This window comes from Embiotoca jacksoni, unplaced genomic scaffold, assembly GCF_022577435.1.
Source record: "Embiotoca jacksoni isolate LCO1_2020_lvr unplaced genomic scaffold, fEmbJac1.0.p SCAF_15, whole genome shotgun sequence".
In the NCBI taxonomy this organism is placed as follows: domain Eukaryota; kingdom Metazoa; phylum Chordata; class Actinopteri; family Embiotocidae; genus Embiotoca; species Embiotoca jacksoni.
In genome coordinates, this window is record NW_027185285.1 from 2,246,392 (window position 1) to 2,390,570 (window position 144,179).

Genomic DNA, 144,179 nt, shown 5'->3' on the forward strand with positions numbered 1-144,179 from the left:
TCTTCACATCAGGACTCTAATATGATATACAAGCAGTTGTTACATGCTACAAAGTTACCATCAGATTGTTTCTGGATGGGCAGCTGTTGACACTTCATATTAACTATGATGACAGAAATATTCAAGACCACACTGTGAATGTGCACTTGTGCACCGAAGGAGGATTCATGGGGTTTGAATCGGAGCCAGATCAAACACTTTAAAATTAGAAGCTCCTGCCCGTGAGTCAGTGTTAAAATAGAAAGGTGGAAGGCTGCGTGTTGGCTTGCTGTTGTGTATGAGGAGGTGTGTTTGTTTACTCTGTGGTACCACGTAGTTACAGGTTATTCATTCCAGTAACATGATGTGAAAAGCTTCTCTTACCTTATAATTATTTCCCACCGGATTTTTTTTTTTTCTTTTTTCTGCATTTACACACCACAAGACCACTGTCCTTGTGCCGATGTCATCAAGGCCATTACATTGTTTCGTTTTGTTGCTTTAAAAAAAAAAAGGTCAGAAAATAAAACACATTTGAAGGTGTGATGTTGAAGGGCTCTTTATTTTTCAGGGGCTGAAATGGTTTTCAAAATGTTTTAGTTTTGCCTGTGCATGGCCTCAGGCTTCCATTTGACTCCAGTCACAACACTGTAAATGCCTTTGGACATTCACTTGTAGCGGCAAGCTATATTCAGTTCACTGCAGACTGACTTTCTCTAAATGCATTTGGTCTTATTTTAGCAGCAGATTTGTCTTGCTGTATGTCCCGTTTGCATATCACGGAAAACAACATAAGAGTGTTTATGCTCAGAATGAGGATTTTTAGGCCCGGCACTCTCTGCACAGCAGACATCCTACTTCTGAAACAGATCAATGACGCCGGCATTGAAAGCTGTGCATCTAACTGGTAATTGAAAGTTACACCTACTGTAGGTGTCGGCTAGTTGTATTTTAGCAACAAATAAATCTGCTTTAGTGGAGTCTCTACCACTATGCATCACCCCAACTTGACTTCATTCCCACACGATGTACCCTCACCTGCACTGTCTTTCTATTCAACCCTTATGGGACGCAGTTATTTTGTGTTTTCAGCACAGTGTTCCACATCTTCCTATCTGCTGGGATTTCTGCTGTTGTCAGTTTCCTATTCAATTAAATGATAAGCCTTTTTTTGTTTTTTTCACTATTCAAATGAAGGTAGTGTCCAAACAGTTTTCACAAACAGAGGCTATTCTCCTTCAATTTAAGGTTTCTTTTTTTGTTTTTGCTCCAAAAAGATTTACCTTTATTCCTCCAAACTCTCTGAGTTGCCTCTAACTGTGTAAGGCCCTGTGCCATTTGGGTTTCTCTCAAGAAGAAGTCTAATCAATATGTTTGCAGAATCTGTGCGCATCTCTGGGAATCCACTGCTTTTTTTTTTGGTCATTATAAACACAGACTTTGAGGGCTGGTCTCCGTTATAAAATACTCAAATTGGCGATTCCAGCAGACAGGAGATGGTCTCATTTGTTGAAAACATTAACATATCGTTTGTTGTTTGACAGCACGGACAGCAGGCTAGGAATACCTGCTTGCTGCTGTGTAATCCCAAGAAGGTTCATTACGCTAAACCTGCTCAAACCTTATTCCCAGCTGGACACACAAGAAACACATACGCACACACCCGCACACACACACACACACACACACACACACACACACACACAAACAACTGCTTGGTATTTAAAGTTGTATTGTCCATATATTCCCTGTGTTTATAGACTGTTGTATTCTCCTGTTGCTTATGTTCTGTACTGCAACACATGATGCTAAATACAGAAAGCTATGCTCTTCATACAAAGAAGCATGTTTTTTAGAGGGGCCAGATAGTTGTCTGAAAAAAGACTAATGATGTTTTCATGCACTAACCATCTTTTTCACTTAAGCATTGGACTGCAGTGTTTTGCTTCGGAGTTGAACTGCTTGAGGCAAAAACCTGACATGAGTTTGAGTCCTGCATCATTTATGCATTGTCAGCATCGGCATGCACTGGTTGCAACCGACTCACTCCAGTGAGCAAACATATTGACATGTTTGCCACCCACTAAAAGATTAAATCAAAGCCATTGTTTGCTCCATATTGTTCCAGTAAAAAAACAGTTAAATGTTTTATTTAAAGTGCATTTCACACAGAAATCTGTGTTGAGGCTGAAAACAAAGAAATTAAGCAAAAAGGGCAAAATAATGTCATTGAATTGAAAGTGCAGACGGGTTAAATCAAAAACAAAATCAGATAAATACCAGCAGCAAAAATACCAGAAAAAAATAATGATATGTACATACATTACAGTATGTGTTCTTAGTTTTTGGTAATGGTGGTCATTTTGGTGGCTACATTCTACTTCAAGACGTTTTTCTAGGGTTAGGGTCAAGGGTTTAGAGAGAAATTAGACAGATGTTTCTGTTATTTAACACACTCTCACTAATATATGGTGAAGGAAGTGAACAAAACAATTGAAACATGTGTCAGTATTATGCAATTCAACAGCACCACAAACTCCGAAATGGACATATTTTAGTCAAATCCTGTCTTTGAACAGAACATTTGTATGTAGTTTACCAAGATTAGAACAACAACTTTCGATAGTATAACTTTTTAAGATAGAATTGAAAAGTAGTTTGGCTCTACTTGAGAGGTCCTGGTGTGAGAACATACCTGTATGTCCAAACATTAGATAAACAGACCAGTACTCTTTGATCGTGGATTATGAAAAGTTTTTTTTTAAACATGTTGTTAAGTAAAACGTTGATGCCATATACAATACATCCTGATCATTTTGGGGTTGAAGCTCCTGCAGAGATGATTATGGTTATTAAATGTAGAAAAAATGGTTGTGATAACTGCTTAATTTTTGACACTAGACAAAAGAGTAAAAAGTCTGGACTGAACATTTTAAAATCAAAGAAAACTTAACAAGTCCCAGTTTAAAATGGAGGAATAGATTGATTCTTGAGTCTTGAGTTCAAAACCGCAACTGTCTAATCTGAGAAATACTGCATGTCAGATGTGGAGTTCCTGCTCCTCTCGGGGCCTCGAGTCATGATTCAGCTCTTATTTGCATTCAGAACTGGGGTGCTTTCCTGCAACCTGAGATTTATACCTGACACTTGTGGGGGTCAAGCGCACTTCTTCAAACTTTATCTCCAGGCTGACAGAGGAAACTCCGGTGCAGACGTGGATAGTTTATCATCGAGTAACAATTAGGGGCTAAATTTATGTTGATAGGAAATGTAAACTGTTGTCATGACCAGATGGAGGAGTGAGCGATCAGACATGATGAAAAGACGCAGCTGTCAGCTTGCCTGTCCAGCTTTGACTGGGATAAGATTTAATAACAATATCGACACATATTTATCTCTTTTTTTTATATTTTATAAGTCCCAATCCACTGTGAGTGTCTCACTTTTTTCCTGAGTGTTTAACCTCCTAGAGAGCAACTCCCCTTGATGTCTGTCCATCTGTCACATTATTTACGTGGTATATTATGTTTTCAAATAATTACAGGGTACAATATTCCACAATGAAATAACTATGGCAACATTACATTTTACAATGTGCATTAATAATAATAATAATAATAATAATAATAATAATAATAATAATAATAAACTTTATTTGTATAGTAATTTGTAATTAAGAAGCTTACGATGCACTCAATATGTATCCTGGGATTATTGTCCCTGTAGTTTTCTGAAAACATAAATTTTTGTATTGCACAATATTCTAGAAAAAACAATGCATACACTTTTTTTTTTTTACACTTTTTCCCACACAAAAGAGCCTCATTACTGCTAGACAATGGGCCACTGGGTGTTGATTCCCCGAAGTGTGAAAGTTTCTGCCTCTCTTAATTCTTGCTGTAAAGCAACACACTGGCTTCTTTCTTCTACCTACGCAGAGTATTCTTTATCCGCCCAAACACTGTGATCTCATTCCTTCAAGCTATAAACTCCATTTTCAAGTCACACATACAGTATTTTTCATCTCCTCCAAACTTAGCATGGTTTTCAGCAATTTATGCTGAAAAGAATGTTTGATAAATTCCTCCCCTCCTCTTACGACCTGTATATTTGCATTAGCCAATACCGACTGAACTTCTCTGCAACATGTCAGCCGTTAGCATTCAGAGCTCATCCAGTTTATGCTCCCTTTTCTCCATTTGTCTTGTTTCTGTAAATACCCCTGTTTGGTACAGGATTTATTAGACTCCTGTTGTAGCTGTAGCTGTCACTCACAGGAGTCAGTAAAAATGAAAGAGTGTGTTATTCTAATGTGGAAGCCTGTAAGCTGAAGTGTGACACGTGTCTGAGGCACAGAAAGCAGAAACAATACATCTACAGTCATTTACTACATTACGTTGTAATATCATAAATTCAAATGCAGGTTGGGTCACCAGCAAAGATGCACAGCGCAAGCTCAAATTCACTTTGTCATGAATATTTGGCTTCTTTATAGAGCGAACTGAGTTGTCAGAGAGAGATAGGAGGACGGATGTGGGCAGGAGGAAAAGTTAAGGAAAGTCGGGCTACTGGCAGGCGTAATTACTCTCACTTGCACTTTACTTGACACTTGTAAAGTATGCAGTGTAGAGACAATTGTAATGACAGTGAGCATCAGGGGGGTCACAGTTTGACAGAAGCTGAAGAAGACTAATTCAATCTTTATTAAATGATCGGATTTAGTTGCAACATGAAATACGAAGCAAGGAGCTGGTGAAGTGAAGAGTGTAAAGAGTGACATCGTTGTCATGAGGACGAGGTCGTGGTTAGTTGGACGGATCAAACATTGAACTTTCACCTCGGAGTCCATTAGAAAATGTGGATTTATTTTTAGTAAGTAAATTTGCATAAAGTAGGTTATTTTACTTGCACATTAATTTACGTACGTAGTCTTACAATATGTTATGTATTGTAACTTAGATAGTGATCTTTTCCTGGACCTAACCAAGTAATTTTGGTGCCTAAGCCTAATCAAAGAGTGACTGTGTCAAAAACGTACCCACACCATGATATTTCCTGAACCTAACCATGGTTTTGGTTCTCAAACTGAAAACACCTAATACATGTTTTTGTTATGCCTGTGGGCTGTGACAAAACAGTCGTATTTGATACCCTGGGAGGAGAATGGACTGTAACTTCTTAGAAAAACAAACCTATGTACCCAAAACGAGAGATTGGTTTGTGATCGATCGATTAGTCCTCTAAAATTCAGATTTCCCATTTTAAAACTTTTACTATCACTGTTTAATCCTGTACTGTGGAAATTGAGTGTCCCTCATCTGAAAGTGAGGGTAATTACAAAAGTATTTTCAAGACATGCTTATACCATCAGCTTTGCCATAGCCAACTCTCTCACTATTGTTGGGGCTGTAAAGCAGAGGATAAATAACTTTTTTCACTATCAGAATTTTGATCCATTCAGCCTGATAACATCTGAAAAGTCTAGAAGAGCCGTACGATTGAATTATTTTATCCCTATTCAAATTAGCATGGGGCTAAAGCTGGCTCAGTCAAAGGAAGTCTCTGGTGCGAATACTCAGAGAAACGGTATGAATTCATCCGGCAAGTGCAGTAATGTCTCACCAGACACCAGATTTAAAACCTTTCTCGCGGTTATAGGTTCAGTCAGCATTGTGTGAACCAGTTTAAAAAGAGCTTGAATATAACCGACATGCATTTATGTGAAAGAAGATAACACAGGTGCTGCACAATAATCCCTATAACAAAAACTGTATGAGTATTCAGAGCGTGATAATTGTCCTCAAAATACATGCATGGCTACACAAAACTGCACAAATAATCCCCCGTGTCACTTCTGGGCCAAAACATACCCTGTGCGAGGTGAGAGATTAGCAGTTCTGCTGGTACGAGCGTAGGGGAATCAATAAATTGATCATTTGAGTGTAAGAAGTCAGCTGGGCATCATGAAGTACCTCTGATGTCGGGAGCCTATTAATTGTTTTGTTTATGTAGCTCCAATCACAACATACCACACCTCTCCCACAGAAAATTAATGATTACTGGCAAAAGGTTAATATCCACTCAGCTGAAAATGAATCAACAGTGAATTAATGAGATCATTACCTGCATGGATTGATAACGAAATTAGTCTTCTTTCAGAGCAGGACTTTCTGGGACGTGGAGGTATTGATTGAAGCCCTTGACCAAATGGCCCGCGCTGAGCGATCCTTAATATCAGAGGTCACAGCCAAAGAAAGATATTTGGACTTGAATTAAATGTCCTTTATACACTTGAAAAATATTTAACTTTGCTTAACAAAACCAGTGTGTCCAGGTTTACATTTCATAAATCTGAAAGACATTTCTATTTCTTCCAACACTGTTACATTTATAACGGTTGTCTCCTCAGAGAGACTTGATGTTTTTGCTTGCGCCATGGTGTTTTTGCAGTCTCAAAGAACTAAACGATGAGCAGGTCTCTCCGTCATCAGCAGTGATTCATATGCATGAAATAAAGTCTCTGCAGAAAACAGTACCGAGTTATTAATTGGCAGGGAGTCAGACAGTACTTAGAGGACTCTAGAGGTAGGTTGATTCATGTATCAATTCTTCATTTGAACAGCACTTCAAAGCTAAACAGTCAAATTGAATCTGCCACAGAACTGAAATTTCATATTTGTAGCCGCCTCTAGCTGCAGTTTCCACAAGATTATAGATCTAAACTTAATTTAAATCTATAGAGAAAGGCTGATAGCTTTATTGTTCTGTAATCAGACAAACAAACAAATAAAGCCTTGTTATGAAATATCATTATTTTTTTCTGTAAATCATGATGCCCTGCAGTTGTGGTGTAGTTTGATGTATTCAGGCAGAGACCACAGTGAAGCTGCTGGTTCCTTCAGCCGTTGCAGCATCTCTTTGTATTGTGTGCGTTTATGTAAATGATGCAACACAGTTCAGACACGTAGCAGCGTCTGAGCAGTCGCGATGCTGTGAAACGGGGAACAGATGCAGGGAGGGAGAAGGCAGTGATCACACTGTAATGAACACCTTTTTGAAGAAAGACGAGCTAATGTGTCAAAAAGTGACTCCACTCTGACTTGCTTCTCAACGAGGTGCTTTCAGAAGTCGAAACCCGCTGAGTGTTTATTTTTTTCAGTTACTTAAAGTATTCTGCCTTGTTCAAAACAAGTGCAGTTGTTTAGAACATTTCCAAAGTTCTTGTGGTAATGTTCTACTGAGACAATCATCTTTTCGAGAAGCCTAAAATTTACACCTTCTTAGAAACTGCTTCATTTTTTAGCTTATTTTTTTTTAGTAATATTGTATTTGTTTTTGAGGTAAATATGCAATAAACAATCGCAATAAAAAAAGAAGCCTTTGTATAATTATAAAAGTGTAACCTGGTTATTTATATAGCTAGTCTAAACCTTTCATATTTAAGCATTTTTAATTAGTCATTTTTTTCCAGCAGCAAAAAACACAATCAAACTTAAATGTCTACATGCTGCAGAATAGTTTCTCCCTTTGTTTTGTGCCATTATAGCTCGAATGTTTGTCTGAAACCCTGCACCAATATTACATCTCGTTCTTTTGAGGATTTGTTTTGTTTCTTTTTACAACTCTGAATGACTGCAGTTATGCAAATGTTTCCCCTTTTTTTCAGTAGCTGTCTGCTGAGATTCTTAGTTTTTTGTTATTTTTCTTTTAGATGAAATGTTCCAGTTTCTTTGTCAAAGACTGCAATTGTTTCTACCATCAGTAATTTCAACACTCAACTCAAATAACACCACTGATCGGTTTAGGAAGGGACTACAGATCACACATCTCACTCTGTGCTAATGAACATATAGTTGTGTCTTTTTAACTCAAGTCACTTCAGATTTTACTATTTGATAACACTGATGTTTTACTTGTTTGTCGTCTGGCTTGGAATTTCTATTAGCGCTCATAAATGCATCGCTGTCCTTCAGCCAACACTGCAGTATCCATATTCATTAGCACCAGGCTTTGGCTTATGCATAAGAATCACACTATGACATACTTGTGTCAGGCCCATGAATACTGCCTACTGCAGGCTAATCATTAATCAGAATTAAAATCGATATATAAAGAGATCAAAAATTGAAAAAAGCTTCTTAATGATTTTACTTGAACTTCCTTTGGGAATTAAACCTGTCCAAAAAGGGCTCAAAGGTTCACCAAGAAAATAAAAGGTATCGCAAACTACACATACATATTGTATTTTCTCAACACTTTGAAAAAAACGAGAGACACTACTGCTCGCACGCGCTTTTATTCTATATCAAAGTCCTTAATTCCCGGTGACAGAGGACCACCGAGGAGCTTTTGTGTCGGTAGAGTGGTGGGCTTCAACATGATCCCTTGTTTTCGCCGGGAGCCGACATACTACTGGTCCTCCGGGTCTCTGATCCTCCTTGATAGTTTAATGTACCACACTTGGTGCCAAGTAGATACAGAGCAGGTGTGGCCTGTTAACTGTCAGGGAAGATCGAACACCTGCAGGACACGGGCCCTGAAGGACCAAAATTAGGCACCCGTGGGCCTAAAGCAGTAGAAATGGTTAATGAGTAAAAATGTCATGTCAGATTTTTCTTTTTATGGCTTTGTTCACTCTAGAAGCCTAAAGATAGAAATACTCAATAAACTGATCACTTTTACTCAAAAATTAAGAATAAATATCTTCAAAATGTCCACAAAAAAAACCCCTGAATGAAAAAGAACCCTGTCACAATAAAAATTTCAATGATTTATAGGGGGGGACAATGTGTAAAGTTAAATAAAAATGGATTGACAACACAGTCGAATGTGGGTCACTTAAGGGAGAGAAGAGTCCCTTTAAATTATTAATGTGCATTTTTATTTATAAACACATTTATTTTTTGATGGGTAAAAGGTACATGAAAAATTTCTTGGACAAACTTAAGAGTAGGGTTGTCATGATCATGAAATTTTTGTTGACTGTCATACAAATAATTGAGTTTAAATTGTCCGTTTCTGTTCATTTTACACCGCTATTGTAGTACAAGCCAAGCCATAGTTTAATAATAAATCTTATGAAGAGGATGAGCACTTTATTGGCTGTGATGTTATGCTTTGCAACTGAATCCCTAATGTTAAAGTCAATTAATGCTCATTGAAATGTTGTCGGTTTGATATGAGAAGTTAAGCAGTTGGAGGTCCTAATTCTTCACTCGTTCCTTTAAACCATAGCAGAAGAAGGGAGCGTGATGACGTCATTAAAAGAGCGACATTCAAGCCTCGAACAGTGGAACACGACGTGGAAATAGAGAAATAAATATGACATTATTGTTGGCTTCGTGCAGCGGCTTTTATCCAGAGGCTTAAAGAAGATGTTTTAAACGAATCGAACGATGATTGCGGTGAGCTCAAATGCTCGCGATCAGGCGAATATGTAATAATTGTGACAGGCTTTGTTAGGAGACGCGTGTCTTTGAATTGTGGTATGAGCAGAGCAATGTATTGATGTTTTTTTTCTTTTTTTCTACTAACTAGTTAACTGTAGTCACCTGGCTTTCTCTGATTACTCTCTGATGAGTCCAGAGGGTGTTGCTCAGGGTCGTGTCGGCTTTACGCCATCTTGAAATCGTTCAATGACCGCACAACCAAAAAAGTCAACTTAAAGCAGCAGAATCAGCTTTTGTGTGAGAGAGAACTGTTGTTGTTGCTGTTATTGTGAGCATAAGTAAAGGAGGAGGGGTGTGTGTATGTGTGTGTGTGGGAGGGGGAGGGTACGGGGGGGGGGGGGGACTACTGGGTTAATATTATTCAGTTGCAACTGGATTATTGCACATTATCATAGCACAGTTTGGGGCGCCAATGTGATTTTCTGCCAATTTCATTAAACATACATTAATTATGTATGCCTAATTTATTGGTCTACATTATCAACATGTTTATCTTTCTGTGATTACTGTTTAATTGGTGATTAGATGAGAACTGTGAGAACTGATGCTGAGTGGCATTTTCTTTTTCTTTTGGCTTTTGAAGTCATCTTTGCTCAAGCCGACCTTTGTACGTCCCACAATACCTGAACACACAGAATCTTCTTAATTAACAGAACACAGAAAACAGAATGAATAATAAACAACACAGAGAGGGTAACAATAGTATAAAATACTTAGTGTATTGGACTTCTCTGTCTAAGAAGTATAATAAATATATTTTCTTGAAAATTTACTGCGAATCAAAGGTGTCTGCTTTAGTCATATTTTTAAACACCTTCTCTTCTTATTACCATAAGTTGTGATAATAATAAAAGGAAAGTTTCCAAAATGTATTTCAGAGCCCTAAAGCCATGGGTAGGCTTTTGCAAAAAAACACAAAAAAAACCCTCAAGGTGATGATTCAAATCTTAGTCACTGTAAAAACGTCATAGAATAGTGTGTGAGGAGAAGCAGACTCAGAGGATGTAGTGAGAGCAGCGAGGATGGAAAAACACCCAACACAGCACAGAGCAGAGAGGTTCTGAGTCAAGATTTATGAGAGGATGCTTTTCCTCTCCTGAGGTTGTTAAAGAGGAAGTTCCTGATTCAGGAAGTAGCTTTAGATGAAATGATTACTTCTGGTACTGACTCTAGTGTTTGGAAAATGGCAGGGACTGTCGATTGGAGGATATTGGTACCGTGCGGGCGAGATTGAAGATGTTTTCTACTACAACTATTTTATAGTTACCATGGACTCTGTAATGATTACTACGGCAACTTCAGTCCCAGTTTTAAAGTCGGTTTCAACTCTGAAATGAGTTGGAATTTCATTTATAGCCCACAAAGCAGGGCAACACTTGAATACATTTTAGATGGAAATGTGGAGTCTTGCTGAAGAAACAGAGAGTGAAGTTTGATTCGTGAATCTCATTATGTTCAGTTACTACAGTACAGGTTGTCCTTGGCAAGCAGTGCATGTTTTGTCTTCATTTTATGACACTCCCTCACCCGTTTATACACCTGAAGCTAAAGATATTGAAAAATAGACAAAAAAAGAAATGACTGTAGAGGGCGGGGGAGGGATTGTCCTTAATTTGGTGATCAATAAGATACTGGTGCATGGCTAGCAGCTAAATTCAACGAGCGGCTGAGGTTATGCTCATACTGTCAGTCCAAATCTGATTTTTTTTTTTTTTACATATCGGATCAGAATCCAATCTTCCTAATTGATTGTTCACATTATATATATTGGGAGTGATCAGATCTGAGCTTTGGGTGGCAATCATCATTGTCGGTCTTATCCACCATATCTGACGAGGAGCCTGGTCCAAATTGAAAAGCTGTGATCAACTTCCCCCGCATCCAAACTAGCATGTTGTTGGTACGTGTGATGTCCACGTAAAAATTCAACTGGCATCAAAAGTCACAGTCATAAAATAAATGCCTGAAATCCAGAGCAGTCAGCAGTCAGTATAAACGTGGTCTGAAACAGATTCTGTTCTGGTTTCATTTTTGGCTGCTCAGACTTGCTACATATGATTGGATCCCAATTGGATATGCACATAAATCAATTTGAGTGAAAGTCTGAACACAGCTTAAACCCACAGCTTAAACCACCTTGGGAACATTTCGACAAATCCCATATGACTATATATAGGTTGTTTGTTCCATCCTTCAAATACAACCCGTGGGAGTGTTTCCTAAATTAGTTACCGTAGTTCGATTTAGGCACAAAAACCACTTGGTTAGGGAAAGACAATGTTTTGAGTTAAAATGATGACTTGAACCGTGTTGTGAATTAAAGTTACTGCTTCCTTAAAGTTATGCAACCTTCACTGTCACGACAACAGTGTCCACCCAACTTCAATATGACCTGCCTCCTGCTAACACGGAAAAACTGAACTGCGTTACTTCCCTCGGACACCAGATTGCTGTTATTAATACGACCACAATGGGTCATTTAATTTTAAAATGCATCTGATGGTTTTTTTTAAGGTCTTGAACATTTTAATACAAATACAAATGCAACGTGGAGAAATTATTTCATTGCGGACCAAGAAGATGAGCATGATGGACAGGTTAGGGTTCAAGTTGCCTGCTGTTTTCACCTAATTTAATTTTGTCGATATTTGTTTTGCAATGATTCACAGCTGTGAAAACCTTCACGCCTTTTCTATATGAAAACAATGTATAAATAAAAACATTTTTTTAGAACTGAAACCCCTATCTTAAACCAAATTAACAAATGCATCTGTGTTTTACTAATGTGGACATCAGTGAGCATCAAATGGAGCAATTTAAAAAAAACACATTAGTGACAAATTCTGAGTGGTGTCGTGCAAAGCTGTAAAAGTTGACACCATTGTGCCTCTTTACTCAGCTGGCAATCATTCACTGAAATGAAGTGAAAAAACAATGAGTTGGTAGTAATGGAGACTCCATTACATCTTTGCAAACATTCATGTTTCCACACCCAAACGATTTACTCCGGTTTCGTTCAAACTGAGCTTATTTTTGCTGCACCCGAGAACATGATTGTAGCTCATAGGAGAGACAAGTGAATACAACACTTAAGTGTGCACTGATTATAGCCCTTCGAGCACAAGTAAACACACAAACTGCCATTGCAAGTCATTTCTAGGTACATCCAGGTATGAATTACTGTTTCATCTCTGCCAAATTGTTAGTAATGACTGACAAATAGGAATTTGTACTTCATTTTGGAAACGATGGCACTTAAGCAGCGACAGTTTGATGAGCAGGTGATGCTAATTTTTCATCGCAATCGTCTCTAGTTGATGCTGGAAACACTGTTGAGCCACGTTAACACAGCGTGACCCTCACCGGGAGGAACACATGAAGGACAGCTTAGCATGTCTTTCATGCGTCGCGAATCTCGCAGGATGTGTCACGGTACTCCGCCCATACCTAAAACAAGCAAGAGGAACAAACGGAAACAGTGTGTGTGTGTGTGTGTGTGTGTGTGTGCGTGTGTGTGTGTGTGTGTGTGTGTGTGTGTGTGTGTGTGTGTGTGTGTGTTTGTGTTACTAAGGGATTGGATCCACGTTTTTCACGTTGGAGGGGAATTCCCTTAAGCGTGCGACCCTGGAAATGCAAATTAACAGCAGCGTGCATATTCATAGATGGAAAATAGAGTCCTCATCTGTCCTAATAACACTGGAGGGGGTTTTCTGTGGATTTATTTGAGCATCCCTGTACTGAGTGCGAGGCACCGTCTGGCTTTGGCAGCTGGATTAGACATGTTCTACAACTTGGGGGGGAAATCACGTGAATAAATAAATGATGGCAAAAGGCTGTCCTTAAATGTATGATTAGCATGTCTTGCTTGCAGTTCAGTTATCTTTACACAGAGCGCTGCAGCCTCCTGAAACAGCTGCTTCCCACCACACCGCATCGGCTCGGAGGACGACATGTGTGAGGAGAGAGAAAGAGAGGGAAGGAAGAGGGGAGAAGGGGGGCTAAAAGTGCAGAGAGATTGTCAAGAAAACACCAAGGGATGGCCGCACAGAAAAAAAGCCTCAAAGTGTAAGTTGTGACTCTGGGATAGTGAGACTCAGAGGTAAAGTGTTCAGGCTTGGCGCGACAAAGGGCAGTATAGTGCTTACTTTGATTGAATCAATTGCTCTGTGTAAGTAGCTGCTGGTGCCGGTCTCCCCAGGGTGACAGAGGGGGTCTGCAGAGAGTGAACCAATCCAGCCATCCATGGCGAGAGAACAGGGAGGATTAACAGAGCAATGCATCATAGCTATAGCAAGCAGTGATGTGGAGCAGACTGTATTTATTGACTCATTGACTGTATTGATTGTCTCAATTGATGAAAAGTCCAGAGACAACAGACAGACGCACAGCGAGTTATGCAAAAAGCCCAAAAGAAAAAAAGGAATAAAGTAAAGATGATGGGTCATGTGGTTATTTCATTGCGTAAAGGAGCATTTCACAGCAAAACCCTGTAATATTCCATACAAGCATCCGCCCGGTTAGCCCTGCTGATCACGTGATCAAAGTGTTTGCCAGTAAACCTCTGGTAACAGCACATTTCCCTGGTAGACATCATCTCTATTCAAGTTAAGCACATACAGTAATGGCTGGGTAATTTACCTGGGGCGTGCATGTGGCTTTTCCTTGACAGCAAATTCTCTCTGACATTGACATTGTTCCAGCGGCAGCAGTTTATTTAACACACCATTAATCTCTGACGACAGAAGACCGCGCCGCAGCAGATGTTTGGTAACAAACTTCTGCTCTGTGTTTTTCTTCACCCTCATTGACATGTATTACTGTGACAAGAAGAGGGTCACAAGGCAAACGGGACCGTTGGAGTTAACTTATATTTTGGGTTTTATTTTTTTATTTTTTTTCGGCAGCAGGAAATTATTTTTGTCAGGATGCAGAATTATTTGATGCACGGGGAGAAGGAGATGGATTCAATTGAAAATGATACCCAAAACCACTGATACTGCACCACATCGGAGTGCACGGTCATCAGTATGCTAATGTTCAACTGTGCAGTGAAACAATCCAATTATTGAATGATGGCCAGCGTACATCAGCTCTCTTATTGAATATGTGTGCAGTTAATGAGTGCAGAGCAACCAGAACAGTGACACAGAGTAAATTAACACTTTGGTAAACTTAAAAAAGGATTGTCTCCACTCAGAATATGGTCAACTGAAAAAGATGAGGACATGTCAGAAAAGGTTATAGTACTATATACCTATCATGTTCTCTTTTCTGTCTCTTCTAAAAGCAGCAGGACAGTGCTAAAAGAAACAATACAGAGCGTTTCATGGCCACAGCCATTGATATAGGATTTCTTTTTGTGCTGAATGCTGGTGTGTGGGTGTGAGGGGCAAACAAACTGCAGGAAAGTAAAGGGAGAAGAAACAGGCAGAGTTTACCCTTAGGGCTCATGAGGTAAGGACACTTAACTCATCGCATGCATTGCCATAGTCAACATGATTTTTATATCAGTTCTATGCTTTAAAAACTAAATGAATAAATCATCTCCTTTACACAAATATAAATATATTTTATGTTTAGTATGTACAATAATGATTTTGCCATCGTCAAGAAAAAGCATGTCAGTAAACTCTTGCTAATGGATACAGACACTGCAAAGACAGCCATGATTGATTGGCGTGCTCAAGCACTCTCTCTGTAGATGAAAGCGAGACAAATAGTAGTTTTAGGTGAGAAGGCTGGTGGTGAGGCTGCGCTGTGCCATGCTAGTCCTGAGAGCTACGGGATTCACTGTCCTCCTCCAGCTCCCACTCAAAGTTCTGGCCAGTCATTTGGTAGAACATCATGTTAAAGGGTTTGTAGAACTTGTGCAGCCGCCGAATCACGTCTGGGTCAATTTTAGGGTGAGTTCTCCCTTTCGACTTGCCGAGGCATCTGGGAGTGCTGCTGTCCTCTGGCTTCTTCAGACACGGGAATCCTTTCGTTTTGTTAAAGTAAAAGTGTTTGTCTGTGACGATCTGCTTCAGTCCCAAGAAGTCCTGCACTTTGGCCATCTCACCCGCCGGATCCACGATGAGCCTCTCCCCGCTGACAAAGTGCATTTGGGAGAGAGGGAAGTACTGCATCCAGCTCTCCAAGTGGAGCGCATATATTCCTATGCGCAAGGCGCTCCACGAGGCGTCTATAAGACCCAGCGTCCGGTTCTTAAAAGCCAGAACCTCAAAGGTGGGGATTTCAGGTTTCTTGGACAAAGTCTGCGTATAGTCTGAAATGGCTCTAGTGACAGGATTACGCACCACAATAATAAGCTTGATGTCCCTGGCCATGGAGTGGATGCGCTTCGGGGCATGGTTAGTCACAAAGTAGCTGGGTGTCTTCTCCATGGTGATCTGCCCCTCCAGCGTTGAAGGCATCAGGTCTCTGAGAACAGAAATAGCAGAGAGAGAGAGAGAGAGAGAGAGAGAGAGAGAGAGAGGGAAACAAAAAAAGCAGCTTAGCACAGTATTATCCTCGACACCTCTTGCAGTGCAAATGAAAATACTCAAGGACACAGTGCAAGCAAATTTGGTACATTTATTAAGCAGTACATTATTCGAAATTATAACTGTTATTATCACTGGACATTATGTTGTGAGGAGAAACATACAGCTAATTACATCCATGGAGTAATATGCAAGAGATAAAAGAAGGAAGATGAAACGGCAGGCAAGCAAGTATGCTCATTGCTTAATTGACTCCATCTGTGTTACTCCAGGAGCTGTTTTGGAACTTTAATAATGAGTTCACTGCATATCATTAATACTGGGGTGCCTGGGGTATTGTTTTGTCATACATTTATTATGCATGCTAGGCTCACACTAACGCACATGCACTTCCCCGGCAATGGGTGCAGCCAGCTCTTTCCTTTTCCCTCTTTTGTGCTACATTTAAGGTTAGGGGCTGTGCATTGAAGGTAGCAGTGATTAATTATCAGATTCAAGGTGATAATTTGTAGAACAGTTGAAATGTCCCCAACTTGAGAAATGTATCTGGAGGGAGAGGGGGCGGGGGGGGGGGGGGGGGGGTAACAGGAAGCAATTTGCTGTTGCCACAAATATTATGTTGAACTGTTGAAGTCTGGGAGGATAAGTTGTAGGATAGGACGGTGCAGAGGCAAGTATATCACAGGCACAGAGGCAAATCATGTTTCTGCAGTTTTATATTTTTGTATCAATAATAAAGCATAGCATTCGCCTGGAGCGAATTCTTATCAAATGTTTACGCTGATGTTCATTCCAACCCGTACTGTTTTCTTTGTTTGTAGGCTATGTGATTCAGTGCTAAATTGGTACATTAAATCCTCTGTGAGACATGCAGATTATTTAACTACCAACAAATACACAGCACAGGAGCTCTGCAGTGTAATGTAAAAAGAAGCAGAAGGTGAGCATAGACTGTTTTTCTCAGTCCAAATTAAGTCATGTTTGCTCGGAAATTAATGTATAAACAGCCAACCAAAAATCCAAATTATTCCATCTGGACACTTCAGACTTGGTTGGAGGAAATTCTCCATAATTCTGGGATAAAAGCTATTTCCTTCTCCCTGCAATATTTTGTTTCCCATTAGGCTGCTCCTGCCCCACAAACCTACAGTTGTAACGATATAGTCACATCAATCATTTGCATCTTGGACATATTCTAAATTAACTGTTCTCCAGCAAAGAATCCAATTTACTCTGCTAAACATAAGAGCTGGTATGCACATATCGACCACCCTCACACACGCATGCACCCATGGATACTGAGCTGAAAGTCTCACAAGTGGACTGGTAATTGCATCTCAGTAACAGTATTGCCTTCCTGATGGGTAATTTCCCTCTGGATTATGTTTGTCTCTTGATAGTATAGAACTGTGGTTACTTCTGGGCCTGTAATAGGATATTAAACATATCTACAGATAGCATAGTGACTAGAAAGAGTATTAGTTTTCATTATATTCTATCATTCCCCCCCCCCTTAATGAATGGCTAAAGATTTTTGCAACCTTTCAAGGTCTTCAGCTCTGTCTGCTATTTAACTCCAAAGTGCAGTAGGTGGTCTAAGGGTGCAACATCACCGTGCAGTATAAAAAAAAAAAAAAAAAAAAAAAAAAAAAAAAAAAAAAAAAAAGCTCTAATACACCACAGCGAATCACCTTGAAACAACTGGTATCCGAATGTATAGACATTAGCTGCAGCGTCTCACTGGCAATCTTTGGAGCATGTCCAATTGACAGGACAGATATACAGCGTCCAAGGTTACTTTTTTGAAAGCGTGCACACAACAAGCTATTGTCCTAATCGGGCTCGGCGCTAATCGTCATACGTTTAATTACAAAACAATGGAAGCCAAGCGCTTTGTTGTTGTGCTTTTGATTGGGAATCAGTCATGGATCATGTACACCTAAAATGTCAGTGGGACGGCAAGGCGGGACGGAAATCAAAATGCTGATAAACAAGCTAATTTCTCCGTGCATGGCAAACGACTCCTCTGGCCTTGCAGTCTGCTGGAACTGAAGTAAACAAGAGCAAACAGTTAACTCTTGCTTTTTTCTATTTCTCCACATCAGCTGCTCAGCTCGACACAGGTCATTCAGGTGGGTAGCTACATAAAAACCATAGCGCTAAAGAGGCCCTGCTCACCATCTGCTGTTTACTGCCTCAGACCGAGAACATACCACATAACATTTATTTTTCTTGCATTTCAATACATGTCCAAAGCTTTATTTACATAGCAAAGAGAAGTGTGAAGATACTGTAAATGTGCTTCATACTTGGAGTAACTTTATAATGATCTGTACCATAAGAGGCACGCCTGCAATTTAATTAACTGCACTGTATCGAGATATCGTAGTTAATACGGAGCAGCTAATAACAGCGAAATGTGAGTCACTGATTGCATTGGAACTATTTTCTGTGCAGCGAACAATCTCAACACCAACTGCTGAGACAATCCCAAGTAAATTAGATGAAAGTTACATGATAGTTTGGAAGAAAGGTCATTGTGAGATATCTTGTTAAAACCAAAATTATGAACATTAAATCAAGTATAATTTTGTCACTGAGTTCAGATCGTAAAGCAAACCTACAATCAAAGATCCTTAGTTGCACAGTTGAGAAGCAGATTCTTCCTCTGGCTCTTAAAGTTGGCAGATTTAAAAACATCCAGGAGGACAACAGGCTGAGTGAATTATGTGATTTAGGAGAAATTGAGATTGAATTGCATTTTCTTCTGTACAGTCCTTATTATGATGAGTTAAATGAACTGTATGACGTGTGGATGGTTATTTGTCTAAAATCACTTGAAAATACATTTTGCTGATCTCGGTTTTTTTCTTCTTAATAATGTTGTAATCTTGTAAACTTGGGATATTGGGATTATTTTTTGTGCATGACATAATAATAAAATACATTTATCTGTAACCAGATCTGTTAAATTTAGCAACAAAAAAAAAAGAAAAATACAAAATTATCCAAGCCAGCCAAAGAAATAATAAGAGACAAAATCAACCTTTGAAACAAAATTGTTTCGGTTGTTTTGAGATTGCATACCCTAATCTCGGAAGGAAATCCATTTCACACCCACTCCACATGAAATTCCGATTTGGAGGATGCCCAGTCGTCTCTGAAGGTTGATTCATCATTCCGACCGTGCCGTATAACCAAATCACATCAAATGTTTGTGTTTGTTAAGGCAGAAACTAATCTTCGCAGATAATCACAACTCTTCATGCCTAAACACCCACCGCAAAAGTGCATCTGGAACATGCCCAAGCATTTAACTCAAATATTTCATTATGTTCCGTCAAACTGGTGCACTGGGAATGTTTCGAAGCATGATGAGGTGAGGGATCGCGTTAATTTACATTCGCAGATACTAATAGGTCCAAGCTGTTTCTGGAGGAATGGAGTTTCTCCGGAGAAGCTAAGTTGTTTCTAATAAAGTCTGGCAGAGGAATAAAAAGCTGCCCCGGGTCTCTCATTTGGATTGATCACATCTCAGCTGCAGAGTATCAATCTGCTGAGCTTCCTCCATGTCACGTCAAATACAATCAATTATTCTAAAGGAGTCCACTCATAATAAGCTCCTGAGGACTTGGAGAGCAGATGATGTTGGGGTGTTAATTATAGAAATGTCAAATTTTGTGTTGTTGTCTACCAGTATTGACTTAGTAACAGAGAATAATCCTTCTGTCATGAAGGAGTCACAATCTTTCCATCTTGCCATTTGTGGGAAAAAACATATTTTAGAGATAATGAAAGATTGAAGGAAAATAATTTTTGATAAAGCCTCATTTTAAATAAAGCGGTGCCTTAACTTGGAGTGCAGGAAAAGAATATACAGGAAAGCAAATGGCAGTTGTATTAAAGGTATTACTCTGAGTGTGATTGCAAATATCAATAGAGGGTGTAAAGCAAGTGCCTATTCATCAACAACAGTCAGCCGGGACATTTGAAGTGAGAGATACTGTGGTCAGTTTGTAATGAATAATCCAATTATTTCACCCTGAGTGACATGTTTGTGATTACAGCAGCACAAAGAACGAAAGCATCGGTATATTGCAAAGTGGAGAAAAACAACAAAAAAACAAAAACAAAGGTTGGTCAAATGAGTCATTCTTCGCTCGCCTCGCAACAAGTGAATGCGTACATGTTTGGCACACGTAAAAACAAGCCCACAGGCCAGAGCGAAGGGGTCCTGGTGGGTCTGTTGTGGAGTGGGAGGCATTGTTTTGTCACGGTTAAGGTGCAAGTTTTTTTGTTAGGAAAACAAACGCAGGGTACGCTGCCATTCGGAGTGATCAGATCAAACTCAAGTAATGAGCAGAGAGTTTGGTTTGTTTTTGTTTTTCTCAACCTAAATCTGACCTTGCCACTGGAGTAGAGGAAGTATCTCTTTGGTGGTTTTGCACTTATGCTATCTAGTGGATTTAGTTATGTAATATATTGTCTGCAGGCTAAATGTCATGTAAAAAAGTGACTGCTCCTCCATACATTTGCAAAAACAACTACAGCTATAATATTTTCTAGACTCTTAAAGGGACATGAAGCAATAGCACATGATGATAGATCCTTCTGATGCATTTCCATCTTTACATTGTTTAATTCAGATATTAGACATTCTCTTGCCAATTCAACTACAAAGGCCACCGTGCCCTCACACCCATTAGTACTTCATATCCTTTTATCCAGTCAGCATTCTTCACACAGTCAATCCATTTCTTTGCTCTTTATGGTTTCCCCCTGTGCCATTTATCCAGTATCTCTTTCTTTGGTTACTTTCCAATCCAAGAGCCCTTTCAAATTAAATAGGTGTAAAAACTTCTAAGGCCATGAAGAGAGGAGATGTGGTTGTATTTGATATTTTATATGCATGTCACCCACAGTGTGTGTGACATGCACGCAGTCGTGTAGCAAAGGCAGAGCAGTCTTTGTCACAATTATCACATCAGGCCGGGACTAGTATGGACATTTGAGTTAACTTGTTATTTTCTTTCCTGTGTCCTTTATTTGCTTTGATGCTAGTAGTTTGTTTTGCACCTTCTTTGTTGTACTTCCTGATAATCTTTTTTCTATATCTCAATTTTTTTATTTTTTTATTTTTTATTTTTTATATTTGAACCATAGACTGTCTGAACTGGAAGACCAACATCAACGCTGTCTACAAGAAGGGGATGAGTCGACTCTTTTTCTTGAGGAAGCTTCAATCCTTCAATGTGTGCAGCGAGATGTTGGAGATGTTCTACCAGTCTGTTGTGGCCAGTGCATTGTACTTCGCTGTGGTCTGCTGGGGGAGCAGCGTTGGAGCCGGTGACACCAACAGACGTAACAAACTGGTTAAGAAGGCCGGCTCCATCATCGGCTACAAACTGGACAGCCTGGAAAAGGTGGTGGAGAGGAGGACGCTGAACAAACTATTATCCATATTGGATAATCCTGACCACCCTCTCCACCACCTGCTGCAGGGACAGCGGAGCACTTTCTCCAAAAGACTCCTCCAGCTCCGCTGTCACAAGGACAGATACAGGAGAGCATTCCTGCCGACCGCAATAAGACTGTACAATAACTCACCTCTGGCAAAATACATCACGTAACAATAATACTGTTGACTGTGTTTCTTGGTTGTTTGTATATAATATATATAGATATATGCTGTACTGTATATACTGTGCATTTTATATTTTATATTTATATTTAATATTTTTTACTGCTATTTTACTGCTATTTTATTGCTTTTCTATTATTATATTATTATATTATTGCTTCTGTATGCTGCTGTAGCGAAAAAATTTCCCCTCGGGGATTAATAAAGTAACTACCTAACCTAACCTAAAAATGAAAGTGCCTCAAAGTGCAATACAAGTGAGGGCCACTAGGAGCTGACTCCAAAAAACCTCTAGCTCCAATAGAATCCCATTAAAAAAAACATCAACTTATTTCATTAAATACAAAGTCAATATTTTTTTTTCTCAAGTCATTACGGTGTCATTAGCTAAATTAAATTTTTCTGACCAATTTTCTGGTGGTTCTTCTGCAAATAACTTAATATTTAGTGAACATGAAAGCAGTTTAATACAACAGCCCACTGACATGCGGATTCAACTCCATAGTCATTTTTGAGGTTGTAGTTTGTTGTAGACTGTTGAACTGTATCGTGTTATACTGAGAAGTATTTGTGATATTTTGATGAATCAAAAAAACATCCCTACATTTGCAAGGCGTTTTTTTTTTTTTTGCTACAGTTTTGCTATAGTTGCATTGTTTGTGGACTTATACAATCAATTTCAGTTTTTCTCTCGGCACTTCTCACTGGTTTGAGGTGGGTGTGACTCTGCTGGACAGAGGTGATGTCACATCCTTCTGTGCACCATATAGGACTATATGAATCAGAATTTGAGGACAATAATTTTTTTTTTGGGGGGGGGGGGGTACTGTTAATCAAATCAAATTAAACCGCACCCACACAGACCGGATGAGTTTTTTTTTTTTTTTTAATAAATTCTTAAAACGTACTTTAAACTTAAAACCATGTTTTTATGGGCCTTTAATGTATCTGAGGTCTAACATGGTCCTTTGGTTAAATTATTTGGAGACACTGTTCACACCAGACAACAAGACTGAGATAGTGAGGGCAGCTGGTGGGATCGTTGGTTCCGCACTCTCCTCCCTCCTGGACATCTACAACACCTGCCTTACCCGCAGAGCAGTCAGCATGGTGGGAGACTCGGCCCATGCCTCACACAGCCTCTTCAGCCTCCTGCCTTCTGGGAGGAGGTGCCGCAGCCTCCGTGCACGCTCCTCCAGACTGAGGAACAGCTTCGCCCATGAGGCTGTCGGCTGCCCTTGACCCATGGACTCTGAACTTTTGCACCGTGTACCCATATTTGCACTACGTTGTCTGTTTTATTGTTTGTTGTTGTTGTTGCATGTTTGTGCCTTTCTTGTTTTGTCTTTTTGTTTGCACACAGTGGGACTGTGAGAAACGTTTTTTTTTTTTTTTTTTTTTTTTATCCATCTGTATGTCTGCATGTCATTATGGTAGATTGACATCAAAGAAGTTGAAGTTGAAATGTTTATCATGTTGTCTTTTAGTGAGCCACAATGCAGTGCTTTTGCCTCACCTCAGCATCCATGACCTTGGATCACAGACAAGACGAGTCCATCAAATCTAGTCTACATGAATTCCCCTTTACATCTCCCATTAATAAAATGTTTTGAGCCCGGTGGTTGGGATTCGTGCCAAATTATCCTGTCACAAAATTATACATTATCATCATTAATCTCTCCCGAGGAAAGTTGGTTTTAGTGACAAGCAAGCCTTGTCTTTTAAATGGCAAGCAGACTAAAAGCGTGAGACTAATTAAAACACAACACAGACTCCCAACTCGAAATAAGCCCCATTATACTTGTACTTTTGCAGCACTGTGGGCTTCAGCAGCATAGTTGAGGACAGAAGTGACAGCTGGTCCTGATCAAAACCTTATTCCCCACTCTCTTCCTGAGATCCCCTAAAGACCGTCCCACTTCCAACAGTGGGCAAGCCAGGTACTCCGCTCCCCACATCACCAGACTGCAGTGCTGAGATCTGACGCCGTGTTCAGATGCCCTTTGGACATAAAACATCATGAAATAAAGTGCAGCAATGAGGGAAACTATGTGGATGTTTGGAATGCGGTACCACTCTGCATCATTAGTCCATAACAGTATGTATGAGCAAGGAAATTAGTCTATTTTTAACTGTATCAAAGTCCAGGGAGAGAATAGAAGCAATCTTATCTCAAATCAAAGACTCCAAGGATATTGCTTTTTTTTCAACTTCAATGTCTAGTCTTTACTGACTATAAAAAGCCCCTGATTTCTCCTCGTAAATCTAGAAACAAATATACAATGCAGACTCCAAACCTAAAATAATATCCTTATGTAATGGTTCATCTGTGCTCCAATAAAACAACAGCAGTTTGCCACTGCTCTGAAAGATGATTGTCTTCTTTTATTGTTCTTCACTTGTTTGTTTATTTGCCTTTTGGATGAGCTGATGAGAGCACTTCAGGCTCCACTCATTCAATTTGATCACAATTGCCCTCAATATTCGGTTATTGATGTTGCCCCTAGAATAACAAGCTTTCGCGATATGCTGGTCCCAGCACTACAGCAGCAGCAAAACACACTCCTAGAAACAAGGGCGCTCACCATGCTCACTGTCATTTATTTACAAAGTTACAACACAGGCAAAAAATTCACACCTGAAACACAATATTACAACTACATATTGTTTAATGTGATATGATAGCATATAGATTATCAACGTTAACTGCTCGATAGAAAGTTATTATTACATTTGCTCTGAATTCTTTGTCCTTGGTTGTTTCAGTCTAAAAATATACAGCATTGTACTCTCTTTTATATGAAACAACAAAGGCTTTTTCATTTATCTCTGCATCTTCAAACATGATTCATTCTCAGTGATAAAACCTTATCAAAATGCGTATTAGCTCAAAGAGAAGCACAAAACGGCCGGCTCTAATTGAAAGTCACACCTGAATACGTCGGAGTCAAAGGCTAAAATTTACATCCTGGAAATGTTGCAGATCCGGTTCAGTTAAGCAGAACCAATTAATATGACAGTTTGAACATGATAGATTTCCTTGCCTGAGAAAAATGTCCGACACTTCAGGATCGGATCATTTTAAGTTGACAAAACTCTGTTTGGCTTCAGTATATAAGGCAACATTTTCAATATGTTATCCTTATGTTACTGGTTATATGACATAGTCATATGATTTTACAATAACTACTTGTATTAAGTGGGTTTACGAGGCAACTGAAGTCCAAATTTAAACTATGTGTACTGTACCTTTTCCAGAAGTACTTTTCAAAAGAAGAGCATTCCTACCATTTGGTATTTTTGATTACCAGTTACACACTCCACACCAAGCTTGTAGTGATACAGCATCTGACAAAGCGACAAGACTAAAGGGCATCAATTATTGTGTGGATAAACAAGTGGGTACAGAAGATATAAACTGCTGTTTTTTTGTCAGAGCATTGCCATATGGCTGAAGCCATTAACGGAAACAAATGGAATAAAATGGATCATTAAAGTCAGCAATTTAAACCGCATCTGTGTGTGATTTTATTTTCTGTATCAGGAGAGCAAAAATGATTTTTGTTTAATTTGGCGAATGTTATGGACTGTAGGTTGTTTGCAAATAATGCACTTTACTGTGTCTACTGTAAAAGCTTAAAGGAAAGATTTTATATACAAGAGTTAAAGTTTTGGCAGCACTATCAGTTCAACACTTGAACATTTCCAGGATATTACCTTTCACAGTCTGTATTTTTCCGCCATTTTCCCCCCTCCAATTCATTATGAAGCTGTAGGTCAGTGTGACACCACAAAGGAGAAGGCTGCACAAAGTCTTTCTGTTTTCCATGCAAGACATTAGTGCATATATCCAGAAATACAGACATAACTTTGGCAGCTGTCTCCTTTGAGAGGAGTATAAGGTAACTAAATGTCAAAATGAATATCAGGCAAAATTTAAAGCAGGCATAGTTGTTACAATTGCCATTTCTCATAAAAGTGGTAATGTTTGCCATACAATGTTTGAGAAATGTCAGTGTCGGCCACTATATATTTTACCAACCTTTACGTATTTACACTTTCCACCAAGGCAGGCAAGCCTTTGAGGTGACTAATTACTAGTCATGACTTTTATCGCCCTTCAATGTTCATGTTAAGCTCCCAACATTTTGAGAACTAAGTAAACAAAACGTAGCCGGTGTAAATGCACAAAAAAATATCTAGTTGACACAAAATAGGCCGATGCCTCAAATTAAATCGTGTATCAAACAGACTATAAATATTGCAGAGCCACTTTTGAATAATATAAGACACTTAGGAGATTTATTAGTAAAATGAGAGCAATTAATTCAAGCCCAATCATAGCAACACTTCAACCTCAGTTCTCTCTCTCTACTCAATGCATCAGTTAAAAGCTAAAATGCCATTTTCAGGGCACATTAGTATCCATTTCTTACATGCCAGATATTCAAAAGTAGAAATAAGCAAGTCAGCAAAAAGATGTCCATTCATTCCTTTTCTGTGTCCAAAAGAAAGCCCCTTCATGACCTGCTGAAGTGCACATTCAATTTCAAAATATGTTCTAACATTATATATATTGACTGTTACAGAAATGTAAATAAAATCACAAAATGATGGTTCTTGACACAGCTTTAACCCCAGAGAGGCCTGGTATTACGCCAAAGCATGTAATACACCCGTCAATCCACTAGAGGGTACATTGTCAGCGTCATGTTTAGCCTCGGCTCGACGTGAAAAGACCAGCCCGTACAAAGGGCAGTTCGATGGAACAAACACAGCACTATTTATGAGGAGACTGGTGTTCAAGTTCATAGCAAAGCTAATGTATTTCATTCACACAACATACGCTAAGCAACTTACGTGATGTAAAATCCCATTTGAACCCATTTTGAACCTGGTTTTCCTTAACCCTAAGGCCTCAATTTTCACACTGAGAAGAGGCAAAGCGTGACACTGACACTGTAGACTGATGGGTGTGTTACATGCTTTGGCTTGATACCAGGTTGACCTGATTTGTGAGCATTGCCATTATTAAATAAAACCTATTTCAATAACTTTTGATTCATCTATAATTTAAGGAATTTCACAAGTTTCTATGATTTTGAATTGTCAACTAAATGCCTGTGCTTAATGAGTCTGCAGTGTTGAGTCTTTCTCTGAATTCCTCACTGGTCTGTGCTGAGATGTGCCTCTAGCATGTAAGTTCCTTTATCCCTGAGCCAGTGAAGACAAGGTCAGGTCTTGATTATCTGCACCAGCTTCTCTAAAGTGTTGGTCTGGTGAAGAAGAAAAAAAAGAAAAAAACCTTGGAAGATTAAGTAATGATGTGTGTTACCTCTTTTTTATGCATCAATTAAGATCATTAACACTATGGCTTTTATCCACAATGTCCCTTCCTGCTCTTTTCTATTTCATTTATTTGCTTCTTAATTAAATCATTGAGGTGATTTAATGAAGAACAGTAGTGGACCAATAACTGAATAAAAATGTCATTGAATCATAATTCTTCTGGATTTCCGCTGCAGTACTGTCTCCGTCACTTCCAATACCTTGTGACTCATGTTTGACCCCTGCTTATAATGTCCATATGAACAGCAGCACGCTGACATGGAAGCGCACTAGAATGCGTATTGATCCCGTTTCGGTTGTGGTGCAACTTAAAGGACTTTAAAATCAGCAATTTATAGCCACGATTGGTCAACAACTAAATGTGGCAAACAGAAATGATTTTCTCTCTCTTGAGGAGGGGTGTGAGTCCACTGTCTGGCGAGTTTGGCAGCCTGCTGGTGTGTGTGATTGTAGACGCCTCATATTTATGATACTGCGCTGATAGCCCTTTGTAAACATTGTATTTCATTGTAAATAGCCCAGTGTGACGCATGTATGATAAGTTACAGCTTAGCATGTTGATACTGTCAGTGTTATTACCACTAATGTCAGGATCACTTTGCACTGCAGATGTGTTAATCCTTTTAATGCTATCTAAGCTCGAGGTATTTCTTATATGTAGTTTTATATTGAGAAATATGTGCATCTCGTGTGTGCTTGGGAATATGTCGTACTTTTGTCTTTGCATTCGGAAGGCCTTGAAGATTTTTGCTCCCAGCAGACAAAAAGAGAAAAAAAAAAGATAAGAAAAAGGGTAAAATAAACTGTATCTGATACCTTTTGTAAGAGAGATTGACTCCCTGTCTCGGTTTATGCACAGTGCAACAGTGTATAATGTGCTGCCAAGGCACCTTTAATACCAATCAAACACAGTGGCCTGAGTTCAATTATTTTCAGCTGCTGTGGCAGGTCATCTGGACGGGTTGGCCCATCTTACTACACACTGTAAAATATTAATGTTGGCTGTGGCGACAGAAAATAGAAAAGAGATGGAAATGATTCCTCAGTGATATGAGGGGGAAGCTAAAATGTGGTGAAAGTGATATCGGGAGGAAAGTGGTTATCAGTGCTAATTTTAGAATCTCCAGGAGCTTCTTAAATTCAGGTTATTGTTTATAAACGGCAGGTCAGATCACCATCAACCAATCAATCAGGATTTTCACTTGTGTCTTGTTTTTTTGAACCCCAACAAATGGGTTTGAAATGAAACCTACTCCAGGCAAAATGCATCTTTCAAGCATTTAGGATTCAGAAGGAACTGCAAACAAGAACAACAACCCTGATCAGCTGTGGCCTGCGGCCCCAAGGAGGTGTAAAGATAAATCTCTAACACTATGAAAATATCACGTCTAGCCTAAAATAGTTAATACATTACACTGATTAGATATTTTATTCTAGTACTAATTTGTGCAATTATTCTGTGAGAACAATTAATTAAATAGTTTTTGAAGAAAAATAAGTGATTCACCCCCTAAGAAAAAAAATGCATAATAGTGAGTATGTACTGTAAATCCAAGTGACATGCAGTTTACAGAGCACTCTATGGTCAACACGTCAACAAAAATAGATTAAAGTGACTTTTTTATTATTTTTAAACTGCAAAAACTGGCCACAGATTTTCCGAGCCAGAGAAATACACGATGCATTCAAAAAGCACAATATTTATCTCATTGCCTCCGAGATGTTTTGCATTCATAAAGCTTCGGGCTGCCCTGCAGCAATTTGGTGGAGAGGCTTTTGCTGCCTGCATGCGCTGCTCATAGCATTCCACTTTAATGTTGGAAGCCTGAGAATTAAATTAGCAGGAAAAACACTTTTCAGTAATGACCCCATAAACAAAAAGTGTGTTGCGTGAGAAGGACAAGCCAACCCTCTATTGATATTAAAGGAGATGTTCTCACAGAAATAAAACACGTGCAAGTGTGAGTGTTGGAAAGGTAAAGTGAGGTAAAGTAAAAGATTAAAGTCCTCTGAGTGAAACCTGTGATCAGAAGAGCCGGGGAGACGTTTTAAGCCAGACAGCACTTTGAAATGACTAAACTGCACAGCAGTTTGCATAAACATTTAAACTGTCATTGGCAAAAAGTAAACTATTGATTTTTCAAGTCATCTCCTTTTCAACTAATTTCCATCATTGACAACAGCGTTTATGAAGCTTTAAAACCTCTGACCTCGTCTTGGCCTGTTGTACCAGTTTATTGATCGAGCTGAGAACACACACATTGTGCTGAGATGATAATCACCATGTAGTATTATTAACAATACACCTCCTGAATCTTAGGTGTTGGGAAGTGTTCTGAGGCTTTTCAGACTAGTGGTGTCTGTGACTTGAGGAAATTCACTTTGTCATCAGAGTGTTTCATGAGAACAGTTGGAGCCGTCTGGAGGGAGCGCTAATTTAAAGAGCAGTCACAAACTGAACTGTTGAAAATGAATTACTGCTGAAAGGTCGGAGAAACACGGTTTTTGAAGTTGAACTCATGGTTGTTGGAATGTAAAGAGAGTGAAAAATAACTGCGCTGCTAAATATCCATTAACTTTAAAGCATTCTTTTTATGCCGGCATTTCTAAATGAAGTGTCACAGCCGAAATGTCTGCTGCATCCGAAGTAGTTAAAATGTTGTTATAATTGACATTACGATGCTTTGATTCTGCAAACAGATGAAACAACCCAAATTGTGTCAAAGATAATAACTTTTGCAATAAATTAATTGTGGCAAATAAAAGAGAAATATTGCTTGAAATCTTTCATAGCTGTGAAGATTTAGACATTAATCGGAAACAGCAGCACAGTTACAATTAGGTTTCATGTCAAAATACAGAACATATGCAAAGATATTTTGAAACGGCACATCATTTTATGATTTATATTTGTGTTGGGCGTAAAAGGGAGGCAGAGATGTTTGTGCCGCAACATCTGGATGCAAGGAAATAGGCTGCTAAGAATGTTATAATCATGCAGACAAGGCCTAAGCTGCTCCATTACGGGCTAAGCTGACCTATCAGTGGGGCTTTTGCTAATCCAAATTGTGCTTTAGCTGGCAGAGATTGCTCAATTCAGACAGTCTGTTGGGACGGGTGAAAAGCTAAAACAGTTCACCTGCCATGTGAGCGGCTATCATTTATGAGATATTTATCTGCCAGTATCATATATGCACAAGAGCCAAGCTATTTTTTTTTTTTCACTTAGAAAAGCTCATTTCCGTGATGGATATTCCACTTGCTTGCCATGTAAATGTCAGCTATGACCAGTTCGAAGTGCCTTAAGCATGCTTTCATTTGACACAAGCTTTTTAGCCCCGGCTTCCGTACTTAAATTGTGTTCAAATCAGCTGAGTGACAGTTATATTTACAACTGTAGACAGGATCAAGCACAGAAAAGGTTCTCTATATGTAAGAACTATTTTTGTTTACATGTGGCGGCACACGGACGCTCTTTCTCATTTCTGGCACACAGTTTTTTAAGGCGCTTCTGGATTTCAGGGGATGAAAATGCTTTGAATTCTTTTTTGTCTTAACAGAGCTTTTGTTTTTATTTTACAATGACTTTTGTACAGAAGCCAGCCATTAGGTTATCTGTTTTATCCCAAGTCTGCGTGGTGTGACTACATCTAATATCAGGAGCACACAGTTTGCTCCATAGATAGACCGTGTTACCTAAGATGACACGATACTGGGGAAATTAATTTGCCACAGCCGTATAATGGTTGGTTATTTAATCACTGTTAGATTTAATTTAACACATTCATCTCGGAGGGTTTCCTCTCCTCCCGGATTTTCATACCTGCGACGACTGAAGGGATTAGAGGCAGGATTAGTGAGGGTCCACTACGAACGGGCTCAAACTCTGCAGCATGAGTGGGTTCACTGTGCTGTCAGTGAGAAAACATGAAAATACCTACTAAACAACCACTCTACTAAATGTCTCTCTTTATAGAGAAATGGCTTCATATCATGGCATCTGAGCTTTCTGGTGTTTGTCATGTATATTTAATAATTTCCAAGATCAAAGCAAGGCAAGTTCCTTCCCACTCTCACGGACTCAAAGACTCGCAGCCATACTATTAACTGAACAGCAACCGATGATCTCACTGCGCACAAACCTTCTGCAAGACCTCTGACCTGTTTATTATGGCAGTTCTGCATTATTTCTTCTGGTTACAGCTCCCAACCAACAGAACAATATTCTTTATCGTTGAGGAAATGGACAGACAACACCTCAACTGTGAAATGGCTGTTGCAAGCCATTGAACATCTCGCTGGTTTTCAATACACTAGATGGGAGGAGATATGAGGATGTAATCCTTGAATGGATCTTGGTATAGCCCTCAGCCCTTTGAGAAGCTTGTTTGAGCACTTCCAGTAAACCCCTGTACACACCCTTAATCTCCCCAGCAGAGGTAGTTTGACACAGCAAGTGAATCTGCCATGAACACAAATCACAAATGCAGGATAATGTTTTAGAGATATACAGATTAGCTCGTGTAATCCAGGCTGCCAACGGGAGAGCTTAAAGAGAAATGTGTCAAATGTTTATAGATAGAATAAAACCAAATATTAAACCTTAATCTCCAAATGCTTCATTTTTTTTTTTTTCTATTGTTGTCCTCATGTGGTCTGTTCTATTATGGGAGTATGAGGAGGATCAATTACAATGCATTTATGTGGTAATGAGGTAAGTCATTTAAAAACATTTTATTAAAGTTATTTTGAAGAAGAATTCAAACAAACATTGAACTGACAATTATTTTAATTTTTCTTTAAAATGCAGAACTGCATAAAAATTATTATATAAATAATTAATTTAGGAGACAGTTGTTGAACATAAAAAAGGTGTCTGCCGCATTTAAATCATAAACACAAGTTATTCCATTTGGAGATGTTCAGCCACTTCACTGGCCGTGTCAACCGGACAAGTGCAAAGTGATGAAAAACAAAGCAGTCATCATCTTTTATTGTCATGTAGTTTGAGGCAAAACACTGAATAACATCAATACATTCCAAATTTATTGCTGCGAAATTTGCCTTAATAATTATACGCTCATGTTTGCTTCATACTGTGTCTCCCCTTTTGAAACAGGAAACATTTTCCATTATTTAAATGTCCAATATGTGTTACCAGGATTACCAAATGTTTTAGTATTCCTCATAGAGGGTAGAGGGCATGGTGGGGGTCGGTGGGGTTGTGGTGGAGTGGGCAAGGAATTTCAAAATATAGCCAGTGATTAACTCCTTAGGCAAAGCAGTCACACTTTATCGCTCACACAAACTGCTTTGAGCCCCAAGAGATCACATTTTCTCTGACAGCAAGGCTGAGAAATAAAACGAAAACACAAATCGGCTCTGAGTTATAGTATGACATCATTAAATTGCACAGTTAGGTGAGAAATTAGGAAATTGCCCTATTTGTTTAACCATACTATAAAGTAAACAACCCATGTGAGAACAAGCAGCTCAGGGCCACATGTATGTGATTGTGCTAAAATAGCACCGTGGAGAAAATTAGTTTTCAGTTAGCGTACGTTTGATACTTAGGAAACTACACAGCTTGCTGTAGCTGCACCACTTGCTTGCAGGTATGTGTCAATCCCTCTGGCAGTGCTAACGCATTGCTACCAGATGCCGGTAGAAACAAAGGGAATAAGACAAGCTTTTAGTCGCATAAACCAGACAACAAGTTATTTGCAAAAAACAGACAATCCTGTAGACGCATAAACCAGAAAAGACAGTAATCACATAAACTTCACAAGACGGTAGTCGCATAAACCAGACAAGACAATATCACATAAACTTCACAAGACGGTAGTCGCATAAACCAGACAAGACAATATCACATAAACCAGACAAGACAATAGTCGCATAAACTATTCAAAAATCCCGAGCTTCCCTCTGTGCACATCAGTGCAGTATTAGTAAACGAGTTTCCAGTGGTTGAGGATTCATGGATGATACAGTTTATTTCTGCCGAAATCCCTGGTGCAGGCCACATAAATTATTCCCAGCACGTTTGCTTTTGGTCGTGGCAATCAAATTTGGCTGAAATGATATGAAACCCCCTTTGGGCCATTATTCATTGCCAAATCTGTGCCACAGCTTGGCTGTTTATTTGGACCACATCTCTGCCAAAGAAAAGTTGCTGACTGGATAATGCACTAAGAGACGTACTGTGCACCACTGTCCCTATGCACATACATATTAGCTGATAAATGCATATTTGCAAATTAATGTGTAGACTGTACGGTGTGTTGAGCCCACCTTGCCGTTGTCCTTGTACCATGTTTGCCAATATTTACTGTTAAAATGTAAAATAACAGTTTGTTTGAGAGCCTCTGCTACAAACCGAATTCCTTCGCACTGATGTAGCTGAACATTAACTATATTCAGAGGTAATAGTACTGATTTTATATTCTGATGGAAAATATTTCATATTGTACCTGGTTAAATCCTGTTGAATTATACAACAGATCTATTGCTCATTTTCTGCAGAGTTTCATTAGTTGACTTGATATCAATATTCTGAGAAGCAAACGTACTGCTGACATAAAAATACCTTATCAAAAACTAAAACTCAAAGCAGGTACACTTTCAACACAGAAGATACATGAGTTAAAGCAAATTATCCATATGGGCTGAGTAGCATGTTTTAATTACTTGTGAAACCTGCTCTGCTATCTCTAACACTCTGCATTTCACATCAGTATTCAATTAAGCAGTGAGATCAGATGATTTGGCAGAGCAAACTGCATTGCGGCTTTTTGGTGCTTCTCCAGCTGTAAAGCAACGACTCTCATGCTGAAGGTGTATTACAAAAAAAGTATTTCTTTTCAAACGAATGTGGATACATATAGATTAAAAAATAATCTCAGACATGCCATTTTCAATAACACATGGCACATTCAATATTATGCTCACTTTAATCCAATTTGAATCTGTGAAAAACAGTGGACCTTGAGATGTTTTGTTATATGTCAGTCTTCAGTTTTCTTTCAGTGCAGTGAGATCTGTGTTACCATACATCATTAACCACTGTGAGCTCTTTACTAATTTATCATCTGCAAAAAAACGTCTTCAGTGTGCACACCAAGCTGACCAATCCTCGAACTCTCCATGTTACGCTGCAGTGAATATGGACCCTCCCCTTATACAAAAGAAAAGCACTGTTCGTCTTAAGAATCTAATTTCACTATCAGTCCACACATATAAATCGAATTGGACACCAGGGTGTGTAAAGTAATACAATAAATGAATTGCTTAATGACTCTTGCATACAAGCAATATATTCTCATGATAGCAGTGTTAGAACAGAGGCTTAGACTTTATTTGAGTGTTTCCAACAGCAGGGAACAAGAGCTCTTTGTAGCTCCCTTTTTAACAGACATGTTTTGTATTCTTGTAATGGCAGCTCAGATATAATTCACAACACAATGTGACTTAAATTTTTCCTCAATAAGAATCTGTTTGGGTAATAAATGTTTGAGGAAAGCTCAAAACAAATTCGCCGAAGGCCCTCTCCAGTGACTTTATCAGCTTATTCAAATCCCAGAAATGTGTTAAAGGAAAAGTGAAGTGAGGTATGATTATCTCTCGCAGTCAGACATTTAGTGTAAACGAGGCTCCAGTGTGAAGTATAAAAAAGGAGGGCAGGAACATCCAGCTGATATTTCATTTAGCAGTAATTAAGTGTTTTGCCTATTTTTTTTTTCCCTGAGGAAACTGTTGCCAGAAAAGCAGCTGTTTGTGTTACTGGCATGATTTTCGAGAATACTGCTTCTGAAGTCATACTGTATGAATTTATTTCCTGAATCACTATATAATGACACCTTCAAGTAGATCATGTGTTTGATTCTCTGCACATAAAATGGCTGTGAACAAGCACAGTGCAGGCACTAAGTACTTATTTGCACTGCCTACACAGTCAATGCCTTCTGTATAGGCAGTTAGATTTTTTATTTTTTTTATTTTTTTAACCCTTACAGCCAAACACATGCACAATGTGTCCAAATTCACATTCTTTCTTCTGAGATGGCTTGCTCAGGAGGTATTCATCACAGCGATGTGGGGCACACATCAATGAAGCAGCACGATTTGACCTTGACAACAATGATAGCTGCTTGTCTGTGACAAAGTGTTGGCGAGAAAAATAATTTTGAAGTTACATCAAATTGAATCACAGTTACAATCTACATACAGCCCGCATCCATCTTTACACCCACTACTCTTGTAAGAATTACTCACAAACTCGTCACTGCATAGATGTGGACCACATATCACAAGAAAGAGCAGAACTGGACCTTTGTAATGATGATAGTCACATATTCGTACACCAAAGTAATCGTGATGAGGACAGTTAAAACATTTTCAAGGTAATACCGACACTAATTTCTTCACACATTTTCTAACTCTGGCTTCACGGTTGAACAACTCATGATCATTTCACAATGTACCGCATGTCAAAATAAACAGCAGCACTTCCCCTTTCTGATGATACCAATTGTTTTTCTGTGCGACAAATCCATCACAGCAAATGTCTGCATTGTCTCCAACAAAGCAAAAGCAAAAGAGTTTACATTTCACTTTGTATAAAGATAAACAAAAACAATGTCTTTGCGAGGTACCAGATAGCCAAGTCATTAGGACACGTCACACGAGCACACAAACCCAATAACAGTAAGTCCCCAACTGGGCCGTAACTACATGTCATTACCCCCCCACCCCCTCACCCTTCCCCACACACACTATGTCCTGTCAGTCTCCACTGCTACTGGCAAATAAAGGTATAAATTACCCACAAAAACAATCTTTAAAAAGATCAATTAATAGTATATTTGCTTTTCATAGCAATGAGTCACGATAAAAACAATATTTTAAAAAAACATAGGTTTCAGGGAGCTATTATGTCTCACTATAATAATTGAAAGCACACATTAGTTATTTATTAAAGTAATTTGTTTAAGACAGGTTTGTAAAACCAGATGCAAAATGAAATGGTCTGTTGTGGAAGAACTGGGCTAGCCTTCAAAGAGCCACCCCATCCGACACATTTGTTTTGTGCAGGAATGCCGAATGTGAGCCAGGCCTTATAGCCCAACATCAGTAATGCTCTTGTGGCTTAGTAGGCGAAAAGATCCCTGTAGGCAGGCTCCAAAATCTGGTGAAAATCCCTCAGAGAAGAGCAGCATTGTAATTCCCTTGGTTTTTGATTGGCAGGTTTACCAATCACATGCAAGCACGGTAGTCACTGTCCACAAATGTTTGGCCAAAAAGTGTCCCGAAAAAAAAAAGAGGAACAGACAATATTTTACATGATGTACACAGCTCAGCCACTCCTGCACATTTTTTTTTAATTTTTTTTTTTTTATATAGAATCATTATGCAGAGTCTGCTGCTTTTGCTACAATTTAGTAGAATTGCATTCATCTTGTCAGTTCTGTAGTTTCTCTGAGCAGATGTTGATGTAATTAATATTACACACTACAGCCATCTTTCACACAAGGATTAATGCTTCCTGGTTTTAACTGGAAATATCAACTGTTGGCCTCTCCCACCACTTGAATCTTGAATAAATTAAGAAACTAAGCGTGGTTTCACCAAGGATAATCTCAGATAAAGTGAAATGGGTACAGAGTTATTAATGTTTTCAGTGAACAGTTTATATGTCTGAGCCGAGCAGTTAAAAGCCTGTCAGGAAGAATTTTCTCCTCAATTAATCCTCTGGTCGGTTGTTCACATGATCACATTTCAAATGTGCGTTTTCAAGTCAACTGGCAATACTAATCTTTACAAGGCCAGCTGATTGTTGTGTGCAAAACCTCGGCAATTTCCATGATTCATGGTAATATTCCTACACTGTGGAGGCATCAGTGTGTTGCCGGTTCTACCAGTTGTAACAAGCTGAGGAAGAGTTCTGCTGCTTGTCTTGGGGAAGGTTTGTGAGCCAGGAGAATTTCAGGCTGCATTATGAGAAACAATATTATCGCAAGCTCCACCTGATGATTGCCTCATTATAAACGATCCTCCACATTGACTTTACCTCAGCGAGACAGAGGGCTATTAAAAGATGCTTTATTCTCCTTCTGGATGTTCATTATTTTTCACAGCTAAGGATGTTGACATCTCAAACAAAAACCCTCAAGTGACCAGCCTCAGGCCTGTCAGAGGGAATTCAGATAAGCCTCATATGCATAAGTTTTTTTTTCCCCAGCAAAAAATGATGAGGTACCGTGATGATAATGTAATTTTTGCAAACAAGCATACTTCTTTTAAACACTGCATTTCTTAAACTGATCACTGTCTAATCTAGTGGTGATGAGGAGGAAACAATGAACTCTAGAAACTGCCTCAGACATTTCTAGGACGAAATGGTGAAGTCTGAGAGAAATACTTATATTATTGATAAAGACATGGTACAAGTCCCAGTTGGACAGCTCTATATTCACGATGAATTAATGTGCAGCTTGTGACAAGCACAACAATCTCATGACCACGTTGTCACACATTCCAATAATAAAGCTTGTAATTATTCATGTTGCTTAAGTGCTTCAAAGGCGAAAAGTGTTTGGTTCCACTTAACTTTACTAAGGCTTGCTAGACAGATATTTGGATTGTTTGGCTTTTCAATGCTGATGTATCCTTATATATAAAATTGCTACTTAAGACAAAACCAAAAGTGTTTTCAAAACCAAGTGGTGAGGTGCTGACAAGCATGGCGCAAAGTTCTTGGTTTCTCTAATTGCCCACCGGTAATTAAAATGTCTAACGAGTGTGTTTGTATACCTTAAAGGTTAATTTTGTTATCCTAGACTGTGTTTTTTGATGTCCCTGACATGCTTGTAATCCAATCAGACAACTATTATGTTGATTTGATTACTATTTAGCAACATGGTGTACCCATGGTATTTCCCTGTTATGCTCAGAGCAGATGTTCAGTGCAGTCTGATGGAGCGCCACAGGAATAGAAGGAGCTGTTGAATCAAATGTTAAAGAGCTTCTGTGTATAAGATGTGCAAATTTATGATTGAGACATATTGTGTTAAATGAAAAGAAATCCACGCGTTTCAGAATTAAGTAGTAGTCATGATAGTAATTTTTTTGCATGCAGTGTGTTGAGCTTCAGTATCGTCCCGGAGAAAACAGAAGATGAGAAGGCAAACTAAAATGCAATATATGCCTGAAAAATTCAGCTGTTCTTTTTCTGAGGTCTGGTAAGAACACAACTCACTGCTAAGCTCTGCATGCATGTCAGGTTTTGTGCATGAAAATTTGAATACATTTTAAAACATTGAATCCTTCATTTTACACTGAGGCCTCTAACAACTTCAGATTTAGTTGCGTGAAATGAGGAGTCACCGGAAGATTGGAAAGGAATTTTAGCATGCACTTATGCTGCGTTCAAATGGAACTTGTGAGCTGGTGGTTACAGCACGGATAGTAGTGGGTACCATATGCTTTGCATTTAAGTGGTTAAGTCGTAAAAACACTGTTTCTAGGCAACGGCAACATGGATGGCGTCTAAAAGTCACAAAGGCTAACAATTTTGCAAGCTAACAGACGGATAAAGTAGAAAATGATGAGGCCGTTGGGAAAAGCAAAATTTTCGTCAGATGTTGGCTATTATCTGAGTTATGAAGGCAAAGTCTACATGTCTAAAAGTATAATATATTATCTTAACATCCAACGAAAAATGAACTTCCTTGGCCTTTTCCATTACCGTAAACGTCAGTAAACACGTCAAAACTCATGAACAGGCTTAAAGGGAATTTTGCGTTCCGATGTCGGGAATACCACGAGAGGGCACCGTTCATGTGGACTTCTCGTGTACATGGTGAACACAACCCCATTTGAACGCAGCATATCAAGTCATGGTTCTTGTCTGTTTAGCTCTGTTTCTTGGTTTACTCCGTGTGTCATTGCCTCCACCCATCAGAGCTTCTCAGTCTGTTTCCCTTCATTCCTGTCCCTTGCCTGCCATGCCCACCTCACCTGTTCCTAGCTTTTCAATCAGCCCCAGCTGCAGTCACTTGGCAATCACCCAGCCAGTATATACACCCCCCCCCCCTTCCTTCTCTCCTTGTTGCCAGATTGTTAAGTCAGTGTATACAAGTTGTGTCATGTCATTTTCAGTCACAGAGCGGCTGTTTTTCCCTATTTAGTTCTTGTATTAGACTTTGCCAGCTATTTTTTTGGGATGTTGTTCCTTGTGTCTTCAATTTGTAACTTAACTTCTTTTGTTTGCCGCATCCTCGTGTCTCTGTGTTGTGCGTTTCGGTCCTTACTCCTCTTGAACACTGACATTTAATGGCTACATATATGATAGAATACCTAAATGAGCACCTTCACCAGCTGATATATTGTGTAGAAGACACTGAAATAAAGGAACAGAATTCGTATTATTATCCTAATCTTGCAATGCTATCGTACTAATGCAATCTTTCTTCTAACAAAACCTTTGAATGGTAATTATGGAAAAATATATTTTGACCAGCAATATTTTATTTGGCCTTTCGCTGTAATGTTTATATTTTGCAACAGTTTGCCTCACTCTTAAGGTAGAGGATACTTTAAACTTTGGACAAACTGTAGAAGTACTAACTGGTCAACTGGATTATTTACTGCCGAGTAAATTTGGTCTACATTAGGTCCCCTCTGCTTTAAAAATGTCGCTTTCGCATGCAGGCAGAGTGTTGATGATGCTCTGATGATATGACACTCTCTTGCCGTGTTTTTGGAATGCATGTTTCTTGGCCCCAGAAAATCCTCCACCTCCGCTGCGAGCTGATGTGACAGAGTCCCGTCCTGGCTGTCACTGGCCCTGACCATGACAGAGCAGCACATGACTGTGAGCTGCATACACATTCCTCTGCGCCAAATCTGCCAACGACATTGACACTCTATCTCAGCTGGAATGAGCTGTGTTCAGACCCTGAATGCCAACGCTACTGTGTGTAATAACAGTAGTTTAGAATTTGCTCTCAAGACCAGCGTTGGAACTCGATAGAGTAATTCCACTACCTCTGGAAGAAGTACATTCTCAAATAACATATTTACTGAAATTTAAGAGGACTCATCACTTGTTACCACCACCACCATCATCATGACAGGTTAGATGCTCATCAGCTGGAATTTTGGTGTAAATTCATATAAAGAAACAGCAAACTTCCAAATGCCAACATTCCCAAATGCCTGATACTGCTTTAGGTGAAACAGCATATGCTAAAATTTTCAATGCACAGGTTCTGTCACATTGAGTGATAAACCAAACTTTGTCAACATGTTGGCATTAACGAAATGTCCCAGTGACCTCTAAAATTTGACTTTAATCCAGTACATAATTTTCAAAGAAACAGGGCGCTAGGTTAATTGTCACGTTTTTGTTTCAACAAAGAAAGCTGTTGCTTCTAATGCTGAACAGCATTATTTTTTAATACCAACCCTAGGGCAATGCCTCAGAGGACAAAGTAATTAACTGTGTCATCTCTACCAAGAACACAGGAAAATATAGGCATTTACCATTTTAAAAGGGCATTTGTTATTTGAAAACAAGTAAATCGACTTCCTTGTTATGGATAAGCATGCCATAAGTGTATATATATATATAAATATATATAAAAAGAAAATCTAACATTACCTTTCAACACCCATTTAGGCATTTCAACATTTTGAACAAATAAACAAAGTTATTTTCTTGCTTTAATAGCTTGGTGCCTATCCTAACAGAACTACAACTGTACAACTGTGTCACAATGTAAACAATATACTATGCCGACAAAGGTCTGGTACGACTTTTCGCTGGAAAATTTCGCTGGTACTCCCAACTGTGAAATCCCCTGTTGTTTCATTTAAGGGTGAAAACGTGTTGGTCCTACAGAGGGAGCTTAAAACACCCATATCTTGTTTAGCTGATCTATTTTGACATTTCAAGTTGAGGATGTGTTGTAAAAAATGTAAAATGGAGAAACTATTATCTAGGCTCCGAACACAGTTAGAAAACACATTTAAAGCTTACTAATTAACACATTATATCTGGTGTGTTTAACCAGCACAAAAAAAATCCAAAGACGTGCTTTTAAAAGTTTGTGCCAGAATAAAAATTCAGATAAGTGCATATTTATTAAATGAATTGTGTTGTTTATTCTTTATTGACAGCTTGGATATATTAATTCCCTGTCTCTTTTTTTTTGTATCCAATACCAATACCAATGTAATTTTGTAAAGTGTTTAGACTCCTTTCAAGTCCAGGTTTTCTTCCCTGTACTTGCATGAACTACTTGTTGTACTTTAATATAAGGATAAATCTTGTCTAAATGGCTGTCATTCATCCCGAGCAGAGCTTTTTCAGACGTTCCACAAAGGACATGACGAGGCTATTACACACACAGGCGGAAGTGTTTTGACAACTGTCTCGATAAGGTGGCCTCATAGAATCTTGTGAATAGAAATATGAAGAAAATGTCAGTCAAAGCAGTTAAATGTCATCTGACATGCAGAAGAGATCAGGGCCCAAAACTTTATTGCAGCCAATTAAAGATAAATACGCCTCAGACTGATACGAGAGGCGTTAGGTTATCAGGTCACTTCCATTTCACAGCAATTAGTCTACAGCAGAGTCGAAGTTCTCGTGAAGGCTGAGCTCCTCGCCACATTGTGAGGAGCTCCGCAGACCTGGCACATGACATCAGTTAGTTCGAATCAAAGTGTCTGACCTTTGCTGCCTCGAAGAGTGTTGAGTTTCCCGTACAGAGCTTCCTACGGTTGTACATATTACAGTGAGGGCTGAGCTCATGACCCGGAGGTTGAAGCGCTGGCTACTTTTTACCCATTGCTTGTTGATGCCCTTCAGTAATGTCGAACAAAACATGGCCTTTACAGACTACACACTAAAAAATAAAAATAAAGAAAGAAATACCTTGCATGACCTTTTGAATATTCTACCATTCAAATTGACCTGCGGTTCCAATTATTTGCCTTCCTTGTCTTCCAGCACAAATGACTCCGGGAAAAAAATAACACCTTAAAGACATAAGGGCTATAATGTCAATTAATGCACAACTGTAGCATTAGCAGTTGATTCACATAGTGACATTATTGAAAAAAAGTGAGGTAATTATTTCTCTACTTTGTTAACTTAGGCAGAAATATCATGCGTTATTGACCTTGGTAGGAGAGATCAAAATGTGAGCCAGGCAGTGTGTTCAGTTTCACATCGTCCTATTTTCTGTACTTAATTAACCTTTGCTCATGTGTAAAATGCAATGCTAACATTGCTAATATAGAAACAGCAATGGAATTTGTACAGTGTAGCGAGGCCAATATGTAACGTGTACCCCGTGATGCTGTAAGGCACAGTTCTCAAATAATGAATGTCAAAGAAGTGATTACATATTTACATTTATGTGACCTCATTACATCAGTGGCAAACAGTCTACAGCTACGTAAGTATAGAAAAAGGTCATTTTAATGGCTTTATCTGATCAAACAATTTAATACTTAGGACACAGATTGCTCTTGAAGCGATTGTTTTTTGGGAAAAGACATTAAAAGCAACAACTGATTAACAATCAGCTGATGGAAATAAAAATCTGGCTTGATAAAAGCATATAAATATAGACTAAGAGGATGCTATCCTTTCGACGATTTAAACTGACTGGATATTAAGTAGCGGATGTTTTGAAAAATAACATTTGATGAAAGAAATATTGGACCGATGTTTAACCTGTTTAATTCGACCTGTCACAATAGCGAGCATGCATTTCTGGAAGCTGTAAAAGTGTTGTTATTTGCTTTGGGCAAGAAATTAAAATTTGATATGAAAACATTTATGGTGTTAATAGAAATGTATCAATCTCATTTGACTAGTGTGAAAGGTCCCGTGGCCATATCAGTTTACTTCCTACTTGCACAAGTACAAAAGAAAGGAAGTGAAACACCTTAATAAACAGAACTATATTTTGTACATAAACTATTTAAATGATCTACAGCTGATATATTGAGAATCCTACTCCTGCATATACATATTGCTCATTAGAGGTGTTAATTGGTTAATGGTCACCATTGTTTAAAACTTGATATTCCCAAACTTAACTGGTTAAAAACTATTTAACCATTGCAATTTTTTTAATTGCAAGGACAAATTTGGGATTAAACAGGTAAAGAGCCAGTGAGAGGATTCAACTGACAGTTCTGCTTATGTATGCTGAGTTACACTAGTTTTTTTTTTTTTTTTTTTTTTCCCGAATTCTTAGTAAACAGGGTTGTTTTTCTTTTTTTTAGTTTCAATCATCTCTAAACAACATTGTTGTTGCTGTTGACGTAGGATTATATATGTTATATAATAATGATTTTTTTTTTTATAGATGACTGTTTGTTATTTCATTCAAAATCATCTTAGCATTGAATCCTGCGAAAAAGGTCTCCAGAGGCTGTTTTGTTATAAAACCTGATGTTCCCTGTGCAATATCAGAGTTTATGTACTGTAGTCGCTACAACTAAACAAAGAATGCAACATTAATCTCCAGCCTGTAGCATTTCAGCACACCAGATACTGAATTATTGATGCCTTATGTCAGCTTTGCGAGGCAGTCATCCCACTCTGCCTAGAGTTTAACAGGTTAATGACGCAGGCACATTAAAGCACCAATTTTTACAGGTTTGTGCAGGAAAAAAAAACATCCAGTTGAATCTGGATGATCTGAGGCCATACGTGCAGTACAGTAGCCAGGATGGCACTCAAGAGAGAGAACAATAGAGTCGAAAACAAAACAGTATCATTAAATATGGATGTTTGTCTTCTCTTCTAAAACAGTGTATTTGACCAAGTAATGGATTGTTCACATAGCAATTGAGTCACAAAGACGAAGGCTATTCAAGCAAAACAATGCAGCCCTCTGAGAGTATACGATCAAAGTGAAAAAATAGTGTGTATCTTATGCATTACTGTTACTACAGCAGTGGGAGGATAGTAGAAGTGCTTGGAAAATTGCGCACACGTGGTCTTATCTACAGCTGTTACATTTTAACTTGAGATGAACCGGGGATTCTTTGATATTTTATTCTACTGTCTAATGTTCATCAAGTCGGCTACTTACAACCATTTCTTACAGACATGTGCTTTTGTCCAAAAGGCCTTTTCCATTTTCCACTTCGTCTACTTTCAGACAGGTTCCTGCATGACTTCATCAGTGAGATGAATGGGCAGGCAGTGGGTAGAAAACAAAAGGTAATGGCTGAAAGCTTGTGAGAAGATCAACATGTGGAGTTGTTTTTGTGTCTTGAACTGCACAAATCACAAAAGGTGAAAATATTCTTTGTCAGAAGAAAATCTCACCAAGTAGCTCAGAGTGCACAGTTAGCTGTTAGCTACTGCAATCTGGTTGGAGGCTTGGATTTGGTAAAGGCTGTGGATGGACTGGCTCTAAAACTGAAGGAGTAAATGTTAGCTTTGAGTCAGCGCACACTGCTACTGCATGTTTAAGGCTGAGTGCAGTCATTTTCAGACTATGCGATGAATACTTTGGTGATAGTGATGGGTGGAGTTTGTAATGTGTACAGTGCAGCCATCTAATATGGATTTCTTGATTGTCAAACAAATACCCATCTATTAGCATCAGTAAAACATCCACTGAATGATATTTATAAATGCTAATATTTCGATTTTTCAAATAATGTGATGACAGTGAAAGGTGTAAATATGGGAGATCAATGGAGAAGATGACAATTTCAGGCTTCTTTTAAATATAGCAAAACATGTAGAATATGTGCCTCTAATAAAGGATTTTCTGCAACAGTGTCACACTAAGATTTTCTACAGTTCACATGAGGTAAGGTATAGACAAAGCTGTGGACTATAGGGGTCAGAGGTCAGTGACATCAATATGGATCTATCTGCCATCAGTCAATGCCTCCTTCCTGCTTATGAGGTGTGATATTTTGTTTCAAGGTAATATACAGCATCAACACAGCCACCACGATAAATATTCTTCCTTTCATTTTATCTTTTAACATCAAGGTGAAAAACAGCATGTTCTTATGTTCCTTCACAAGTAAATAGCCTGATTCATCTCTGGGGATAGCGTAACCTCTGTTCAATTTTATTTTGAAGGGTGCAAAGCTTTTTATTCCTTATGAACACTTATAAGCTCTTAGTGCTTCATCTGGAGAAACAGAAATACAAAAATGAAAAAATGTGCCTGATAATAGCAGCCACCATAAATGCATGTTTCCTGACATGTGCAGCTGTGTTTGAAATAAGAAAAGCATGACTAAAGTTTTAAGAAAGAACAATATATTTATACTGTATATATAAACCTGCACAGGCCTACCATCCACCAAGACTTAGGGATAACTTTGTCCCTGCACTGTGTGGTTACCATAGCAACAATATGAAAGGATCATACTAAGGCCATCTATTTATTGGAGGAAAAAAAAGCCATTAAGAGAAAGAGAGAAAGCTTTAAACGTGTATTTTGATGTGCATGTAAAATTCAGCAGATATAAGGTTCAAAGCCGGGCCAAAGTTTTTCAAAATAAAGGCCTTTAACCAGTAATGTAGAATTATTGAATTGATAATCATTGAGATTTTTGCATTTATAATATTCAGTAGTTAATTCAACAACAGTAGTGGCATACAAAGGATCTGTTTAGAGTTGATTTGCATTATATTTAAATATTATAGACATTAAAATATATTAAACAAGCCCACATATTCACAAAGTCAAAAAAAATTGTCAAGAATTCTTCTTCACTTAAAGGTCATGTCACCAACCTTGACAAAGAAGTGTATATATATATATATACATATATATATATATATATATTACAGTATGAAACATTAAATCCTCTGATGAGGAATTCCTTTGCTGGAGAATTTTGCTGTAACATTATCTACAGCCAACAGACCCTTTGAACCATTGGGACACATGTTACACTGAAGCTCTTTAAAAACACACTGTAATACCCAATTATTTCTGTTAATTAAAAGCCCTGATCAATATGAGAGATCGTATATTTTTATTAGGGACATAAACACAGAATACCCATTGACTTGACTACAGCCCTGTATCGTACTGTAGCATTCGTAGCCCGAGGCAAATTTGTAGTGCCAGTCCCTACTTCGCCCTTAATTGCTAACTGATGCTTAAATGCTAACACCATGAATTTTTCAGCAACTATTAATGAGCAAGACCTTAGAGAAAGCATTCAATGGATTGTTGTTGAATTAGAAACCTTCATGAGCATGGCTGTGAAGGACCATTTTATGCATTATGTAGTGCATACAATGTATTTACATTTTCTTAGAGCAGGATTTTATTCCAGTGGCCAACACGGAAAACACTATAGTTTCCTGAAAAGTTGAGTTAGAATGGAAATGATCTTTCGCTCTCTTTAAAAAGTTGTGTCATGAAGGTATAGCATTTTCAGACAAAATCACCCATGGTAACTATCAGTGTTTTATTAATCTTAGATATTAGTTTTGTCCAGACAGATATCAGAAGCAACATTACAAAATGAGACAGTCCTTTCCCCTTTACAACCAGATTTGTTTGACAATAACATATTTTATTTTCATGGCATTACTAAAAAATGTTGGGGGGGAAATGGTGATTCACTAATGATACATAACCTGAATACTGTAGATTACCGGACGTTTAAAAGCAGCCACAGATTTAAAATAAGGCTGAAAATATCAATCATGACAAATGCAAAATCTGGGAATTGTAGAGCCTCACTGAGCTGTGTACTCCCTGGTAATCCTTTAAAACCCAACAAATTCAGGGAATTTGTAAACCTAATGCTGTGCTTGACCGCTCTGATATGCCTATGCTGCTTTAGCGTAACCGTGCAGTGACCAGAGGTAGTTTTGACATCTAAATAACTGTTTGTTAGCACGTGTGGGGAGACAGTCTGCTGTGACGTGCAGCTGCGATAGTGAGTTGGAAAATATTTACATGTGATCATTGGTAAAAAAAAAAAAAAAATATTGAAGAATAAAGCAAACAACAATTATTATCAGAATGAATGATGGAAAAGTGTCCTCAAACCAAATGAGGTATGACTAAATGCATCCCTGGAAATATGAAACTGCGGTTAGAATTGGAAAACAAACAGTCAATGCATCCCTTACCGAGCACTGCACAACACTGAGGCATATGGTTTCATGCCAGATACATAAAAACAGCAATCCGCAGAACAGAGTGCCAAGGAACAACCCCATGATTTCTAAATGTGCTGGAAATCATAAATCAGCTGTGTGCTGTTTTGCCTGTCCTTTTCATTACATCGTGATGTGCTGTCTGTTATGTTTCAAACGAGCAGCGAAGGCACTCAGACACAGGAAATAGAGATGAAAATACTATCACAAATTTACAAGGCTGATGTCAAACATCTGAGATAAGCCTGAGATCCAGTGAATACAAAACTCTTTTCCTCCAGATTTCCATACTGTTATAATAGTTTTACTTCTTGGTGACAATGAAAGACTGTAAAAATAGACACAGTGATCAAAGGCACATCTGGGGATGGTGAGAAGAAGGGAATAAAAATAAAATAAATCGTCAGTCAGAGAAAGGGGGTCTGCAGCACATGTCAGTCTAAAAGCAAAGTAGAAGCTGTGGAGCCGCTCCTCGAACATCTCCTCTGAGAGCCAGGTGCTCAAAAATCACCTGAGGTCACCAACTGTCCTCCCACGTGGGCTTCTGTGCCCTCTGCAGGCGCTATCAATGTTTAAAAGCTTTATAAACGCGGAGTGACTGAGAGGTAGAGAGAGAGGGGGTTTTTCATATAAAACTAAAAGCAAGAGAGGAAAAAAAAAAACACTGTTAGAGAGGTTCGAGGGAAGAAAAAGACGGGTTTAGGGAATAGAGAACTGAATAGAGAAGAGATGCTCATTTTTGTTCACTATCTCACCTCTATCTCTAAAACCTTATTTCTTAATCCCAAAGTGGGACATTCATTTTGGACAGTTTGTGTCTCACCAATCAGCTAATTCCCCTCCCTGGTTGACAGCAGACTGGGGCACAAGTATGAAACATTGATGGGAAACAAAAGACAGCCCTTCCTGAATGCCAATTAAAAAATGTCTGGGTTCTTGTAGCCAGGATACACACATAAATATAACACAGAGTGTCTACTAAACACTGGACAATAAGGGCTAATTTTATTTAAACATCAATTTAGCCCACAGGAGCAGTGCCTCGTAGTGTACAACTGTTATAATTAAATACTCTGTCGCAACATATGCAGCAGGTTTAATTACTCCCCAAAGCTGTAGATAAGAGAGCTGCTTTTTTTTTGCTTTTTTTTTTTTTTTGGTGATGTAGCACTTTGTAGGATGACGCTCAGCTTTGGTAGTCACAGTACAGTGTTGCGTGTGTGTGTGTGTGTGTGTGTGTGTGTGTGTGTGTGTGTGTGTGTGTGTGTGTGTGTGTGTGTGTGTGTGTGTGTGTCTTACGGGGACTCACTTTGAGCATGACTGAGATCCAGAAACCTGCAGTGTAAATTACAACAACCACGGCCATGAGCTAGACGTTGGCTGGGTGGGAAAGCCATTACTTGACATGTTACAAGTCATTACTAAGTGCGAGGGTATTCTTGGTAGCGAGCAGCATGTGTGTGAATTTGTGCCTCTGATTTGAGAATACAAAACGGAGACATGAAATGAGGAAGTTAAAGCTCGCTGCATGTTTTCTTTGACAGTTTGAATCACAGCTTCGCTTCAGATTTTCAGCTGATGAACCTTTATGTGATATTTAGACCGTATAGTGTAAAAGTGTTATTCACACGCACTTGACACGACATACAGATCAATGAACAGCATGTCAAGTGTTCACTTCTTCAAGGAGGCTGTGCCCTCCTTAAACTTGCGTTTGACAAAAAGGGTTGAGTCACCCTAAATGGCCCTTAATGGGATACAGTCATGTAGAGTTTTTAGTTTGGTTTCTGAGAGTTAACATCTGAGATTTTTGCCTCCACCCAAATTCAAGTTGAAGCGATGTGAACCATGTTTAAACTTTCTTTAGGAAAAAAAAAAAAAGTATTTAAAACTGCTGACACTGAGTTTTGTGGATTAATCTTCACTAACAGAGCATTTTTTTTCCTGGAACGACATTTTTAAATGTCATTTTTTTTAATGCTCTGAGCACCATAAACTAAATTCCATTTACTTCCAATGTAATTTGTTCAACTCTTCATAAGACTTAATACCCAAAAAGGTAGGTAAGAAAATGTTTTTTGTAATTGATTTTAATGTTAACAGAGCTTTCATTAATACCGTCTTCATACTTACTTCTCTAACTGAAACATATGTTTTATCTTCCAGCTATAAAAACACATTAGGACGCTTTTAAAAGTCTGAATAAACACACTCTTTTATCCCCCTTCTCCATTCCAGCTCCCTGCAAATTGTATGATCTGCATGTAACGTGCTCGTATTCAGCGGGCGTTAAATATCATGTCATCAAACGCTGCCTCATTAACGGCAGCATCATTAGGCGGAAGGCTTTGGGAGCAGTCCTCAGCTATGTGACAACACTGTCAGGAATGTGAGGTGTGACTGCGCTTAATGAAAAATTTGAATCTCAAAAACCACATCTTTTTTTCTAGTGGGCAGGACGAGACGCCGACTCTCGCTGCGTTTTATGTACATTTCAAGTTGTCAGTGTTAGCCATGTCACATTCCTGAGCGTAGCGCTGTGAAAGCAACCCACTGTGCTGTAAACGAGATGAGATGAGTCCTGTTGAGAGGTGGCTGCACAATCTGTCTTTTTTTGTGTGCCTCTGACCTTCTAATGATCGAGTCACGGGCCCAGGATAGCAGTCTTGTCTAAAACTGCAACTCAAGGCAGAGTGAGGAAGGAGATATGAACGGTTAAGACTATGACTCACAGAGACTCATTTCATAGCACCTTGCGAAACTGATAACAAAATCCCTCTGACATTAGGGAGGTAGCCGCCCTCCCATTTTAATTACCCGGCAAACTGCAAGCCAAACATTATTACCACAGCTTCCAGATTCTTTGATGGCATTTGTCATTTTAGAGAGATAGGAAAATCTGTCAACCCCCCCTTTAAACTGGAACATAGACTTACAGCTAATCCGGGTGAGACGGGGAGACTGAATGGATAAACACTGAATAGAACTGAGCAAGCAAACAATTTTAGCTGCTGCTCAAATCATGTCTTAAAGTAAATAGCCCCGTCAAAGCATGAGAGCTGCTCTGTCATACCTCGTAACAGAGAATGTACTACAGTGATTTCACTTCAGACTGGGTGGGCAAACTGTAAACCAGTTTATTGTTTTATTTATCTATTGCAATATTTTAGTTGTTATTTGACAGGGAACATTTTATACAGATGGCTCAAAATGGCTGAAAATATCCCTTGAATAAGGCTGTCTTTTTTTTTTTTTTTTTTTTTTTTTTAATAGAAATACTCTGTTCTGTTATTGTAAGCAATATGCCCAGGGTGAAAAGGTGATAAAAGCTAAGGTCTGCCCAAAGGCTCCTGTCTGATCCACAGTATGCTTAATGACATGGAAACTGAAGGTCACATGTTTGTGTTGGTAATGGTTTGAGCATCTCATCTGATATGTGCTTGAGTAATTAATGAGGTCAAAAGGATTATAGGGCATATTTTTTTACTTGTTTGTTGAGGTTTAGGTGTTGTAATTAAAAAAAATAAAATGAAGTAGGTTCAAAAGTTTACCAACTGTAATTATTGTGCCTGCTCTACACAACGAAAGTGTTTCTCAGTCATTATGCAGAACAGTCTTGATGCAACTCTATTGAACTAATAATAGTTGAAAGCCACTTGACTCAAAATTCCTGAAGAAGGAATTCATCATTCAGTAAATTACAAACCAGTTAATATAATTGTCCATTTAAAAATATGTAAACTCAAGTTTTAGATTATTTGATTTCAAGGAGAATTTCAGGTTACGGTAATGTTTTTTTAATGGACAGTAAGCCATTTCCTTCATCTGCATTTGGGTTATAATATCCCATTCACTCATATTTTGAGCTTTAATGTAAAGTTGTAATGTCTGAGTCCGAGGGGTAATATCCCAAAAAATAAAATAAAATAGGAGACAAAAGGATGGGAACTAAAATGACAAACTGACTACAACACATGGAGAGGAGAGCAACGAGGGACAGATGAAAGTAATTAGGTTGTGGTGGATAATCACCTGTGAAAGACACAAGGGCAGGAAGTGACATAAAACAAGACTCACGGTGAGTTATTGAAAAAGTAAAAGAAAAAAGGGAGAACTATGACACGGTGGGCCATACTGATTGTTTTCATTATTATGGTTACTTTAATGGTTTTGTACAATTGTAGAAATTAAAAAGATCTTGTGATAAACCGATAAGATCATTTAATTATTCTGGTTTCACGAAAGAAAGCAGGTTTCAAACATTGTTATTCGAAACCGTAATCAGTGTTACATATCCTTCCAAGCTGTCTGGAGCAGCACAAGTAGCACAGCGAGGTGATGATGAACGACTAAAGTAGGACCCAGTTTTTCTCCTTGATCAATGTTATCTTTCCTTCTTTCTGTGATATTTTCTGCACTGTTCTTGTCCACTCACCGTAAGTCTTACTTAAGACAGTGTCAGTAGAAGGGTATGCTGAGCACTTTAACACCCCCAACCCCCTTTCCCTCTGTTCTTGAGACACTCTCCCTCGTCAAGTATCCAACCAGAAATGGACAAGCACTCTTAAGAGGTTATCTGTGGCTATCACATGCGGCCATTAAAAGTTAACACCCTGAGCACAAATCAAACACCAGTAGCTGGTTTATGTGGTGGTGTTTTAACAGAGGCAAATATATAAGAACATTGAATGTGAATATTCAGTGTACATTTGTTTCATGACAGATTTCTTCCTGAGCTGTGTTTCTACTGCAGTAAACAACACCCTCAAAGCCTGACTAAACTGTGTGATTTACAGAAAACTGAAACAAAATACATCCCAAGAGAGACGGAAAAGAGAAGTGTGCTCATCTGATTTACTGCAGAGATGGCAGAGGAAGAAAACTTGAAAGACACAGGTTTACTAGAGTGAAGCAAGGCTTCCCCCGGCGCACAGTAAATTATCTTTTTCACTTTGAAATTTAGAGGCAGAACTAGAACTAGGAAAAACAAGCCTTTGAGGGAAAGATGGACATCTGTTATAGAGTGATATAGTTATGATAGAAAAACATTGTATATGTTTCCATTTGAAATGTCACCTGGCATTTTTTTTTATGTACTAAGTGCAATTTTTTATAAAATATAGTTTAAATTGGGAACCATTTTTTTTTTATACATTCTGTTGAGCAAATCCTTAGTTGCATCAGACCTTGTGATATTTTTCAACACTGTACATTGATCTGTAACTCAAATACCATTTGAATGTTTTACATTTAACAAGGATTGTTACTCTTTGCTGATTTTGGGAGTGAAACTCTTTTTTGCTGCAGCTAAATTGTGCACTGGATTGTGCCTCCTCTTATGTGCCAGTGTTAGGACAATGTTCTATTTTTTTTTTAACTCCCAGGTCACTAATTAAAGCTTAACAGCACAAATGTAGAGACGTTATCTAATCCAATACATATTTTAACAAAAGTAACATTTACCATGAAAAGATTTCTATTCTCCTGAAATTCCCTGTTATAAATGACCAGTTTATTAATATCTCTTCAGTGGCTGATAAAGGAGGTGAGAGGCATTTCCTGTGATAAATTAAGATTCCTGACATGTGGTGATGAGGTAAACGTTCTCTAAATTTAACATTTCAAACTGATTGTGGTTCCCAGTAGATTCACCAGGAGCAAGAGGCATTTCAAAAAAAAGAAAAGGAAAACCAGTCAAGCATTTACAACAGCAAATGTCTTCACCCTAATGTATACAGAGAGTTGCATGATAAGTATGTGAATGCTCCTGTTCTATCCCATTTCAAACTCAATCAATGCAGTTTGATAACAGATGCAGCTAAGAATGGAGTTGTCTACTTAATCAGACACTGAATGTTTCTGATATTATAAAACAGGAGCCTTTCTACATAAAAATAATAAGTTGTAAAACAATATACCAACAGTCTACCAATTTTACTTCAACTTGTCTCCTAATTCAAGTCATTTTTAGGATGAGCAAACAAACAGAAACATTGAAAAACTGTCTAAACGTGTCCAAAATTACAAACATTTATAGTTGTTCCCAACAGCCAAACTATTGTATGTAAATATGGGTGATTGTCATCGTTTCCAGACACACCTCCACATACTGATGTTGAGACGTGTCTAATAGGGAGGGATCTCTAAAGCTATTCGAGCATTCAGCTGGCACTTATTACAATACTTTAAGCTAAACACAAATTTTGGCATGCTGTAAAATGGTGGAGTAATTCTGGATAAATGAAAACAGGCATTCCAAACTCTGTGAAAGGACTTGTTTCACCGTCCGAATTTTATCCATCTGGTCTTATAACATTTAAAAAAGTATTTCAGTCTTTAGCCCATTTATGTTAGCATAGGTCTAAACTGGAAGTTGGCCAGCACGCCCGGCTGATGTCACGCCCGGCTGATGTCACGCCCCGCCCGCAGAACATCTGGTTTGCATTTCAAATACCTTTAATGTACGTTCGCCCAGCGCAAAAACGGTTAAATGTCTATAAAATGCAACTTTAATGTGATTAAGACAGACTTTAACCAGTTAGATTAATGTGGCTCCAATAATGTGTCACTGAATGTAATTTAAGTTTTGCCAAAAACAAACGCTGAAGTTTTGTCTTCCTTGCAACTGTCTTTAAGAGGAGTCTTTTCTCTGACTTTAATAAATAGACGTATCCATCATCCAGCTGCAGGATTGATATGTACGTCTCCAAAGTGAGAGACAGAGTTTTTATGCAAGTAGCACAGTGGTAATTTCATTATTTATTAATAACTATTAATTATCCCTGACATCCAGAAACAGCACTTGTCAGGTTTTAATGGCAAGTGACATTGTGTGCTAAGACTTCAGACAGGTGAGTGGTGAGACATGCATTTACAGTTTCTAGGCTACAGTCAAATAATGTGTTACTTTGCAGCCATCCTCAGGTCAAGTCCTGCGCTCCATCAGAGCTGTCAGAAGATTTTTATATCATTCAACTTTATTCTAGTTAAAGTTCAAACCATTTACTCTGCAAAGTCAAAGATTCTTTTATAATATCAATTGTATTTATCCTGGCTTTTTGTTTTGTTTTAATGCTTTAATAGTATAGCCACTGTATTTGCTGTAGTTTTCATTTCTGTGCGTGTGCATTCACATATATAGGATGCAAGCTCCCTAAAAAAAAGAAAAGAAAAATGAAATAAGATATGGCAAAAAAATTTGTTTGTTTGTGTGTGCCACAAGTTACTGTTCTCATCATTATCCATGTGATTTTCAGTGTTTAGAAAATCAGAAAATCAAGCAAAACATGATTGTCAGCAGCAGCATAGACAGCATATTTGAGAAGATGTGAAGCTGTGGGACTTTGCGCCATCAGAATTTATCATGTGGGCACTATGAGTGTCTTTACTGTGTACTATTCCATCTAGTAGTCCAGTCTGGACCAAAGTGGACCAATGGGCAGCATGGCAATTTCTATGGGAACATTGTGATCATTTGAGCCATGCTGCTGGTATGTCTAAAAATATTTATTTATTTTCTAATGTTTTGAATTGTGTTTATTAGATGTCTCAGTTATGCCTTACAGTTTCCTCGATTTAATGAGCATGATGTGCATATCATTATTATAATTGATAAAATATTTTAACAGGATGCAATTCAATATAAATATTCAGTAAATGTAAATCTGCTTTCACAAACTAATTAAAAAGGACTGCAGTGGGTTGTACTGAGTGCAAAACTGCCTGGACTGTTAAAAAATAAGCACAATAAATAAATATATATATATATATATATATATCCATATATAAAAGCTGCACATGTAGATGATGAACAACGGTGCTGAGTGGGAAATGAGTTATAGAGTTCATTGTCATCGCAGTTATCTTAGAGCAAGTGAGGCTCAAGTAAATGATCCTGAACGTGGGCCCTACTTAGCTTACGTAAAGATTTAGCTGCAGTTTAAGGCACTTGGTCAGCTGAGGGAAAAGCAGAGGTTAATTTTTAACATCTCTCTTCATTTATTTATTTTCTGCATGTGCGGTTCCTTTGTGACATCTTCCCCAGCTTGAAAGTAGCTGTCTTCTGCACTGTCATAGGGAACTAGTCATGCAGGGTAATGTTAGAGTATGCAGTAGATAAGAGGCCTGTGTGACATTCAGTAAGATGCTAATACATAAAGAACAAAAATCTACACCGTATAAACGCTGGGACACATGATTGAGAGTTTAATTGATTTCACAACAGATGCAGCAAGTATTACATGTCTATGCCACAGTTATTAAAATATTTGTGAAATTGGGTTAAAAGCACCTGTTTGGCCTTTTTCCTTCTATAATGGAGAGATGTAAAATGTGTCTGTTAGTAATCCATTTAAATGGCTGCGAATGCATTTGAAGGCCCTCTGACACCAGCAAAAAGTAGCAATTGTGATCCTTGCACTTGTCACATAATAATGGAAAGATAATATAGGCACACGGATGTCACCAGGATAATTATGGAGGTACAAAATTAGCCAGTTTCGTCTTGCACTGTGATCCCAACTCCATAATTGTCATTCTTTTTCCTTCATTACCACCTCTACATTAACATTTTAATCAGAGTTTGTAGAATGTGACATTTGTTTTATTTTAGGTCACGAAAAGTGTCGGTGGCCGATCAAAAAAGGAAACGTGTGAGACAGACCATGTGCAAAGAGCGTAAAGGTGTATCAAAACCAGCTCATCTGGCTGTCACAAGGCAACATGTAGACTGCATGTTGTGTAAGGCCGTAATGGATTGTCACAGAATACCAACTTGTGTACGTTCTTCACAGGATGAGAACAAAAGACAAAGAGGCATAACCGCTAGTTGTCTCCGATATTGGATATTACACGCCGTGCCCATGGAATCGCTAATGAACTTCATCCAGTTTCATGCTAATGGTTATCAGGGTGAATTCATTCCCTCGGCCTTTGTGTGTAATTATTGATTTCCCCGAGAAAGGTGGGGTGTATAAAGCCCAGTAAACAGCAGGTAATTAGTATTTCTGGACCTTTGGCAGGATAATGTCCTGTGCTGCTTGTATTTGTATGCATGAAGGCAGAAAACGTACGAATTCCTTTCAGACACTGAGCAAAGTGGGAGTCGCCTCCTGGGCCACTACCTGAAGCTTCGTTTTATCTTCGCTCTTTAAAATGTGTTAACAATTAGAATTTCCAATTGGACATTACTGATGTGTTCAATTAAAACCAATAAGATGAATTGTCTACTAAGAATCAGGGTTTTCCATGAGAATGGGCGTGGTGTTAGATAGAAGTCTGCCTTTACTCCTTTCGGTGGCTGAATTGGAGAAGGAATCCTATTTCATCTTATTTAAAAATGACGACATTATTCTCATTATCATGATTTATCTGAAGCTTTTCAAGAAATACAATGTGTGAATGCGTCTTTCCCAGAGGATGAATGGTACAAATTAAGTGTAAACCTAGGAGGTAGGGGTTTCATATGCATGTGGTGTCTGAACTTGAGGACCCAATGGTGGTCCGGTATAAGTGATGCAGGCGGTTGTAGCGTGCGCATGAAGAAGGTAGAAAAAAATTAACTACTGCCGGCATCACACCCGTTTCTTTTAGGACATGACTTTGTCAAATCTGTTACTCTGAGGTGACATAATATAGTGATATGAACAGCCGTGGAAAGAGTGGAACTCTACAGAAATTTTCAGCACATAATATATCAGCTTTACTTAGATGAAGATAAATTCTTAGAAATCACAGAAAAATCTGGTTCTTGTGAATGTAGTTTACCTCATACTGTACTAATTCTGTTTAATATTAGTATCAAAAGTAATCCAGCATCAGGTAGTGATCTAGTATATTATTAATTGATTGATCAATCATTTTGTCTATTAAATGTCTGAAAATAGTGCAAAATACCCATTATAAAATATCCATAATAATTTCCCAGAGCCCAGTGTGACACCTACAAAATGTCTTATCCTCAACCCAAAGATTTTCAGTTACATGGTTCACAGCAAACAAAGACACGCAGGAGAGAATAGCTCCACTTGGCCTGATGAAGGGCGGGGAACCATAGTAAAGAAACACCCGGCCCAGTTAACCTGATGGCACAGAGCTAGAAGATGTAGACAGGATAGACAGGCAAGCAGCCTAACACGATGTGTGACAAAAAACACAGCAAAGCTTGAAATAAAATGACTGACAATAATGTACTATCGAATAAACCAACTCAAAGTTTCAGTCTTAATTGTCTGTACATTATGTATCATCAACAGTGTGACCTTTTATGACACAAATTCTCTAAGCATCTAAAAATGGGGTTAAATGAGAGGTTGAGGTACAATACACTCCTCTGGATAGCAGCTTTAAGTTTAGAAACCACCTCGTGCTCCAAGCTCCATTTTTGTCATGTTATGTAACTGTACCTGCTCATTCACCTGCTTTTCTTTACTTGTAGTTTATTTGTCCTTGCTTTGTCCCTGGATCCAAGGTTGCGCAGAGGGGAAATCAGATCGGAGAGGATGGGTGGAGGAGGTTGGAAATATGGATCAGTTTGTGTGTAGCGACTAATGCAGTGGGGGTTATTTTTGTGGAGTTTTTTTTGTTTTTTTTTAAATTGCCCTGCAGTGTTTTGACGTGTGTTTGGTTATCTTCAGATGTCAAAGTGGAAACTTGATTATACCAGGTGGGTGGGGTTTGGGAAGGTGTGGCCCTGCCCACTGTCTTGGATGCGGTTCTAGCTGACTTTGGAGAGCAGCTGGCCGACTTTCGAGGCTCGTCAGCTAATGCGACTCACCTGGGGCCTTCCAGGCTATAAAAGCTGGCAAATGTGTTCGCTCTGTTTCTCCCTTTCATTCACGGTGCATTAGAGGTTCGGTGTGTAGGGTTTAGGGGGATCTATTGGCAGAAATGGAATATCATAATATTTTCATTAGTGCAAAATCACCTGAAACTAAGAATCGTTTCGCCTTTATGACCTTTGAAGGAGCCCTCGAAACCCATTCTCATCCCAAATAAAAAAAACAAATTCTGTCACAGCCTGCAGAGATATGCACAAGGTGCCTTGGGTTTAGGCACCAATGCCTAAAAGCCTGTTTAATTGTTGCCAGAGGTTTTCTTGATTAGTTGCCAGCTCTGAATAGGTTAGGTGTGTGGGTGTTGCTGTATCATCTAGGACCACTAGTTAAGATTGACGACTGCAGTTTTCAGCCCGAGAGTTTTATGTAACAGAGTTTTTGTTACCCTGAAGATGTTTTAAGGAGCACATTGTCGAAGTACAGGGACTCGGCCAGTCGTTGCTAAAAACACATTTCTGGAGGTCATCTCCTTAAGTGTCCTTTCCTTGTGGGACAGAAGGACAATAATAATATCGTGTTCCATAGCTATTAAACTTTAATGACTCCCATTCTTCCAGTTCTAAGCACTGATTACCAAACACTCTGCAGGTGGGATGCACAGTCGACACACCATCATGGCAGTGTGGAACACTGTGTTTGTTGTTTAATGCTAATGGAAGGTTTATTTGTATTTCCATCATGGGGAGCAGCCACTTATGAACTGAACCATTTTTTTTAAACAGCATCTGTCATGCAGAGTGAAATGGAAAACTGATTTGTTGCGGGCTGGTGAAGCGTCACCTCCACTGGCACGGTGAGGATGACCTGTGTTCGGCTCGAAGTAATACAACAGACTTCCATGAAATGCAACACACCATTAGTGGACATTCGTTGTGGATCACTCACTCCAAAATGTCAACACGCTTCCAGGCGGACACTTATTTTTTTTAGTTTTTTTTTTCCTCTTTTCAGTCCTGGGAGCGAGACGATGCAGCGTCACTATTAGAAAGCCCCTGTAGCTCGACATGTGTATGCATCATTCACGAGCTGGTGACAACATGCACAAAAGAATTGTGATTCTTGAAAGCAAAAACACTGTGAAAAGCATGGACTGGATGGTAGTTTTGTACGAAAGAAATTAAATACAGTATTTTTTTTTAAATCCCTGAGCCTTCTGCTGTCTGTCCTAGACCTTCAGTGTTGGCACAGTTCTTAGATTCATGAAAACTTCAGCTGTCTACAGTTTTGGGAACAGAGATTTCAGAAAAAAATACTGTAGGCACAAACACCTACACAAATCAAACCTCTTTTTGTCGACACAGGTGGTGTAACTTTCTCCGTGCTGTATATTCTCTCTATATATATATGGATTTTACATGTAATTTAAGGCTTTACAAGCTTGTAAGAATTTATTATATTAATAGAAGAGGAAGTCTACAAAGATTTCAAAGAAATTTAATTTGCAAACTCCAGTGCAATTCCAGTGTGGCAGGGATACAGCATCTAAAAAAAAACAGTTAAAAACAAATATCTTTATTTTCAGTGGTACTTTCACAGCTGCAGCTACAAGATGTTTGAATGTGTATTTGCTCAGTACCAACAGAACTCGAGTAAATTCTGATGGATTTAGTTTTATTGACTTGCTGTTGGGTATGTTCATAACAAACACCACCTGCAATGGCATATGTTTTCCCCATCTTCCTGCTTGAATAAATCAAGTGCAATGACCTCCAACAGGCTCCAAAATGAGCATACAACTTGTACCGTGGTGTTTGTAGCAACAGTAAGTCAACACAAAACTGCTGAATTATAAGCCAGAAGCTCTGTGGGACTTAAAATAAAATAATAAAAAAAAAACAGCCAATATTTAGTCATCATTTGATTTTTCAATTAAAGTTTGCACCATAGTTCTTGCCCAAATAAGGCTCTTAGATAACAGGAAACTAATAAAACTTATATCTGCATGAGTTTCCTATTAACCCATTTTGATGTAAAAGCTTCACAACTCCGAACTGTTAAATCTTTCAGAGATATTTGCAAATCCTCTGAGTGGAAGCACAAAAACCTGCTCTTCTGCATACATGATGTATTATTGAACCACCTTCTAATGATGCTAAGCATCGGAAAATTGAATAAACATCAAGGAGGCATCAACTAATTCAACCTTTTCATTTATGCGCATGTGTACTGTTAGTGTAGGTGCAGGTACAGTCCTGCTGTCCCGGATGGCTGCCATGCTCCCTGATGGACAGGCCGCCCCCGGACTCGGCTGTCTCCCCCTGACACCCGATGACCTGATTGATTACAGCTACTGCCAGTCTCCCTGAGAACTGCCAATACCCAATGTCTTGCCAAAATAAAGGCATCAAGTGTGTGTGCCTCTGCAATTACAAAGCTAAGATCCTCCGTAAGTGGACTGCACAGTCAACTTTACCTGATGACTAATGTTTCAAATGCTCCATCCTCTAAAATCTGGGCCTGGTTTAAAAATAATCGCCAGTTTAATGCTGCTTTTAGTGGTGTTTAAAGAGCGAGATAGGCTGAAAACATAATGATAGGGAGCTATCCTTAGAACGCAACAAGAAAATATCTTCTCTGCTCAACAAGGTATCGGATAATTACCGAATTTTTTTCCCCTCTCCTTTTATTCACTGCGGTGTTAGTTGTTGCTTCTGACAGAATATGGAGTCCAATACATCATAAAAGCAAAGCTGCGAGTCGTACCTGTGCCCCTTAAGAACTTTCCGAGTGTTATATGAAGGTGAAAAACACACTTCATTAAAAAGACAAATGCGCAGAGTGATGAGATGTGAACAAAGATCAGGAGCGTGTATCGAGACAACACACCTCTCTCTTTAATTAATTCTGCCACACAGCTCTCACTTTAGCATCTCAGATTACAGAAAGCAAATTGCTATGTAATTGCTCGCCAAAAGTTAGACAATTACAGTTATACTCTCTTTTCTACAGCAACAGCTGCATAATCACATGTAAATGAGTTTTGGGGCTGTTATCACTTACCTATGTGAATGGCATGCTGAAACCACTGAGGGGTAATTTATCCTTTCAAATCACTTCTTCTGCCATTAAGTATAACAAAGAATCGCATACAGAGAATGGTAGAGTTGGGTCCTTAAAGCACCAAACACTTCCTGAGGTTAAAAAATATCTAGGATGTGATTACACCAATGTTCTCAAAATAATAAAAATGCAATATTATCTGTGGTCATTTGCCTAGTTGGAACAAGGCCTAGGTGGGCAACTTCTTCTTTTTTTTTTTTTTTTGTCCTGGCAAATGCAAGGAAGACCTCTTTCGTCAGTTTCTCCACTGCAGAACCTCCTGGCGATCACTTATCAGCAGGCAAATCAGCTTAGTCATTGACCTCATGCCCTCTTGCACTCATTAGTGCAGCATGCGACAGTGATGGAAGGGTGGGCTTGTCCTGGAGTAGGCCGCTCACGCAGGGAATACGCGAAGTCACAATAGTGGGTGGCCAGATTAGTAGTGTACCAGTGAGAGCTCTCTGGCGTGCTCTGCCCCGGGCAAGCTTTTTCTCACTCTGCCTCCCCCACTGCCTGCCAAAAACCCCTATTCCACCTCTTTTTTTCCAGTTCTTCTATTCTTGTTACCCTGGATATCGGAGGAGAAACTAGAATTGGAGAGTGGCTGCGTTGAGTGATGTCATGTTGCTCAGGCAAGCACTCAGGGCATTATGGGTCCAACGTGCTGAGTGCACTGAAATGAGAGAGGATCAGCTGCGGCTTTTTAACTTTTTCTATAGTGTCACGGGCCGTGCAGCGTGTGTGGCATCTTTGGAGAACCCCTGGGGCGATGGTGGCAGTGCATTTGTGGTGTAGTTGTTATTGGCTAAAACCAGGCAAATACGACAGCGTACCTTTTTAGTAAACAAGGGATGGACACAGAAACAGTGCTGGCTTTTTAAGAAATCCAATACAGCAGCCTTTTTCTGAAACCTATAATTTCATAGAGTCAAACTCAATTTAAATATGTGACACTTTTAAAAACAAAGCAGTTTGTGCTGTTGATGTATAAAACAGCATGATATTGTGTTATTTGCACTCATACCAAAACTAAAGTTTTAAAGTAAAATTCTGTAAATTTAAAAGCAAAAGCAGAAAATATATTCATTTTTTTCTGCAGAGCTAAAGTACTGTAGTGAAATAGTATATAATCACAAACCCACTTGTCTCTAACTGCGGTACTGAAACAGGTGGACAGATACATGTTATTTTACGCTCGCCTGCATATGTCACACATTGAGTGATGTTTTCACATTTCTTCTGGTTTTTTTGGGGTTTTTTTTGTCCTTTTTTAACTCACAATGAGATATTTTTTAGGGTTTACACATTCTCTGATACCGTCTCACAATTCCACCTGGGAATGAGTTTTTCTGTGCTGATGAATGTGCACGCAATGACGCAGTTGGAAGAGTCTTCTTGTAGCTTTAAGTGTCTGGTGGCTGCGCTTCTCTAAATAACATAAACTACAATTATATCGCTTTCTGGAACTGATATAAACACGCTATGTGACAGAAAATATGTAACAAATTTGCAGAGAAAGAAAAGACTTGAAAGATGTGGGATGTGTGGCTGATTTAATTCTTTAGTACAGGCGGGTGTGAACACTATGGAATACTGTTCACACCCACATACTGTATGCCCCGATTAAGCTGGTTGGACAGAAGCTCCCGTGGTATTTAATCAGCTTCCCCAGACCATAACCCCACTATGGGGGAGTGCAAACACCCAGTATTGTCTTTTCTGTAATTCTGCGCTATCTCTTATCCGACCAGCATGACAAGAGCAGACGTGAGAGCTGTGGTGGTGCTCTGTGTGTGCGTGTGTGTGTGTGTGTGTGTGTGTGTGTGTGTGTGTGTGTGTGCGTGTGCGTGTGTGTGTGTGTGTGTGTGTGTGTGTGCGTGTGCGTGTGTGTATGTGTGTGTGGAGGGTGTACTCATGCAAGGCTGTGGGGAACGACAAGTGCAGGGAAGTCCACAGAGAGAAGGTAAATAAAGGAATATCTCAACCTCTAACAAGGATTTTAATTGGCTATTCAACTATATAATTACACAGACTTTGAGTAACAATTACTCCAAATATATGACCTTCAGTGCTGTTAACAGTAACCATATTGGCATGGCAACTCTATAGTTATGGTGTCCTTAGAAATAAATGATTCTATAATGAAATTATACTTCATTAAAAATGGTAAAGGACAGAATGTGAGGACAAGGGGAGAGGGGATTTTTTTTTTTTTTTCCCCCTTTAGTTTGCAACTCGTTGACTTTGCTTCCATTTGTGGCTCAAACACCAACAGCCAAAACTTGTTGGACTGGCTTTGCATAAAATTCAGTTTTTTAATCATTATTATTTTATTATTATCATTATTTATTTTCAAATAAAAAATTAAAATGTTGGCTTCATTGAAATGGAGAAGACTAACCCCGGTACAGTAATAGACACGGTCTCTTATTGACAAGGCATTAACATGATTATGTACCATTTTGTTAAAAATCTGAGTGCTAAAAATTTTAATTTAAGTAAATCTGAGAGTGACAACAGAGGAAGGATAAAGTGTGCACCACCAAAGACTTTCCACTATCAGTGCATTTTGCTGCGACTTAAATCATGAGCTAATGATACGAGTTTTACACCTTCAGTAATAGATGGTAATCGAGGCATAAAATAATTGAATTTACGTCAGTTGTAATAGTCATGAACATTACCTGAGAATTACTATTTTGCCTGCAGTGGCAGTCAAACCTTTTCGACCTAAATCTTTCAGCTCTTCTTTGGGTCTTTTCTGAAACAAGTGCACATCTGAGCCGCGGAGCAGACTGAGGAGGAAAGACGGAGGCAGTTAAGATGTTCAGTCAGACCTCGCTCTACAAATCAAAGTGTGTGAGGCTTTGTCCAGTGTGAGATCAGTGTCTGAAAAAACGGGACCGGGGACTGGCAGACTCAGCTCTTTCCCTCAGTATTGGGTTTATGCAGTTGTGCCACTAAACCTGTCAGAGCCTGTAACATCAGGACAGATGTACAGCTGCTAGCTCCAATATGCTATTACTGGTGCTTCAATCAACAGCCATGCAAAGATGATCACAATTAAAACTGATTCATAAACCCTCATAGTAAAGAAGTAACCACTCAGTATACAGCTTGTTTTAAATATGGTCCATGTTAATGAAATCTTCTATATTGTGACTTATTAATAGATTTTTGTTGCTTTTCGTAGCCTTTGATGTTAATGCAATGTGATAACTGTGTTCAAAGTTTGGACAGCAAGACTTTCAGGCGCATTAAAAGGCTGCCAGATTTACCACTGACTGTAGACTTCTGTGTTGGAGTCTGATTTGTCTTTGTTGTAAAGATGAGAAGATTTGAAAGCTATATCACACTTTCATCTCAGGCTGACTGACTTCACAGGCTGGTCTTCGTGAATACAGCTGCAATTTAAGTGTTTCATTGTATAGATCCATCCCCATGTCCAAAACAACGACACACTAACATATAATTATAATGCAGACAGAAGCTACATGAAGAGGACATACCCGAGAGCATTTTTTACTTCCAGTGCCATTTCTTTTTTGTATCCATTATGTTCTGATTCAGAGACCCACAGAGGGGAAGACAAAGAAGATTTACTTTGTTCAATACAATGTAGGCCATAAGCCTTAAAGCAAGGGTCAGGCCTCAGTGAGTATTCCCTGACAAACTCTAGCAGAGAATCAGAGAAAACCACCAAACCCAGACTTGTCTGGTGGGGTTTTTAACATACTGTGCTCATAATACACACAGTGGTAAAACAAGTGGTTGATTATTGGATGCTAATTATGTTAATAATGGCATGGTATGGAAATCCTAGATTCATGCTGGGTTTCAAGGATTTTAAAGACGCATAACCAGTGCTGGTGGCGAGATTTGTTTCAGTGTTCCTACATTTGTTGTACATAATTAAGAAAATGTAAACCTTTTTTTGAAGACATCTATAATCAAAAACTAATAATTACTCACAAATGAACAAAATCAACAAGTTTAGGAAATCGTTAAAAACTGCATCCTTCCATCTTTTTTTAGATGTAACTAATTGCTAATTCGGCAAAAATATGTGTTGACATATATAATCTATGAAAAGTGCTAATCCCACAAGTATTAACATTTAATGATTTATCAGTTGTTATTCACACTCACATTCATTCAACACATATTGTTAAAAAGAGAGTTTTAATTACGGTGAAATTCTCACTGACTAAGTTGAATGTGATCTGGGAATAAACCCAAGCAGCAATCAGTTACTCCAGGAAGCATATATATATATATCTTTTTTTTTTATCTCCTTCATGTTGGAAATAAGGTGCTGCAAAACTGCATTTCCATTGTGTTCCTTTGAAATTAAAATGTAATGTGAATTATTCAGATATTGGACAATGGCACGTATTTTCTGATAAGGCATTATCACTCCAATGCCAGCATCCCCTTCAGGACATCTTGACTTTAAGCCCACTTTAAAAAATGTCTCACGGAATTGTCTACACCTGAAGTCATGGCACAACTAAAGGAGACTCACTGTTTACATCCCAGAACTAAATCAATTTAGTTAAAAGCATAAGATGAAATAAAATAGCCTTTAAAAGGTAGTATTAACGGGTGTATTAACAAAAACTGAGGTGTCTCTGTTCAGTCAGACTTAAATGAAATGGATATCTGGCAAAAAAAAATTGGTTGCAGGTGGCATGTGGACACAGGCTGTAAAATGGAACTAGTGTCCAGCTGATACAAGCTAATTTTTAAAAGCCACTTTCAGTCCGATTGTCATCAGAAAACAGCAGTCGGATCATTCATCACCACGGCAGTTACTGAGCAGTTTTCATGTCACCACGGTTGGAAGATTTTTTCAAATGACTGTTTACAGCAATGCAAATTATTCTCTCACTCTTTTTATGTTTTCTGCATTATTGCGGGCTATTAGTGCTACAAGCAGAGTGTAGGTTTTTTTTTTATATAATATATAGAGAAGAATAGTCTGATTCATTCTGAACTTTTAGTGAACAAATCTTATTTGGTTTTGGTTATATTTGGTTTATCTTTTTTATATTTTTTAAATGCATTTTAACATGGTTTTACGTTCCTTTATATCTATTTTTATGTGAAACCCTGGATGTAATTTTCTACTATAAATTACTTTGAGCTGTATTTTTGTATGAAATGCGCTATACAAATAAAGTAAAATTACACTGAGATTTAGTTATGGCAGTACTAAGGACTTTAAACCATTGGATCAGTTTAGGCAATAGTATCAAAAGCTTACACAATTGAGTATCCATTCTGATTCCCTTGCTGATCTTTGTCATCCCTAATTTTCCACACAATTATGAGACAATTTTAGTCAACTTCACAACAATTTACACTTGTCAGTATGTAGTCAGTTAAAAATACAATAGAAGAGATCCCAGGGATTTTTGGCACATTTATATGCAGCACTATTTACCCACCGTCACAGAGTGGTAAATTACATGAACATTCTTGAGCTGAATAATGTTGCCAGCAGTGAGACTCATTACTTTCCTTGATTCAAGGGTAGTTCTTTTGCTAATCTGTCGTGCAGTGTCAAGAGTTGATTTTGATTAGCTGGCTTACAGAGTGAGAAAAGTTTATTGTTGCCATGGAAAACTGTGTTCCACACATTGATCATCTCGCGTTTCAAAACAGGATTTTGTTCCAGTAAAGTTCTAAGAATGCTCAATCAAAGTAATCACAATGATCAAAACATTTTGAGACCAGATGCCCCGTGCAAAAAAAAAAAGGCAGCAAGAAGCACGCTATCTTGTCTTTGTTACTCTGTGCTCATTGTTTGGACAAAGCTCAGGATCAACACCAACAGAAAATACAAGATGGTGCAGAAGCTGAAGGAGAGAGTTGGTTATGTGTTTTGAAAATGAAAATACACCTTAAAGCTATAGTGTGGAACATTTACATATGAATGAACATCTGTCATGTTCAAGCCCTTGCTAAACGAGTTCACACTATGCTAATAAATCACCACCAGACAAAGAGTTTTTAAATCTGGCATCTGGTGTGACTCAGATGCTGGCCAAATATTCGTTAATTTGGGAATTTTGTAGAATTCCACCAGCCGAGCAGGCTAACTTCCAGCTGAGCCCAATGCTAACCTGTATAGCCTGGACTTTCCACATGTTTGTGAAATTCGTTATTTTCTGGGAGTTTTGAGGCTCAAAACCATCTATCCACCTTTAACACGATGGAGTAGGCTACCGTGGATCATTTGACATAAGCGTGTTTTTGTAATTCCTCTCAGTGGCAGAAAGAGGGGACATAAGTTCCACACTGCAAGTTTAGTTTACAAAAACAATAATAAACTGCCATTTATTTATATCTTGCTAATTAGGGGTAGATTTTAGTTTGTGCTGGGTCAAGGATAATTGACTTGTTGACAAGGTGCAGGGTCGGAGACATGGAACTATGCTACCAAGGCCCCGACATGGGAAGCCTGGAATTAAAACATTTGAATGTCTATATTTGATGACACTAACATGTCAAGTTTGACTATTTGTTGTATCCTAAACATCATTAAAGCCATAATATGACAACCATGAGCAAAATATCAAAAGTCCCAAACATTTTATTTTCATTAGTGTTTAAAACTGTATATTGTTTTTTTTTCTCCACCAGCTGGATAACAACTTTTTGGTTTCAATGCTGGTTTTCATAAAAAAAATACTTAAGAATTGTAATTTAACACAAATCTTTCAAGTGTTCTGATAAACATGAAACGGTAAAAACAGGGTGATACGCAAGAACCTCTAACAGAGTTCAAATAAGGAACCCCTTTTGCAATTTTTAAGTTCAGTGGCAGCAATCCAGTTCAAAATGGTTTTATAAGTACACGAGCTAGAAGTTTAACTACCGCGATCAGCCTAACCTCATCATGACCTGCTCTTACATGGGATCCCGTTCTCAAAACTCTGAAGGGGAAGTTACCTCATCTATTTGTGTTTTATGTCTGAATGTCTACCTAATGCTTTTCTTGCCTATGTAACTGCACTTTGAATGGCCTCTGTTTGAAACGCTCTGTGTAAATGGAGCTGCAGCCCATTGCCTTAGTTGATATTCTTTTATTATGAAATATAGCAATACAGTAATCCTTTCTCAGTAAAGGGGCCAGAGGAAGATTGTCAGGGTATTAAGACGACCTGAACAACTGACAGAACTAATGTTGTAAAGTCACAGTGAAGCTTCACACAGTAATTACAGTATGCAGATTGTGCCTATTTACTTGCATTTTACTTGCAATGCATTTCAGACACTTGATTGCTGATGCAGCTCATAACCACCTCAGATAAATAGGTTAACGCTTGTTAATTTAGTTATAGATACAAGTGAGTCAGTGCTTGTACAAATAATGGAAAAATTAAAAGGGACATGGGTATATATGCAATGACATTACCTGGGGCCCAGATTTTCCCCGGTGAAGGAACGACTGGTACGTAGCACTGCACTGTTCTCTACAGTAACATCCATGAAAGGGTTAAGTGCATACCGCCTCTGGCTGTGACCTGACAGCTCTACTGTTAACGGTGACCGGGCAGGCTGGCCTCTATCAGGAGGGATGCAGCGTGGTATTACCGCAGACAGGTATCACTACAGACAGGATGAGTGAGGACAAGAATGAAGGTGGATATTAACATATCCTCTCATTACCATATTAACAGTGTGCATGAAAATGTGGCCCAAGCACTTACCTCAATTAAATTATAGTTGAATTCCAAGGTCACTGCTATATTACCTCTGAACCCTTGAAAAAGTCCAAATGATTCAATTTTTCAAAAGTATAATATGTGATATATAGTCACTCTAAAAGGAGGAGGTCAACAATGCGAGGGTGTTATTTCATCAGTTAGATAGAGGGGTCTTTTTGTGTGAGGGTGTTTGTTCTATTCTACCATTATTTTCTTGTGCTTCTGCTGGGAGCAGGGATCACTTTTGTCAGATGTTGGAAATAATTAAATCCTTGTAAGAAGTTCAGAGAAATGAAACAGGCTAATTCCTTGAAAATTATGAAGGTGTGATTAAATACTTCATTTTGCCAGTGAAAAAAGGATGTAATATTATCAGGGATGTGACAGCTAAAATAAGACTGTTGATGTTTTCACAGTCGGTGTCACAGACATATTCGTCCCCTTCACTGTTTTGAACAGCAGAGTTTGACAGATGGGCAGAAGTGAGCTGAGTGTAGGTTAACATACGCTAAGGCAGGATGCTAAGTCCCTTATCTGTGCACAGGCACACTGTTTACATAATATTCTAAAGGGAGTCGTGAACCACATACTGCAGGCTACTTAATATACACTCCACTATTACCACATTACTAGGTACGCAAACAGCTCACTTTAATCAGTGAGTCATACAGTATATAAATAAAGCATGAGTGTAAAACATGCAGGCAGGGTTAAATGGTTCAGCTACTCTTCATCGAAACGTTAAAACAGGCAGGATGTGAGATTTCAACTTTTAACATGTCATGACTGGGTGAACCAGACTCTCGCAAACAGCTGATCTTCATGGATTTTGGCACATTGTTGTGTCTAAACTTAACTGAATTGCGTGATAAACTGAAATAAACAAGCAGTCGGGGCAGCGTGATGGATGAAATGGTGCAGGGATAAACACGTCAAGCTCTGTAGTATAAACACTGCTGCTTCCCTATGCAGTGTCGCTGACTATGTACATTCTTTTAAAGCCAAAGTGTGGCACTTTGGAAAGGTACTTTAAGTAGGGCGACGTGCTGCTGTCTTAAAATGCAAACACAAACATGACCTTTTTCACCTCGTACGACAGTTGTCAGAAAACCCCCGACAGAGCAACTCAGAGATCAGGCGAAACATGTTTTTAACATGTTCTGCCAAAAATCTGTAGAACAGCGGGGTGCTCGTCGCTCGCTTGTGGTACATTCAAACGACCGTGTTAATTCTGTTCTTTGAAATATCTGCAGGCTCTTGTCAGTATTAGATACATTGTTTGTTCTGATGTTTTAAGTGGGCTGGCCACTCTCTTTAAATCTTCTGTCTTTCAACTCCAACATTTTCATCTTTGCAGTTTTGTAGTTTTGTGTGTAAATGCATTGTCAAATTGCCACTTGAAGGACAAATAAAGTAGTTTGGATTGAGTTGCTTTAGCCGGCAATGAGATTTTACTGAGTTTTTTTTTTTTTTTTTATATATATGTTTTTATTCACTTTAGAGTGTGTGTGTGAAGGACTGGAGCCTGACATGTAGTCTGGAAGTCTTTTTTTTTTTTCTTCATTGCTTTTGTTGAACATAATCATAGTCCTACTGTATGAAACTTGCTTTATAAATTGCTTTTAGCACCATGTTAACCTTACGCATTTCTGTTATAACAACTCAATAAGCGTGCAGTACTTTCATATGGGCTGAACTCTCAGATAGATGTAAAGCTAAAATGAAGGTAACTTTTATGGTTTTACACATTTAAATGATAAATATATCGTAGAAGCTAAACTGGCAATGATACACTGTATACGTGTCACTATAATAGAGGGGACGGATGAAATTGAAGACCCAATGCACTAATTGTTACAGCATGTAAATAACCCTTGCTGCACATTTAGTTTCAAATATTCAGCGAAATAGCACATTTGGTTGACGTGTTGCTACGACCAGCTGTCAGTTTGAGGAATAGCTCGTCATAGTCATGCCCATGGGCAGCGTGAATTGAGTCGCACAGCTGGAGTTATGTTAAACGTAAGGCGAAGTGACAGAAATGCTAATCAAGTATCAAAACTGACACTGCATTCCCATCGATGCACATCAGACCTTCAATGATTTATTAGGCGAAGGGAAAGCATGTGTCACTGCGTTGAGTGGCTCGTGGGTAAACACTGCTCTCTCGCCAAGGTGCACCACTTAGCAGCCCCTGTCCCCGAATGCCCAACCCCCACCTCCACCCTCACCCCCACCCCCGGCTTCTCCCTCAAGCATGAGCAGTTTTATCCACGAGGTCCACTGATAGCACAGCTGAAGAGCAACTTTCAAAACAGGTAAGCCACACGCAATGTATCCAAGCAAGTCACTTCAGAGTGTACTAAAGGGCTATTATAGGAGCAGAGGAAGGATGTGCGTGTGTGTGTGCGTGTGTCCCTACTTCAAATGGGTTCTTGTGCTGAGTAAGCCGTACAGCTTTCCTCCTCCCTGACTCCCATTCCTCCCCCCCCGTCCCCAGATCAGAGAGAGGACGGAGAGCACCAGCAGCAGACCCCAATCATCAGACCGTCATTCACAATCCTTCATTTACCTCCTCAGTTGCCGCTCACTATGCTGCATAAAATGTTGTCTGAATATTCCTGCTGGGGCCGTAGGGAACCGGGGTTTGAGAGGTTAAACACTCCACAGAGCAACTGTGTTTTGGCACAACAATCGAGGGGGATGAGACGTGAAATGTTGCAAGCTCTGCTTTTTCCTTTTTACTGGATATTATTTGCATCGTGGACAGAGAGGAAGAACGTTGTCTGTTTGCTGCGACTCTACTTTGGTGTTGCCAATTAATTCAGAATTTCTTTGTGAGTGAATTGCTGGAACAGTGCCTAGTTTGATGGATAAACAATGCTCCAGTGCATAATTCAGCTGAGCATGGCGGTGAAAACATGAGATCCATTCATTCTGACTCCCCCAGTTGCATTCTTAGCATCCACTTAAGTTGACTGCAGAGTTGTAATGCGATTATTGTGATTGAACATCTGAAAACAGACAATTGGACACAGTTTTTTGTGTCACTGCAGTGTTTGCATTATCAGTTACTGGTAGTTGTGAAATCTAAATATATGACATAATACACCTACCTCGCCCTATGCAATAAAGAATATCACATATAGTGATAAATATTGGAATAGCTGCTCGCTGTATAATTCATACATCTTAACATCTAAGAGGATGCCCACCCACTAAGACATTTCATTGGCCGTCCTAGCTGCCAAGTTTTGCAGCTATAGTGGGTTTGTACATTTTTAATAGCAAGGGGAGAAAAAAAATAGAATACATGGGTCATGATGTTGATTATTCAGTCAGGCAGACCATCATATGATCATCTTCAAATCATCGGCTTCCCATATAGAGTTGCCCATGTCAACCTGACCATGCACGTGTACCAAATTTCTTCAAGGACCCCATTTGCATGAAGTTCCTTCTGTAACTTTGATGGTGTTTATCCCCACTAACAAGATTCCTTTGTTCGTTTATGTAATTAATGCTGAGTCTTTGATTACTTCAGCTTCATTTCTAGAGAAGGTTGAAAGTAATATTCTACCCTTGGCAAAATGCATTTTCACAACAGGATCATTATAGTTTTACCATGAACAATGGTGTCCTATGTTTCCTGTTTGTTTTTTTTACTCTCAGGGAGTATTGTGTGAATATGGTGCCTGCCTCTGTTACAGCACGGACAGTATGAGCCGCTGTTGCATGAGAGTAGCCCCGAGCGATTTATGCTTTCATGTGAAAAGTGAAGGGGAGAATGCTGTGGGAGATTAATGGTACATAAACAATATAGATGACTGTGTAAGCATAGAACATGTCCTGATTTTTTTTTTTTTTTTTTTTATCTTCATGCATTTATTTATTTATTTAGTCAGTCTCAGGCAATTCTGTAAAGCATAAGCCCTGACAGAAACCTTGCCGAGAGGTCTGCTTCCCCAACGTATCTGGAAGTGAAATATGCAACCTATCTCGCACATGCACATGCAGACCTTCCCTTCACCAATTCAATATTTGCCATAAATTTCTACTTTAAAAAAAAAAATCATTCTATGAGGGCATATTGGGTTTTATGACCATAGCTAGAACCCGTCCAAACACACGCTTCCTGGCCAAATATGAGTCACTCAGGTGTATGTTTAGGAAATGGTGAACATCTTAAGTCATTACATCATTTTTCAATTGATGTCTGGTGATCCAGTTTTATTAATTTTGGTTATTTAGGGATACACAGCTTTTCCATACAATGATTTAATCCCAATTTGCATCCGTGCTACAAAGAAATTGACTGCACAGGCAACACGAGGATATCTGGCAATATTAAAAGTTTAATCTCAAGACACACAAGGGTTTCGATGGCACATTTGCACTTGGAAATAAAATGAAAGGGGCTTGCTGGGTAAAGTTGATTATGCTGGGCCAAATCAAGATAAACACATGCTGACAACAATAATAATTTTTCTGTCTGACCACATCCGTATCATTGGATGATAAACGAAATCTGATATGTATGTGCGGAAAGCAGGCTGCAGCAAAGGCAAATTTGTGGCGGTGCACTGCTGGCTGAGAGTAACTCATTTTTACCCTTTGTTTCATTTCAAACAGGTTAGTTACAAACCCCGTTTGCACATACTGGACTACATGTGAGCACATTTTTTTTTATCCTATTAGTGCCATGTTAGTCAAACGATACTGTAGATGCTTGGTATGTACTGTGTGCCAGTCTGCATTCTTACACAAAATATCAAAAACAAATTGATTTCCTTTTTTCATTTCAGTTGCACATCATTTGTTGTAGAGTTTGCTCCGTGAGTAACATTGAATCCTCTACTGATCAATTTAAGGTCCTTAGAGGATTGTAAATGTAAACATCCCACTGGGAATAGTACCTTTAATTAATTTGGACATGGACCACACGTTTTGGACGTGGGATTGAAGCGTAAACAGATGAGCATTTGCCACCGAAGCTCCAGTATAATAAAGATGCCCCCATAGCACCCCGAAATAGGTCCAATATGCAAGTGAGGAAAATCGCAGTGTGCCCTGATTTATTTGCTGTTATTAATGGAGCAGTGTTGAAGGAAGTGGTCTGTGGCTGCCAGCACAATATCTGACCTCTGAGAGTGCATTAAATCAAGGCATTAGGGAATGCAGTAATAAAGAGGCCGGGCAAGGCAATGAACCCACTCTAAAACAAACAAACCACAACACTAGCTTAGAGGAGGCTGGAATCACACCCGAAGGCTTATCTCACACTGAAGAAGCCAACATGACAACAACCATGCAGCTGTTGGTTTACCATATTCACCATTTAGTTTGGCATGCTGGCATGATAGCATTCTCTAATTAGCACCAAACACAGTGCACCTAAAGCTGATGGAAACACTCTTAGTTTCACAGGCATTTGATCATAAACCAAAGTGTTTCCAGCTGATAGCACGGTGATGTAAAGGCAGACGTGTGCTGCCGCAGTTACAAACGCAAAGGATACACATATAACGAATACAAAGAGTGGGATTGTTATTTATTCAGACACTGAATATGGAGTGGTGCCAATTTGAAAACTATATACTCTGTCTGAAAAATGATGCTTGTTAAAATAGGCCATTTTGTTATTCAAAAGGTTTGAGAGAACACAAAACTCCTACACCGTGGCTTGGCTCTGTATTCAGACCTCAAGCCAATCACTGGTCATTTCAGAGGAAAGGCGTTCCCATCGGAATGATGATTCGCATTCATGTCCTTTCAGCTATTTAGCCTGATTCATTCGTGTGAATTCCTGGAGAAAATATTATTCTGCATTAGACAAGCAGCACCAAAAATGGAAGACAGGCTCATATATAGAGTCTGACACTAAACACAATCATGGGTTTTACTGCGGAGCCACAGACTTATTCACTCGGACTGCACTGCCCACAGCAGACTCACGTGCACCCTGAATGACAGGTACGCAGAAACTGATGGTGAAGAGACAGAAGAGGACAGTAAAAACATTATAGATTTTTTTTTTTTTTTTTTGATGGTCCACTGGTCCGGAGATGTGGCAGCCAATCGGGATTTGTCGTAGTATGGCCGATGGCTAGCGCACTACTGAACGTGATAAAACGTGTCAATATTAGCAAATCATTTCAGAGATGGAAAGAACTTAGCAGTAGAAGTGCATCTGATGGGAATGGATAAAACTTGTTCCTACACATAAGCTTTTTGAACAAGTTGCATCCTGGCGATAAAGGCAGCATTTCCTTAGACACGTCATTCACAGTAAACTCAAACAACGGAGAGAATTATAAATAATGTTTGCAATATTATGATAACCGACATGCACACGGTGGCAAAACAAGGAGTCCTTGCTGTGGTAAGACATTTGTTTTGGCCTCAAAATCTGTATTTCAGCTGTCAAGACTTTGACGTGATGTACATTTAATTTGGGCACCCAGCAAAAGGTCTATACTCCCCAACTTCCCCACATACAGATTTATTAGTTGTTATGGTCAAAATCGTGCACTTCAGTCACTGTACCTCCCCGGAGCTATACACAAACACCACTCCTCAGATGCAGCCACCCACACAGCCAAACAGTCTCTTGACTCCCACTCACGTACCCATGTACTTGATCTGTCTCACAACTCACAATGATTACACGCGCCTTTGCAAAATACACTTTTATATTTAGACATTGTGCCAATAATGCTTTTATATCAAAAAAGGTTTGGTATATTTAGTTTGCTTCCTGGTAGCAATGCCAACATTTGGATGATTTATTGTCCTTGGCTGAATTTATGTAGATTTATGCTGCCCTTCCATTTGCCAATCAGCTCTTTGTGCATAATGGCCAAGAATTTAGGAGTCAAAACTGTGTAAGCTGTCTAGGAAAAATCAGATATGTGAACTTCAATGAAGATAAAAATCACTTTTGAGGAGAAAAATTAAAGCAACTTTGGCCTGATGGAACATGACTAAATGCTCTTAAATACTTCACCATACCTCACATCTTGTCAGGATGTATTTGTCCTTAGCTTTGGCTGTGCATAATAATCAAAAGCATGTTACGTAAAAGGTGGCTGACACACAAAATAAATGTTGTATCTTGGCTAAAGTAAATTATGTTTAACATGTGGGTGTCAGTGTCATTAACTGTCAGTCATCATTTTTTTCCACCACATATTGATGTGGTGTCAAATAATTTGGAATGTCTACAGCAGAGAAGGAGATTAATATGTCTGAAGGACAGTTATGGTGCCCATACATTTTAAACACAAACACATGAGATATAACTATGTTTCAGTTTACTTTTTTAAGAAAACAACAATCTCTTCAACCCAGCAACATTGCTTCTTCCCTAAACTTCCCCCAGTTAAAGATATTACCATATACAGAAAACCCTGTTTTACACGCTTGCAGCTCCTAAACCTGACTTCCTTTTTCTGTAATTGCGTCAAAACAATAGGGGGTTGCATGATTACATTAATTTTCACTGCATGATTTCTCTGGTGACTTTCAAAAATTGACAGAACGTGCGGTGGACATTGTTGTGCTATTCAGATTTTGAGCTTTCAAAAGTAAAAAAAGGGACTCGGGGAAACAAAAAGTCCTGAATTCATGGAGAAAAGGAGCCATATCTGACACTGTGGGTTAGCACTTATACAGGGCAGGGGGCAAAGCCTCTCTGATGTCAAAGTGTCTGTGCAACCCACTGTCTCATTATACGTCAGAATAATTTGCCACCGCAGCGCCACAGACATTCCTCTGTGAAGTCAAGAATGTCAGGACTTAAAAAAAATCAAAACCGTACTTTTTTTTCCCGGACTGTTCAGGTTCTCTTTTATAAAATAAATTAGATTCTAAATGATGTTTTTAAAAGAAAGCGTTTACTGAAATGCAAGAGAGCAATTAGTGTTGATGGTTTTGAAAGCAGTTGAGTGTTTAAAGCAGTAGTTCTCTTTCCAAGCCCTCAAGACCCAAAGGCCTGCTGGTTTTTGCTCTGAAAATGTAATCAGGAAGTGGTCTACACCTGGGACGCCAGGTGAAGGCAATTACCTGTAATCAACTAGCTGGCAGCATATAAGTAAGCAGTGCTCTGTCCTCAGTGTTGCATTCAGGGTTGTCCAAGATGTAGCAAATAGTTTTACTCTGAAAGTAGGGGTGCATCCTGTTGCAAGGTGTTTTCTGTTCGAATACTTTACCATAACTCGTTTTCGTAGTGAGCTGTTTTGTGGGAAAATGTGTAAACGTAGGATTTCAGCCCTGAAGTGGTGACATGCATTCCTTGTGAAAGAAGTAGCTGCCATTGCACCAGTATGTGATGCTCTGAGACCGTGAAATAACATGAAGAAACATATGCACATGACAACCAAGGAAAATTGCACTATATATTAAACTCAAGGTGTGAAATTCCTTCCTCTGGCACTGCTCCATTGCTTAACTAATTATCATGGTGCATTAATTTTCCAAACCCGGGGCCTTTGTTGAGTTTACCCCATGTGCAGTGCATACATGTTTATTCTTGTAACGATGAGGTGTATTATAAAACAAATTTAAGAGAAAACTATGTACTCTGAGCTGACACAGTGCAGAGCTAGCAGCTGCCCGGGACTGCTTCATTTGTATGCTACAGATTGTATCAGAAATTTGGGAAATGTTAATTGGAGACAATGTGTTAAGAGGCAGATATGTTCTGACATATAGCCAACATAATAGTATTAAGGATGAATTAATTATCCCAATATGCTAAGGGCAAAAACAGAATGCCATCTTCAATCCATAGAAATACATAATAAATGACAAAGATAGCGGTGAATGTTAAACATTTGCTTGGAAAAAAAACATGCTGGAGTGCCTTTTCGTTGACACACTGAAATCAAAATACACTGCTTCCCGGCATCCAACAGTGGACATGTTGACAAAGCCTTCATTTATTACTGATTCCCAGCCCAGAGAACATAGCCCCAGCGTGACGCTGATTAGGAGGCTTGTACAAAATAAGCTTGAGAGCCTCATTTCACCACAAACCTATATTCATTTTGTTCTGCAGATTTATACATCCAGCTATCTAGGCACGAAAATCCAGCATGACATGAGAGTATATTCTGCCCTTTTGAAAACGGGGTTAATCTCTCTTTCTTTCACGAAGAAACCTCAATCTTACAGTGACCAGCATGTCTCATATGATGCAGCAGCCGGAGCAATAAATTGAATTAAATAAACCCATTAGTTACAGCAGCTACCTTCTCACCTCGGCCCAGATACACTTTCATGGTAAGTTGGTCCTTTTATAAAGACCAGAGGACACAGCCTAAGACTGTGATGACAAAGTGACCTTGAGTCAAAAGACAGAAAGCATGTCCTTGTTCATTACTCAAATCAATTAGGACAGCGTGCTTGCTGCACAGCACAGCCTCAGTGTGTTCTGCAGGTGTTTAAAAGTAAATGTATGCCCATTCAAAAATCAATTCATAGTTAGGGATTCTGCCTCCTCCCGTCTTGTAGACATGAAACAAACTAGAGGTCGATTAGAGTAGAAAGTGACTACTGGGAGATTCACCCTGGGCATGCTTAAAATGCATGGAATGAATAACCAAGTGCAGTTCCCATACCATATGAGAAAAGAGCCAGAGAGTACTCAAGGATTCAAACGGAGCAGACTGACAGACGACTCAAGTAAAATACAAACTCAATTTCGGTGGTGGTGGTGTTTTTAAAGAGATCATAACAGCAAAACCTGCTCCTGTCACTGGCTGGGTTCTGGATTTGTAAATAGGAAATAGATAAATATAGAAAATAACCCTCTTATTGACCTGATTTAATAATTCATCCATTTGTTATTGTTTTTAGCAACATCTTGTGTCTGAAAGTTGCTTAGTTACTGCAGACAAAAAAAAAAATCAAAGCTAACCGAGTTTAGAAAAAAGTTGAAAAACATGAATAAAATTAGCAATCAATACAATCTTACTGATTCCTGTAATGTTTCAGGGTTCATAACATTATCCCTAACTAGTATAACACACCCAAACCTGATACAAACCATGCAGTTGCATTGTAGATAATTTATGCACAATAGGACTCCAGAAGACAGAAATGGTCTCGGCAAAAAACTGATCAGAAATATAAAATTGTGTGAACAGAGGCCCCATGCTAATTTCCCTTCTGTTAATCCTGATCCTTCTTGAAAATGTCGTCACGTTCCTTTGTCAAGTTTGTTTTTATCAATGCCAAGTTATCCAGGTGAAGTAGTGTGTTTGTTTCAGGCTCTGTTTGTAACTTTTATAAAAGAGGCCCCAGGTGTTGATAGGGAAGAAGATTACTTTTTTTTACTTACAATTTGTCACAAATCTGACCAAGTTAAATAAATACACAGCTAAATCAATGGAGTACTCTTTGAAGGCATGGTTTAAAGTTTAAAATAACAAACTACTTGTTTGATGGGAAAAAAGATCATCCTTGTGGTTAAAAGCTACTCTGTCCCCCATAAACTGCAACTAAATTGCTTTCCTAATCACGTTGTGGTGGCAATGCAATTTGGGGCTGGATTATGTTCAGAGGCAGTGTTGTGTTTTGAATGAATGAAGAAGGACAATTTTGAATGGCATCAGAGAGGGGTTGTTGGGATGGATGGCAAGCATACAAAACTCTCCCACCTTAGACCAGGGTAAACATCCAGATTCTCTGGTTAGGTTTAGGCAACATGAGCACCTTTGTAAAGATTAAGGAAAGTTTTCCTTTAATTACAGGTTCATGGCATTGCCACTGTTTGCTTTATTCACTCCACACAATGTTTTCTTCTCAAAACATTTGATTACTCAGAATCCCATCACGCCAAATACCAAATAGTCAACTGTGGGTTTAACATGAGCCCCGTTGTTTGGTTTGTTAGTTTGTTTTCTTAATCTTCCAAATTGGTGAATTTGCACTAATACAGCATTAATGAGCAGTTAGAGAACATGGAGTGAAATTATGATATTGAAGAAATAAAATCTGAATTTAATTACTTTACAGTTCCTGAACAGATTTATAGATAGACCTTTTTTTTCAATGTTCACATAAGATTAATAAGTGTGAAGAACACATTGCCTATGTATATTAAAACTTAAAGGAGGGGTTTGATCGCTGAAGCAAAGTGCATTTGCTTTGTGATGAGGTTGAAGATAGCCCTCTGTTGGTCAAACAAACAAAGCTGTTTGTTTTATATGATAAATAATTTTAGATTACGGCGGTAACCCCGGTTCTCTGATAACAAGAGTCAGGTATCTCACTATGTTGTTCCCCATAGTGAGGTACTGAGAGAATGTTTAAAGGGGAACTATAAATGTGATGTTCTGATATGATTCAAATTGTGTGATTTTTTATTTTTTTATTTTCCACACTACTTTATAACATGCTTTGTGAATGTTCACTATTACTAATTATATTATATTATACTATTATTAATGACAAGAGGCCCAGGTGAAGTCTCCCCCGTCAGGCACCAACATTGTATATTGAGCACTATTTAAAAGTAAATTGTTACTAGTTTTACTCTGTCTAAAGCATAACTCATTGTTTTTATTATGTGTAGTTTTGTTGTAAATAATGGATGTACAGCCCACAGACAATATATTGCACATGTCAAAGGCCTCACAAGGGAAGCGTTGGCTTCATGGTTGAGAGCAGGTAACAACCTTATTAGAAAGGCAGAACACGTCAACTCTCTCCTACATATCTAATACCAATAATCCAAATTACCCAGGAAAAAACAATCACCTCCTGATACAGCAATTAGCAATTAGCATAATCCCTAAAAGCGTCATTTTGCATTTCATTGGCTAAATCCAAGTCTCAGGGGAGTTTGGCAAGTACCACAGCTTGTGTTTATGACTTCCAGCATACCAAAATTGCTGAGTGTTGGTGGCAGAGACATGATCAACATCAGGATTATACTGAGATTTCTTGTTAACAGTAAATCTAGCACAGAAGCATCTCTACTGTATGTTAAAAGTGTGTTGAGTGCAGGGTACACATTTAATACTCGGCTCATGTGTTGTTTCACACTGTGCTAAAATTATTCTAACGGAATACCCCATGGTGATTTGAGGGAAAGAAAGAGAGCATGAATAAGTAAACAACATAAAGCGATGAGAAACTTCAAAGGCGATGGGACAATCACAGCAAACAAGATCCTGGAAGCCAATGAATGTGTTTGTCTTTGTTTGTGACAGTGACTCAGGGGTGTAAACAGAGGAATTAGCTCACACCTCCGGAGTCTCAGCACATCACACAGCCATAATTGAATTAACTCTGTCAGGTTGTTGCTGAACTGTAGATGTTATGAGGAGCACAAGATACGCGTGGCTCCAAAGACCACCTCTATAAATGCTCCTGACTTCCTGAAAGAATCCTGAAAATGGCAGCTAAAGTTCAGCATCCAGAGCTAAATTCTCATTTCTGGGCTATCACAAAATAGCCAAGGCTGTTCTTGATAGAAAAAAAGACAGGTGCTGCATATGGTTGCATATATCTACTGTATAATAGCCATATGATAATGGTGCCCATACTAGAGGGAGAAGCCTATATTTTTACCCCCCCCCCCCCCATCATTTAGCATAACACACAACAGAAACACCTATCAGGTCCTGGACACACATTGGAAACGTACTCCCTGCAGTCCCCGTATCTTGGCTCCATGACCATTCCTGTCAGGGTTTTCCCTTTGACTGAACAAATGCATCAGCTTGTGTCATGAGACCATATTGCTTGCAGCCAATAAGGAGCATGAGCAGCACAAGTGCTCCAGGAGATGTGGAAGGGAAATTGGAATACTGACAAATATGATTGACATGCGTATTTGTCCCAAGGTAGTCTTATTTGCAGAGATTTAAAGACGTCTGTAAACCGGCATTCTACCGAACAGAGTCATTGTTCCTCCCAGACTAGAAGCACATCACAGCAATTCTGTCGCATGCAAATCATCTTTTGGGAGGAATGAATCCCTTTGAGCATAAAATGACTTCAGCTTATACTTTATTTTGGGTCCAAAATAAATAATTTAACAGATGAAGCTATGTCTTTCATTCTCAGACAATCTGGCCATGTTGTGGAACAAAATCACAAGCCTAAGTCCTTCTTTCTATCCCAGCAACAACAGAGGAGTAGCCTGCTTTGAATTTTTGTCTAGCTCTTTTGATGGACACAAAAAAAAAGTGGATATGAGTCTTGATGGTGAACCATAACCCACGGCCACTTCATAGCAATGGAAGGGGGAAAAAATGGTGAATTAAATTCTAAACATAAGTAAAATAGACTTCCACTTGAAAGCACTGGAGTGTAGCTACATCAGGGCAGGAGAAAGACGAATGTGTGAGCGAGAGAGGGGGAATGTGCATGAATTCTGAGCAGGACCAAAGGCAGGATGAAATTGGCTATACCCATTAACTTCTCAAGAGGTTTTTTTTCCCTCGATATGCAAAAAGGATGGGGCATTATTACTTCTTCCATAATTCTCATGTTACAATACAGATTGCTAGAATAAGATCAAACCTATCTGTAATCCTGGAATGAAAAAAGCTTCTATTCAGACAAAACAAATCACCAGTGAAAAGGGGGGGGGGGAAACACGAGAAAGGTAGTGCAGCACGGTGCTCTGTACAGCATGTGTTGATCCACCATATCAGGATATTTGCTGCTGAAAATATGAAACCTGGAGAACAGTGTGGTGATGGTTGTACTAATTAGCTATACCAAAATAGTTTCAGCTTTGTGGCTTTACTCATTGAAACTAAAGAGGATTAAAGAATTCCCTAATTGATGATGTTGAAACAATGCTGTATAAACAGCACATATGTTTAGCAAGAAATGTATTTTGTCTCCTCAATAATGTATTTAGCTACATTACGAGGAAGCATTTCTAATGAATATATGAAAATAAGTGGTGAAATGTTTGTACTGACATACAAAGCCCGGCTGTACTATTCCTTGTAGGTCAGGGAAGTGTCAGGATTTTCGCAAAATATTAAAGAATGTAGGCATTATGTCTTGTGATTTAAAGCTATAGCGTAGGACTTTTACATGAATGTCAATTACATTCAGACTTTTGTAAAATTAGTTCACACAATGCTGAAAAACCCAATTACCACCAGATAAATCTCTGTGTTTAATAATACAAGGGTATTTTAAATCTGGTGTCTGGTGAGACATTCCCACGCTGGCCGGATTAATGCATACTGGGCATTCATCCAGTTGCTAACTTCCAGTTTAGCCTGTTAACTTCAGTAGGGATAAAATAATTCAGTCATGCAGCTCTTCTAGACTTTCCAAATGTTATTGGAGAGAATTATTTCCCAGGGCTCCCAAGGACACCTTTTTATTTAATTGATACATAATTTATCCACTGTTTTACTGCCGCAACAGTAGCAATGGAGTACACTAGAGCAGAACCTGTGACGTAAGCACATATCGACAGTGTTTTTGTAATTACTCTCACTGGCAGAAAAGGGAGACAAACGTTCTGCACTGTTTAAGTTGGGATAGATTTTCTAAACCTAACCAATATCACAATCTCTGATGTTAAACGAGTGTTTTGGATGTTTACACATAACTATAAGAATGTAAAAACATGCTGTTTTGTTGCTAGGAGTAGATATTGATATCAACCTTACAGCTATATCAAATAATTTAATAAGTAAGTAATACATATTTCTCAAAATGTTCAAGTATGCTTTTAATATAGGTCCTTTTAAAGTGTACACTAGTGTAGCGCAAAGCAGTATAAGATAATTGGATAAAATTACATCTATAATAGAATATCACAGTTTTAAAAGAAATTATCTGATTCCCTAGTAAGAACATCAACAGAAACCAGACACGGCGCTGCAACAACAAAAAAAGCCTTTGAATTGATTCTCACCGATTTAAATAAATGTATAAATAGATACACGTCAAGCATGCATACATTTAATGGTCCATGTGACTTGATGTTTAAATTCTTCCACACAAGAGACCATTAACATTATAAAATATGTGAATGTGCACTTTCCTCTTTTAGATTGCAGTCACTTACTGGTCCTCTACCATTACACTTGACAATCAGCTGAATGTTTGATAATCACTGAGGAGTGCCCTTTTATATTTAACAAGTCATGTATTACTCACAGAGTCAATGACTTCATCGTACTGTTGATTCAACTAGCAGTTGGCCTACTGTTCAATACATATACATACTGTATATATATAGTCAAATTTTCTGTGCACTGCTTAATCTGAAGAGATTCTCAAAGAAGAAATAAACATGATTGATCCAGTGGTGACTGAAACCTCAGAGCTCTGTGATGTTTGGGAGTTTAATCAAGTGGAAAGAGGGTGGGCAATGAGAGAGACCTGAGTGAGGCGGTCCACTCTCTTGACAGCACAGGAGTGTGCTGCTAATTAAAAAGTTTAATTCCACAACTGCAGCACTGGCATCGGAGCACTCAGAGGTGCGTCCTTGTGAGTCTTGGCGCTGTCTTATCAGGCGTAGGCAGATTCTGCCATGTTGGGAAGGCGCGGGACAGGGAGGCACTGCAGCAGCACACAGGCCCAGCTGGAAGGGATGGCATCCTGCCTACTTGGGGATCTGGCCCACCTTGCTCTTTTCCCATCTCCCCACTGAGTGGAGTCATGGGCTCCCAGTCAGGTGGCAAGAGTCAGGGGGCTAAGCTGCCCATGGAGCAGCTGAGAGAGGGAAAGCAGGGCTAAACAAGGGATAAACGCTGGATTTAGACTTTCTGCTGCTGTTCTTGGCCATGGATCCATGTCTCCATTACACACCTCCTGTCACCAAGTCCTGTCTTACGACCAAAGGTTGTAGGTACACCAAAGCCTGCGCCGCATTATGCACTGTTCCTTCCAAATCCCACAGCAGCTAAATCAGACATGATACAGTGGCACTGCCTCCATGAAAAGTCTTTAATATATCAAAAAGATGTCTTTTTCAAATACAGTGCACAAAAAAAAAAAAAAAAAAGGATCTGTTTGGTGTGCAGAGTGAACACACTATTGTATGACCTTGTTTGAGGTAAAAGTTTGTAGCTGTGTAGGATCTATTGATTAGAGCACATCACACAACTCCCACAAAGTGAAATGTCCTTGGAAATGGCAAGGCTCATTCTCTAACATCCTTTTTTTTTTAAAAGTTTGTTTACTTATAAAGCATCATGAAAAGATGTCCGGGAGAGAAAAAAAAAAGTAAAACAGTTTCAGAATATGCTGGAACAAAACACAGCTTCTGTCACAACTAATAATCCTGCAGCTATCACTGACTTGTTTCTTAGCACAGGAAAGCCCTAAAAGGGTAAGAACACAGTTCCCAAAGATTTATGAGCACATCCTCTGAGCTTTTATTGCATAGGGGGTTCAAGTGTCATTTTAATAAAACAGAGATATTAGAGCCTGCAAACCTCGGTAAAACTTTGGTTCTGGTTCACAGGTAGCAATTTTATCTCATGTTTAAATATTTTTCACAGGAGAACATTGATATACAGGAAATACTATGCAATCAGACCTTTGCTGCTAGTGGTTTTCTCACATGTTGACCAACGATATGTAAAGTTTAGGTGACTATAATGTTTTTGGATTAGTTTTGCTGCCAAGTCTCAACTCTGAGGCTGTAATTTTTTATAAGCTATTCAAGAAACCTGTAGTTTCATAAGCAGGAACAACCACACCTGTTACAGTGTTGTATTTGTTTTCTTCCTGCTGTTATTTTGAGTATGGAGCTAGCTTGAGTTACTACCAGTTATTTGATTAAATTATGTATGTAAATCAACTTTATACCCTGTTAAGTCTTAAGCTGATAAACGTAATTAGTGAAGGATAATTTATAGCTTTTTGGGCAGTTATTGTAGGTGGCAGGTATGAGTGTAAAACTATGAACTGGCTTGTTTATACACACAGATTTAATGAATGGACTCTTTTATGGTATATCAAAAGGGAAAAATTAAAGCTTAAAGCATGGGATGTGTTTTTGTATGAGTAATGCCAAGTTGATTTTAGGGGTGTGTGTCTGTACCTCTCAAATAATTCAATCAGTATTTAACTATATGGTCCATTATCTTGATTCAACAATATGCATACATTTCATTGCGATTTAAAATTGATTCAACAGGCTCTATCACTGCTCTATTTGCTGTATTATGACTCATTAATGGAGGAGTCAGTGGTGCCGTCAGTACTGTAAATCTTTATGATGGATGTTTTGCATAAAACCATCCTTTAGTTGAGATCCAATGTTGTACATGGTGGAGTCTTTCTTCCTTTTGTGTAGGACATTTTTCATGTAGTGGTTGTCGTACTGAGTGTTAGGGTATCCAAGCATGAGGGGGATGGGTTGCAAACACACACACAGGCACAAGGAGACAGAGACAGAAATTTGCCCAACATCTGTGTTTCACAGCTGTATTGATTTCTGACGAATTTCACCCAGAATTCGGTTTGGAACCGTGGTTCTGTGTCCACGTAGCTGTATCTCTGAATTTTCTATAGATTTTTCGATTGGTATCAGTTCAACCTTAAACCCTTAACAGATACATGTGATACCAAAGTGTGAACTCAGAATACCAAACACCTATATTGTGAAATGCACTTTCATTACCTTGAATCTGCTCGCAAACTGCATTCTTGCTTCAGCACTTAACATTACATATTTATGACATAATTCCATTGTTACACAGTATATTTCTCCACACAATCGGTCCATACCGTGTCCTTTCAGTGTGAAGAAAGCCATTCTTGCTCCTTGTGAAAAGACTAATATAACGGCTCCCATTTGCCGACTGTCCAGTGCACACATCAATGCAGAGCAGAATTCCATTGAGCCTCAATAGATGAGAAACCTCATGCCTCCTGCTGTATTATTCAATCTGGCCTCACATGCTTTTCAACTGGAATTAATCTAAAATGGACAATCTGACACTTTTCAAACTGGTGTTATTTTTAACACGGTGCTGGTTGATACTGCCACTGTTAATCTCCCAGTTAACTCACATGTTAAAGTGCTTGAAAGAAAAGGTATTTTTTTCTATTTTGGAATTTAATTGTTCAAATATTTTTAGATCCGAAACATAACATTGCTCCTGCTTGTTTTCTCTCTTGATTATCGATACGTGGCAAAGTCTTTCAGACAGCAGTTTACAGATCCTTCCAGTGGAAGCCTCTTTCTACAAACTATATTAGTTGATATTCATGTAAACATGATTGTTTGGTATTTTCCTCACTTTTGCAAAATGTCAAACAGTCCACCCCCCTAATGGGGCCTCATTAAGCCGATCTAAATAGTGCAAAATTCCTGCTCACAATGTCCACCCACAACGGGCACAAATCTTAATGTGCGACTGATAATCAATGACGTTCCTAAGCACAATTTATGAGGCACAGTTTCTTTCCACTCTATATGAACACTGGCACCGGGCTGGAGTTAACAGTTGCTGTATTGGTCATGATGCATAAATATTTCCTATTCCAGGACTGCTATTTGCACCACGTTGAGGCAAGCTCAAGAGAACAGATAAGTTAAATCCTTGCGGTGATGGCTCATCCTCTTTCCTCAGAAATAGAGGCAACATTAGAAGTGCCAATTGGCGGATGAAAGTCCTCTGTGTGCAGTAATGATGGCACTACATTGCAAATTGCTTGTTCAAGTAAGCCCAAAACACACAGGATGAACTATCCAAGAGTGCTAAAAAAAATTTTTTTAACACAGCACCAATCACCAATCTGGGCCTGCCTATGGAGGCTCATACCAGGCCCATACTAAACTTGGAGTCCTGATGTGAATATTTGATATGTGGTGGATTTGTGCAGAGGATTCTTTTGGACATGGAACTTCCTGCCTATACAGGAAACTAAAACCTCAAATTTGAAATCAGAAGTGAAATACTTAAAGTTTCAGATTTACACTTAGTCTTCCAACAAATGGATAAAGTTCTACACAAATACAGAAAAAAGTCTGAATTCATTATTGACCTTCCTCTTTTGGAATGGGAAAACTTTCAGTGTTTATTGTGATACATATGCTATGTTACCTGCCTGGTATTTTAATGTTAGTAGAGTTAGTTATGTTGTCCTATTTTGTGCTTAAAATCCTCCAGTTGCTACAGATGTCAGTAATGGCTCACATTTTTCAGTTTGGATTATTTGAGAATACAAATAGTAAAGCCAGCATTTTGAAGCATAATTATATATTAATTAGATCACGTAAAAGTACGACTTAGGATAGATTAGAGAACCTGGTTTAACTACTGATGACTACAGATCATTAATTAATTATCTCAATCAACAGAAACATAGTCCTCAACTATTTTGACAACAATAGTTTAAGTCATTTATAAAGGAAAAAATAGTCTATCTGATTCCAGCTCCTCAGATGTGAGGAGTCTCCATTTTAGGCATATCACATCCTGAACAACAGCCCACAGTACGTATTATTTTCTTCATTTTTTCATTTTCACGTCACAAAGAAAATGTGATGGAGTCTAGACTGTAGATCGTATCTTCTCACAAAACCACAACAGAACATTTTTTTGTTCCAGTTTTGTCAAAATCAGCGTCTAGTCACCATGCAACTTGATCAAGACCAGTTCACAAGCTGCTGCTTGTTGTTCTGAGCTAATGTACTAAGTAACAAAGCAACGGAAAAAATATTCTCCAAACGCACAAACAAACAACCAAAACATAGTCCGACTCATATTCCAGTTAATAGTTATTTTGAAAGAATTGGGATTGTGTGTTTCTGTTATGTGTGTGTGTCGGAAAGAACAAATATCTTCAGCATTAGTGGAAAGTAAGAACATTTACTCAAGTACTGAGCTTTTATTTATTTATACTTCCTACTTATGTATTTGACAGCTTCTGTTACTTTTATACTGATTTGTCACAATGGATAATATAAAAGCTATTAAAATCTAGTACATTGGTCTTACAAAAATTAGTGTGTAGTCAGGGTCACGTTTCAGATGTCTGAGTTTTTAACAGTTTCAACAAATAGTGATTTTTTTTTTTTCCTTTTAAACGTTTCACACAGTTTGCTTTCAAAAACGTTTAAATAATCCATTATTTTAGCAAAAGTTAAAGATTCAAGAAAGTTCCAAAGCTGAAAAGAGATTTGTGAATCAGAGCTTCTTTTCTCTCCCAGTAATCATCTGACAACCCTTCAGATTAATCTGCTGTCTCTGGATATAAAACCCCGGTATGTAAACATGCTGCTTAAACACTGGTACTTCAGATCACAGGGATCAAAATAGTACTTTTATTGTAATACTCTAACTACATTTTGCTGCTAACACTTATGTACTTTTACTTAAGTAGGGTTTTTCATGTAGGACTTTTACACATTTGAGTATTTTTACATTACTGTATCAGTACTTCTACTGCAGGACAGGAACTGAATACTTCTGTCACCCTTTTACACAGGCAGAAAAGTCTGCACAGGCATTCCATGTATGTACTTTTGTGATATTGATGAATTATATTCCCAATAGTTCTTCTAACATTTCCATTAAATGTGGAGCAGGTGTTACTCCGACAGGCCAAAATTTATGAATCACATTTTATGAGATTACCGGTCTCATTCGGCGACACCGATGTCAAATGGTTGCAAACATCTGTAAGTGATCATAATTTCACTCCCATTAAGTGCACATTAGCCAAACCATCAGAGATGACGACAGCGAACAGAGATGCAGCATAATGCATTGTTTAGCAACAAACAAACTTTGCCTGAATTAATTTTTATATCAGAGAGAAATAGCGACTCAACTCATCATTATTTCGAACCATTCACATTGACCATTGAAACAAGCCTCGGCGTATCCTTCCTATTATTGTAAATTGTTGTTTGTGTGATCATTTCCTCTCTGAAAGCTTCATTCTGAGCGGATTGTTCTAAACAGGACAATGTCAGATATAAAACAAATGCTCCTTCAGAAATGATTTGGCTCAGGGGCCCAAAAACACACAAGCGCATTTATTATTATTTATGTAAGCATGTCGTCCTCCTGTCTAATGAGCCTTTCACCGTAAGCATAATGAAACAGCTTGCATTAACACAGCCTAAATGAACAGCCGAGAGCTCCCATGTCTATGCAACAAGATGAAAGCAGATGTTCCACAACACAAACACCGGTGTAACAGACTTACTTCTCCAGAAGAACAGAAGGGACTTTGAGTCAGCGTCATTCTCATCAGCTCATTGACTCCATTAGCAAATTCTCCTGGTCAAACATTATTATGCGAGAACAACGCCTAACCGAGCCGCGACCAACTGACCATGAATGAACCCTCAAATTGATTTTTTTTTTTCCTCCCATAAACACATTAGTGATAAACAGGTTGTTATTTGGCTAATAAACCTGGAGTTAAAGTGAATGTCAGCCATCGCACACATGAAAGGTAGGATAAGCAATACACACACACACGCACACACACACACACACACACACACACACACACACACACACACACACACACACACACACACACACGTTTGAGAGCCAGCTGCAAAGCAGAGGTGAAAGGGTTTTCAATAAACCAACCAGTTATTTCATATTTAGATTATAGGCTTGTTGGTGCGAACCAGATTCTCCCGTAAATCACAGGTTGAATGTGCGTCAGGGCAGAATGACTGACCTGTAAAATCAAAACAGAGTAAACGCCAGGAAAACAATTATCTTACCTTTTATCACTTGAATACTGACTGTGTACTTGAACTGCATATCATATGATATTTGACACATATTTTAGTATTTATTTCATAATATCAGATTTAAAGTTCAAATGTGCACCTATGAAAACAATTTGTCCCTTTTAATCTGTAACCATGACTATGGATTTATGTGTGTGTGTGTGTGTGTGTGTGTGTGTGTGTGTGTGTGTGTGTGTGTGTGACTGTATGATAGTGTGAGGAAATCTAGAACAAAAAAATATTGAACTAAATAATAAGACAAGTTTCGTTTTCAATGTCAAAAGTAAAATATCTGGAAATTACTTGCAATAATCATTCATTTAAAAATCATGTAACTATTCTTGTGTTGCATATTTCACTTTTGCCAAAATAACGTCTTCATCGTAGGATTTTGCTTGAAAACTCAAATTAAATGTTTTCATTGACGTGTTTCTGATATAGAAGATAAACAATTTAGAATCAGACATTAAACTATACGGTGGCACTCCTCTGTGTGTGTTTGTGCTGCAACCACATGCATTTAGTCCATACTGTGTGACAGAAAATCTCTGTGTTTAAGACCACTGGGGAAATTGTAAATAGGGTTCAATATGTAGCTATTAACTACTCACCCTATGACTAAGAAAAGGAAAGTTTCAAATGGAAACAGTGCACCCACTGCATGCTATGCTCATAGAATTATAGAGCCCTCTTCATTCATTTTGTTCCTTTTATCTTTCATGTTATCATGTTTTAGACAGTTACCATAAATTGCGTGTGCATTGACCACTTTCCAAAGCTGAAATATTAGTTTTTCTCACGACTTTCTGACTGCTATTGGCTCCCATTCATGTGTATGGAAATCAGACAGGGAATTAGGGCAATTTATTACAGTGGAAGACTTTTCCTTTTTGTCTCTCCTTTGATTTTTTTTTTTTGTTTGTTTGTTTTTTTGGATGTAAGAAATGCAACTACAAGTGAAGATTGATAAGTTGAAAAGTTTTGCATTACAACGCAATAACATTAATTTGACAACCATGAAGGCGTGTGATGGATTGCATGTCAGCTCTGTCTCTTAGAAGCTGATTTCTGAACCTCACAGTAATTAACCCCAAAAAAATATTCTTGAAAAAAATTGTAAACAGAAACATAAAGTTCACGTGGTTTGTGGTATTTCAGCTAAACTATGCAGAATATGTCAGGTTTACTCGACAGGACTGAAGTGGTAACTCACCTGTACCAGTCCAGCCCCCTCTCGTAGTTCCTATCAAAGAAATGTGGCTCATTTCCAACGGCTCTGACGTCCGGATGCACCCTGAGAGCCTCCAGCAGGGCTCTGGTTCCCCCTTTCTTCACCCCGATGATGATGGCTTGGGGAAGTTTCTTCTCTCCATAATCCGAGGTGCAGTTCACCCTGAGTTCGCTGTCCGTGGTGCTGAATTCCTGGTGCTCCCTCTCCAGCGCGGTGGTGTGATACGCCGCCGCCGATTTAGTTGGAGACGCCTGAGTCCTAATCCACTCCACTGTCCTTTGTTCGGCCTCAGCATGCTCCTTTACGGTGGAGACCGAGGTTGTTCTCTCGGCCTCGGTGAATTCCGTAAAGCCCTGGGAAGTGGAATAAAGTTTCTCCCTCAATGTCACAAAAGTTGTCTCCTCTGTCACCAGCCTCCCCTGATACACGTAGTTCTCTTGCAGAGGGAACTGCAGCGAGTTGTAGCAGCTCATCAAGCTATAGAACAAGTAGGTGACAGAGAGGGAGAGGGTGAACATGAATAAGATTTTCCGGGGCACTTTAGAGGTGAAAACCGAAGTGCTGGACCAAAATGCCATCTCTGATAGCAGTGATCCTCTCAAAGAAGTGGCCAGACATGTTTCCACCCCGAGTCTTGCATGGACAAAATCAACAGCAATAATCAGTCACTATCAGCGCTGTTCCACCTAAAAAAGCGAGAAGCTGGACCAAACCATCCTAATCCAACCGAATCGCATATTTATAAGGATAGCGGGGGAAATAGACCGTTAAAATTCCGGAAGAATATCGCGTCCCCTTTCTTGAGTTATCGATTTCTTATTCCAAGCCTGACAGACAATGTCACAATTTATTGGACTGAACTTGTAGATTTGAGAGGCTGGCGGTCTGGCGTCCTTCCAAAGAGGCAGCCTGGTTTAAACTGGACAGTGTATGATGGACGAAAGCCTGGCATTTTATGCAAGACGGGGGGTGGGGAGGGGAGGGAAAAAAAGAAAAACGAATAGCAGAGTGTTTAAAGTAGGCTTCTTCTCATCAGCCGTTCAGCCCTAAGTCCAGTCCGGGTTTGCGACAAAAGAGTGGATTCCCCTCCATCTAGACAACCTACAAATCCATAAAAATTTTCCCAGCATGAGCGCACAATCCTTCACGCTCCTCTCTATTTACTTTCTGTAGTAGAAAGTCAGCAGCCTTCGCACAAAAGCGTCCACACTTCCCACTGACTCCCGGACTGCTGCTGCTGCCGCTGCTCGCCGTCCTTGCGCCTTCTCACATTGGTAGGATCCTACGATGTGCGCATCGGCTGGGTGAGCTCATCTGAGCTGAAGCAATGTAGAGCCACACGGCACAACTAGTGTGTGTACACCCACTTTTCCTCTGTCATTGCACAAGTAGGGCTATAAACGTTAGATGTCCTAATCTGAGACAGTTGTGTGGAATGGGGAAGCTTCTCGTCATTCCTCTCCACTTGCAGACATGGGACCCACGCAGCTGGCATATGTGAGGGCTTATTACAACGTGAAATGCTTCGTATGGTATAAAGTTCACTGTTAAACTAAATCTTTGATTATTTTGGTAGAGATTATTTTTACAGAAAGCTCATGTCTGCACCCTGCTGGTTATTAGTGGAGCATTGCATTAAAGGACTTCCAAAAGAAATACGGGAAAAGTTTATCCTCAAATACGAGTCAAAGTGGATAAAGAGCAACATTTGATATAAAACGTGGGTTTTAAATCAAACTGATGAGTCATGGGTGGGGTGTCAGTTCTCCCCTACACATCTCTAAATGGAAGAAAACACATGCAGAAAACGATCCTGTCTTCTGCATTATGCCGAAGATGGGGAGGCTGCTTTGGAGTATTATACACTGAATTTATTATACATGGGTGCATACTATAATTACTGATGATAATATGCAGTAGACCTTAACTTGTACACTCTGTTGCCACAATATGAGGATCTAAAATTGCATGCCACAGAAATGTCTCCCCGTATTAGGGAATCTCATTCATCACACACCTCCAACACACCAGCAGAGCCATCATCACAATAAGTACTGGGTCACAAATAATTTGCAGAGCCTGGCTCTGAGAACAGCAAGCCACAGCTATATTTAAAATTCTGTTTGTTGAAATGGAGAAAATATTCCTCTGTATATGTTGCTTGACCAAATTTGTCATTTCTAAGTGCCTGTAGCCAGCGAGGTATGCAAACTAGGGCTGATACGAAGTCCTTTTATTATAGTGTTAGCAGAGGATATCAGTAGCTCTTTAGCATTCAGCCAATGCATTTTCACAGAATCATAAAATCTCTGCCATCATGGGAGTAACCAGTGCAGACAAGAAATACATTACCATTGCTGACTTTCATAACATATAGTTGAGATTTTTTAAACAAAAAAAAAATACGACTGTTTCAGGTGCTGTCTAAACTTAAAACCGTTATGATCCATATTTTTTCACAATAACAGAATGTTAAATGACACGGTGAAAGCAAGATGATGAAAACAATGTGATAACATAGAAGGGGGTCTACTCACAGTGATAAATTGACAGAGAATTATCACCCAAACCTTAAGCTCATCTGTACGTTATGGAGTTTCCGGAGTTACAGCTCACTTTTTCGCTGTTCAACCCACAACGTTACTGTTTTTGTTGAGTCTCACATCAATCTTAGTCTAACTTCTAGCCATTTTTTATTTCTGAAAACAGACTCTAGAGTAATAGCTCAGACAAACAGGTACAGTTAGTAGAGCATTTAGCAGTTAAAAACCCAGATATTTCCCTCAGGAGTTGGTGGAGACCAAAACTGAGCTAAAAGAGGGTGAATACTGAACTTGTATTCATCAATTGCTCAAACACAAAATATGATAGCGAAAATGTTGCTTTGTAAGAGCTGGATGTGTAAATAAGAAACTGTTTGCTCATAACGTCACCAAAGCAACTTAAACAATAAATAGTTTTAAGGACAAATGTGAGTCATCGTTGTGAAAAATTTTTCACTAGTTTCCGCATATTGTACCCTACATCTTATTTGACCCATAACAGTGTTCGACAAAATTCCTCCCTTCGGATTTTAGTTCCGACTTCATGCATCAGTCAATTTGAAATATCAAGTAATTGGCAAACCAGAACTATATGTAAGCAATGCAGGTGATTGGGTGAGTGGGAGGAAAGCATGGACAAGTGTTTGGAGCACAATGACTACTGGGTGTTTGGCAGTCAAGAGAGTGTAGGAGAGCTCAATGGGTTTGTTGAAATTGTATTCGTAAATTGCCACTCAGAAAAAAGCAGAGAGCTCTCTAACACCAACTGCCCCGTTTGTAAATTCCCACCGCTATCAGACTACCTACCTGTCAAAGGGTCACCCTGTCAGAGATTTCTGAGCATGCTCAGATGGCCAGGCTGCGGAACAGTTGCAGCAGAACGTTTCGGTGTAAACAGCACAAGTGAAGTGGTATTAAGACGGCTGCTGCTACTCAGTGGTGATGATGAATTATTATCTGAGTGCAAGACAAAATATATTGAGCCATTTTATCTTCCCTTTGTTGTGTCTGTTATCTGAGCCATTCATAAATCGCTCAGACATTGTCTTTCCCTGTGGAAGCTGAGTGCTCAGATTGTGTCTATTTGCATTTACAAATAAGCAGTCACTCAGGAAAAACGGTGTTTATTGAAGTTCAGTTTAAGTCCAGACAGCTGCTTTGTTACAAGGAGAATCTATTAGTTGTGTCAAAAGGCTAAATCAAAATTTTCAACCATGGCCTAACAGGTTTTTAAAGTGGTTTAAAATGGTTTCAAAACATTACTATTTGCCCCTTCAAGTTAGCCAACAGTAATTTTGTGACTCCGGGAGGTTTAAGATTCCTTCCTTATCTCCTTATTTCATATAACCAGGCCACAACTTAGCCTCCCCTGTCACAATGTACCAGCAAATATTCAGTGTTCATGAGGATTAGACTCTGAGCCACACGAAGCATTGGCCCGCTTTACAGCTCACATTAACATTCGCCTCATGTCTAGATTGTATTCTGATATGAATTATCCATATTACATTTTCACCTGGAATTAAAAATGTGTCTCATCTATCCAATGTGTCTGCAGTTCCACTGCAATTATGATTTTCGATCCCAACAATATCCTCTCGCAGTTAATGCAAAATTATTCATCTAATTTGTTATAAATATCTTCTGACAGCCTTTAGCGTTATCTTCAGCGTTAAGTCTACTTTACGGTAGCAGAGTTCATGTGTCTCATAAATTTATCACACATCTGGTTCACCATGTTTTACTGCACTCACTGCCATTGTTTCATTTTATTTGAATTACAACTGAATAGATAATCTGAAACAATGCAAATGCAATGCAAAATCAATGTGTCTCATAACTTGTTTTGTCCATCATGGCAGAGATCGTGAGAAATTTCGGAATATTTTAGCTTCTACAATCTAAACCAATCAGCTTTATTGATGCCCGGTGCATTGTCTGTCTGTGGAGGTGTGCTGGGGATGCAGCCCGGTTAGCCTGGAGGCATAGCATCTTACACGTCACCAACAACCACTTCTATGGTGAATTAATGTAGCGGAGCCCCGTCAGTGTCTGATTGAGCATCAGAAGGTGCGACCCAGAGGAATCTGGGGACTGTGTTATACTGGAACCCAGACCACTGTAAAATAATTGCTGTCCAAATTTGTAAGATGCAACAGACATGAATTTCCTGTGCTGTCAGTGCAAAATACATCAGGCCTGTGGCACTTTTTCAATATAGTTACTGCTCAGGAGCTGCTGCACCACCTTTGAGATTTGAGTCTTCTAATATGAAATGACCTGATTCTGAACTCTGCCACAGTCTGAGCTTGTCTGGTGGAGCTGAGATGAACGGCTATTGTAGGGAGGTTTTGGCAGGTACAGACGTGCAGACTGCTACAGTGCTCAGTGTAATTTAAGTCACAGTACGGTGGCCAGGCCAGCAAAACCACACCCTCTCCATCCGTCAGGGCTCCTACCTGTAAAAAGAAAAAAGGCTTATCAGGCTGCAATTAGACAGGAATTGATACAACAGATCCTAGTGAACCCATCTTACTACTAAATAATGAAAAAAAAAAAAAGAGTAGAAAATACCATAAAAGGAACAAACTTCTCTCTGGCTTCAAATGCAGCACAGTCTAATAATGAGTACATATTTATATGACCTTATAATTTATTTCTCTCTCTTTCTTACATGATCTGAATGTATTATAGACTACAAAGAACATGTTTCATTATGTTAAAGAAATCTAAAGTGGAGAAGTAATCCGGATAGGAACCTTGAAAGCGCTCTACACTCAATAGCTCAGGTTCAGTACAATATTCTCTTTTGCTCAGCATTTAATGAAGATAACAAAATTCATGAGAAAAATGCCTTTGAGTGACACTTGAAGGCAATTTCCTCACGTATTTCTTTTGAGATTCTCAGCAGAAAGATTGGAAAAATAAAGATTTCTTCTCTTTAGCCTGGGGTAGAGGGATTGTTACGAGATGATTTTCAGAAAAAAAAATATGCACAACAACATTGTGGAGCACAGAATGTCAGACTTCATAGAAAAGAAGGAATTTGAGTAGGTATGACACATTTATTGCAACAAATCACCTTTACATTCTGCCAAAAAAAATGTGAGACTTTCTGTGCTTTATTTTTTGGCCTGGCAGATGCATTTGGACTGGTATCACATAAACCTCCTGTGGAAAGCAATTTTTTTATTTTTATTTTTTTTATTTGTAAGCAAACCAAACCTAATCAGAAATCTGGTTAATGCATATGTGAAGAGAAGCTAAACAACAAAATGGGCAAAGCCAAGACATGAATTCCATGCATCCAGAGACCTGAAGCCTGGGGCCCTGCATATAAACAGAACCTGGGATGTATAAACACAAACACAATGTGCAAATATGTGTCCCACTCTGCAGCTGCACACCACAGGTATACAGGGCACATTTTGATGCTAATTTGGATTTGTTGAATGACAGCAATGACAGAAAGTTTCTCTAATGAAAGCAAAAGCACTTTGAAGTTCCCCTAAAAGTTTGTGGACAGTACAAATATTTTTCAAATAATTTTTGGCAGTAATGTTTGTAATATTCATATTATGGAGTAAGAGGTTACACAAACTGCTTATCAAAAGTGCACTAACATGACTTTGGTAATCTGCAAATATATGTGTGAATGTGCTCTTAATCTTTTATTGCTTTGAATAAATTTGAGTAAATAATAACAAAATTCAATTAATTGCTTTTTCCTATGCCGACTTTTAGATATTTGTCTTCCTTGAACATATTTCGCATTTAGTTTTGACGGTGGAGTCAGTTATTGTTTGTTGTAAAATAAATGTAGCAAGTGATTAGTAATTGAAGTTACTGAATAGGAGAAAACAGAGGCCACCTAGAGCTCCACTTAATGCTCTGAACCCATTATGCCGAGCTCCAACCCTGAATTTGGCAGTATGCTTCAGTCATCACCCTGCTGGAACACCAACTGGTGATCTCAAGGTCTGCACTGTAAAGTGGTCCTCTTTGTTTTCATTCAGCATGTCATAGCACATGAAGGAGTCTGGAGGCACCTTTTTCAGTTCAGAAGGTCAAATGCAAAAACTCTATGGATGGATTTTTAACCTAACAATTGGTGAAAATGATGCTAGATGAATAGCTTTTGATCTGCATTGGTTGGTTCAGATGGGTCATGTCAATATATAAAGGTTTAAATCTGAAAAAAATAAATACATTGAAATTAGAATTACATATAATTGCTGAACTGACATTACCGCAATAATAAACGTATATGTTTGTTTCCTGTACTGAAATCATTGTCATTTTATATTTAGGAGTATAAAATGCAATGATGGCAGACTTTGGCAAGAAAGTGGATTCAGACGTCTTGGCTCTATTTTGGCCCTCGCTCTCAAACAAATTTTGTTTTTGAAAAAAAACTACTTGACAAACCTGAGACACATTTGACCAAATTAATATGTCAAACTTGTTACAGTTTAACAAGAGGAAGGACCCAAATTCATGACATTGAGTCAGATTAAAGCAAACAGAGACTTTCTTTACAGTTCAGACAGGTGAACCTAATACTGGTGGGAAAACAGAGAGAACAAAATACTGACAATGAAATAGAACTCTCAGAATAGTTTAAGATCCAAGCAGACGAGACAGCGGGAGCAGGTGAGGTGGACGCAGTGGGCAGGACTGGGCAAAGAGAGAGATAGATAGATGGAGGAAAGTGGAGGGAGTGAGTCAGGGAACAAAATGAACAACAGAAAAGCAGAAAGACCAAAACCATAATAATACTATTATTTTATTTTTTGTGAACACCCACATCGAATCATCATATGATTTGCTCTAGCTGAACATAGGTTTGAGTGCTCAGGGATTGCTGTTGTGAGTAATGTGCATTTTGTTAACAGGAAGAAATGAGGTGAAAAATTGAAAGCTAAACAGAAAGAAATGTGTCATTTAAAGTAATAACAATTTTATGGTTATATGTAGGAACTGCCAGCCATTGATTTGCTTCACTGTTAAGGTTTTTCCTTTGTAATTTACAATTTCCCCTATTTTGTGATTTATAACGATTATTTGCACTGATGAGATAGTTTCATAAACTGAGAAGAAGTGTCTGTGAATGTTTGCCCCTGATGTGTACACTGGTCTTTGGTCATGAAAGTATTTATGTCCTGACAAGTCCTGTGATCTTGCTTTAAATAAAAACTCAGGAGCAAATTTTTGCAGAACATGCACATTTGCACTAACTGGATACCTACAGTACACTGTCCACCGTCCTCTTGTCGTAATTCTTACACGGCTGCAAAAACTGCTGAAGAATTCCTGAGTGGGCTGTTTGACAAAAGACAAGCTAGCTGCCACTTTAGCCTGTTATTGTTGCTACAATGCTGTTTTTGAATTGCTGAATTTGCCGGCACAACTCAGCAGGGTCAACTGTCAGAATGACTAATTGACAGTATTGATTTGTTTGTTCTAACGTTACAGATCTCAGTGGAAATGACTGTAGCCGCGTCCTAGTTCAGGTGTTGCCACCTTTAAAATCACATTTCTAAGACCAAATCCATCATAGTGGGTGGACATGGCCTGTTCTGTTTCAAAGACCATGAATAGGAAACCTTGTCCTGAATTTAGAGGTCACATCATCATGGACCATAGCAAACCCTGTTCTGTTAATTGCCGAAGGGTGCATTGACACATTGTAATGTTGAAAACTGTTAGATAACCACATGTTCTCTATTGTCTTGAGATCTCTCCACTCTTACATATTTCATATGTATAGTCTCTTCACTCAGAGAACCAAGGTTAAAATGGAACCACACGTTCTCTATCATCTCGGGACTCCAACTCATACCTATGAAATATGTGACGGATTGCAGAGATAGTCTCTTCACTCAAAGAACCAACGTTACAATGTAACCACAACATATGTATCTAAGGGTTTTTGATTGGATAGTCTGCCTTCACTTTCTGATTAGTTTACTTTGAAGTAAAGCCAACCGTGAGGTGTAAATAACAAGCCAGGCACAATGTGTTAATTGGTACATGTGGAATTGCATATACACAGGGGTTCAAACATTATTAATCTTGTGCATTGTTTTCCAAGTGTTTCTCATGTGTTCATGTCAAATATTTCAATGTACAGTGTAAACGTCGTTCCATTGCTAAACTCCCAATTCTATACCTCTATTGACAGCAGATCCCTGGTGGTAAATTCTGAAAAGTTCAACTCTGTGCAAGACCAAAACACACAATTACTTTGGGGGTCTATTACACACACATCATTTTAGACCTCTGAGTGGGATAATGTTTCAATATGTTCCTCCCTCTATAGATATAGTCAGTTATGGCTTTACAGAAATTGCTAATGACATTTGTGAGGACATTTTTGGCCCTTTACTTTATTGGAAAAAATGTTTCATGCTGACGTGCCCACTCACCCGTTTCATGCTTCATCTCTGTTTTTGTTTGTTTAGTCTCACAGCTTAGATTATGGTCGTGTGCACTATTTCCATAGATCCAATTTACTGAGAATTTCCCTGCAGTGTTGAACAAGGCACAAATGTGACCAACATCATTACATGTCTTAATTTGAGTAGAGAAATTGCCAGACTGTATGTCCAGTTTTTGTTTTCATTAACTAAAAAGCAAAGTAAAAGAAAGTAAATATCTAAATATAAACATGTTCTAGGTGTTCCCACTTGTTTTTAAATAATCATAATCATACCAGCGAATACCTCTGCTCATATAACCCTACCATTCTAATACCACTATATAGTCTCATAACAATATCCATTACAAAACACCATTTCATGGTTTCTGTTGGGGCTGCTCCAAAAATCAGTAAAGAAATTCCCTAATAGTTCTATATATGCAATAGTTATTATTACTTTTTTCAAATAATATTTCTAAGACTTTGAACATTTTGTACTGCAATATGATTCCACTATGATCCAATTTGTAGTTGGCATATTCCAACATCAGAATTCGCAAAAGTGAGGTACAGTGTTTGTCTGAAGATGGCTACAGTATAGTTGCACACAGTATTGTATTTCATATGATGACTCTAAATGGAGATTTCTGTTTTTGGCATGTTTGTAGTGTTTATTACCGCAATAGTTGTTGCACTGCGTCAGTACAAGTGTATTTGCTATAGGCCCAGCTGAGGAGAACGAGTATAATTGCCTCTGTTGTGAATGGAATTCATGGTTCCCATCCCATGTTGCTCCAGAGATATTGTCTTCCCCGTTTTCAAGTGACTGGAGAGTCAATGCTGAGGTGAAATGATAGATACTATCCTTTACTTGATCAATAATTCTGCTTCCGTCCAATGTTGACCAGACTGCCACACTGTGGACTAATTAGATGATAAAAAGTGATGGATGTGTATTAAATTCAGCCGGCCCTTAAGAGAACTCCTTTGGGCTTTGTACCATTTCCAGCTGACCTTTTGGATCCCAACTTTATTGTACATGAATGCAGTTACATCAATTTGTTGGATGTTTGCGATGCAGTGACTGCAGGTGTGCACCGATTCACTAGATAGATAGATAGATAGATAGATAGATAGATAGATAGATAGATAGATAGATAGATAGATAGATAGATAGATAGATAGATAGATAGATAGATAGATAGATAGATAGATAGATAGATAGATAGATAGATAGATAGATAGATAGATAGATAGATAGAACAATGTGCCAATTTTCACATCCCGCCTACGGGAATAAAACAAAGCATAAATCCCTATTGATCCTCATTTCAAGACACAAGATAGTGACATTTCACAAATTTGCTCGCAGATAAGTCAAAGTGGCTTTGCTGCATGAAAAGGGACAAATTATCCCTACTGGAGTTTGTTGCGTCAGAGAATCCAATAACCTCTGTGAGTGGGTCATATGCTCAATAGCATCCTATGAGGACATGAGAACGAGTCGTTCATTACTGGAGGGGAAATGAGGAAGGTGTAAATCACATGGACCGGGTATTCCCAGCAGGATCGGCAATAGGCGACTAGGCGAGTAAAGTGGAGAGTGTTTTGATTCAGCCATTTCTTTTTCTTTTTTTACGATCAAGGTAATTTCCAAGGTGTCTGCTGCCTAAATTGTGAAAATGTGAAGCATATTTCTTGTATTAGGGATGGAGCAAGCAAAATAGTTTTGTTTTACAGCAACAAAAGCAAGATTTCAATTTTTACCAATAGCACAAAATGTTTTGGAGCAAAAACTCATTTAAAGTCTCTCCCAATCTCCTCCTCTCATCTACTCCCCACACACTGTCCATTGTCAGCTGTACAGTAAAAATACAAACTCATTGTTCTTAAGCCAAAAAGTGGTGAATCCAAAACATTGATGTCATTATAGAATTTTAGATCATGAAAATCTATCAAATATCCCTCATAGAAATAAAGATTCTAATGGCATTGAAGGCTCTGTAAAACATGAAGAATTTTGTAAAAGCGACTATGATGAGTTTGGAAGATGGTCTCCGTGTCTGTCTTTGTAATGTCCAGTCAAATATTTTGCAGAGGATTTGGTGTTTTTCCTCCTTCTCCCTCCTATTGTTTACTCATGCTTTTTGATCATATTTTCTTTTTTACTCATCCTCCCATTGTGCCAGTGTGCTATCTTTAGGGTGTTGATGTTAGACTGATGCAACACTTGGCTTGCTGTTCTTCTTTTCTTTTTTCTTTTTTAAACATGCCAGAGCACTGCCAGATAATGGGGTACAATTAGGCCAGTGGTGAAAATGATCCGTGGAAGGCGTTCGTCACAGAAACTGCAACGTCTTGAACAAGTTTCCTTTTGGGTCTGGCCTAAAAATCACGTTCCTCTAATGATCTATCAGTGAAAAGTGTCTTGAATTGATGACATCCATTTGTCCTTTCCACAACTTGCGCTTTGGAGCTCAGTCCTGGCTATAATGTCCTCCACGGAGTTGTTGTAAAGGCTCTCTTTTCCCAAGGCGATACAGTGATGCTTGGACCGGCTCTGCTTGGAGCAAGCCGGGTCTTCTCCTGAGTCGTTGTTCCTGAGTTAGCAACGTCCCCCGGTGCCTCCCAGGTGTGGCTCCCTCAGCATAATTAAGGTGGGATCTGCCAGGGCTTGTGGGCTGGGGTCATTCATCAACTGGATCACCCGCAAGATTAATGTGCACTTGCTGCAGCGCTCCAATGGATTGCTGCCACTTGCTGAGATCATTAGTGTTGGCCTCCGTATGACTGCAGAGGGCTCCGCTCAGTGGATGGGGAGATTTGCAGCTTTGCATACTAAATGAATAGTCCATCATTGCCTAATTAAGGGATTATTGGAGACACTTGTGTCCAGTCCCCCGGACAGTAAACCATAACTGAAGGGCAAACTAGATAGATTAGCTCCACCTGCTTAGTAGCAAAGTGCAAAGTAATGAAACTGCTGACAAAAGTAAGCTGAAAGGAGAACGAGGAGGGAGTGCGTCATTGCACAGCATGTAAATCCCATCGGCTTTCAGATACTCTGTTTAATAACTCAGTTTTTACAGCGTAAGGAGTCAAGATTGCAACATTTCACCTTTCAAGCATGGTTTAGTTGATCCAGCCGATAATAATGTGCCACCACTACAGAAAGACACAGTCTGAAATGAGTCTTACCTTCCAGCACATAAATTAATATTAAACTAATATAATGAAAGTAAAAACATTCCTAATATTTTATTATTCAACAGAACGACTGATGTCCAGAAAGATGGTTTAACTATTATCTCCTGTTTCCAGACTGATCAGTAACTTTGTACAATCTATATATATATATATTTTATTTCATTATTTCCATTAATGACGGGCTTTTTGCAATTAATTCATGATGAAAAATCAAATCTTGAGAAACAGGGCTCTGGTGTCACTAAACTTATAATTTTAAATTAACCTTTCAAAAGGAAACCTGTAATAACAGTTTTCTTGTCCACTTGGGACAAATGAAAACAAGTTGTGAAGCTCCCACCACTGACATATTATCACCTCTATAATTAATATGGCAAATTTGTTAGTTGCTTATTTACATAGCCTACAGTTATGGAGAAACATTAGCATCCATTTGGAGCCTTATTTCTGGGCATCTGGCAAATACAAATCCAATTTTTGCTGTTTCCTAGCTAGGTTTATGGTCTCTACCTACTACTGAGAGAAATATCTGGCTCTGTAGCTGTTACATGCTGCTCCGTGTTCATCAGCTGGTTGTTAACTGTATTTGTCTCCTGAGCGTGTAGTGTGCAGTGGCCGTTTGGAGCTTTATTTGCTGTACAGTTGCAAGTCGGACAGCTAAACTATAAACTATACTCACTAAAGTCAGTTAATGATTCTATGTCGATCATTATAAATCAACCCTTTCCACACTGTCTTTGTTTTTGGATTTACGTGTGATGCGGATTTTTTTTTAAATTTTGTATATTAATTTAGCTTCTTTGATAACCTTAAAAGCATTTAAGCATTGTCTTATGCGTTTAGTAGATTTTATTCTCACATAAGACAGCTATTCAATTCCACCATTTTTAAAGGTGCATCAAATACAGAATCATTAGCACCACAACAAGCAACGTCATATTACATAACAGTCATTTCTTTGAGAAACAATACCTAGATCTTATAAAAAATATAAAATGACACCGTGTTAGAATATGGAATGATAACTTTCTGCAATAACACATAAGCATACAACACATCCAATACATATTTGAATGGGTCAAGGTGGCCTAAAATGAGAGGGGACTCCACTTGTTGTGTGAACCATCATACAGTTTCACAGGGAGATACGAGGGGAGGGCTGAGCACGGCTTTTCTGGCTGTAAGCCTCCCTGTATATGAGGCTTGTTTTTCATTGACTGTGTCAGGAATCAAGAGGGCTAATCCCTCAGAGACTTCAGATGAAAGTTTCAAAAGAAATAATGAAAGACATACTGCCTGAGGGTGCATATCGGGGTGAACGTACAGCAAGCTGGAGAGAACAGCAGCGGCGTACGACAAGCAGCAAAGGAAGAACATAACAGCTTCCCTTGCTGCCACCCCCACCAGTCTAACTATAAATCACATACTCTGTCTCCAAGACATAAACAAATACGCAGCAGAGCACATCAGAAACTTGGCACAGCATGAATACTTATAAAATGTAGCATTTTGCAGCTTGTACTTTTACAATTTCTGAATGATCTGTAAAAAGGAACAAGAGACCACTCGTTTTTCCAATTGGCTTTGTGTCAAAATGTTTTCCTCCAGTATTAAAAAAAATCTTCCAATATGGAGCATTTGCATAATTTGTGACTAAAATATATGTCATTACAAGGATGTGCATTATGTGGTACAAAGCTACTGAATCAGAGTTGGCAACTATGTTTAGAAAAGGTATTTTCTGGGTGGTTGTATGTTTCTATGTAGTTTTTAACCATGTGTTTATTTCTCTGTGCCTGTGTGGGTGCATGGGTGATGCCATGTGGATTCTATCTTCATTATTAGTTGGTAGATATGAAATTTAAAGATTCTAGAGCTCTCACTTTGAGTGACAAAAACACTATAGAGATGTAGCAGGCTTAATTTTGCCATTAAAGTAACACTTATTTCTGTTAAATCAATAAATACGAGTGACTAAAAACACAAGGCAACAGGTGGACAAATCTTATCTTCTTCTACAAACACCTCACCACAGCATGGCTGTGCCACTGTTACACCTGTTAGCTGATTCTTTGTTAATGCACACCATCTGTAAACTGTGACCACGGAGTCGTTGCGGCTGCAGGGTAATTATTTACTAATTCGACCCTGTTTTCATTTTTAGGAAAACATTCCAGCAAGACTGAATGACACCATATGTTTTTATCATTCCTCAGAGCTGAGAGATAAAATGACCCAGCAAGAGATAAGTCAGTGTGAGATGTTACTTTCCGTTGATTTTATGATAGGGTTCACTAACAAATAATTTTCGTGGCCTCGACTCCTGCATTAGATGAGACATGTAGACTATGACTCCGGGGATCGAGCTGCATAGAGTGTGCACCATACCTCTGAAATGACCAAATTAGAATGCCATACTGTTCACAAACCATGTGCAGTGAATGGAGAACACCTCTAATAGCGCTGGCAGGGAAATGCATCTGCATTCTGCTGGTCATGCATATGTAAATTTACTTTTTCTCCTCCACATAGTAATGGCTTGTAGGTAGGGCAGGGCAACTTGGCCAATAACCCTTGCAAATAAGATTTTTTTTGAAAGATGCTGTTAAGTCAAATTGTTTTATACAGTGAGGTAAGTTTCGGCGTTTGTAATGGTTGGTATCACTGCTGCCAGCCACAGGCACAGCAGAGAAGTCAGAGTATCCATAGAGGATTAAACCTTTGCTCATAATTGACCTTTTTGCAGACTCCTGTTCAGCTGACTATAAATGTGTCTGCCAAATTTATACGTATATTTATTATAAATATCATTTTGGACTAACATGTCTGTTATAATGTCCATATATTTCACCCTCTAGCCTAGTAAATGTGTAAATTTAGTTTACTCAGTCATTCACATTTGTAAAAAGCTCTAAAAGCTGTTTGCTTTTATTTTATTTGGTCAGTACTGAGCACACAGTCAGCTTGAAAAGCAGGATGGTGTTACTCTTTCTGCTGGAAACAGGTGCAGCGTGTTTGGTCAACTCAGCTGGTTCAACACAAATGCATCTATAATAATGCATGACTACTCATACTCATTCTCTAAAATGGTATTGAGTCTCTCAACCCCGGGATAATCATTTGATCTCTTCTCTTGACCAGCACTTTACAGCAAGCTAGAACCGATAGAGCGGAAGATGTTTTAGATAGTGTACATTTTGTGACAGCATCTTTAAGGAAACACGTTAAAGATGTTAGATATTTTAGCCATACGTGGCTAAACTGGCATTACAGTGTCAATTTGCCACAACTTCGGATAAAATTATAACATATACATTTATTTACAGTGCATCCATAGTTGTTGAGATGTTTCTGTCTGGACCAAATATGTTCAAACCAAGAGGCAATCCAGTGTCTGATATTATGGCCGTTTTTTTGGAGCCGGACGTTACCATATTTGGACGAGCTGGGGAGAAGCGAGGGGTGAATCTGACCGAGAACCAAAGGACGCTATGCCCGCCCACCTTTACCTGCAGCATGACTGCACACCAGTCATGTCAATCAAACTAGACACGCCCCCAAACACCTCTATTTGAGGCCTAATTTCTAATGAATTATTTATGGCTTATTTTCAGATGTACCACCAGAGAACTGATCAGAAGAAGCGACTTTAGCTAAAGACACCAAAAATGTATTGCTTTTGTATTTCATGAGAGAACTTGACGGTTTTTAAATGCTAGTCTTTTGGAGCCAGAGGTTTTTTTGGAGTCAGTCCCAAGTGGCCATCAGTGGCGTTGCACTTTAATGCACTTCCACATTGGCTTTACTCTTCAGACCCAGAGTCCATTTTTATACAATCTGATCATCGAATCAAAGGACATTAATATCTGCCTCAGCTGTTCCTTAATGCTAGTTTAGTATATTAGCATGCTAACATATACTAATTGAGGTAAACATTGTAGGAGCATGTTAGCATGCTGAGCATAGTGTTTAGAACAAAGCGCTGCTGTTCCTAAACACAGCCTCAAAGAGAGACACTATATCACTCTTGTTTTATCATAATTAGGCACTCCTTTTAATTTTTTTGGATAAACCCTAAATTTTTAACAACTATAATGAATAGTAATCAATACTAATATACTGATAATGATATATACACTTAAATGTAAAAATCAGAATGCATCTGGCACAGAAAAGATATATCCTGTGATCTGTTTAAATGTGGACTTAGCAGTGTTTTGTAAAAGACAGAGGCCCAGATCAGCTGTGAAGAGCTGTGCATTTTCATGCACACGACGAATAGTGGAGGCAGCTGTCTCTGATTCTCCACCTGATTTACCAATAACTGACATGCAGAGCGAGTTTCCACAATTGTTCTGCTCTGCTGGGCCGGGATTTAGTTTCACACACTGCATCAGATGTCAGGAAAACACCAGGGTCAGTGTTTACTGCAGGCATCAGGGAAAAAAAAAAATCTGTTCAATTCAAGTTTCCTTTTGGGTGGCTTCGTTCAAAATCTGATTCTAGTCTTCCTCAACAGCTCCTCTTTCTCTTCCACAGCCATTCCGCCATGTAGTCCGATGTTGTTGAGCATGAAATACACACAGTTAAGATATACTGTCTGCATATGTCTTAAGGATGGCAACTGGCACACATCACATTACATCTTAATTAGGGATGAAAGTTCAAACTACCCTGCTCTGTTTTCTCTTTGGTTAAGATTGGCAGGTGATGAAGCTTTAACTGTGGCAGCCCTAAGACTATAAAATATAAATATTGTCCCTACAGTATCAGCCCAGCCAATAGTGAACTGTTCCTAAACCCTACTTTAATTCATTAGGTTTTCACATGTTCTTTTTTCCCCTTATGTACCTTTTTAAGCTTTAAACACACAAGTTCTAATCTTTACACCCTTTTTACTCTGTTGGAATCTGAAATCATGTGTCTTCTCTTCACTGTGGTGTAGTACTTTAAAGAGGACATTTCTTAATTTGAATTTCTCATTTGAAGATCTTAATTTATTAGTTTTCATGAGTGTGTAGTAAAAAGATTCTGAATGTGTCTTGCATTAGGAATCAGATTGTTTGCACCACAGTTTGTTTCATATAAGTTATATTCCTTCAGTCTGTGCTGGGAGAAGTGGTAGAACAAATGTCATGTTTCCTCCTTTTGAACACACATGGAGTAATTTAAAGGATTTGTCATGGGCAAGGCTTTCCGGGTGCAAAGGGAACATTTGTCCAGATGGGAGATTCAGAATACACGATACCTTTCCATTCATAGAAAACCAGAGGGGAACTGTTCACTTGGACAAGAATTATGGTCCTGCTCACTGGTGTTTGATAACATCCAGGCAGAGGTTAAGTTTATCCGCTATGTCGAGAGATAAAGATTCTGGTTTGGTTTTTCCATTTCTTCCACGATATACTAAGTCCTTATCACTAAAGGGTGACATGGTGGAAAAACAGGAGAACAGCCCAAAGTTGTTGGAACAGTGTTGTAGAGGCAATATAGCAGTTACTGCATATCAGTTATTTTTAGACCAAGGTCATTTTAAGATTATTTTTTTTCAAAAGATGATGTGCAATATTTACATTTTTGCCAAATTCTGCTAAACTCTATATGCCATAATTATACTAGACATTTTATTGAATTATTCGTTTTCATTGCAAAATTGCCATGTTCCTCTTTTTAATCAGAAGTGTTGATACTTAACTGTAGCATATACATGCATGAAGAAAACACTTCTTTAAATGTACATCTTCTGGCTTATTTACTAAACACTGCAATCTGTCGGTGTTACTGCAATAACTGAAGGTGATGAGCACAGATTGCTTTAATTTAATTGTAAAGAATCGTGTCATTTACATATATTTGCATAATATTACAAACAAAATCACTTCATGCATCTTTTATCTTAAGCAGGTTGAGATTCCCTGAGAGATACCAGCTGTTGTATTGGTGCCTCAAGTGAAAACACATTTTTGTTAATGTTAAAAGTTGGAAATCTGTTCATCAGCAAAAATGGTTTTAGAAATACACAGTTATCCTAACTACAATTTAATTCTACATGATTAAAATACTAAAAAGATTTTTTTTTAAATAAACTCCACTCCTAGGCGAGTGTACACAGTATGATGATACATTTATTGATAAGTGAATGTTTTTACAAATCATATCAATGATTCTGGCACAAATTTGATACCAATACTGAAAACCCATTATAGCACAATCAACAAAACAAACAAACAAAGTGACCCTAACACCAATCAAATTCTGAATTATGCACTGTACAGACAGAATCTTGTTTGTGGTGCCACCTAAACGAAGGTGAAGGTACAAGCAAGTACATTTTCGTCCATAAAGTACGCGTGTGCATGATGGTTCCCTCGTGTGCCATGCGTCCGTTTGGAGCGTTGGTTGTGCACGTCATCATAAATTAACACGCCTCATCCGCAAGATTGAATATGAACATGGATGGTAGGCGAAGTGTAGGGGGAGTATAGGGATGTATCAGGGTCAGGGGTCAAAAGCAAATAAAAGCAAGAACAATGGCGGAAAAGTTTTCTGCTCCACAGGAACAAATATGGTTGTCAGAATAGCTGGTGTGAGACCGATACCATTTTAGAAGTTGACATGGAAACCTACAAAAATAAATGGAACAAATGACACAGATTACGTCCATGCACGACAGAAACTTTTGGCAAAACGCAAAGGGGACGTTGCCGATAGGATGTTTTGTCCTCCGGTCAACAAACGCCTGAGCTCGCTAAGCAATTTTATCAGTAAGCAGCCTATTGAGACCATTCTTCCACAAAATACTACAGCAGGTGTTTGTTTATCTTTCGATTCACGTAGCAACGCCGTAATCACAATGTTTCATAACTTAGAGTGTGGTGTGGCGTATAAGAGGAACATATCGGCCGCTATTGTTGCGTCGTGCTTGATTGAGAGGTCTTGCGTACCATCTACGATGACGCAGCTTTTTTCCGCAGTGCTCTTAAAATTAGCAAAGTAGTAACCACCTTGAGGGTTGCCAAGTTTATTGTTTATGTCATGCAAACCAGTAAGTAATATATTATTCGGTCTCAGGTCTGCCCTCTTGTTTATTCCCCCCAGTAACATCACAACGCAGCCAGTTGAGTACAAACTCAAACGTGTGGTTAAAGAGCATGTTTGTCTCCATCCTATGACTCACTGACTAATTTTTTATTCAAAAACATATTCTAATCTTATTTTATTGTTCGCATCAACAATCAATGTGTGAGTGAAGTGCACTTAACAGTTTTTGAATGACTCACAAATTAAAAGGAACCAAAAGTAGCAAAACAAAAACATTATTCTGAAGCCGAGTGAAGGTCACAGGGAACAGAGAAGCAGCAGAGGGACCTTTATCAATTCATGCCACGTTTTGAATGAAAAGCAACTCAAGCCATACCATCAATTCATGAGACTCTCAACTGTCCAATTAGTCTTATCTGTGCTTTGCAAGAACACAAATGTGTCATTTAATAGAAAAATGTGATAGAAATGTGTAACTATAACTGTCCGAAGAATCAAGAACAGAATATATCACCTATTTAATGCCTAATTTTATATTAAATTCAAAGCTCTGCTTTTGTCACTGCCTGTTTTATGGGGCACCGTCGGTGATTGTGGCCAAAATGACAAATGAAGATTTCGATTAAAGATGGCTTTCAAGAATGAAAATGATACCACTCTGTCTTTTAGACACAGTGTTTCAGAGCTAGTGGATGTGTTATTTAATCCTTAATAGTGCATCAAACTGCCGGAGAAAGTGTCATGTGAGTGAAACCCCGAGATGAATCAAACTCCTAATGGGCAGCACAATAATGAAGAGAGGATGAGTTATAAGGAGTTTTTTTTTTTTTTAATCTTAACTAATATTTTTTAAATTCAATCTCAGTAGGAACATTAAAAATCCAGATTATAATCGTATAGTCTACATGTCATCAGAGCTATTACAAATATCCAGTCTGATATCAGGCAGAAGTAAATGGCAATTGCCATAATAAATGAGTTAAAGGAAATGAGGGATGCTGAATGGACAGTTGTAAAGAGGACAGCCACTCTATCAGATGATAGACATGTCTGAGATGTGTCTATGCAAATGTTTGCACAGTATTCCTGTAGTTGAATTTCAAATATGAAACAGTGTCATTACATCTGCTGCCATCAAGGACAGCGCTCACTCTAAACAATTCTACACTCCTCCGCGGGCGAGTTGTTACTTCTCGGCAGGTGCCTGTTGTGATTGGAAGTGTATAAATCATAGAGCAGGAAGGCTGTCAGCCGTGATGACACTCCTCATAAACACTGCTGACCGCTGGCCATGGCACTGTACTTCTTCATCAGCTCTCCCCATCACAGACGAGTGCTGAGGGCACCATCCACATCCTCACCAGAGGGGAGCACCAAACTCTCCGGCTGACACAAAACATACTCTATACTCTGGAGTGCGAAGCTTTTGAATTGTAGTGATGTTTCCTTGGCAAAATTTAAGCCCAAGTGCCCATGGCGTTGAGGTAGAAAAACAAAATTTGATTGCAGTCAGTTTACATCACACTGTAATGTGGCACAGGCTTTTATCAACATTAGCAAGCTGGGCCACTCTGATTGGTTGTTTGGTTCACATTAATATTTCTCTCAAGGCTATGATATTAATGAATATGGAAGAAAAACACAGACTATATATAGTTCCACAGTTAATGCGAGGTGACGTTAATTCAGCAAGACAGCAGCAATTTGATTTAATGGTTTTCAGAGATGTTCTGCTGCACTCCGTGATGCAGTGAGGGTTTGCACACATGCTTTGGGTTATTTTTTTTAACAATCAAAATAAGTGTTAATCTAGATAATGTGCAGTAATAACAGCAATAGAAAGAATATTGAAAACAGCACCAATTCTCAGGATACATTTTCTGAGAACCTTTATCATCAGAAGCAAATATTGCTTTTAGTGAAAGAGTAAAAAGTTATCTGGTTTACCATCTTATTGCTTTACGTTATGGACTTTCAAGTTTCATTTTCCCAATAAGCCCCCACTACAGTTCAGACTTACATATTTTTGTAAAGACATTCATGCTCCTAAGAGGTTACATTTTCTGGTGGTTTTCTGGTGTCTCTGTGTTTTAGTAAAAATCTCAACAACTACTGGATGCATTTAGAGGATTTGGTATGTTTGTCTTAATGACTTTGGTGATCTCCTAATTTATCATCCATGAGCCATCGCCTCTATTATTTTGCTAATTATATTAAGTTTAAAACATAAAAACACATTTTTTGCAATTTTTTTGATGAGAAAATTATAGGTTCAGCAGCTACAATTTACAACTAGGAACAAAGCAACATTTAACAACATTTCCGCATTATGTTGATAGAAATTATAAACAAGAATCATTACCTTTCTCTCAAAAATAATTTTCTCAGACAATTAGTGGTATATAATTGTAGTCAAAGGAAACATTTTGTCATGTCACATTAGCCAGGGAGTCAAAGTTTTCAGTTAACCAGTGAACATATCTCAATGTCAACTGAATGAATTGGCACATTTGATACAGACATCTACAGTTTGATGTCTCTTCATGATGTGATCTTCTAAAATGTCCTCGAACACTGCCATGTTGATCCTTCTGGTTCAAAACTGAAGTATCTTGAGAACTATTGAATTAATTGTGTTAATGTTTGGCAGGAACAATCATGTTGACCTCAGGATGAACCACGGTAACTGTGGTAATTGTGTCATGCAGCGCCACCATTAGGTCAAAATCTGCCTATGATGGTAAGCAGGTTCACTGTTCACCATTTTAGTTCATGTTCATTGTCATTACACACATGTTTGCATGCTGAAATCAGCATTTTGCTGAAAGCCCTGCTGTGGCTGGACAATCTTCTTTAACAGCATCCATTGTGGATTCACAGATGAGCCATTTAAATATTTTATGTTTTTTTCATAGAGGTTTGAGTCCCATGTTTTCCTCTGTAATAGAGGCAACAGAGGTCTTTGTACGAAGCTATGGATGGTCTTCCTTTTCTAATATTTTGGACATATTTTAGCAGTAACTGTTTTCTCTCTGAACTATATATTTTCTGATAGCAGGGCTCTGACATTCATTATTTTCATGTTTTCCTCCTTGCACCAACAGTTTGATTTCAAGTATATACTTTAATAACTTTCCATAAAATAAATGAGATGTGGATTGTGTTAGCAGTAGCTGCTTTTTCCTCAGGGTATCAGGGACAAAATGCTTGCGATTAATAATTCATATGATCTGTTTGATCCCCATCATCATAGAAATAGTTTCCTCCAGCTTAATCCTCATCAGTCCAAAAATTGCTGTCTCTGGAGGACAGTACACCTCGCCTCTTCTCTAATGTCTCTGTTGCTCGCACTACTTTGAAATGTGGTGCATTTCTAAGACCATGTGTTTTTTTCGGTGGAGGAGGGAATATCATTTCAGCGCAGACTTCAAGTAGCTGGATTAGATTTCATCTGGCAGAGTTGTTAACAGAAGTACCCTTCTTGTGTTGGAGGCACAGAAGGGAACTGACTGCAAAATGAACGCAAGCCTAACCAGGTTTCTGCACGACATTTATTCACTCTGGGGGAACATTTCATCTGGCGTGCCTCAAGGACCCGGGACATAGTACAGGGGTGAAAATGAAATGGACTGTAGAATGAAAAGTAAAGTTTCATTGTGAGGTGAGCATCATATTGCAGCCCGCCTTCATGCCAGACTCTATCATTCCTTTGAAATGTTAGATTATACTTCTATTCTTGTCTATTGAGAGAATCAGTCCGTATTCTCTGAGAAAAATAGCTTCATTATTATCTGTAAATGAATCCAGTGCTTTTTATGTATGACCTGTGTCGTGAAGTTATGACGCACGTCTATTCTTGCTATTGAAATGCAGGAAGCTTAATGTCTGTGGTTCTCAGGTTTATGGAGAGACACAACGCCAAGGCAGCATGAGAGGATTAAAATAAACAGATGGATGTATAACAGTCCAAATACACAGTGCAGCATATTGGTCATCTGGTAATAATTTCAGACCTATAGGCCCATAAACAAAGGAGGAAATGATGTGTCAGATTGGGTGAGCTCAATTTTAAAATAGCAAAGCGTGACATTATTGATTGCTGTTGCATGCACTTAATCAAAGCACAGTGGAATTTTAACTGTCTGGCAAACGTTGGTAATAGTGGTCCAATACGTGAGCCTTAAAAAAGAACCAGTAATTATGAAGCGACTGTAAGTGCTAATCAATGGCTGTTAATATTCCCGTGACTGTATAGTATCCAGTTATGTATATTCCAATATAGCTTGAATGTTTTATGAACCTGGATTTAATGCAGCGCCAAAGATTAGTTTTGATTGTTTATCATATCTTGTCCATATAGGTTACACATCTCTTTCCTTTTGCTTTAAAATATCAACAAAAAGACATATTTTTTTTCAAATTCAAAAAGCTTTATTAGCATGAAGGTTTAAAAATCTATATGTTTCAAGGCATCAAAATATACTGTAGATTGTCACATTTTTTTGGACAATTCCCCTGCAAAATAAATATTATACAGAGCCCCCACACTTTCTATCGAGACAACAAATCTGTTATTTTGAACTTGTCAATGTCAGGATCTAATCTTGTTATAATATAAAAAAAAAAAATAAAACCATGAGTTTTAGAGATTACGGTCAAAGAAATAACTTACTGTGTGAGGGCACAGATGCTGAACAAGATTTTCATGTTTTCCAATGCAGTAATATCCCTCACTGTTCAACATTAAAGCACACTAAACTTTCTATTAACTTCAAGCTTTTTATGAATAATAATGTATTGAAATAAAAACAGTTTTGAGCCTAGTTATCGTGCAGGGCTTTTATACAGCACTGCAAAGCAATGAATACCTTGAACTCTCTGAATGACCTAATGTTTGTTCAGTAACTAACCATCTGTAGATGTCCCCTCAGCTACGCTTGAACTGCTCACCTGAGTAATTTATTTGTTAGGAAACATAACAGGCTTTTGTGTTTTATCTTGGAACTTTTTTTTTTTTAAAAGATAAGCTCTGCTTGAATACTACAAGCAGATGTGTGTCTCCTTTGTTGCAGTTGATAATAGGAAGGTCATGATGCGCAGGTTGCTCTTGGTGAAATCTAATTATTAATCTGTAAGATAAGAAACGATCTGGAGCAGCACAAACAGAACTAAAGGTGGCTTGTACTAACATGTTGACTGATTTAATCATATGTAGCTCTTACAAGATTATTCTTATTTGTTTTGTTGTTGTTGAAAGGGGCGACTCGTCTTTTCAGGATTTCTGCTTTTTTTTTCTCCTTTTAAGATAACAATAGAAAATATAACTGTCATTTCCTTTTACTTAATACGTGGAAATGCAATTATTGTATTGAAACATAGTGCAATTGAATGGCTTATACTTCATGAAATGACTCAACCAACAGCCACCTACACATCCAGTCGAGAGCAAACATAAGCCTGTGTCACTAATGGGGGGGGCGGGGGGGAATATCCCCTGATGTTGTAATCTAGGTCAAACAGAAATGACTTCCAAGTGATTGTTAGACTGAATAAAGTTATCATTCTGATTTCAATGCCATAAGAACAGCACACAGTAAGACAGTGTCTGTCTATTTCAGGCAAGATTAATACCAAAGTCCCCTGAGCAGTCAAGCTGATTGGAGATTTTCTAAACTTTAAGCTCAGGCATGTACTGTATAATCTCCTATAGTAAAACATACAGATTGCTCAGTTACACAGTAGGTACTGTATAAATAAGGCTGCACACGTTTGATTTGAACTTCAAGGTATTTCAATAAGTAAAGTACTCTTGAGAGGTAAAATCCCATGTATATGAGGCAGTCCCGTTCACATTACATTATCAGGCAGGCGGCGGGTGTTGGTAGCTATTGCTATGGCTACAGTGTCAAGCTGTGTGAAGGCACCTGATCCTGTGTCTGGATTCTGCAGGGACTGGATGCAGTTGAGCAGCAGAGAGGAGCTGACATGCACCTTTATCACATGGCTTAAGGAGACTGAGGCTGAGGAGAAGACAGGGCTGGTGATGAATGGGCTGCAGGCCTTGCCTCCCTTCTTCCTTTGACAGAGCTGCTGTAATCTGTTACAGAGCCACCATTGCCTCTATTAACTTCTGACACATGCACACCTGCACACTCACTACCACTGACCTTCCACTCCTCCGTATTCAATCCCATTCATTCTGACTCCAAAGTGAGTGAAAGAGGCAGACCAAAGCTAAATATTTTAATGTGTTTACTAAAGGTGCTCTTTTGAAATCGGTGTCAGTCACAAGTGCGGAACCGGATTTTTCTCTCAAGCAAAACAATTTAAAATGCACTTTCACTGCAAAGTGACGATAACCTATAAATCACAGATTTATATAATAATATTTCAGTCAAATTAAACTGCTGGTTTTAAGACTTGAATTATCTGAACTATTACAATCAAGGCTACACTATACACTTTGTGAGTCTGCCATTGTTTTACTTGTTTTTCTTTCTTTTTTCTTTTTTTAATTTTAGTTTTCTGTGTCAAGAAAACTCAAGTTATCGTTGTGTTGATATCTCCATCAGCAAATACATCACCAAACAACATAACATAAGATCTGGAGTAAAACCAGATAATAACCGTAATAGGCCTGAAAGCGAAAATACTCAATTTTATTTTTTAAATACCAATAGCAAATACATTTTAAATAAAATTGTTGGTGAATCAGTGTGCATTGTCTTTGTAGAAACTAATGTATGACTATCATTAGCTCCTCCGCCTTTGCCTTTAACTTCTACAGTGAGATTAGACAAATAATGTTTATTTCATGTGCCTAAAACCTAATTTAAAGCATTTAATATTTCTGCAACAAACAAATGAAATTATTCCGTGTTAGAAATACAGGCTACAGAAATATTAAACATTCAAAGTATGAAGTACTTACTCCCTGTTTGACTCTTTTAATCTTTTCTCTCCAGTTAGTAAGCCAGGTGTTGAGCTACCTTACAATAAATGGGGAAGCGGATTAAAATCGGATAGCAGTCTACACTCAGTGGCCTTTAAGTACCTTATCTACCATCTTAATGGGATGAAGAGCATATCCATTACTCATATAGAACTGTGAAAGGGTCAAGGAGACAGCTATCAGAAAGATCTACTGTATGTAATGAATAGAAGGAAAGCACAAAATTATTTTTGCTGTAATGCACTTTTACTTACTACTTTAATTTACCCTCACTTTATTCAGTGTAAGATACACAGTAAAGCTGATTTATTATAAAGCATGGCCAGGTTATATCTATCTGTACATACTTCACTCTTTTGGAAATTGCTCACAGATCTCTGACTTAAATTCTTCGCTCAAAGTTCTTCAGAAGTAATGTTGAGATAACTTGTTACAGTAAACATAGGTGGAATTATATAGTCTAGTACTGCAGTTTACCTAAACATTATCACTATAATGCCATGTGCATAATGCTGTACTGATACACCCTTTGAGTGCATGTGATGAAAAGAGATTATAGGATGAGTCATGTGGTTGTTGGGGAGAAAGTGGCGATGACATTGCACTTGATTGTGAGGCTGCAGGAGAGAAAAGAAGTCACGATAGTTAATCGCTGCATAAAATTATGACAGCGCTGAGGTATTCAATAAATTGAGCTGTGATGTTCCCCCCGTAATTACACCCCTGAAATACACAGAAACAGTTGATCTGCTCATCTACCAGGTCAACCTAATCTCCAAAGCCTACAAAGGAAGTCAATCACGATGAGTACGAGCAGCAGCTGCAGGTTACAGAGGCTACTACCTGCATTTATTTACGGACGCAGACATAATTAACCTGAATATGAACTGAGGTTGTTGAACTTATTCTGTTTCAGGCGTCATTGAGAGAAGCTCAAGCTTCTTTGTGATGGATATCCATAAGCAAGTCAGCTCACCTTTACATTTTGCTGTTCATATTCGATCTTAAATTTAAGAAAATGTCCACACACAAAGCCCCACGCTGACCAGTAACATCAAAGTTGACAATACAATCACACATTATAAGCTTTTGTGTCTGTCTTAAGTTAATGAGCAGATCAGTAATGAAGCTGAATGTAGCCCAGCACTTCCAAAGCTACAATTCTTATAAATGTGGTCATTTCTGTCAGTTATAATAATGTCAGTTGAAATTTTATTTTTGTACAAATTTATTATTTCTTCTGATGTTTAAAGACATACTTTAAAGTATTTTCCAAATTGAACATTATTTGTTATTTGTCCATCACCTCTAGAACGGCACATGCTTTAGAAACTGCCCCAAATCACTGTCTAATGATTTGTTGAGTTACAAACATGGTAAGGTTCAGGTAAGGTTGTGATTTGGGACAAATTAAGCACAGTGTTAAAGTCACGAAAACATTTTATTTTGAGTTGAAATTACTTATAAAATTAGAAGAGCTTTTTCGTCACAGTGGCAATGATGAAGGTGTGGTTATAGAACTATCATGGTCACTGAGGAAAACAACAACATTGACTGTGAGTGTGAAACAGGATAACGACAGCAGTCTTCTATATTAAAGTCCTGTGTTTTGCTGACCCATCCATCGTCCCCGACCTCCTCCCAATGTGGATACTCAGTAGAACAACATCACCTCGCTTTCCTCTTCACTGCCATCATAATTCCTACTGCAGCTGTCTATGTCATTTGTGTTTTTTTGGCTGCACTTGATGCAGTTTAAGGAGTATAATTTAAATTGTGCCAGTTATACAAATTTTAGGGTTTATGCTGTGCACACTGCATAGAAAGTCTTGTTTCTAAAAAGCAGAAAAAACAGACCAACCTATCAATGAAAATATATATGGTTATAAGGTATATAACACATTTTGCTTGTTTTGATATACGAAGTCATTTTACTGCTAGAGCATTATTTTGTATGGCATGCCCTTTAGCTTTTGGTGACTAATATCAGCTAACAATCTTTTTATGGATATGTTTGTATTATCAGAGTCAATTCCTGACCCCTCTACATCTGCTACTGTCACACTGATATTTTAGCATTTACCATTATCCCATTATCCTGCACTGGCCACAGTAGCGACTCATTTTTTCTCTTGTCACTGATTTATTCAGTGTAGTTGTGAAATAAAAACTTGACACTGTCTGACAGCGACGGGTATTTGCTCACCAAGCTGACTGATGAATTCTGGGAGTGATGCAACATTTCTGAGGAAGTCCAACAGGGCAAAAAAAAAAAACTCTGGTCAGACAATCAAAGAAGCCCCACATTTTGACAAAGGCAAAGAGTTAAATTATGGTCCAAATTGTCCATCACAGCTTCTATAGCTTTGTCATTCAATGAAGGATTATTAGCAACATTACAAGTGCTTTAACTCCCAGTGTTACTTTCAAAACAAAGGGTAATCACTTTGTTTGCAACCTGTATAGCTTTTTGATGGCTAGCTATGTCATCTCATTCCAAAGCTAATGGAATAATACCCAAGTTGTAATAAAAGCATCAAAGCTTTTGTAGTTCTGTTCTCCTCTTCAGTATGCTGGGAGCTAATTTACAGCAATTCAAACCCAGTATATTGATAGCACAATAGTATGGGAGTTGTGAACATGAAGAAAAACACTGTTGATGTGGAAAACACAAAACAAAAAAGACAAATTCCTTCCTCGGGTGACAGAAAACGATAGATGAGGCTGCAACACTCATTGTTTCTCTTGGGCACGGTAAATGTACACATAAAGATGACGGACAAGTCTGTCCCGCAGTGTTTCGGTCACTGGCCACATGAAAACACTGATAAAGACAGTAAAATCAATAGGCCACCCTCTGCTTTGTGATCTTTGTGCAGCAGGAGTGCTTATGCAGCATCTGGCCTCTGACCCTCAAGTGGATTTCCAACACTTGCTTTCCGTTCCTGTCTTTTATCTAGTCCAAAAACCCTGAAGGCCTAACATCACTGGACATCAGAGGTCACTGAGTATCATTCACTTTTTATTTATTTATAAATTTATTGTGCCTCGGACAATTTTTGTGGAATCCAATCACAAGTGTTGAGAAGTCTGGATCCACCCCTTAGGGAGAGGTGCTCAAGAACCCATAACAATCTTGGCATCGTACAATGAACTGTTGCCTCTAACAATGTTGCGCGCCTTCTGGCTGTAGCAGCAAAGGTGAGAGTTCATTTGTTTTCATGAGGTGTGTCCAGAGGAGGAGGAAGACAAATTGCAGAGCTGTGTGGCGTTGCTATTTGGCTGAATGCCTTGTCTTGCTGAAGCCTCCCCTGAGTGTCCCGATGCTGGCGTCGGATTCCATACGGGGAGGGCAGAGGCGGTATCAGCTCCTGCCCACACAATCAAAATATAACATGCAGCAGGCCTTTCAGTGGCTGGCTCAAGTAACTCGGTAATCCAACACTCAATGTTGCACAGATCATTAAGGTCATGCTCAGATCTTGGAGACGCAACAAACAATTGGTCTTGCCAGCATGATATGGCCATGTTTCATTGTGTCGGATTTAGCTGTGCAGCATTTGACAAGACAGACAAACTTTGAGTCTAGACAGGGCTGTAAATCTTTGGCAGAGTCGATGGCATAAATCTTTCATACCCTGGCTTCTCTAGCGCTTTTAAGAACTCATCTTTTTATTTAGGTTGACCCCTCATTTGTGGCCGACATTGACTCGGCTGATTGGCTCCTCATTTATTCCTTAGAAACATGCACTTAATTGGCTTTGCTTTGCACTGCAACAGCACAGGGATTTGACTGCATGTGGTTCAATGTTTTATGGAACTGTCCTTATGCAGTACATTAATGCCTGAATGGATATGTCAAGTGCAACCACACAGGAGTGTCTCTAGGATAAACCCATGATGCAATACTCTTCATGCTTTGTGTTCTCTTGAAGCAGCAGCGTCCTTTTTTTTTTTCCGTCTTGTCAGATGAAGGCCTAGACTTTTATGGAAATGAGGAACCCAGCCACAGGGTATACATGTTGAATGAGGCACTAGATAGAGTCAATGTATATTGGCTGTTCATCATCTTTTCTTTCTTTTTTTTTCTGCCCTGTTTTAAGTTCCAATTTGAACTTTCTTCGGCGTTGCCTTTCATCTCTCCTGGAGTTGCAGCAATTTACACTTTGTCTTTCAATTCATTCGTGTCTGAAGTAGTGCTTGGTTATCAGTTCACCTCATGCCTCTCCTCAGTCAGACTTGTAAAAGGTTGAGGGATGAATCACATGGGGCATTGACTTTGTTGAATATGAGGCAAACCCTTTCTTTTTTTCCCCCTATCAACCACCAAAACACCCTCCTCTTTATTTAATGTCTGCACACACTCTCCATTTCATTCCAGAGAGGAAGCAAAAGAGAATGTTTTCCTCTGTTGACATCATAAATCTGAACTAGATTAAAAATACCACTACACTATTGGGGAAGCTCTGTGTTCTCATCTGTCACCTGTGGAGGAGTTAACATTGGAGAAAACAGAACATGCCTCTACCTGCTTGTGCCTGTTCAACTACTGCCATCTGCAGTACAGCGCAGTCACAGCTGCCTCTTTCTCTCTATTCAATTACAGCTTCAGGAAATGTGCAGTGGCTCGGTGATCAGATTCTATTGTATGCAGAACCAACAAGCATGAAATATAGAACAGAATAATTACAACCCAAATAAGCAGACCTCAGGCGTAGTCTGCAGAGAAATACCTTATAGCTACAACAAACATTTAGCCTTGACTTTGTTTTCAGCGTCCTCCTCTAGACAAACAGACCTTATTATGTCTATTTGCTGTGCCAGGCTGGTGTAATTTGTGTGAACAGAATGAGAAGAGGCATGACCTGTAATGGTATAAGAAGGGCAACTCCTTGAACATCAACTTTGCTGCCTCCGAAAATCCAGGAACAAAATGTTGAGCAGTGGGGGCTCAAGATGTTTATTCAGGGGGAAAAAAAAATCCCCAAAACTGGCACGACAATTGACACCAGCTTTTATTTATTTTTTTCAAGAGTCAAAAGAAATGTCTCTTCTCACAAATCAGAATCTAAAGGGGAAGACAATATAAATTTTCAATTTATATTCTGTCTATCAAAGAAATGGGACCACAGTGGCAATGCTGTGAAGACACATGGATCAGAATATCTGTCAGTATAAAACCAAAAGTGTCTAGAAATATTCATTGTATTTGTCTGTGCCTCTGTGTCTCTCATGCAACGCTAATGAGCAAATTCGCTGCTTTTTGCCAAATCTCCCACTTATACCAGCTATTTGGTGACCTTGATAACGCCGCTTGGTGTTGTTGATACGATAATAAAACCTTTAACATTGTTGCATTTGCAGTATAAATGAGTTCGCAAAACAAATAAGCCTTCTTCACGAGGATGGAGGCTCATTAAAATATTGAATAGTTGTGTTTCTTTGTGTTGCTCTCAAAATCAGTGGAATAACCCCCAAACCTGCACAGTATGTAATCCTGTGTGGGTTTAATCCTTGTTTGTGTATACGTACGGGCTGACAGAGCAGGTCAGCATGACCACAATCCCATCTAAGACTGATAAATCTGTAGTGCAGCTCGCTATCTGACTCCAATGTGTTTTTTTCTGACACCTCTCTTTGTCGGGATTTAAACCCTCTATCCTGGATGTGTTCCCTCACCACCCTCACCCTCCTCCAAACCCAGTCTGCACACAGTTTATCGACCTCTGACCTGCCATAATGCTGCACATGTGCTTTCTGACATCTTCGCTTTTTACACCTGTTTAAATCTGAAAATAAAATAAATTGCCTCTTGAATCCTGGAGGTGCCAGTGAAGATAAGATCTATGTTATTCATTGGCTGCGGAAGCCTGTCAACATTGCAATCACCTACATATTTCTAACATCTGCACATTTTGATAGGTAAGTGCAGAGGAAATATATTAAGAAAAAGGACACAAGAATTAATGCAGAATTGTTTCTTATATATACAAAGGATCAAACTCTACCTTTTTACCTCAAGTTTGTAAATACAGTTTACAGTTCAATGTATGCTGTGCATCAGCGAACCAAAACACTGATTACACAGTACTTGTGCAGATAGGCAGCAGTTTGAACTTTGATCCTTGCCAGGTTTTTCAGGCTTCCAGATATAATCAAATTCCCCAAATCATGCCAACCCTTACAGATTGAATGAACAAGCACCTGCTGTGCCAGTCTGGAAAGGGGACAGAGCTGGCAGCTTTTAGATTAAATAAAGCTGTCTAGTCTGTGCCAAGGTAATGGCTTCTCAAACCAGAGTTAAATGTAATACTGATTCTGTGTCAGTGTTGCTTTGTTGGATAACTCTGTCTCGTGTATTGAAGGAGGAGAGCCTTGCACACATTGCATTTAAGGCTCCAGCAGAGATCGCTTCTATTCTTGGTCCGCAGGGGCCCCAAAAATGTTCCTTTTCAGTTGTTGAACGCACCAGGAGCAGAAGGGCTTAAAATAATCTAATGAATGGGCAAGAAGAAGAACAAATATTAAAGCTGCAGGAATCTGAATAATTGTGTGTTGAAACATGTACAAGCCATGCTTTCGTAATCTGCACAGCCACTTCACCGGCTACGCCTGTTCAACTGCTTGTTAAAGCAAATATCTAGTCAGCCAATCGTGTGGCAGAATATCAATGCATGTAGACATGATGAAGAGGAAAAGTGATTTAAGTAACTTTGAATGCGGCATGACAGACGTGCTTGTTTCAGTGTTTTAGAAACGGCTGATCTTCTGGGATTTTCATGAACAACCGTGTCTGGGATTTACAGAAAATGAACCGGAAATTCATTGTTGAAGGCAGAGGTCAGAGAGGAATTGCCAGAGTGGTTGGAGGTGATTGGAAAGCTGCAGAAACTCAGAAGATCATCTCTGAATGCACAACACGTCGAACCTTGAAGCTCTTGGCCTACAGCTGCAGAGGACTGCACCATGTGCCACTCCTGTCTGCTAAGAACAGGAAACTGAGGCTACAGTGGGAACAAGCTCACCAAACTGGATAATAGGAGATTAGACAAATGTTGCCTGATCTGAGGAGTCTCGATTTCTGCTGCGGCATTCAGATGAAAGCTGGATCCATCCTGCCTTTTATCAAAAATTCAGGATTCTGGTGGTGGTGTAATGGCGCTCTTTGGCACAGTTTCTGCCCCTTGGTACCATTTGACCATAATTTAAACACCACAGCCTACTTGTGTATCATTGCTGCCCCTGTCCATATCTTTATGACCACAGTGTACCCATCATCTCATGGCTACTTTCACCAGGATAACATCCCACATCACAAAGCTCATATCATCTCCGGCTGGTTTCTTGAACATTAAGTTCACTCTACTCAAATGTCCTCCAGTCACAAGATCTCAATCCAGCAGAGCTCCTCTGGGATGTGGTGGAACGGGAGATTCACATCATGAAGTTGTTGCCTTCAACTCTGCTGCAACTGCATGATGCTATCAGTTGAATATGGATAAAAATATTTGAGGAAAGTTTCCAGAAGCTTCCTGAATCTACACTACGAGGAAAGAAGGCAGTTCTGAAGGCACAAAGGGGAATTGCAGCCCAATACTCTCAAGGTGTTACTAAGTTTTAGCCAGTTTTGCATTAAAAAAAAAATCAGAAGGTCACCATATATTACAGCATTGTATGAATTGTATGTTATTCACACTGAGTGCTAGACATGTAGTCAGTGCTTTGACAGGGTTTGTATGGTCATGTAATATTTTTAGTTTTTCCTAATTTAGAGATTTATTAAATGGTTACAGTTTTACTTTCCTGATGGGTGGCACAGGTTTTTCTCTCTAGACATGCAGGGTCAACAGGGATGTTTACTGGATTCCACACATCGCCTCTGAAAAAAAAAAAATGAAAAAGCTTTCCACCCCATTATAAAAATGTAGCACCGATTTAGTCTTCTTGTGTTTACTCTACTCTGGGAACATCTGTTTTTGTCACAGTATCTGTGAAAACTCTGTACACATTTATGCGTGTACAACTGCAGCAGGTTCTATTCATGCATTTACGTATGACTATTCTGATATGAAAGAATTACTTTATTAGACACCAAAGTATGTGTCATAGAGGAATATATTAATTTTAAATTGCCTTTGGGTGTGAATGCAAATGACTGTGTGTCCCTATGTGTCATCCCTGTGACTGACTGGTGAGCTGTCCTGTGCCTTTCACCTCATGTCAGCTGGGAGAGACTCCGGTCCCCCCCGTGACCTCCAAGAATGAGCGAGTGTAGCCAATGGATTAATGGATGGGTGACATTAACGTGTTAGATTCCTGTCACTATGGCAACCATGGCAGAGAATCATTAGTTAAAGAGTTTAGACGATCTGCAAGAGGATAAAAAAACATTTTGTGTTACTTTGAGGTGAAAGTTGGGATTGTTGTTTGTTTAAAACTACAGATAATACATTGTTTCTCCCAAAGGTGTGTTACTTTTGGACTGACCAAAACTGGGACAATGTTTAACCCAGTCAATCAATTTCCCGAGGAATATTCTGAAATATGAATATTTCTGAATAATAACACAATATGTTAAAGTAAAATAACTGTCACAGCCCCCGAGCACATGAGAACCTTCATGTACTGCAGGTCACATCCTGATGAGGACATTCACTCTGTCAAAGTGCAACAATTTTCTTTTACCTTAAATCAATTTCTGTAGAGATAATGCAATTTCTTATTTCAGGACCACACACTGGTGGTTGCCATGACAAAGAATCAATCCTAAACTGTAACAAATGGCTTCAATTCATACAGGGAAATGGTTCCCATTTGTCCCCAGCTGGTCAATACACATTTGAGGTCCAGTCAAGAGCTCTTTAATGAATGTGTGCTGGCTTGTTTACTTCGGGAGACAGAGACATAATTTCTGACTGCATGTCTCTGGTCACATTTCGCCAAAGCTTCATGCAGTGATTGCTGCAAAGCCAGTTTTCTACAAAATGTTCTGGGCTGATCAGGCCTTTCTCTTTTGGCACGCTGCATTGCATTCACCACCAGAGTAAAGGATGGAGATAATCACCGCAGCTTTGTATGCTTTACTCGCCTCTTCATTTTTTAAAGGGCAGCGCTTAAGGATGCCTCCCTGTGAAGACATGCACACAATCTGCAATCCCCGAAAATAGATGGAACGTCGTAGAGCTTGACCTATACTGTATGTTTCTGTTGTTGTGATAAAAGGACGTAACGCCCTCTTTGCATATAAACCAGTTAAGTGGTGTGAGGGAGTTCAAGGGCAGGGGCAAATTCATAATCGATAACTGCTAAAGATCGTAATTTGGCACATTATTCATGTTGACTACTTTGTTCCATGGTTATTGATCGATGGGCAATGTCGTTGAGATGACAAAGATGAATAGGTCGAACGAGAGGACTTAATAAACAAGGTGACAGAACGACTGCTGGTCACTGAAGTCCGTGTGGTGAAACGAGCCCATTGAAAATCATATTTCATACTACTTGTACCTCTGTGTCTGTATTTGCTGTTTCCCCCTGTTGTTTATTCACACAGTCTCACCGCAGGGACGACTTAGTTAATATCATCGATCTGTGATGTTGAGGGTTGGTCATCTCTGCCTCCCCAGCATGAATGTCAATAAGCATCCATTTACAGTGGCATCCCAACAAATGGGGAAGGAATTCAATTTGCCAGCATTCATTCAAAAACTATTTTGTTCTGTGGTCTTGCTGACATCCACCATCAAGCAAAACCAATGTGGTGGAACCCACAGACAGTCTGCAGGCTGACAGTGAACGCTCCCACATTACTGCTGGAACAGATCAATCCACAGCCACACTGGAGGGAAGTGCAGACAATTGACAAGAAATATGTATGTTTTTGAGGAAACTATACTGTATGGTGGACATTTATTTAGGTGTGCTGTCCAACACAATCTGTGGCAAACAGACACTATTGTTTCACTAGACAGGACATGTCTATAACAGCTATTTGAGCCACTGGTGTGTGAATCTTCATGGAAGGATGTAATCTGAAACCAGTTTCCGTGAAAGCCGGCTGTTACGGTTCAGTCCTCTGATCCATGTGAGCTGAAATACATTCATTCAAAAGAATAACATTATAATGTATTATTACATAGATTGCAATATAGGTTACACGTCTGCATATTCAGTAGTGCAACTGTGTCAAGGTGTAGTCATTCCTTTAAATCCATTCTAATGCATATCAAATGGCAAGTCCATTAGTCAATCAATACAAAAAATAATCAAATACTTTCATAACTGATTAAATGTTTAGGTCGGTTGTCAAGCAAAAGATTACCACCTAGAGTCTTTGTTTTAATACTGTAAATGTATGGGTTGTGGATTGCTAATCAGATAAAAGAAATGAGTTTGTTAAACCATTATTGTTGCTGGAGTTTCAGATCTTCATATGTAGTGTAAATGACTTTGTTAGAAAAAAATTCAAGCAACTGAAAATAAAAGCACCATACTTGCTTTTGGTTGTTAGAAAGAAGAAGGACTCTGATGTATTTCACTACAAAAGTAAATACAACCCTTCCCTTAAATTACATGACACCGGGTTAAGAACACAAAAACATGTACAAATATGAGTTTCGCTGAGGGTCAAAGAATCAGCTCCGATTGATACTTTAACACAAGTGAGTCAAAGTGAAGTGCTTTCCAAAATAAATTTACTCACACTGTTTTAGAAAAATCCGGCTGATGCTTGAAGCTCGGCTTTATTTATGTTTTTGTCTTAACTTATTCCCACCAGTATTCCCTCTATAAAACAAATCATACAACTACACATCTTGATACACCCCTTATTTCTTTTAGATAACTACTCTAGTAGAGTTGAATAGATAATATTAGCACAAGGGTCTTAATGCAGTAATACCCACATTGTTTGTTTTTATTGTAAATCTGGTATTTTGATACTCATAAGTTTACATTTGAGTAACAGGATGAATTTTATTCGGGCCAGAGCACCGAATGGTGCGAAAGCCCTATTGTTCTTTATTTTTCTAATTCTTGATATTTCACATGACCTTGTCTGTATTTTTCTATTGTTTTGGAGAGTAACATTTAGAGTGAATTCTAGAGAAATATTTTGATATTGTGTCCGATATAAAATACTGCTAGCTTGATGAAGATGGTAATTCATTGTGTGTCTCTTCATTAAGCCACAGTGAACCACAGATCCACAGTGCTGTTTAGCCTGTGTACCACATGTTGCTGGTCCAGATACCCGTCGGTCTGGTGCCGGTTAAATAATGTGAGAATAATATAATTATTTTGTTTTATATTATTTTACAACCATGGCTACCATGTTAGTTTGGTCAAATACTTGCCCTAAAGCATGAACTTCCAATGAAAAACAACAGAACAGTCATGCATCAGTAGCACTTGCATCAGTTCAGTGCTTTTCTATTTGTTATTCTGATGCAATTCTGTTGCATTTACCTTGTGATGTTTGCACACGCTTATGTTGCATCCACAGTAGAAAAAAAGCTTGCAAACACCATGCTGCTGCTTCTAATTCCTCCGTCTGGTATTTGTGATGTGAAGATGTAATATGTTGACCTGTCTATGGGTGGCACTACATCAACATCAACAGTAGAAGAATAGCTGCACATTATAATGCCTACCATTATATCTGTTTGTTTGACAGTAATTGTAAAGTGTGCTGTATGGGAGCTCATTAAAAATCAATCAAACACTCCATTAAGCCACTTTGCATCCAATAATTTTAAACGTCTAATGGCTCAAAGCATGGTTGATGTCTAGTCTGCTGTAATTTGTCATCAGGATCTAAGGCTTTGTCCTTTCCCGTGTTCAAGCCCCAGCGTCAGCAAGCATCCGACCCACTGAAGTACTTCACAGCTTCACATCCTGAGATGCAAAGAAGAAATATGTTGCTCAAGGTCAAAAGGCTATTGCTGTCGAATCCTGAAGTATCTTTAATCTCAGTTTATCTTCATTGTGCACTGCACATATCATATCAGGATGAGGCATTTTAACAACACTGTGAGCATGTTTTACTATCAACTCATATATTCAATTTGTACAAGTCCCATCTTTTATGGACTCTTTGCATGTGCATCTCACAGCCATAGCATGAAGTGCTCTGGATTTACTGTTTCATAAAGTTTTCGCGCACTGAAGTAAGCAGCAGTCTGCTGATTTATGGAGAGGTTTCTATGAGCATTTATTTATATTGACATCTGTATGAAGGTACGAGAGGGCCTGGGATGTGATAGCAGGGGTTATTTCGAGCTCAGCTTGCTCTGATCGGTGAATTGATTAGACATGAATGAAGCCCTGCAGAGGTCACTGAAATCAACACAATTATAACAAGGACAATTGGCCTTATACTTTCAGATCACCTCTCTGACCTATGTTTCTAACATATGACCTTTAAAACAATTATCTAGCTGTAAGCAGATATAAGAACATAACTTCTCATATGAGGACTTATTACACTGTGTATTTATAACATCATGATCTGTTTTCCCCTAATGGGTGCCCACATATATATGAATTAACACTTTGATCTGCTTACAGCTACATTATTTCATCATTTTTCTGTATGTAGTTGGATTTTCCCACCAAAGTTGCTGTACGCTGAGTTTCTTTTGCTACTATTTAAATGGGTATATTGAACATGAACATTTATGAAGGTAACTAATGAACAAAGGCAGCCTGAAAGTCATATAATTAAAATTTTAATTAAATTCTTGGCTGTGTTTGAAGAAAAAAAAACCTCTGTAATAGATTATAGAAACATTGATAATGGTTCAGTATCACAAAGTACCTCATAGGGGACATTTTATGTGTGTAGTCAGCTAATCAAGGATAATAATTTAATTCAATAGCTTGTATGACTGTTACTCTGCATTGCCCATTTTAAGCTTCAAGTTAAAGGAAAAAATTCAACACTTTTTATGGATGTCCACTCAGTGTCGATAATAAATATAGTCAGCTGAAACAGAGCCATGCCAGCAGTGCCTACGTGTACCTGTGTGCCAGCAACACAACGTGTTGAGGTGTGTAAACACCTGTGCCAACATACCGTTGAGTCACAAAAATACTTACTCAAAAAAAAAATCTGCCCTCTTAGTCCTGCTGGGTTTGGTTGTCTATTTCAATTAATTGCTCGTATTTTTCATGTCCAAACGTCATGTGTAGCAATGCACACCCGGGCTCTCTGTGTCAGCGTCGGCAACCAAGATAGCGTAGAGTGTGTACAAAATGTGTAAAAAGTTCTTTACAAACCAAAAACTGTATTATTTTTTTCGCTTTCAGAAAGTATTCTGACCCTTTCACTGATTGCACTCTTTGTGTTGTAGATTTCATTTTGAATGAATACAATTGCTTTACTATGAGCCAGATGAAATACAACTCAATGACTTAGAGAAACCATGCTTCTCAATAATTGGTTTTGTTTATTTTGTCATATTGGAGGCTAATTCGTATGTACTTTATTATGTGACTTTATTATTAATCTATTCAGTGGCATTGCCTGTTTATAATTCAATATATGCGCTTGGCATGAGCATCACACGACTTTGCCTGAGTGTACTTGTGCTAGTGGCTTAACTTGTGAAATAGCACTTTAGCGCCGATGTCTTTTTCCCCACCGAGACCAATAGATTCACCCTTGTTATTAAAATGAAATTCTGTGTTTGGCAGTGGACAGTTCTTTGCCCACAGCAAATGATGAATCAAATTTTAACAGTTTCTGTCTACACAGTGAGCGCCCCACTGACAGGGAGCTGCACTCACTAACAAAATGTATTCTCAAAGAGGGAAATATAAAGTAGCTGCAAGCGACAAAGGGATAGACCAGGCCTTCATGATGCTCTTTAAACTTATTTTTCAACCAGGCCTTGTGCCAAAATGTGTGCAGCTGATTTGATGAAACTCGAATCAGGAAAATAAAAGGACATATTTTTACCATCTGTGGCACACCCTACTGCTCAGTTTTTAAATGATGTTTTCATTTTCAAATAGGAGCACCCCATAAAACTCTTCCAAGTTTTATGATGTTTAACAAACAATTCTACCTTTTCTTTTTTTTTTTTTTACATATAAACCTATATTTGAGAATGAAATATTACATTGTGACCGCTGTTTGTGCCAGTGTACACAAAATAATTGTGAAGATATCCGGCAAATGCTTATTATTATATAAAACCACAGTGCAAGTATAGTTAAGACATGAATATAAATGTTTATTTTGAATATATATGACACATGTATTTGCACAAACCTTTAGATTATTTCACAAAATGTGTTTATATTGTATTTTGACTCCTAGACACTGAGTGCAAAGCACAATAAATTAAGATTTTCTCAAACGTATAAAGATCAAAATAAATTAAAACTACAGTCGGTCCAGAAATACCGTACCAATAATCTGTCACACATTTTGTAATTGAGTGTTTGCAAACTCTTTCAGTCATTATGAGGATAAAAATGGATGAGAAGTATCCATCCATCTATTATCTCTACCCGCTTTATCACGGGGTGGGGTGTGGGGTGTGTGTGTGTGTGTGTGGGGGGGGGGGGGGGGGGGGGGCTATAGCCTATGGATGAGAAGTATCACTCAGTTAAATTGTTCATCTTTCTATGACCAACAGGAAGATTCAGAAAGAAATTCAGAGTTTGCCCAGCAAGGGGCTCCCTCCTCTAACAATGATGTGACTATGCAAAGCAGGTTCAGCCTTTTAGAGCACGTTCAGTCACAGTGTGCTGCTTGTTCATTTTTGTGTGATCATTTTGGCTGAGAAAAAAAGTAGACATTATTTTAACAGCAATATCGAGCAAGAATAGTTCAGTATAAAGAGTTTTAAAATAAGTTGACGAGCTTTTATACTTGCTTATGTAGGATAGAAATTATTATCCTATTACTATTAAAAAAAAAAATGATAGCCACTTTTGAACGTATTCGAAAACCATTCGTTACCAAAACCAAAGAACTTAGCTCAATAGTTCTTATAGAAAAAAGTAAATTTACAACTTACGGACTCCATGAAACTGATATTTAAAACACTCACAATTTATATTGCCAAAATAATTCAATATACATTTTCAATAAATAATTATATATTTATTAAATTTATATTTTGACACTTCTGATAATCTACAATCCTAATTTTATTTCCACAATGAAAAGTGTAGGAAAGTTACACACTTGCACAAAACACCACAAAGTACATGTTGTGATTCAACATCCAATCGACATTGTAACACAAAGTAAAACATTGCATGTGTTTTTGCACTGCAGTGATAAAATCCATTTGTATAAACAGCTAACACAATATGAGAAAAAATAGTTTTGCATGGGGCCCACGTCCTCCACTGACCTTTCTTGATTGAGTGTAATAGCATACAGAGCAAATGCAAAAAGGTCACTAGTAGAGACAGCTTTAATATTATAATTGGCACTTTTTCCAGGGAGACTTCTCAGTTTCAAGGCGCTACACAAACTCTCTACAGAGAAATCTATTAAACATTCAGGACAAACTGTTTGCAGTCCTGTCATATCCGTCCAAGATGGACTACCTGGTTAATCACACAGACATAATACTGTGATGTGACTAACAGAACGAGCTATTGCAAAGCAAGTGGAACTTTTTTTTGAGTTAGCATTCTGAGAGGTGCCCTTGTGTCTTTGCCAAGGCTACTCTTCACTCTGTTTTATAGTCAAGGATATCATGTTTTAGTTGGTTTCAATTCAGCAGCAAAATGCAACGGGGGAAAGTGGTGGTGAAAACATTGAATTACGATGCTCGCCTCGACAGTTATAGAGTCGGCACAGCTCCATCGCATTTCAAAATGTTCTGTCGTCTTCGGGGATAATCACCACCCATGCTCCATGTAAGCTAATCAGCAGAGAAAAATATTGTGTTCTGTGACTATTAAGCGCCTTCAAGTACTCTCTGACTGCCCTCTCCTTGTGCCATAATGATGAGCAAGCCGTTTGCCCGGTTTAATCACTGTTATTCAGGTAGGTTAGCTTTGTACGTGGGCTACATTCTTAAAGGCCAAATCTGAAAATACAGACTGAGGCACACAGTGGAAGCATCTTTGATCCAGTCAATAACAATGTAAACAAAGCCAGCACGGGGACAAAGTCTTTATCACACTGGAATGTGGGTGTTTCTTACTGAAGGTCGGACAATTTTGTATTAATGAGAGTCCTGTAAAGATTTTTGTGATGCTTGTAAGCTATAGAAAAATCTCAAAGTAATCTTTAAGGACATATATGTCAATACATTTTATTGTATTTTATCTTTAGAATTTACGTGGTAGAAAAGTACATTAACACAAGTTCTGTACTTATTCTTTTTAAGCACTTGTAGAATGTCGCATATGAAATACTCAAGTATATAATACAAATCCCCCTCAACAATTCAGATGGAAATATTGTATATAGCCTCATCTACATTTATTTGACAGTTGTGGTTCAGATTAAATTTCTATTAAACAGAAAACCTGTGATGAGATATGGGGCCTCTCGCAAGCAAACAAACAACAACATAAAGCAGTTCATGTTTGGTGCTCTGTAACACATTGTTGTTCACAATTCCTTACACGAATAAGGAAAAATAAATAGATATAGTCTGGCAGAAAAAAAACCCCAGCATGATCACATGTACTACTCACATGTAGCAATATAAGATAACATGGGGGAAATATGTGGAGAAGTTTTCACGTGGGAATCTAGGCTGCACATATTACAGCATCAAAGTGTTGATGTGTTTTTTTTCTGTAAGGGTTGTTAAAATTGAAAAGAATTTAAAGAAGTTCTTGAACAGACATTTTTTTACACACGACTACTTTTACTTTAAGTGCTGCCAATGCCCTTTTCCATGTAGTTTTCACATGGCTGTAAAGGTAATTTTACATACATATAGGATCCTTTCTATCACAGAGCACAGTGCTTTTATTTTACTCGCGGTTATGCCACACTGAGCTTTAACTATGAGCGTACAATCTATAACAATAACAATATTTTGTTAGAAGAAGCCTGTAACTCTCTGTTCCTGAATGCAGCTAAAGTATAACAATGGCAACGGTAGGTGGAGTAATTATTTTCACACAATCTTAATAATAGGTTTAGCTCAATGGCTTAGTTGTTTTGGGTTATGTAAATACTATGCATTCTAATTAATATAATTGGGTAAACAGGAAGAGATAATTGGGAAACATCACATAAAGCGGTTGGGTGCTTCGGTTAATAAAAGAGTCACGGTCACGGAATACAAACTTTAATGCTGCATAATCACAAGCGAGCCACCTGAAATTTAATATTGTGACCCAATTCAGACATATTGTACCCTTCAGAGATAATATGGAAATGAAAAGCTATTCATTGTTGCAATAACTGTTGCATTTGTAATTCTGACCTGTTTTATGCAGCACACCTTTGGACAAATGGCACCATGACACCATCTGATAGATAGGATTCAGTCTGCGGATGATTTGTTAATGATTAATGGGCATGTCAGAGGACTCCTCAGTGACTTCACATCATGACTCCTGCCGTTATTCTGCTGTTGTGCAAACGTCTTCACGCCAGAAGTGAAATTTCCGCCTTATCCAGTAACTTCTGACAATATTATGAAGTCCTTTGTTGTTTTATTTTCTTAAAAGGATACAAAGAGAGAGTTTTAACTCGTTTCCAATACCAATCAGAATATTTCAAGTGTAATTTTATACAATTGCAGGAGATTTTTTTGTTTTGTTTACCTTATTCTGTCTTCTTTTAAGACATTCACATCTATAGGTGCTTGATAAACGTAGACTGACTTTTTCCTATTGCCACCATGAGGTGGACTTTTTTTTTGTGGTTTTAAGTGACTTCCCTTTAACTACTGTCATGAAATGTGTTATACACACATTGTGTTCCTCTAAAGGGTTTTTTGTAATCATTTGATAATCCGTTAAATTGACCTTTCGTCGGGTCTAAATTTCCATTGGCACAACACTTTAGCCCAAAACCGAACCCCAACAAAACAAGTGATGTGTGCCATTAGCCTCTGCTTCACTTTGTGTTAAGGGCTGATCGGCAAATGTTAGCGTGCTCACACGCTGGTGAATCTAAGTATGTTCTTAACATCATTGTGTCAGCATTGTCTAGCACTGAGAAAGTTGGCATGCTAATGTTAGCACTCAGCTGCTAAAGCATGGCGTAGATTGTTTCAAGAATAACTGCGTGGCATTTAGTGCTCAATAACAGACAAAAATGACTTCATAAACAGAGTTCTTTGTAGTGTATGGCCTGTTGCATAGCTGTCCACTGACAGGTTATCCATTTAGATCTGAACAATCAGTGAACACGGTGAAAACTAAGTGGAGTATGAATATGAAGGAATGTCATTTTATATTATATGCCAACACACTCGTTAGCAAACACATCTCAAATCTTCACATGCAAATGAGCCCTAAAGCTGAGAGCCTAAAATTAGTCTGATGATCCATCTGTGGAAATGATAAATGCGTAAATGTCTCCATAGGTTGATTTATTCCACAGAAGGAGTCAGAACCAACACTGTATGTGACAAATAAGTGTCTATATGCACCTGTGAACCCCCGTCCGTGCTTTCATGATTATGGCATCTAATGGCTCCCTCTCAGTAACACGTTGACATTGTCCACCCGAGATCCTCTCAAAGATGGCTTGATTTACCAAAGCCCTCGAAAGGGGAAAAAAAAAATCTCATTGAGGAGACGGATTGCTGAGAGGGCGCTCCAGCAGGCCTATAAATCATTCTTTAATCAGAGCACACTCCGAGTGAGGTTACACACTCAGACCCCACATTAGCACCACTGACTCTCAGCTGTCTATGGTTCTGCTCCTGCACTCTGCCTTCCAAACTCCTCCTCTGCTCCTTCGCCCTCCATCTTCTCACGTTCAATACACCTTGAAATACAAAACAGCGCGTCACTTACCTGAGAGAAATCTTATTGCGCAAAACTAAATATTTAGGACACGGAAGCACTGTGTAAGTCGTCTAAGAATTTAGACATCAACTGTTCCAGTCATTGCATCGGGTGTGGATTTACAAATTGATGGGAGGGTAGATGTGTAGATGGACAGCTTTTATTTTGATGTGTTTCTCGCTGGAAAACTATGAGCAGTTTTGGCACATACTGCCTTTCTGATTTTCAATATAAAAATGTCAGTGTTATGCTCAAAACAATGGTCATGGAAACAAAATCTCGGCACTCTTTTTGGCATGTGTCAATTTCGAAGTTGCTGGGGTGATGGTCTCCAGAACAAACTTTGTTTGCTGAAACCAGCCTGTTTAAATATGAAACACAGACCGTCTGGCCTTTCTAGAGTCATGGACAGTCCAGGTAATATTTGTAGGAATGACGTGATCTTTTTTTTAAAAAAAACACAGAGGTCACAGAGGTGTATGGATGTAAGATAAAAGTTCCTTGTAAAGCAAAGAGGAACGAGATGTAGAAGGACAGTTGCATTTTTATGAGCTAAAACCTGCTTTGAATGTAAAAGTAAATGTGAATGTACAAATATAGCTCATGCTGAACAACATAAAAATAGCAAGATGATGTGATTTGATGAACGCGGGGCTATCTTTCATTTCCTCATTAGAGGCCTAATAAGAGTGTGATTAGCTTTTTTTTGTCTCCCCGGGCCAGAGTAATGTTATTGCTCTTTTGTTCACGCTGGGCTTGACAGACCCATCTGGTTTCATCTGTGCTCACTGATGAGCCAACAGGTTGAATATTGACATTATCTTAAAACATAAATGATGAACATGTGTCGCTTTGTTCCTGATATGGATAGTACTCTGCTAAAAATGGACATCAGGTTAGTAAATCATATTTTTCTGTAATGTTACAGATGAATTGGAAGTCCAAAATTACCAATGCGAAAAAAGAAAAAGAGGTTAAAAAATGTTTTTACTTTCTTGAATTTTGCCAAAACTAGTCATAAAGAAACTAATGAAGTGATGAATGAAAATAATTTAGAATAAAATTTTCTCTGCCATTTTGCATCACCCAGGGTTGCTGTTACCGAGAACTTTTTGTCATTTGATAATATTCAAGTTCCAAAAGTATGATGAAAACATAATCAGTATCTGTCTAAGGGTTGTTTTGGAGGAAAAGTAAAATATGAGCATCCTCATTAGGTTTGCCGAGTACCCACAGTCACAGATAAGGAAGTGCACCCAGTCGTCATTGGATTTAAATTCTTTCAACTCACTTCAAAAGCAAGTATTACGCTGATAGTGTGGCAAAAATTCAAGCTTCAGTACGGTCACATCACAGCCTGCACTCTCTGGATGTGCCAGCTCCATCATTTGGATCCTCTTAGTTGCCATCTTCTTCAAACAGGATGTGTTCAGCTTGACTGAGATAGGGAATAGAGAACGATATTTTAGTCTGTGCATTAGGAAGTCAAGTGTGCTGAGGATCATGTATAGAACTTCATTCACATGCACGTCACTGGTTTCTCTTTTAGGAGAAAAGAGACGCATATAGATCCGCGGTATGTTGTTCCCAGAGAGTGAACAGTCACACATACATCAGGGGGTTCATTATCTGCTCCGGAAATGACAGCACTGTAATGTAGGGTAAATTGCATTCAGTTGTATTTACAGTTTTGTCACTCTCTATGCTGTAACTTTCTCCCTAAAGATCCACAACAGGAGAATAATTCATCATGTATTACATATATTACTCGTATTTACCGCTGCAGAGAATAAACATACTGTGTAACCTGTGTCGTGCAGATTAATAATCAGGTCTTGACTTGCTCCCTTTGCCTCATTTGAGCAAAATGTTACAGATGTTTCTGAAGCCACCAGCTTTACTTCAGTTTTAATTATTTTGGTGACACAGCTTATCAGTCATACTTCCACTGCAGTTTGTTCTGAGACTTAAAACAAGTTGAGCACACAACATTGACAGATCATAACCCCCCTTTCTGTTTTTATGGCCAACTTGATGGCAAACAGTTGCTTATTTTTAGCATCCAGCACTTCCATCAGCATTTGCAGTTGTGTTGGGAAAAATATATCTCTTTATATATGTGTCTGTCTGCTGTTTGGTGATGAGCAGATAGTGGATATAAAGGCTTTTCAGAGCTTTTTTCATCTGCTGCAGCCTAAGACGACATTATTAGAGCAGTGAGAGGGAACCAAAACAGTAAAGTTGTGGGCCAGACAGGTAAACATGAGATAACACCTTTGTAAAAGTTGTGGTAGATTTACATGAGAATCTTCCCTATGGGCAACCTCTTTCACAGTATGATGTGTGATTTCATTTTGTAATTGTAAAAATAGCAATAAGTGTCTTTACATATCCAGTTTCATTTACAATCTTTAAGAATAGATGCTAAACAGCAAACTAAGTTTAGACGATTAATCCATTGAATATAGTATTGATCTTTACTTTTGAATTTCCAAAAACTCAGCAGTGAATTTTTAAGAGGAACATAGAAGATTATTCATAACAAACTGAGCTCTTGACTCATCTGAACAGTTTGGAGAAATGCAATATGCACTTTTTACACCAGTCATACTGTGTACTATATAAGTGCAAACTTGATTTCACTGCCTCCAGAGCACAGATGGTAATTCTACTAAGTACAAATCACAGAAACATTCAGCTGATAAATATGGTCCAGTTAACCTCTGCATAGTGGAGTGCACAGTGAATGCACTGCTCTCATACATCTCCCTCTCAGAGGATGGCCCTGCAGGCGCTTACTAAGTTGAGAGCATTGTTGGTTATATATGGCACACAACCTTGCCATTAGTCCCCAGTTTGTTGTGTGTTTATGGAAATAAATTGGCAGTTTGAGGTGAGTGATGCAGCACAATGGGTTTCCTTTTAAATGTTACATGCGTAGCCCATTTTCCTTTGTTCAAACACAAATTACATACAACTGACTTTTCAAATTCTGCACCATTAAAACATATTCTAACTGCTGTATTCAGCTGTTTTATACTTTTGTTGATATCAACATTTTATTAGTAGACAATAATATACAATATCAACCTCCTGGGAAGACGAGGCAACATCACCATTCTGTTTTTCATTACATATTATAGCTGCGTCATTTCACTCAAGTTTGTGCCCAAGTCTCTCTGACTTGCTGTCTCACCTTCAACAGTGGATGTGTCCTGGCAGTGTTGTGTTCAGAGAGTGTAAACTCTGGTTCTTGCAGCAGACTACTATTTAGAATGCCTTTAGGTTGTGCTTGCCGCACCAGATGCCCTTCATGACTTTATGTATTAGTGACTGGTCACTTCAAGAAGGTCCTGAGATGGACTGCTGGCGTGCAGCACAACTTTCATCTACCAGATTTCCTTTGTCAGGCAGAGGTGTAAAAACATCATAACGTTTGCTTATTGTTAAATAATTAATATTACTTACTGATGTGCCTTATATCAGGTAACAAGTATCAAACAGCAAACTACAGCTGCAAGAAAAAACATTTTAATGATGTTAATGAGATTTCATGTAAATAAAAAGGTGAAAATATTTTTGAAATATTCTCATATGTCAATATCATGGTATGCCCTTGATTGACTTCATCGGAACTGAAACCTTTTCATTACGTGTCTTTATTTGTTTTTATTGTTGATGTTTTGTGTATGGCCTTCAATAATGCTGAGAGATAGAAACAAGAAAACCGGTACATTTGTCAATAAAATAAGCACACAAGTGGAAATTAATCTGACACTTCTGATCTTCTGGTCCTGGATGAGCTCTCCGAGAGTCCGATTTTTAGCACTTCAGTTCTGTCTACCACATGTACAACATGAAATTACCAAATTCAACCCCTGTTCTTTCTGCAGTTTTAGCATCCTTCAACCTTGTTCTTTGTATTCTGAATCTTCACCCCTGTGACACTGGTGCAGTGTAAGGTGATGAATGATTGAAATCCCTTAACCCACAACCATTTTTTTTTCATTCTTCTATATGGAGGTACACTATCTCCTCTGACAGACACTGGCTGTGTGTGGCTGTAGTTTCCCCTGAGCAGTGAAGGAACAGTATAGATACAGAGTCAGCCCTCTGTGAAAAGACAAACTAGGCAGAAAATTGAACCCCTCCATCAGTATTTGCAACACACAATATATTTAAAAACTGTTGAAATATTTATGCTCTGCGTCTAAAGCTTCCCCAGATTGTGTATGTGGTTCCTTATCTCCCCAACCTCTGATAAACAGACAGGGCTTTTCTAGGAACAGTGTGATCCCAATGATAGTAAGAAAAAGCAGCAAAAGCTGTGCCACAAACTAAAATCCTTCCACTGTCTGGGTAAGAACACAGAGATTGTTTCTTCTACCTGTTTCCATGGTCACAGCCAAGCACTTTTCCTTTCAAATCATCCCACAAATCCCAATAAGAACATTAATTGAGACAAGATTCCAGGAGGATAAAGGCAGCGAGTCTGCAGGGATAACAGTAAATGAGATCGGAATATGTAGTGGGGACCAAGAAGGATTTAAATATAAATTATGAATACGGCAGAAATTCTGAGTGCTCTAAAAATTCTCTATCACACCTGAATAATAGATATGGTTTGGTGCTCAACCAATCCGTATGGATTGTACACTGGTGTTTATGGGAGTGATGCCAAACAATCTGAGGATGAAATGTGCAGTATTGTTTTAACTTTTAATAAAATGTTAAAATCAAACTTATGACACTTTATTTTATTTTTAAAATATACTAAAAGGAATGAGTCCTTTCACAATAAGTTGATACTGTAAACACAAATTACGAATGACAACGCTCACTTGAGGCTTCCCACCAGACCACAACCCACCCTCTGGCTTGTGATCTGTCATTTGGAAGCCTAGAGTCTTGCATTTTGGCCATCTCTATCTTGGTTTTTTTGGAGCCAAAAGTGACCATATTTGAACGAGCTGAGGAGGAACAAGGACTGGATCAGCCTGAGAACCTGAGGACACTATGACCGCCCACCTATACCAGAAACCTGACCGCACCCAGGGCATGTGAATCAAACCCCCAAACATACCTCTCTTTGAGGCCTGATATGGAATTAATTATGGAATTATTTTCAGAAGGAATACCAGAATACTGATCAGAAGGACTGAATGGAAAAAAATAATTGATTTAGAATTTTATGAGAGAAGTTGACACTTTTTGAATGGGAGTCTATGGTAGCCGGAGGTTTTTTTGGAGCAGCACCTCAGGGCACTCAGTGGTATTGTTCTTTAAGGACCCTCCTGAATTGGCTTAAGTTTTCAGACCCGGAATCAAAATCCATTTTTATACATGTATATGGTCTATGCTTGTAAGCTGTTTTTGTTTGTGTAGAGGTGGAATATTTTCAACAGCAAACCTTCTGCATCATTGGAAAGAAAATGATAGTGTCCTTCCACAGACAAATAAACTTTGTTCCTAAATATATCAAAGAAATTGAGCGCTGGCTCTTTCCACTGAGCTCAATGTTATCTCTTTGTGTAGTTGCTGGATTTTCACATTTCTAATATACACGGCAACAATAAAGTTACTTTTTTTTAACAAACACCTTCTGTTCACACTTCTGTTTTCACAGCAGGATGTTCTGTAAGAGCAGAGCTGCTTCCTTCAGCAATGACAGCACTCAGATGCTGAGATGTCTGATGAACTGCTTCTCAGGAAAATCAAAAATTACTGTTCAAAGAAGAGTATGCTGTAGGGGAGCCAGTGTAAGGCATCTTTAAAAATGAATGCATGGATACAGGCAGATAGGCATGCTGTCCATCTCAGTCACTTCAGTCATCACAGATGAAATGCTCAGAAGTTTCGATGGGAGGTTGTTGGTAGATCTGTGCAGGAAAGTAGAAATCACTCATAAGCACACACTCATGCTTACTATTACACACCACCTATACTATATATACCTACTCCTGCCTCCTTGAAATGTCTTCCTGGGTCAGATCATTTTAATCTTATGTAAACTATCTGTTTACTTGAGGCTGACAGCAAGCTACTAACATGCTCTTTTTGCTGTGTTTTGGACCACAGGGAGAGAATTCAGGAGTTGACAGTCCACCGGTTTGTGCATTACAACATGACACCAAGTAGGAATAAAATGTATGTGAACCAGAGAAAAAATATCGGCAGTTATTCCACTTCTCTTCGCAGCGTCATCCAATTTAGACAAGAATAAACGGCAACCACAATATGTGAAGAGTAACTACTCCTTTTTTGTAATTCTAAGAGGGTCCAAATGGGTTGAGTCATGGCCAGTTTGGGAATTACCCCCCCCCCCCCCCCCCCCACACACACACACACACACACACACACTTCTCCTCAACAGCCAACATGACCAGCAATTTCTCTGCAACACAGCCAAACCCAATTGAGTTTGTGCAAAACACAAGTTGCTTTCAAGCTGCCAAAAATAGTAATTGTGTTTTTCTTTCTTTTAACCACATTCAGGGTTTGATAAATGGCTTGTGTGCCATGGCTAAAACAGACAATTAAACATGTTGAAATATTTAACCACTTGGTTTGAAAAATACAAACTTGTCAGGAGGCAAGCGTTATGGAAATCAGTGATGTATCTGTGAATGTGGTATGGAAATGGTTTTACAGAAAATGTGAAGGAATCTTTATAAAGCTGTGGAAGTATTGGGCCTAGGTGTTCTCAATTTAATTAACGCGGCAGCCCCATCTACTATAAATTCAAGTCAACTGGTACATTCAGGCCACAGGGAAAAATACTATTAAGTATTTCAAAAATAGCCACATGGTGCAAGGTATGCACATTTGTGCAAAAGCAGTGATAAAAACAAAATGCTATACATTTCAATGCAAACAGACTCAGTAAATGCATCATGACTTACACAAAACAGGGGAGCAATGCACTGTATGGTGCAAGAACCATGCTGCTTCAACTAAGAGTGTGTCACCAGCGTTGTGTAAAATCTTATGAAAAACAAAAACATATTTGTGTGTTCGCTTTCAAAACAAACAGTGTAATTTAATATATGGCTTTACCTGCCAATAAGTTCCAGTGTTGTGTCAAAACAAGTTGTGTATTTGAGGATTGATTCACAGTAATTTATTTCAGTTTTCTTGCTAAAGAAAAATTTGCAGTATGGAAATCTGGCTTCTGAAGTGGAATCAGTGGTGTCTTGGTTTTAAACACATGCACTCACCACGTAGGAGCAATCTGAATGGCTACCATTTGAACATTTATTGCTGAATGCACCCTTATAAATTACATAACATGCGATGAATAATTTATTGAGCCACACCAATGTTATGTTTTGGGTCTATGGATAAGATGATTATTAGGTGAAATATACAGTATGTACCACTTCAGTGTTTACTTTTGCCTCTTTGAGTGTTGTGTTTAAATCTGTTGGCACTGACCCGATATTAGTAA

General features: G+C 38.6%; 1 protein-coding gene across 1 annotated transcript; it reads right to left on the reverse strand.

Annotated features, from left to right (window-relative positions):
- Nucleotides 1–10,208: 10,208 nt before the first annotated feature.
- On the reverse strand, nt 10,209–92,929 carry hs3st4 (heparan sulfate (glucosamine) 3-O-sulfotransferase 4). Its single transcript, XM_069148771.1, has 2 exons — nt 91,597–92,929; nt 10,209–15,848 (listed from the first exon to the last, which is right to left on the reverse strand). The coding sequence occupies exons 1-2, from the start codon at nt 92,190–92,192 to the stop codon at nt 15,194–15,196; spliced, it is 1,251 nt and encodes a 416-aa protein (XP_069004872.1). The 5' UTR covers nt 92,193–92,929; the 3' UTR covers nt 10,209–15,193.
- Nucleotides 92,930–144,179: the final 51,250 nt, after the last annotated feature.

What these genes read in the sequence shown, in the direction of transcription:
- hs3st4 (XM_069148771.1), bottom strand. Translation starts at nt 92,192, where the DNA reads ATGGCATTTTGGTCCAGCACTTCGGTTTTCACCTCTAAAGTGCCCCGG. An exon ending in AGGGGGCTGGACTGGTACAG is followed by an intron (nt 15,849 to 91,596) that starts GTGAGTTACCAC and finishes TTCTGTTCTCAG; the next exon opens with AGACCTGATGCCTTCAACGC.